We start from the raw sequence: 144,179 nt of genomic DNA on the forward strand, positions 1-144,179 counted from the left end.
TTGGGGAGAAGAGTTACAAAAAGTCATGTACTATAGACCACCCCTAATATAGCCCAATTGAAAGTCCCTGATGAATCAAAACTTGGTGGTTACCATGTCATCACAAATTTAGGGACTTCTTGAATATTCAAAATTGCTTATTATGCTATATATCATTGGAAAGGGCTCGAAGAGTAGATTCCAAATGTCCAAACTCCACTCACTTTTGAGTTGATTTGAAAAAATTTCACCATGAGCCCATTTGTCTAGAGAGAGGAGGTGTGGAAATCCTTAAGGGGTAAAAATAGGAGTCCACATTTCACCTAATGCCAATCCATTAAGAGAAATTAGTCAAATTCAAGGGTTTTTTTATGGTTTTTTGAGAAATGTTTTGAAGGATTAAGCTACTCCTAATGCTTGCTGACACTCTAATGCAAATAAAAAAAACACAAATTAAGCCAAAATTAATGATTTTAGTTCTATGTTTAACACTAAAGAGAGCTAACATTCACTAAAAATTGCATTCTATTGCATTGTTTGATGCAAACTAAGCCTAATAAAAACTCTGTGCAAGCCCTAAGAACATTAAAAACCACATTAACAATAATAAAAATAATAAATTAAGCTAAAAATTAAGCAAAAAGAATTCTTTACAAAACAATAAAAAGCAAAAAGAATTCTTTACAAAACAAAAAAGAGAGCTATTTCTCACAAAATCACACACAAATCCCCATCTTTTTCATGGGGAACCATTAATCAAGATAATGGGCAATGGGTAATGTGTAGATTAGAGGAAAAACGATAGAAAAAGCTAAGGGATAGCTCCCCAGCAATGGCGCCAAAAATGTTATGGCTCATCCTAACCCCCCTTAAAACACATACAATAAGAGATTACCTAGTGAGGATCTTTCCAATGGCCAAGCTTGTAACCCTTGAGGTCTCCAAGCTCTACAACTCCTTGAGAAGCAATTCAACCACAACTCCCCCGAGCGTTGTCACATTGCATTGCACTACGGGTACTCGTCTCTCCTCTCACCTAACATCTCTCACACACACTCACTAGCATGCATTAGAGAGAGAGATTCGCAAGAGGATTAGCAAGAGCAAGACTCAATTGCACAATGGGAGAGTATGTCGTATTATGAGAGAAATTCACTTATATACATGGCCATAAGTGTTCACACTCACTTAAATTGTGGCCAGCCAGGCACAATTTAGGCTCATAAGAGGCCTAATGATATTACAATGACTACTCTTATAATATATCCATGAAGTACATCACTTGGGACTTCATCTTGCATGCCACCACACACTCTTAAAGCGGGAATCACCTTAAGTATTCCATCGGACCATTACAGGCGCCCGTGTCCAAGTTGTAGCTTTGGACACCATTGCTTCATATCTTTAATGTATGACCCTTTGGTGTATCTATCTTGACTCCTTGATGTAAGATAATGGTGGTAGTTCTTGTCAACCATAGGAATGGGTTAACAAGCGCTCATAGTAGAAGTTTTTCATGGCATCAAAAACAAAGGAGGGTAAATTAGCCCCATTGGTAGTTTATGACTTTGGGTGCCAAAGGTGTAAAAGTGCAACTTGATAGCATGTAATCGTGGAGCTTGAAGGAAGCATGGAAAGTGCAACAATAGACATAATGCTTCTTCTCCCCCCCCCCCCCCCTCTCTCTCTCTCTCTCTCTCTCTCTCTCGTCCTTGGGCACAAAAAGTGCAATAGCTCTCATCTCTCTCTCTCTCTCTCTCTCTCTCTCTCTCTCTCTCTCTCTCTCTCTCTCTCTCTCCGTGTGACAACAGACCGAAAGTTCCTATACTCTCATGCTCTCTCTGAACTACGATGAGAGACAAGCCCATTCGAGCTCCAAACATGCTACTACAAAGGCTAGCAACATCTTGCATAAATGAATCTGTAAATGCCAATTGATACCGGCCAAGATATATCGGCGGGATGGGATGATGAAGAATGCTCAAACCTTGTAAACCCACAAGTGCATAGCCAAGTCTATACAAAAAAAAGGGGAGCTTTGGGAGCACCCCCTTTTTTTTCACATACCTCTCTAGCGTTGTGTAAAGGGTGCTTCTTCAACCGTTGAGTAAAGCATGGGGGCGATAGGCAGTCACGTATAGGGTGCTTCTTCAGCCGTTGAGTAAAGCATGGGTGCTCCAACCCATCACACTAGCTCTAATTTGTAGCCGTTGTCTTTAATATCTCTTAGTACCGCTATTAAAAGTAAAGCATGGGGGCGATAGGTAGTCACGTCTTGAAGGCCCATGAATATACATACATACATACATACATACATACATACATACATACATATATATATATATATATATATATATATATATATATATATATATATCCCTTTTCTTTGCAAATTGCTACGAAGCAGCCTTGTGGAGTATGCAGCAAGTTGTACAAATTGTATAGGAAAGAAAAGCTTGATCTCAGACATGTTGGCTAGCAAGAGGCCATCAAAGGGCACAACACGACCACCCACCAATGGATGCTAATTTCACTTTTCCAAGAACCCAACGTTTACCTCAAAAGGAGCCGTTTTCTTTTCTTCGAGGTATAGTTTAGTGTCTTATTTTTATTATATATAGAATATAATAAAATGGATTGTATTTTTAGTAATAAATAAAAGGGTACTTTATGTATAGTGTATTACTTACATATAGTATAGTAAATAGTATTACATATAATACTATTTAAATAGTATTATTTATAGTATAGTAATATAGTGTATTCTATGTAGTATATTTTAGTATAGTATAATATAGTATTATAAAGTGTATTATAGAGTTTACGTATAATATTATAGAGTGTATTACTTAGTATAGTAAAGAGTATTACTTGTAGTATAGTATTATAGTGTATTAATTATTGTATAGTTTAGTACGTATATATAGTATATTTAGTGTAGTATAATATAGTATTATATAAAGTGCATGATTGAGTATACGTATAGTATCAAAGAGTATTATATAAAGTGGTCGTTGTTGTGATGTTGGTACGATTTTGTATTTAAGGCCGCTTTGGAGAGTGATTAGTGTAAGATTCCTCCCCAGCCTCTCAAGAAGTCTAGTATCTTCACATGTAATCAAATCCCTAAATATAAAAGATTTTGTTTCTACCTTTTGGCCTAGAGAGAGAAAATCTTCTAGAGAGAGATGATTAAGCTTTTAAATATTTTTGGATGGAAAAATATCTCATCTTATTAAAATAAATTCCCCCAGAATAGAAGTTCAAAAAGAATTTCAGAAGGTGCATTAGAAATAAATTATAATCTATTCAAAAGGCCTTATCCTAAGGATCCAGATTTTCTGAAAATTTTAGATTAAGGTTCTGAGGGGCCAATCAAATTAATCCAAATGTAGGGAGGAGATAAATTGAAGAAATAAAGAAAATCCCCTAAAAAATGAGTAAATACTCACATAAGATGAAGAGTGGACTAAGGACCAAAGGAAATACTAAAAAAATAAATTTGACACCTCAGAGTGGGGATTCCCCCTCATGAAGTAGGCACCTTTTTCCCGTCATTGCTTTTGAATTTTAAATCAATAAAATTAGATATTTCATCTCTCCTCTCCCCTAATTTAAAACTGGATCCAAAAAGTGAACTTAACTGACCCAAAAATGGTCAAAAATTGACCAAACTGATCTGGAAAATTCTAGAATCAGTTTGCTTGGTTAGAAGCTCACTTTTTCCTATAAATAGAAGCCTCCTCCTTTGTAGAAGCTTAATAGTGTTTTATGCACTGCTACTCTACTCCTCCCGAGAGCCAAAAACAGTGAATTTATAGATAATTCATTAGTTTTTGACCATTTCCTATGAATTGGTGGCCACTCTTGTTGCAAACAAGAGTAGATCCCTCAAACCATCAAGCCAAAGAAAAGCTCACAAAAATTCATGTAAGCTAGAAATCCTACTTTTTCTTTATTCCATTTAATAGTTTCCTCATTTTTGTTTTCTTTAAAATAAAAATGATGTTATGCCTTGTTGGAAAGGCTTTCCCCCTCTCTTCATTCTTGAATTCAGCCTTTCTTTATCCAAGATATGTAATCAAATTCTAAGAATTAAACTTTTCATAGTGTTTCTCTTTAAAAAGTGGAATTTGATTAGTTTAGAATGCTTTAAACCATTTGGGATAATTTCTAAGTAACTTGAGAATGAAAAAAAAATTAAAAAATGGTCAGCCATACAAAGGAGGTTATGGCAAAATTTTCTTTAATTTTGTGAAATAAGTTTTATATTTTATTATTCAAAAAGAGTAATCCCCACCGTTTGTATTCTAAAAGTATTACTTTCATCAAAATTGATTTTTATGCATAAATGAATTTTTTATTATAAAAGTGTTACTTTCATCAAAATAGATTTTTATGCATAAAAGAATTTTTTCTTATAAAAGTGTTACTTTCATCAAAATTGATTTTTATGCAGCATAAAAGAAAGTTTTTTATTATAAAAGTGTTACTTTCATCAAAATTAATTTTTATGCATAAATAGATGCATAGAAGATTTTTTTTAATTAGAAAAGTGTTACTTTCATCAAAATTGATTTTTATGCATAAATAGATGCATAAAAGAAATTTTTTTATTATAAAAGTGTTACTTTTATCAAAATTGATTTTTATGCATAAATAGATGCATAAAAGAATTTCTTTAAGTTCTAAAAGTGTTACTTTCATCAAAATTGATTTTTATGCATAAATAGATGCATAAAAGAACTTTTTTTATTATAAAAGTGTTACTTTCATCAAAATTGATTTTTATGCATAAATAGATGCATAAAAGATTTTTTTAAATAAAAGTGTTGCTTTCATCAAAATTGATTTTTATGCATAAATAGATGCATACAAAATTTTTATATCAAAATAAGAGTTCTCTTTAATTCTATGTTTAAATCCCATGAATATTGGTAAATGAATAAGTAAATTCTCTGTGAGAGAAAATTCTATCGTTTCATATTCTCTAGGATGGTAATGAGAAAACTCAGAAAAACTATTGAAGTCAGAATTTTAGATAAATGATTAATTAGTTCCTCATAGGAATTCGTGATTAGATTAGAAATCAGTTAAGTGAATATTCAATGAATGAAATTCAGAAAAATTAGTAATTGAAATATCACTCCTTTCGAGAAAGATAGTTCAGGAAGAACCTTACTAGACTCGAACCCAGAATCAGACTTGACCAAGACCAACAACTCTTTCGTTAGTTTCAAGGAAAGACAATGTGACCAGTTCAGGAAAATACACTCAAATCACCCCCCATCGAATCTGAAACTAAGTTGAGACCCTTTGATTTTGATCTGAGGATCAAGGTTACAGAATTCGAGAAATTCTATTTGGAATTCAGACTTGCGATCAGAAAGTCTTGGGATACGGATTTAAGATATACTCATTGTATTCAAAAGAAAATCAAAACTAAAAACTTGCATAGAAACCCTGTTTTCTTAAAGGAACGTCTTACGCCAGAATGCTGGAGAGAGCATTTGGTATATGTGTTTTTCTAAGGGAAGTTTGGTTGCAACAACTAGCGGGGAGTGTTCAAAGGACGGCTCACGCGGTAAAAACTTGCCTAGGTCTTGACTAGCCTTGGTATGGTGAAAAATGGTGTGCTTCCGGTACGATGGGCGAGGGCCGATGAAGCGGTCCCTGAGTGAAGTGCCAGGACACCTAAGGAGGATCCTGGAGGGTTCTGACCAGGCGATGCATGGGCTCGCAGTGCTTAGGACACCATGCGTATGTCGTGGAAGATATTATGTGATGGACCAATGTTTATTGTAATATGTTATTGGATCTCGTTGTGCTGACCAGCTGGTCTCAACGGAGAGTCAAGAGTGATACTGTTTTTTTGTGAGAAACAAGGATTGAATGGAAATTTTGAGCTATGACATCTGTAACCAATAATTGTTTGTCAATGGATTGTTTTATAAGTTAAAGTTTAAAGAGGAGTGTGTGCATATCTGTATTCTAAAGCAAAAGTTAAGAAAGGCATTCAGTTATGGGTGGGTGAGTACTTGTCTGGTTCTACCAATTCTAGTGGTTGGGCAGTGGCTAATCCATGGGCCGATGGGCCGGATAGGGTTAGGGTGGAATTAGTAGAGTTTTAATAATAACATTGATTAATAGGAATACATTTAGAACTCGAGTAGTTAAATAAAAGCCTGAAGACTTCTCTAATGAATAGATCAACGACTGTGCCACCTGATTCAATTAGGAAAAAAGCGTTGATCCCTTCAAGTTAAGTCTGTAATAGTTTCCCTTCTATCTTGTTTATTTAGATGAAGGTTAGTTCAATATCTTGACTTCGTTAGAAAAATTCGTTAAGAAAATAAAACTAGTGGAATCGTCTCCGTTTTTCGGGCATGGGAAAATTTTCCCGTTTTTGTTTTCTGAATGACCACTAACTTAGTCTCGTGCCCAGACATTCGAGGGCGATGCCCTGAGTGGGAAACCCTGCCCCGCACGTGAGGGAGCTGCTTCTGCTCTGCCAGCTACCAGGAATCCAGGGTGCGGAGGGGACAGTGGGATCCCACAGTTGGTATCAGAGCGCTGTTGTAAATTTACGTAACAGCAACAGAAATTACTTAAAATTTTAAAGTAAATCTGGAAAATAATGTTTTCGCTTGTTAATATTATGTTGAATGAACTTCAAAAATTGAAAACTCATAAATTCAATTAGAAATTTATAGATGGATACCCCGAATCTATCTGGCATTCCTGAACTCTCCCAGAGTCAAGATATGATAGCCTTTGCATTCGAGCACCTCATCAACTCTGCTATGACCCGAGTAAGCAGAGTGAGACTCGCATGTCATTTTGAGAGTCTTTACTTTCCTGATCCTGTAGAGCCATGTCGGTATATGTGCTTCTTTGGAGGACGATGTATCAATCAGCGTTAGAGGCCTAAGCAAAATATTTCCTTAGCCATGATTCTGATAAGGCTAGGGTTTGTTCAGCATGTACAACACGAACTTCAAAATTTCATGCCGAGTTTTTAGGCTTCTTAGCCGCTTTATCCCTAGAAGTAGAATTACAGCACCTCTTTCTGTAATGAATAGTGTGTACCATGGCATATCTCCTTCGCAGTTTCGCTTCTTTATGTGTACGCAATTGAGGCAGTGACTTTAGAGCCATGTATATATTGAAAACTTTTGATAATAAATGAGGTTTTGTTAAAAAAAATAATAATCCAAATTGCTGATTGTGAATATGGTTAATCTTGTTCAAGAAGTATGATGAAATAATTATCTGTTTAAAGATAAATCTCAAAAATTAAATAATCATAAATCTATTGTCAAAGTTAGGCTGACAAAAATCTTGTTTTGTCAGAGTCATGAGACGAGCGGCCCATGCAAGGCAACCGGATCCTCTAACCGATGAACGAAGAGTTAGATCCGGATGTTCAAAAAGCACTGCACGGATCCCAACCTAGTCCCTTCAAGGGTGGAGAGCAGTTAGGTAAAGTAGTGGAAAAGTGGATTGAGGCTATGGAAGAATACTTTGATGTAACTGGCTACAATGAGAGAAGCAAGATGGCTCTCGCTAGGTTAAAGATTGTGGAAACGGCCAAGGTCGCTTGGAGGAATCACTGCGAGACTAACCGTCTCGACCAAAATACCCAGACCTGGACCGATCTTAAAGCTTACCTCAGAAAGAGGTTTTGTCCTCCAGGCTTCCTTGCAACTAAAATGAATGAGTTCTTGGAACTAAAGTAGGATAGCCGAACAATTGAAGAGTACCATCAAGCTTTTGCCCTTCTCTTCAAATATTCTCCACAATTGGATGAAGAGCAGCTAATGGCCAGGTTCATTCGAGGAATGAACAAGCCAATGTAGTAAAGAATGCCAAACCTGTCTCAATGGCCAAAGCAGTAAGAATGGCAAAGGACTTTGCCAAAGCCTTTGTAGTAGTTAAGGTCCCGCCGAAGCCTGCACCCTCTAATTTTAAAAGATTCAAAACCCCTGGAAGTACTTCAAACTTTCCTCCCCCAAAGAGGCAGTGTTGAGATATCGAGCTCATCTAGTGAGGCGGTGGACACTGATGACCCGCCTGGGGGATAGGCCCCACACTTACACCACTGGCATGGTTGGTGAGATCTTGGGTGATATGCGGCCAGTGGGATGATAGGCTGTGTGACAGCCATTCTAGAGACTGGCATAGTTATAATGCCAGCTCATTTAGTTGGGTTCACACTTTAGAGAACCCGTGTATGTATTGGTTGAGTACCTTTCATATTATGTGTACTCTTATCTTGTATATGGTGTGTTGAGTGTTGAATGAAGAAGAAGAAGATTTTCAGCCTCTCACCTTGTGTGTTCTCTATTGGGGTTTTGTGAGTGTGTGTGTGTGCTTGCAAGAGCTCAAGCTCTCTTCCCCCTTGCATCTTTTCATGGTATCAAAGCCTGGTTCGTGCTAAGGGCTGAGCTGCAAGCAAGAGAACCACAGAAAGCGGTACGAGGGTAAGAGCTTCAACTACTCTTCCCTATTTGTGTTGGTGACTACACCCTTGTCTCGGGAGCTCTACGGGAGGCACCGGCAAACAATCTCTGATTGAGGAGCTTTCTTCGCGGAAGTAAAGCTATAGGGCAACTATACTGTTCTATCGGACGAAATTTTTTGGGGTGAAAATGCGTTTCGGGCGCGTCTGGACCTCCGTTTTTCAGAAAAAGCAGGCGATTTCACGCACTGCGAGACGGGTAAGTCATCGATTCTCTGCAGAACTCTGTTTTAAGAACTGCAGGAAGACAGATTGGCTGTGCAGACACAGTGTGTGTTGAAAGAGGTCAACAGTTGCCATTGGGTGTATGTATGCATATTGAAGTCACTGGTTGTGACATTTGAGAGTACTACAGTACCGCTGTAGAAAATACAGCAGTTTGTGCAGGACAAACTAGAGTGCTGTTTCTGGTAAAATTGTGTGTTTGGCAAGATGTCAAATGATGGGATAACCGAGATTGTGGCTGAGAAGCTTGATACGAATAACTTCCATGCTTGGAGGTTCAGGTTAACGAATTTCCTGATGGGAAAGGGCTATTGGGACTACATAGAAGGTGAGCATGAAGAGGCACTGGAGATACCGGACATAAATCCGACTACTGCAGATGCGAAAGAGTTTAAAGACTGGAACCAAGGAGCCAGGAAAGTTATGTATTGGCTCTCCATTAGTATACAAGACACCATGATTGGGCACATTCAGGATGCCAAGTCCCCCAAGGAGGCGTGTGACACCTTGGTAAAACTCTATGAAACAAATACCAAGGCACGTAAGATACAATTGAAGAAAGAACTTCATACTATGGAGAAAAAGAGCATGTCTGTGAATGACTATGCATTGAAGATAAAGGGTATTGTGGAATCCCTTGCATCTATTGGTGTGTCAGTAGATGATGATGATACGGTGGAAGTCTGTCTACGTGGTCTCGGGCCACAATACAAGGCGTTCAAGACGTCTATTTAGACTTGGGAAAACATTCCCAACTTTACAGATTTGGTGTCTATGCTGATTATAGAAGAGAAGAGCTTGGGTGAAGACCAACAGTCTTCATAAAACAAAAACAGTTTAGAGCAACAGGCCTTCTATACAAGTTCAGGTAGAGGACAAGGTAGAGGAGGCCGTGGACACGGTCAAGGAGGTGGCTGAACAGGTAATCAGAATTATGGCCAGCAGCAGCAACAACAACAGTCCCAGAATACACAACAACAACATCAACAACACACAGGTGGAAGAGGCAAATTCAGAGGCAGGGGGAGTCAAGAGGTCGTGGAAATTGGCAAAGGCAGTATAATGATGCACATGAATGCTTTTATTGTGGTAAGCTTGGACATGTGCAAGCAGAGTGTTATAAGAAGCAGGCTGACATGCAAAATGGGAAATTGCAGCAAAACAACTATGCATCCTCAAGCAGAAATAATGAGGATAATGAAAGGTTGTTTGTTATGCAGCATGTCGTGAATGCCATGTCTGAAAATGTTGAAGCAGCACAAAAAGATGATGTATGGTATGTGGATTCAGGTGCTTCAAACCACATGACAAGTCATGGGGAGTGGTTCAAGGAGATGAAAAACCCGGAAAGACCAGGTTTTGTGGAAATAGGGGATGACACTGCTCATCCAATTGCCCATGTTGGAGATGTGCCATTGTCTATGCAGGATGGCAAAGTGAAGTACCTTGCAGATGTACTTCACGTTTCGAATATAACAAAGAATCTGGTTTCAGTTGGCCAGATGATTGAGCAGGGTTTGCAGGTTAGGTTTAACCCTGATGGTTGTTATGTTGAAGACTTTAAAGACAAGTGCAGGTTGGTTGCAAAAGGCAACAGAGTGGGCAGAATTTTTACGTTAAATGTAGATATGCCTGAAATGAGTGCTGGGATGTTTACCAATGGTTCAGGAATTGTTGCAGACACATACATTTGGCATAAAAAAATTGGACATGTGAATGTGCAGAGAATGAAGTCTATGCAGACTAAAGGAATTATGACAGGGCTGCCAAAATTTAAAGTGGAAGGTATGCAGAGAATATGTGAAGCATGCCAATTTGGAAAGCAAACAAAGCATGTATTTCCACGTAATAGATATGTTAGCAGAAATGCACTAGATGTTGTGCATTCAGATGTATGGGGTCCTACGAAGACCATGTCTATGGGAGGTTGCAGGTATTATGTGACATTCATTGATGACCACACAAGGAAAGTGTGGGTATATTTCATGAAGGAGAAGAGTGAGGTGTTCACTCACTTCTAGAATTTCAGAGTTTTGGTTGAAAAGCAAACAGGGAAATATGTAAAGTGCCTAAGATCAGATGGAGGGGAAGAGTACTTCTCCAATGAGTTCTCTGAATTTTTAAAGAAGAATGGCATTCGGAGATAGTTTACATGCAGATACACTCCGCAGCAAAATGGAGTTGCTGAACAGAAAAACAGGCACATTGCTGAGGTTGCGCGAGCATTGATGGAAGAGAAAAATATGCCGCATAGCTATTAGGCTGAGGCTGTTTCTACTACAGTATACATCATGAATAGGATTCCAACTGTAGCTATTAGGCTGAGGCTGTTTCTACTACAGTATACATCATGAATAGGACTCCAACTGTAGCCATACATGATGTAACTCCGGAGGAGAGGTTTACTAGTAGAAAACTAGATTTGTCTCATCTGAAAGTTTTTGAATGCATTGCATATGTGCATGTGCCAGATGAGCTGAGAACTAAGCTGGATCCAAAAGCTAAAAAATGTGTGTTTATTGGATATTCCCTTGAGCAAAAGGGATATAGGTGTTATAACCCTGCTACACGTGATTTGAGGGTAAGCAGGGATGTTGTCTTTGATGAGATGAGCAGCTGGTATGCTGCTGAAAAAGAAGCTGTAGGGGCTGATGTGAGTGGAAGTGTGGTTGCACAGAATGCAGGTCAGCAATCACAGTCTTTGAGTGGACCAGGAGAGTCCTCATCTAGTGGGTCTGTTGATAGACCATGGAGTGGCAGGCTACGTCATAATACCAGTCCTGCAAATGTGATTAGTACATCACGTAAAGGAAAAGAGAAAGTGGTTGAACCCCTTGGTATGCCTGACATTTCTACAGGGCATTCTCATGTTGATGGAGAGTCTAGTGGCTCAGATATGAGCCATGATGAGGAGCTTGGGATCCCAGCTATGAGAACACCTGGTGTAAAGAAGGCTATGGAAGCCATGAATGAAAAGCTGCAAAGATCTGGGAGAGTGCAGAGGTCTACATATGATGGTTATGTGGCACATCACTATGCATATATGGCAAAGGTTGTGCAGGTTGTAGAGCCCACATGCATTGATGAGGCTGTTGGAAATGTGTGTTGGGAGAAAGCTATGGATGAAGAGATGAATGCACTATATGGAAATGAAACTTGGGACTTAGTGCAATTGCCTGAAGGCAAGAAAGCCATTGGATGCAAGTGGGTGTACAAAGTAAAACATAACAGTGATGGAAGCATAAACAGGTATAAGGCTAGGTTGTTGGTAGCCAAAGGGTATGCGCAGACATATGGCATTGATTATGAGGAAACTTTCAGCCCAGTTGCCAAGATGGCAACAGTGAGAGTTGTGGTAGCAGTGGCTGCGTCAAAGCAATGGTCTTTACATCAGATGGATGTAAAGAATGCATTCTTGCATGGGGATTTGCAAGAAGAGGTGTATATGTTGCAGTCACCTGGTTATGAGGATGTGAGTCACCCCGAGCATGTTTGCAGGTTGAAGAAAACCTTGTATGGCTTAAAGCAAGCACCAAGAGCATGGTCTGACAAGATTTTTGAATATCTTGTCACTATTGGCTTTCATGTAGCCAATGCAGATTTCTCGTTGTATGTGAGACAGGGTGATAGAGGGGTTGTGCTTGTTGTCATCTATGTAGATGACTTGATCATTACGGGGGACCATGATGCAGAGATCTTTGATGTAAAGATCTTGCTTAGATAGAAGTTTGAGATGAAGGATCTGGGGGAGCTCAGATCGGTGGACACTGATGACCTGCCTGGGGGATAGGCCCCACACTTACACCACTGGCATGGTTGGTGAGATCTTGGGTGATATGCGGCCAGTGGGATGATAGGCTGTGTGACAGCCATTCTAGAGACTGGCATAGTTATAATGCCAGCTCATTTAGTTGGGTTCACACTTTAGAGAACCCGTGTATGTATTGGTTGAGTACCTTTCATATTATGTGTACTCTTATCTTGTATATGGTGTGTTGAGTGTTGAATGAAGAAGAAGAAGATTTTCAGCCTCTCACCTTGTGTGTTCTCTATTGGGGTTTTGTGAGTGTGTGTGTGTGCTTGCAAGAGCTCAAGCTCTCTTCCCCCTTGCATCTTTTCAGGCAGCAAGGCCCAAATCAGAATCAGGATATTGGGAGATTCAGAAGTGAAGGAAGACCCTTCCTACACAGAACACTTTCTCAGGAGCCCCACCTCTTTCAAGGATTCAGAGGGATGAGCTCATAAGTGAGAACCGGTGTTTTGGACCAGGGTTTTGGTCACCAGCTGATGAAAGACTGCCTGACTCCTACCATGTCAAGGGGACAGGGAAGTCAAGGACCCAGAGTGCACAGACCAATCCCTTCGTATCAGTCAAATTAAAATCAAGGAAATCCCAGGAGAACTCTAGCCATCTACCTCTGCTCAGAGTAGTCTCCGAACTCCTTCCAAGAACTGGGGTAACCAAAGAGAAAGAGTTTCGCCCCAATCTGCAGTCACCAGAGCAGTCACAATAGCAGAAATAGTCGAAGAGGAAAGAGGACAGATATATGCAGCAATTCAAAACCAAGGTCCAAATCGTCGATTCTCCATCATCCATACTCTAGCTGAGTATCAGGGTAAGCCTTTTAAGCTTTTGATTGATTTAGGCAGTACTCATTCTTTCATTTCCCTAGGATGCTTGCACTTCCATTCCTCCACTAGCATCCTCCTTAGATGTCCTTATCTTCTTGCCTACTGACTTACAAAGAAGCAGCTCATTTATGTTGTCAAAATAAATCCAGTAGACTCAAAGTTAAAAGCTAAAGAACCTGAATGGTTAAGTGATTATGATGATTTATTCCCAGCAAAATTAACTGAGATGCCTCCGATTCGGGAAGTAGATCATGAGATAGAATTGACCCCCGGAGCTCAGCCAGTAGCCCTGCGCACCTACAAAATGCCAGTTCCTGAAGCCATCAAACTCAAGGAACAGCTTAGACAGCTGTTAGAACAAGGGTTTGTAAGACCCAATGTTTCACCTTGGGGTGTGCCAGTTCTCTTTCAGAAAAAGAAAGATGGAACGCTAAGACTCTGTGTGGACTACAGAGGTCTCAATCAGTTGACAATTAAGAATAAGTATCCTATCCCCAGAATTGATGAGCTTCTGGACAGGCGCCCAGATCTTCACAAAGATAGATCTCAAATCAGGGTATTATCAAATTAGGATTAATGAGCAAGATATCCCGAAGATAGCCATCAATACTTGGTATGGGCATTATGAATTCACTATCATGCTGTTTGGATTGACAAACGCCCCAACTACATTCAATCGCCTAATGTAGGACATTCTCAGAGAATACTTGGATGATTTTGTTCTTGTTTTCTTTGATGATATTCTGATTTACTTTCAAAGAATGCAGCTGACCATGAAGCTCATGTCAGATTGCAAAAAAGATCAAATGCACTTTCTCTACCAACCATGTTGAATACTTGGGCTTTTTGGTATCCAAAGATGGAATTTCTCCAAATTCCGCAAAAGTCCAAGCAGTCCATAGATTGGCCTGAACCAAAGACAGTGAAAGAAGTCAGAGGATTCTTGGGATTGATTGGTTGGTATAGAATTTTTATACCAAAGTATGCTCTCATAGCTTCCCCCCAGACTAATCTTCTCAAGAAGAATACCCTGTTTCAATGGTCTGCCAGGTGCCAGAGTGCTTTTCATAAGCTGAAGACCACCTTGGTAACTAATCCTATTCTGAAATTGCCAAATTTCTCTCTACCCTTTAAGGTAGTAATAACTGATGCCAGTGGTTTTGCCCTGGGAGGTGCACTCATGTAGGAAGGTCATGCAGTGGCCTATGAATCTCGAAAACTCAGAACGCATGAGAGGAATTATGTTGTCCATGATCTGGAGCTACTTTCAGTAGTATATGCCCTGAAGTTGTGGAGACATTACCTATTGGGTCAAAGATTCACTTTGATGATAGATCATCAGAGCTTAAAATGGATCTTCACTCAGAAGGATCTCAACATGCGCCAAAGAAGGTGGATGCAGACCCTGCAGGAATTTGATTTTGAAATCAAGTACCACCTAGGAAAAGAAAATGTGGTAGCAGATGCCCTCAGCAGAAAAGCCTCCTTGCTTGCAATTACAGTCGTGTCAAATCCATTGATTAATGAGGCAAGAGAGAAGATCATGCAGGATAGATTCTTTGGCCCGATTGCAGGAAAGCAAAACTCCATAAGAGTTGAACCAAGTTCAAGGGTACAGCTTGGATGATGGAATTATGTATTATAGGCTATGCAATCCCAATGATGAGGGAAGTAAGGGTCAAATTCTGAATGAAGCCCATGACAGCCTTATTGCAGGACATCCAGGTTTCATGAAAACCTACATGTCTGTGTGACGAAAAAGCTTCTTTTGGCCTGGACTAAAAAAGGATGTACTTAATCATGTACGTCAATGTTGTCTGACCTGTCAGAAAGTCAAAGCCGAAAGTCAAAGCCAAGAGAGTAAAAATGCCTGGGAAGTTACATCCATTAGACATCCCCCAGATGAAGTGGGAATGTATCAGTATGGATTTTATTACTGGATTACCTTTAGTAGTGCAATCAGGTTACGCTCGATCTTTGTGGTAGTTGATAGACTAACCAAAGTTGTCCATTTGATTCTAGTAAAAGAAACCTACACTGCAGTGGATGTGGCCTGAGTTTTCTCATTACCATCCTAGAGAATATGAAACGGTAGAATTTTCTCTCACACACAGTATTTACTTATTCATTTACCAATATTCATGGGATTTAAACATAGGATTAAAGAGAACTCTTATTTTGATATAAAAATTATGTATGCATCTATTTATGCATAAAAATCAATTTTGATGAAAGTAACACTTTTATTTAAAAAAAATCTTTTATGCATCTATTTATGCATAAAAATCAATTTTGATGAAAGTAACACTTTTATAATAAAAATAAAATCTTTTATGCATCTATTTATGCATAAAAATCAATTTTGATGAAAGTAACACTTTTAGAATTAAAAAAAATCTTTTATGCATAAAAATCAATTTTGATGAAAGTAACAAAAACAATTTTGATGGAAGTAACACTTTTATAATAAAAATAAATTCTTTTATGCATCTATTTATGCATAAAAATTTGATGAAAGTAACACTTTTAGAATTTAAAAAAAATCTTTTATGCATCTATTTATGCATAAAAATCAATTTTGATGAAAGTAACAAAAACAATTTTGATGAAAGTAACACTTTTATAATAATTAAAATTCTTTAATGCATCTACTTATGCATAAAAATCAAATTTGATGAAAGTAACACTTTTATAATTAAAAAAAAATCTTTTATGCATAAAAATCAATTTTGATGAAAGTAACACTTTTATAATTAAAAAAAATTCTTTTATGCATCTATTTATGCATAAAAATCAATTTTGGAGAAAGTAACACTTTTATAATAAAAATTTCTTTTATGCATCTATTTATGCATAAAAATCAATTTTGATGAAAGTAACACTTTTATGATTAAAAAAATTCTTTTATGCATCTATTTATGCATAAAAATCAATTTTGATGAAGGTAACACTTTTATGATTAAAAAAATTCTTTTATGCATCTATTTATGCATAAAAATCAATTTTGATGAAGGTAACACTTTTAGAATACACAAACGGTGGGGATTACTCTTTTTGAATAATAAAAGATAAAACTTATTTCACAAAATTTAAGAAAATTTTGCCATAACCTCCTTTGTATGGCTGACCATTTTTCAATTTTTTTTCATTCTCAAGTTACTTAGAAATTATCCCAAATGGTTTAAAGCATTCTAAACTAATCAAATTCCACTTTTTAAAGAGAAACACTATGAAAAGTTTAATTCTAAGAATTTGATTACATATCTAGGATAAATAAAGGCTGAATTCAAGAATGAAGAGAGGGGGAAAGCCTCTCCAATAAGGCATAACATCATTTTTCATTTTAAAGAAAATAAAAATTAGAAAACCATTAAATGGAATAAAGAAAAAGTAGGATTTCTAGCTTACATGAATTTTTGTGAGCTTTCCTTTGGCTTGATGGTTTGAGGGATCTACTCTTGTTTGCAACAAGAGTGGCCATCAATTCTTTTGAAGAGGAAATGGTCAAAAACCAATGAATTATCAATAAATTCACTATTTCTGGCTCTGGAGAGAAGTAGAGTAACAGTGCATAAAACACTATTAAGCTTCTACAAAGGGGGAGGCTTCTATTTATAGGAAAAAGTGAGCTTCTAACCAAGCAAATTGATTCTAGAATTTTCCAGATCAGTTTGGTCAATTTTTGACCATTTTTGGGTCAGTTTAGTTCACTTTTTGGATCCAGTTTTGAATTAGGAGAGAGGAGAGATGAAATATCTAATTTTATTGATTTAAAATTCAAAAGCAATGATGGAAAAAAGGTGCCTACTTCATGAGGAGGAATCCCCACTCTGAGGTGTCAAAAATTCATTTTTTTAGTATTTCCTTTGGTTCTTAGTTCACTCTTCATCTTATGTGAGTATTTACTCATTTTTGGGGGGATTTTCTTTATTTCTTCAATTTATCTCCTCCCTAAATTTGGATTAATCTGATTGGCCCCTCAGAACCTTAATCTAAAATTTTCAAAAAATCTAGACCCTTACGACGATAAGGCCTTTTGAACAGATTATAATTTATTTCTAATGCACCCTCTGAAATTCTTTTTGAACTTCTATTTCGAGGGAATTTATTTTAATAAGATGAGATATTTTTCCATCCAAAAATATTTAAAAACTGAATCACCTCTCTCTAGAAGATTTTCTCTCTCTAGGCCAAAACAGGTAGAAACAAGATCTTTTACATTTCTACAAAGGTATTTGATTATAGGGGAAGATACTGGACTTCTTGAGAGGCTAGGGAGGAATCTTACATTCTCTCCCACTAGAAAAATGTGAGATGTCCTCATCTCGCAAACTGAAGGTAATCCCGCAACAACAGTTCGACTTCTTTCTCCCAGGTGGCATCTTCAAAAGGATAGAACTTCCATTTTGACTAATAATTCTCTCAGAATTCTGTTCCTGAGAACCTTTTCTCGAACATCAAGGATTTCTTCAGGTTGGAGTTCCATCTACCCTTGGGTTGTTGAAGAAGTTAAGATTTCATCATCAAGCACATGGTTCGGGCTTGGTACATACTTTTTAAGTAGGCTGACATGAAATACATTATGTACTTTGAGATGAGGAAGCAGAAGAAGTTCATAGGCTAAGTCACCTAGATTCTTTGTAATCAGATATGGCCCACAATATCTAGGGGATAACTTCTTGTACTTTCCAAGAGATAGAGAACTTCTTTTGGGGCGTACTCGAATAAAGACCATATCTGCTTTTTCGAATCTTTTGTTTGTCCTCTTCTTATCTACATACTGTTTCTGTCTATCCTGGGTAGCTTTTATATCTTTGCGAATTGACTACATCTACTGCTCCATGTCATCAAGCATCTATCTGGACATCTCGACCCTAATCAATGGGTTGGACCAAGTTAATGGAGTTAAGCAATCTTGTCCATACAGAGCTTTGAAAGGGCTCATCCCAATACTTCGGTGATAAGAAGCATTGTAGGCGAACTCGACTAGGTGCAGATAACTTAGCCACTTCTTGGGTTCCCTGCCACCCACAGCATGACCAAAGTATATCTTCGATCACTTGGTTTACCCTTTCTATTTGACCGTCGGTCTCGGCGGGGTGGTACGCTGTGCTGAGATCCAAGAAAGTTCCTACTGCTTCGAAAAATGCAGTCCAAAATCTTGACGTGAATTTGGGGTCTCGATCACTTACTATTCTTCTGGGTAGGCCATGCAATCTGAAGATTTCCTTGAGGAACACTCTGGCCACATCCAATGCAGTATAGGTTTCTTTTACTGGAATCAGATGGGCAACTTTGGTTAGTCTATCAACTACCACGAAGATGGACTTGTAACCTGATTGCACTGAAGGTAATCCAGTAATAAAATCCATATTGATACATTCCCACTTCATCTGAGGGTGGATGTAACTTCCTAGGCATTTTTACTCTCTCGGCTTTGACTTTCTGACAGGTCAGACATTGACGTACATGATTAAGTACATCCTTTTTTAGTCCAGGCCAAAAGAAGCTTTTCTTCACACACATGTAGGTTTTGATGAAACCTGGATGTCCTGCAATAAGGCTGTCATGGGCTTCATTCAGAATTTGACCCTTACTTCCCTCATCATTGGGAATGCATAGCCTGCGATTATAATACATAATTCCATCATCCAGGCTGTACCCTTGAACTCGGTTCAACTCCTGTGGAGTTTTGCTTTCCTGCAACAGAGCCAAAGAATCTATCTTGCATGATCTTCTCTTTTGCCTCATTAATCAATGGATTTGACACCACTGTAATTGCAAGCAAGGAGGCTTTTCTGCTAAGGGCATCTGCTACCACATTTTCTTTGCCTGGGCGGTACTTGATTTCAAAATCAAATTCCTGCAGGGTCTGCATCAACCTTCTTTGGTGCATGGTGAGATCCTTCAGAGTGAAGATCCATTTTAAGCTCTAATGATCTGTCATCAAAGTGAATCTTTGACCTAGTAGGTAATGTGTCCACAACTGCAGGGCATATACTACTAAAAGTAGCTCCAAGTCATGGACAGCATAATTCCTCTCATGCGTTCTGAGTTTTCGGGATTCATAGGCCACTGCATGACCTTCCTGCGTGAGTGCACCTCCCAGGGAAAAACCACTGGCATCAGTTAACTACCTCAAAGGGTAGAGAGAAATCTGGTAATTTCAGAATGGGATTGGTTACCAAGGCGGTCTTTAGCTTATGAAAGGCACTCTGGCACCTGGCAGACCATTGAAACGGGGTATTCTTCTTGAGAAGATTAGTCTCAGGGGGGAAGCTATGAGAGCATACTTTGGTATAAAAATTCTATACCAACCAGTCAATCCCTAGAATCCTCTGACTTCTTTCACTGTCTTTGCTTCAGGCCAATATATGACTGCTTGGACTTTTGCGGAATCTGGAGAAATTCCTTCTTTGGATTACCAGAAAGCCCAAGAATTCAACATGGTTGGTAGAGAAAGTGCATTTGTTCTTTGTTGCAAAGAGTTGGTGCTTCCTTAGAATCTCAAGAACTTTTCTGACATGAGCTTCATGATCAGTTGCATTCTTTGAAAGTAAATCAGAATATCATCAAAGAAAACAAGAACAAAATCATCCAAGTATTCTCTAAGAATGTCCTGCATTAGGCGATTGAATGTAGCTGGGGTATTTGTCAATCCAAACGGCATGACAGTGAATTCATAATGCCCATACCGAGTATTGATGACTATCTTCGGGATATCTTGCTCATTAATCCTGATCTGATAATACCCTGATTTGAGATCTATCTTTGTGAAGATCTGGGCTCCAGCTGCATTCTTTGAAAGTAAATCAGAATATCATCAAAGAAAACAAGAACAAAATCATCCAAGTATTCTCTGAGAATGTCCTGCATTAGGCGATTGAATGTAGCTGGGGTATTTGTCAATCCAAACGGCATGACAGTGAATTCATAATGCCCATATCGAGTATTGATGACTATCTTTGGGATATCTTGCTCATTAATCCTGATCTGATAATACCCTGATTTGAGATCTATCTTTGTGAAGATCTGGGCTCCAGCTGCATTCTTTGAAAGTAAATCAAAATATCATCAAAGAAAACAAGAACAAAATCATCCAAGTATTCTTTGAGAATGTCCTGCATTAGGCGATTGAATGTAGTTGGGGTATTTGTCAATCCAAACAGCATGAAGTGAATTCAGAATGCCCATACCAAGTATTGATGACTATCTTCAGGATATCTTGCTCATTAATCTTGATCTGATAATACCCTGATTTGAGATCTATCTTTGTGAAGATCTGGGCTCCACTTAGCCTGTCCAGAAGCTCATCAATTCTGGGAATAGGATACTTATTTTTAACTGTCAGTTGATTGAGACCTCTGTAGTCCACACAGAGTCTTAGCGTTCCATCTTTCTTTTTATGAAAGAGAACTGGCGCACCCCAAGGTGAAACACTGGGTCTTACAAACCCTTATTCTAACAGCTATCTAAGCTGTTCCTTGAGTTTGATAGCTTCAGGAACTGGCATTTTGTACGTGTACATTTGTACGTGTACAGGGCTACTGGCTGAGCTCCGGGGGTCAATTCGATCTCATGATCTACTTCCCAAATGGGAGGCATCTCAGTTAATTCTGCTGGGAATAAATCATCATAATCACTTAACCATTCAGGTTCTTTAGATTTTAACTTTGAGTCTACTTGATTCATTTTGACAACATAAATGAGTTGCTTCTTTCTAAGTCCTTTTAGTAACTTAGAAGCTTTTACTAATTGCAGACTTGGGGATCCTAAAATTCTGGTTCCTTGAACTTTATTTCCGTGAAGGTCTCACACGAAAGAAAATGGTTCCATTATGACAGTGAATGTCACCTTGATTTTTGTGGAGCCAATTTATTCCAAGGATCTCGTTGAAAACTCCCAAAGGTATAACTCTGAGAACTGACAGTCAGTTAAATTCCCATCTAGATTGAACTGAATACGGTCTGTCTCAAGGTGAGTGAAAAGAATCTTTCCACTGGCCAATTCAACTTGCATAGGCTTCCCTGATTTCTGTTCTAAGACTAGCTTATGCAAGCATCCTGGGGAAATGAAAGAATGAGTACTGCCTGAATCAATCAAAAGCTTAAAAGGCTTACCTTGATACTCAGTTAGAGTATGGATGACAGAGAATTGATGATTTGGCCCTTGGTTTTCAATTGCTGCATATATCTGTCCTCTTTCCTCTTCGACTACTTCTGCTTAAGCTTAAAAGGCTTACCTTGATACTCAGTTAGAGTATCAAGGTAAGCTTAGAAGGCTTACCTTGATACTCAGTTAGAGTATGGATGACAGAGAATTGATGATTTGGCCCTTGGTTTTCAATTGCTGCATATATCTGTCCTCTTTCCTCTTCGACTACTTCTGCTATTGTGACTGCTCTGGCTGCTACAGATTGGGGCGAAACTCTTTCTCTTTGGTTACCCTAGTTTTGGGAAGGAGTTCTGAGACTACTTTAAACAGAGGCAGATGGCTGAGCTGGAGTTCTTCTAGGATTTCCCTGATTTGGGCGAGACGGACCCTGATTTGACTGATACGAAGCGATTGGTCTGTGCACTCTAGGTCATTGACTTCCCTGTCCCCTTGACATGGCAGGAGTCGGGCAGTCTTTCAGCTGGTGACCAAAACCCATGGCATCCAAAACATCGGTTCTCACTTTTGAGCTCATCCCTCCTCTGAATCCTTAAAAGAGGTGGGGCTCCTGAGAAAGTGTCCTATGGGAAGGGTCTTCCTTCACTTCTGAATCTCCCAGTATCCTGATTCTGATTTGGGCCTTGCTGTCTCTTTGGGGGAGGAAGGTTTGAAGTACTTCCCAGGATTTGGAATCTTTTAAAATTAGAGGGTGCAGTAGGCTTAGGCTTTGGCAAAGTCCTTTGCCATTCTTACTGCTTCGGCCATTGAGATAGGTTTGGCATTCTTTACTAAGGTGTCCAATGGCTTGTTCATTCCTCGAATGAACTTGGCCACCATCAGCTGCTCTTCATCCAATTGTGGAGAATATTTGAGGAGAAGGGCAAAAGATTGATCCTACTTTTCAATTGTCCGGCTATCTTGCTTTAGTTCCAAGAACTCATTTATTTTAGTTTCAAGGAAGCCCGGAGGACAAAACCTCTTTCTGAGGTAAGCTTTAAGATCGGTCCAGGTTTGGGTATTCCAGTTGAGACGGTTAGTCTCGCAGTGATTCCTCCAAGTGACCCTGGCCATTTCTACAATCTTTAACCAAGCGAGAGCCATCTTGCTTCTCTCATTGTAGCCAGTTACATCAAAGTATTCTTCCATAGCATACAGATACGCACACACTTCTCTTTAAACTTTAACTTATAAAACAATCCATTGATAAACAATTATTGGTTACAGATGTCATAACTCAAAATTTTCATTCAATCCTTGTTTCTCACAAAAAAACCAGTCTCACTCTGGACTCTCCGTTGCTCTGGTCAGCAACAACGAGATCCAGTAATAACAGATTACAATAAACATTGGTCCATCATATAATATCTTCTATGACATACACATGGGTGTCCTAAGCACCGTGAGCCTGTGCATCGCCTGGTCAACAGAACCCTCCAGAATCCTCCTTAGGTGTCTTGGCACTTCACTCAAGGACCGCTGCGTCGGCCCTTGCCCGTTGTACCGAAAGCACACCATTTTTCACCATACCAAGGCTAGTCAAGACCTGGGCAGGTTTTTGCCGCATGAGCCGTCCTTTGAACACTCCGTGCCAGTTGTTGCAATCGAACTTCCCTTAGAAAGACACATATACCAAATGCTCCCTCCAACATTCTGGCATAAGACAGTCCTTCAAGAAAACAGGGTTTCTATGCAAGTTTTCAGATTTGATTTTCTTTTGAATACAATGAGTATATCTTAAATCCGTATCCCAAGACTTTCTAATCACAGGTCTAAATTCCAAACAGAATTCCTCGAATTCTGTAACCTTGATCCTCAGATCAAAATCAAAGGGTCTCAACTTAGTTTCAGATTCGGTGGGTGATTTGAGTGTATTTTCCTGAACTGGTCACATTGTCTTTCCTTGAAATTGACGAAGGAGTTGGTCTTGGTCAAGTCTGATTCTGGGTTCGAGTCTGGTAAGGTTCTTCCTAAACTACCTTTCTCAAAAGGGGTGATATTTTAATTACTAATTTTTCTAAATTTCATTCATTGAATATTCACTTAACTGATTTCTAAACTAATCATGAATTCCTATGAGGAATAAATTAATCATTTATCTAAAATTTTAACTTCGATAGTTTTTCTGAGTTTTCTCATTACCATCCTAGAGAATATGAAACGTTAGAATTTTCTCTCACACAGAGTATTTACTTATTCATTTACCAATATTCATGGGATTTAAACATAGGATTAAAGAGAACTCTTATTTTGATATAAAAATTATGTATGCATCTATTTATGCATAAAAATCAATTTTGATGAAAGTAACACTTTTATTAAAAAAATCTTTATGCATAAAAATCAATTTTGATGAAAGTAACACTTTTATAATAAAAAAAATCTTTTATGCATAAATATCAATTTTAAAGAAAGTAACACTTTTAGAATTTAAAAAAAATCTTTTATGCATAAAAATCAATTTTGATGAAAGTAACACTTTTATAATAAAAAAATTCTTTTATGCATCTATTTATGCATAAAAATCAATTTTGATGAAAGTAACACTTTTATAATAAAAAAAATTCTTTTATGCATCTATTTATGCATAAAAATCAATTTTGATGAAAGTAACACTTTTATAATTTTTATAAAAAAAATTATGCATCTATTTATGCATAAAAATCAATTTTGATGAAAGTAACACTTTTATAATTAAAAAAAATCTTTTATGCATCTATTTATGCATAAAAATCAATTTTGATGAAAGTAACACTTTTATAATTAAAAACATTCTTTTATGCATCTATTTATGCATAAAAATCAATTTTGATGAAAGTAAAACTTTTAGAATACACAAACGGTGGGGATTACTCTTTTTGAATAATAAAAGATAAAACTTATTTCACAAAATTTAAGAAAATTTTGCCATAACCTCCTTTGTATGGCTGACCATTTTTCAATTTTTTTTCATTCTCAAGTTACTTAGAAATTATCCGAAATGCACACAAACCTTGAAGCTATCAATAAGACATGAGAAGAGAGACAAATATCAACTCATTGCATTGAATTAACAAAAATAGAACTTACACCAATGTAGATGGGGAGAGAGAAGAGCTTGCACCTCTATGGGAAAAGAGGGAGAGCTAGTCTCAAGAGAGCTCAAACATGAGTTTGCCCAATGTGTCCATAAGCTCTTAAATGAGCCACTTTTTATACAAAAACTCTAAAACTCCCAAAAGTTCCCATGTGGGATTATTGTCAAGCCCACTCCCACACTCATCTACAACTTGGAACTCCTTACAAGAGCCCTAAGTATCTTTTTGTTGCATCCTTGCATTGATCTTCACTCGTTACACAACACTCCCCCCTTCCTATTTTGCGCACGTCCTCGAGCGCGGTAGAAGCAAGAGCTGCAAAAAACAATGGATACAAGTAAAGCCTTTTATTGAAAAAAAGAAAAGAAAAGGAAAGAAAAAAACCAGCAATGACAATTTCACACGTGAGCATACAAGTGAAAGGCTGATTAGAGTTTTAAAGAGTGCTAAAATAGGTGAGTAAAGACTAGTCAAAGTGAGACTAGGTGGTAGATAGTGCTATGCAAAGGCAAGTGTGCTTGCACACCACAGGTTATGACCGCAGTCTCAATGTCCTACAAGTATTTAAGTTATTCCTAAGTGGCAAACCTACTTCCCTAAATATGAGCAATGGTGATTGGACCTCTTCTTCTTATCTCCCTTTTTTTTTTTCAAGTGTGCATTCGACATGCAATATGAACCACTCAAAAGATGAGATCTCAGTCCAGCACGACAAAGTACAGCAAAAGAGACCGAGGAACAAGTGTGTTTGCAGAAGTGGAGCGGATAACAAGCCGCTCGTAGCGCGGCTTACGAGGCAAGGGCTTTGAGAGGAGTTTTACCCTGACCGGCCTCGAAGTAGAAAATGAGCATGGCGACCATGGCGAAGGAAGCGGCCGAGCCCGCCAAGGCTGCTGGCGAAGAGAGGTGGTGGAGTTGACGGGTAGCTGGTCGCTGTGACTGGCCGACTGGAGGAGGCGAATGCGAAGAAGAAGGTGACGAGGCAGGCCGGCAAGACGGCAGTACTGTGGCAGCTGGAGGCGACTAAAGCTGCGAAGTGGGCGCAAGCGTGGAGAGAGCCGGCATCTAAAAGGACAGTGTGGAGGGCACCTGAGAGAGCAAAAGAAGGAAGTGCCGCTGCTGTGGCAAATGTAGGCGGCTGCGTGGAGATAGGGCGGGCTGATTGGTCAGAAGCTCTGTAGCTAAGGGCCGGCAGTGGCACAGTGAAGTGCCGCTGCTGTGGCCAACGCAGGCGGCAAAGGGTGCCGGCCGTAGAAGACGGTGAGGCGGCATCGAAAAAAAGGCTGCTGGCGAAGAGAGGCCGTCGAAGAGGAGGAGGTGGCTAGCGAAGGTCTACTGAGCCTGTAGACGAGGCGAGGTGCTAAAGGGCAAGCGATGGTAGAGGGTGGCTAGCGAACAACGCAAGCACCTGCAGCGTAGGCTCAAGGCGGCAAGAAGAAGCGGTGGTGGAGAGCTGCACAGCTGGCTGCACAGCAAACGGCACGTGAAGGCGGCGAGGAATTTGGAACGGCGCACGATAAGGTTAGTAATTTTTTATTTTTTTTATTTTTTTATTTTAATTTTTTATTTCTTTCTTTATATTTTTTTAAAAAATATAATAATAAAAAGAAATAAAATAATAAAATAATATATATATATATATATATATATAATTTTATTAATAAAAAAAAGAAAGAAAAAAAAACAAAAAGAAAAAACAATTTTTGTGTTTTTTCAGGAATCCATATTCTTTACCTATTCTGTAATTTTTCATTTTTTTAAAACTTTTGTAAATTTTTTTGTGCATAATTAGAGTAACTTATATTTTTTTAGAATTTCTATAATTTTGTGCATAATTAGTATTTTTATAGTGTAATTCATATTTTTGTGTAATTAGAAAAAAAAAGTAAAAAAATAAAATCATTAAAAAATTAAAAAAAGATAGTTACACACATACTCATTTTAGTTGCATTTAGTGTTTAGGTAGGGTAAATATATATATATATATATACACATAAATATATATATATAAATATAAATATAAATATATATATATATAACAAAAACAAAACACCAAAAAAAAGAAAAAAAAACAAAAACAAAAAAACCAAAAAAATTTGACCTTATGCACTTGCGGTCGAGACGTCTTATAAACTCTGCCATAGGGCCTAGGGCACCTTCTAGAGTACCTACGCAGGAAAGTGGGACCCAATCAGTAGGAAATTTGGCAGATATTGCTGAAACCTTTTCCGAATCCCAGTCCGATACCCTTTCCAGAACAACTAGCTCATTGTCCATGGACAATCTAGGGCCATCATAGTCATCCCTTAGCCCCAAATAGGACACCCATAAGATCTTTTAATCCATTTGAAGCCGACACTATGGGGTTAACACTCAATGTGAGACTTCAATATGTCTACACGAATGCTCAAGGAGCTGAGATCTTTAGGGATCCACAACAACGGTATCTTGTTAAGATCGCAGACTTTTTCTCAGAACTTGATAGAGCACCTCTAGTTAATGACCAAGGTAACATGTACATGGGTGGAGATGGTGTTCGCTACTACGAAGTCACCTACCATCCAGAGAATGTAGACAAATTAGGGGAGCTCTCTAAAACCGAGTTCTTAGACTTATCAAAGCTTTCCAGAGCAAGGGAGTCTAGAGATGATTGGCTCATTGAGCCGGACATGCTTGGACCATCCAATGTCCAGTCCTCAAAGCCATCCATAGATGATTTACTTCTTGTAGATCTAAATTTGGAAAGGGATAGGAAAGGCAAGAGCAAAATGGATCAGGGGACTGAGAACCAATGGGAGTTTGTACGACAAATTCCAGTGACAAAGGTCTTACAGGATGACCCACTTCAAGAGGTCTATAAGGACTCTTTAGAGGGATATTATGCCACAACTAAATTGCCAGAGCTAGATATTCCTCTAGCACTTGTGGTGGTAGTCGAGAAGCTTGCAGGACACATGAACCGAATCGTTGATAAATGGGCCAATGAATACCGAACCTTGGATTGGAAGGAGATTTGGGAGCTCAAGTGGAAAGGACAACCATTATTCATGGAAGTGTTCTTAACAAATACAGCTAAACCAGGAGAGATAGTCTTTCTTGGAGAAACTGTTGCTCCTCCCCTACGAGAGTTCACTAGAGAGGGACCCTCAACATCAAAGTGGACCACTGCAAGTAGCCCAACTCTAGCACCAAGACATTATCCTACACCAAAAGTGCAACCATAGATCACACCACAACAACATTTCTCTCACTATGACAATCGGAGGGTAGGGGAGCCAACTCGGCCTCCCATAAATGCACCTCCTGAAATGCGGGTAATAAGATCTTTGGAGGGGGTTGGTGAGGCAAGTAATAGGGGACCCACACCAATTTGGGATGCATGTGGACCTTCTTACCAAAGAGAGGAACAATTCCCACTGAGAGTGAGAGGCCGTAGGCCCTATGATGAGTATTCAAGACAAGTAAGGCCATCAACTCTTCAGAAACTGGTAAAGAAATATGAAGGGTCAGGAGATCCATACGACCATGTAGCAGCATTTAGGCAAGTTCAAGCTGAGCAAGTGGCTGACAAGCATACTCAAATTGAAGGATTTGGGCTCACTCTTGAGGGAAAGGCCCTTGCTTGGTTTCAGGCACTAGAGGCTTCAGACAAATCTTCTTTACAAGTTTTGGAAGAGAGATTCATTGCTGCTTTTTCCTTGATGGGGATTCAACATGACACGGTAGCAAACATCTACTCTTTCAAGCAAGGCGAGACTGAGAGTGTTAGAGATTGTGTAAATAGAATGAAGCAGTACATTAATCGTTGCCCAGAAGATGAGAAGCCCACCCAGAGTCGATTAATTTCTCTCTTCTTAAAAGGACTCAAAAATTCAACACTGCATACACATCTCTATGCAAAGAAGCATACAAATTTCAATGAGTGTTGCCATGATGCTATGGATTTCACCGATAACTTCAAATTCCAAGATGGTACTGGAGATTGGGACAGACCTATCGCCCACCCATGCAGCCACAACAATCAAAGAATGTAATACCTTTTCTCCTCTAGTCACAAACCAACCCACAAAGAAGTGGTGCCAGGCCTGTGCTTGGAACTTTACCCACACCACATAGGAATGTACTCGCATTGCAAGAATGAGACAGGAGCATGAGCAGCAAAGGGGTGGAGTGGCTCCACAAATGCATCAACAGTATACCAATTTTGAACGTAAGCCACCGATGGCACAAGAGCAAGCACGACCTGTTCTTGGAGCTCAACCTCCTGCTCCTGGGATTGCTCCTGTGAGGGTTGTTGACTACGACAATTCAAATATGTGTAGAGACTTGGTAAACCCAGGCTATGTGGAGGAGGAATATGCATCATATTCATCCAAGGAAAATCTCTTTGAAAGTCCCGCATACCCAAGCCAAGCAGTGGGAGGCTCAACCAGGGGAACAAAATTCTTTGATGTTGCTAGGCAGCCACCAACCTAGGACTCCAGGCCCCTCAGGTCAATGCAGCAAAGGAAAGTAGAAGCCAAACTAATGGGTCCCTGTTATGAGTGCGGAGAACCCCATTGGGCTCGTGATTGTCCACATCTCTCAAGGCAAGCAGCTCGATCCAATACAATAGTACCACAGTTTCCACCAATTGAAAGATATTGTCTAAGGTGTTGTGTAGAACACTTCCCAAAGGATTGTTTGCTGAAACCACATGAGGAAGGCACCTCTCAACCAAAGGTCTCACTCAACCTTGTAGGGGCAGTTCCATCGCCACCTTCATCTGAGAATGAGGATGTTGTGCCACTTAGAGTCATGACTAGATCACAGACACGAAATGCCGAAATACAGACTGATGAGACACCTCGAACTAGGGATGCAAAGGCAAATCTAGTGGACAAAACCCTACATTCCAATAGAAAAAGGACCACTCGGAGGAAAAAGAACCGCAACAAGCGAACTAAAAGTGCATCCACTAGTTCTCAAGAAGCCTCTAAACAAAACATGAGGGATAAAACTTTTACATCCCAAGAAGTGCATGAGGAGCATCAACCTCAACCTGGGCCTAGTGCTAAACAAGATGAGACTAGTACGACCGAGGATAGTTCTGGGGGTTCTGTTTTTGTGGATAAGGTGAATGAGACTCTAGATGCCATCATTGATGCTCATAGAAGTCGCATTGCAGCTTTATCTGAGCTACCCAAGAAGCTTCAAGAATACCTAAACCCTCGTGAGAGGAGAAGATCAATCTAGCTGTACATCAGCAACTCATTAGGGAAGCTCAGTCAATACTTGAGGGACCACCTCCACCTATTCCTCAGGGCCCAACCTCTCTTAAGCCAACATTAGAAACCATACCAGAAGTGTCATCAAGTCGAGAAATGAAAAGTGAGCTCATTTCACAAGCTCATAGCGAGAGGTCTGCACCAATTGACACCCCATTGAAAGAAGGTATTCAGCCACCACCTAGCCCTGTCTTCCCATGCAATGATGAAGTTATTGATGCTAACGAGGACATGGCAAATGAGATGTGGGCAGCAGTTCATGAGAAAGTTAATGAGAATATGTCCTCTATTAGTTCACCTCCATTCTCTGAGGTGGATTTTACCAGGGGCACAGAAAACAACTTTAGACGCCCAAGCATCCAGGAGGAAGTTCAAACAATTGTTTCTCCTAGAAGTAAGCATACAATGAAAACCTTACCATCATATTTGGGAGAATATGAGAACTGTTCTCAAACCTTGAGGATACCCTCCATGCATAAAAGGTTGACAAAGGAGATGGATATGGGTATCATGCAAGCTATTTTGTCAGCACCAGTGGCTTGTACCTTACCTTTGCTTGATTTGATAAAGCTTCGACCTGAGTTGTGGAATGATATTGCCACATGCTTGTCAGAGCAGGTATTGCTACAAAAGGGTCACCCATCAGTGTACTATACTCCTTGAGACAAAGCATGTTTTGCCAGTTCCTATCAACAAAGTAGGAAAATTTTGTGAGGACGATGAGGGAAATGCTACCCTCCCATTAGAAGTGCGAAAAGTAGCTTCAACTGCAATACTTGATAGTGGTGCAGGAGTGGGCATTGTGACAAGGTCCATTTGGGAAAAGTGGGGCAAACCAGCTATTAGGAGTACCAGGATGCACTTGTAGCTAGCAGATGGAAGCTTAGAACATCCCCTTGGGCTGCTTGAGAACATATTGGTCACCACATGTGGTATTGAATATGAGCACACCTTTGCAGTAGTGGATTTTGGAAAACATCCAAACTATGAAGTGATATTGGGTAGACCATTCATGCAACAATTTCAAATGATTCAAGATTGGGGATACAATTATTTGTACCTCCGACATGATTCTGTCATCACAAGGGTCAACCTAAGGAATCACTCCTATTGTGATGTAACAAGGTCTCCAATAGATGAGTTTGATTCTGCTTCATCTGAGGGCTCAAGAGTTACATTGTCAGATGGGCGAGAAGATCTGTGGATGTGTGGAGCCTCATGTAAGGATTTCAACACTGAGAGACTTAAGGGTAATCGAAGTGTATCAGATGAGGCATACATTCCACAAACCTTCCCTGAGCACTTAATTGATCCACTAGAATGGAGTCATGTCCTTGCAACATTATCAACCTGTGCTTTACCTAAGCCAATTCAATTTTGTGACTCAGATGGATATGACATTATTCCTATACGAATGGTACAACCACGAGACCTTCTAGATGATTTGTACTATAGGGATGCATCCACAACAGTTTTGCAGGTAGTAGAGGAAGTCTCAGTGGAGGATTTAACACTCGAATCTGCTAATGATGTTGATAAGGAAGATGGATGGGACTCTGATTTTGATAATGATGTGATAATCCCTGAGGAAGAGTTAGGAAAGGCACGCCTACTCTTGAGAGGAAGGGAGGTTCAAGTAGAGATCCCTCAAAGCCGACCTAAACGTAAATGCTGTAAGAGCCATAAGAGAATCCGTAAACAAGATGAGAGGGAACGACGTGAGAGACTACAAAAAGAAAAGGAGGAGGTTAAGAATGAACACTCTCGACCACCACCTCACTTCTCAGGAAAGAACGGATATCTATACTATGTCCAAGCACAAGATAGTATCAAAGACCAAGTAAAACGATCAGATGGATTCCAAGCAGGAGAAAAGCTAAAAACTGTTAGCAAAAATCGTAAAAAAACGAAGAAACAAAAACCAAAACTCAAGTCTAAAACCGATTCAAAAGAGAGTGTCGGAAGTGCAAAGACAACGGTTGAACAAAAAAATCTGATGCAAGATTGCAAAGGAGAGCTCAAAACCGCATGGTCTTCAATGAGTGATGACTCAAGTGGACAAGAACAAGGTCTCAACTGTTCCCCCCAACTTCACACAGTACACTCTTCAAGATCGGAAGATTGTTCTTCAACAGCCCCATGCGACAATAACCAAGCGTGCCAGGGGTTTCATATGATGGTCCGGAAGATGCAAAAAAGATTGATATCGCTAAGCCAAGAGAAGAGCCTCGCTATGTGTGGATTGCCACAGACTTGTCCTTAGATGAGGAGAAGTTATTAATTCAAACAATAAAGGAGTATCGCGATGTTTTTTCTTGGAGTTATAAAGACCTCAAAGGAGTTGATCCAAGCATATGTCAGCATACAATTCCATTGCGAGAGGATGCAAAGCCTTCCAAACAACGTCCTTACACTTACAATGAGAATTTTGCACAAAAGATAAAGGAAGAAATAGACAAGCTCTTAGAGACAGAATTTATCTATGAGATTGAACACACTGAATGGGTCTCCCCTATTGTAGTGGTGCCCAAGAAAAATGGAAAACTTCGAGTATGTGTAAACCTCTAGAAGGTAAATGCAGCTACTGTGCGTGATCATTATCCACTTCCAATCACGGATCATGTTCTGGAACGAGTTACAGGGAAAAAGGCATATAGTTTCTTGGATGGATTCTACAATCAAGTGTCAATTGATCCAAAGGATCAACACAAGACAGCCTTTGCTACTGAAGATGGCATCTTTGCCTATCGTGTTATGCCATTTGGTCTAACAAATGCACCAGCAACCTTTCAGCGGTTAATGAGTCATGTATTCAAGGAGTACCTTAGGCAATTTCTTGAGATCTTCATGGATGATTTATGTGTTCACTCACAAGAGCGTGATGATCACATAGAACACCTCAGACTTGTGTTTCAAAAGTGTCAACTTTATCGTATATGCTTGAATCTTGACAAGTGCAAATTCATGGTAAGACAAGGGAAAATCTTGGGCCATATTTTCTCGCAATGGGATTTCAACAGATATGGATAAAATTGATGTCATTGTCTCATTACCTCGGCCTATCAACCCTAAAGGGGTACAAACATTCATGGGACATTGTGGCTATTATCGTCGATTCATCTACATGTACGCTGTCCTAGCCAGACCATTATATGCTCTTCTTGTAAAGTTTAATTGGATTGATGAGTGTGAGGAATCCTTTGAAAAGTTGAAGCAAGCATTAGTGACTGCACCCATCTTACGGGCACCAGATTGGAACCAAATCTTTCATGTCCATATTGATACTTCAAACTTTGCAATTGGCTCAATCGGGAGAACATAATAAGGATTTCCCAATCTCATATGCTAGTCGACAGTTGAACAATGCTGAGAAGAATTATACCACAACAAAAAGAGAAGGTTTGTCCATGATATATGCAGTGAAAAAGTTTTGCCATTACCTTTTGGTAAAAAATTCATATTTTTTGTGGACCATCAAGCATTGCTATATTTGGTGAATAAGCCTTGTGCAACTGGAAGGATTGTGAGGTGATTTATCATCCTTCTTGAGTTTGATTTTGAAGTGGCAGTTCGAAAAGGAACAACTCATCTTAGGGCAGATCATTTGTCTCGAATCACCTCTAGCAAAGCTCCTGTGGGTGTGGATGATGATATGTTAGATTCAACACTTTTCCTTGTAGAGATAGCTCCGAAATGGTCTGAACCCATTTTAGAAATTTTGACAAGTGGGCAGATACAACTAGCGGGTCCTAATGTGGACCTATGGTGACTGTAAGATTCCTCCCCAGCCTCTCAAAATGTCCAGCATCTTCCCCTGTAATCAATCCCTCTTCAGAAATATAAAAGACTTGTTTCTAACTGTTTTAACTTAGAGAGAAAAAATATTATAGAGAGAGAATATTTAGATTTTTAATAATTTTGGATAGAAAATTATCTCATCTTATTAAAATAAGTTCCCCTGAAACAGAAATTCAAAAAGAACTTTCCAATGTGCAATTGGAATTAATTGGAAATGGGTATAAAGGACCTTAGCCTAAGGGTCTAGATTTTCAGAAATTTTTGGATTATGGTCCAATTAAGGTTCCTATGGGCCAATAGCATCAATCCATGTGTAAGGAGGAGATAAATCCAATTTGTAAAAGAAGATACCCAAAAATGAGTAAATGCTCACATAAGATGAAGAGTTGAAAATGTACAAGGTTTATTAGTAAAAAACTATGAGCAATATTAAAAATATGAGATATTTTGGGTATCCAAAAATGAGTAAATGCTCACATAAGATGAAGAGTTGAAAATGTACAAGGTTTATTAGTAAAAAACTATGAGCAATATTAAAAATATGAGATATTTTGGGTATAATGATTCCATTTTGACTGTAAGGAAGGGGAGTTCTTTAAAGGAGGTGCATATTTCACATAAGATGAAGAGTTGAAAATGTACAAGGTTTATTAGTAAAAAACTATGAGCAATATTAAAAATATGAGATATTTTGAGTATAATGATTCCATTTTGACACATATGTAAGGAAGGGGAGTTCTTTAAAGGAGGTGCATATTTCACATGCTTGAATGAGTTTTAAACTCATAAAAATTGAGATATTTCATCTCTCCTCTCTCCTCATTCAAGTCTAGTTCCAAAAAGTTAGCTTAACTGACCTAAAAATGGTCAAATATTGACCAAACTGATTTAGAAAATTCTAGAATCAGTTTGTTTGGTTAAGAGCTCAATTTTTCCTATAAATAGAAGCCTCCCCCTTGTTGAAAAATATATAGTGTTTATGCATCGTTACTCTACTCTACCTAAGCCAAGAACTGTGAATTCATTAATAATTCACTAGTTTTTTGGGGCTTCCCTCTTTCTTCAATCCCCATTAGTAGCTCCATCAACATACTTAACCAATTGATTGGTTGGGGGCCTCTGCCGTGAACAAAGAATCAAGCAGTTTGTAAGGTAATTAGTGAATTTTGATCATTTTCTATAATTTCTCAATGTTTCTCTCTTCTCAACCCCTCTCAAGCTTGAGAAGCTTAATTGGAATGGTTTTTGAATGTTATTGAAGTTAATTGATGAATGGTAGTGAAGAGTTACATAATTTGATGAATGCTATTTTTATATTATGCATAATTGATTTTCATGCATAGAGGTATGCATAAAAGATTATTATTTTAACATAAAAGTGTTACTTTTATCATAATTAGATTTCATGCATAGAGGTATGCATAAAAGATTATTATTTTAATATAAAAGTGTTACTTTTATCATAATTGAATTTCATGCATAGAGGTATGCATAAAAGATGATTATTTTATTATAAAAGTATTACTTTTATCATAATTAGATTTCATGCATAGAGGTATGCATAAAAGATTATTATTTTAACATAAAAGTGTTACTTTTATCATAATTAGATTTCATGCATAGAGGTATGCATAAAAGATTATTATTTTAATATAAAAGTGTTACTTTTATCATATTTGAATTTCATGCATAGAGGTATTCATAAAAGATGATTATTTTATTATAAAAGTGTTACTTTTATCATATTTGAATTTCATGCATAGAGGTATGCATAAAAGATGATTATTTTATTATAAAAGTGTGACTTTTATCATATTTGAATTTCATGCATAGAGGTATGCATAAAAAGTGATTATTTTATTATAAAAGTGTGACTTTTATCATATTTGAATTTCATGCATAGAGGTATGCATAAAAGTTGATTATTTTATTATAAAAGTGTGACTTTTATCATATTTGAATTTCATGCATAGAGGTATGCATAAAAATTGATTATTTTATTGTAAAAGTATTACTTTTATCATATTGGATTTCATGCATAGAGGTATGCATAAAAGATATTCTTTTTATACTAAAAGTGTGATTTTTCATCATAAATGGATTTTATGCATAACTTAGATGCATAAGAGAAATTCTTTTATTCTAAAAGTGTAATTCCTACCAAATTAAATTTATGCATAAGAAGATGCATAAAAGATTGATTTTTAATTCAAAAGTGTCATTCTCATCTAAATTGAATTTATGCATAGGAAAATGCATAAAAGATTGAAATTTAATTCAAAAGTGTCATTTTCATTTAAAATGAATTTATGCATAGGAAGATGCATAAAAGATTGATTTTTACTTCGAAAGTATTAATCTCCTTAAATAGAATTTATGCATAAATAAATGTGTAAAGAAATCTTATATCAAATATAAGAATTCTCTTGTATTCTATAAATAGATATGAGATGTGATAGGATGTGATAAGAGGTGTATAAGATGTGATAAGAGGTGATAAGATGCTTATGAAATAAGTTAGGAGGTGATAAGATGAATTAAGATGTGTATGGGATGAGGTAAGAAGTGTATGTGATAGGATAAGATGTATATGGGTTGTGATAGGGCGAGAATGGATGTGATGTAAAAGATTAGATGTGAAGGCATATGGGGTTATATGAATGGGAATGCGGAAATGGATGTATGTATGTGGATGTGTGGATGTGGGGATGGGAGTGTGGATGTATGAATGTGAAAATGGATGTATGCATGAAGATGTATATGCATAGATGTGAATGTGGATGTAGATGTGGATGTATAGATGTGAATGGGAATGTGGATGTGGATGTATGTGAATGTGGATGTAGATGTGGATGTATAGATGTGAATGTGGAATGTAGATGTGGATGTATGTATGTATGTGGATGTAGATGTGGATGTATAGATGTGAATGAGAATGTGGATGTGGATGTATGTATGTATGTGGATGTGAATGTATGAATGAGAACGTGATAGTGGATGTATGCATGTGGATGTGGATGTATGGATGTGGATATGGATGTGTATGTATGAATGTGGATGTGGATGTATGGATGTGGATATGGATGTGTATGTATGAATGTGGATATGGGATGTGGATGTGAAAATGGAGGTAAGCATGTAGATGTGGATGTATGGATGTGGATGTGGATGTGGATGTGGATGTGGATGTATGGATGTGGATATGGATGTGTATGTATGAATGTGGATATGGGATGTGGATGTATAAATGAGGATGAAAAAAATGGATGTATGCATGTAGATGTGGATGTATGGATGTGAATGTGAATGTGTATGTGAATTAATGTGTCGTCGATATGAGGAAATGGATGAGAATGAGTACACATTGAATGGAATGTGGAATAAGTAATGTGGACTAAGGTGGGATAATGTGGAAAGACGAGAGTTCAATTTAGAAACTGTATTTTGTGACTGTTTGTAAATGACTGTTTTATGTCAAGAATACTGGGGAAGCATTTTGACCGTCTTGTGGATTAAGGTCATGAAGACCTAACTGTTAAAGTTGCAACTACTGACGGAGAGTCAATGGAGGACGTCTCGCGTAGCAAGGTCGACCGAGGTCTTGACCAGCCTCGGTTCGATTTAAATGGTGAGCTTCCGGTACGGTGGATGAGGGACCAAGGAAGCGGCCTATGAGTGAAGCGCTAGGTCACCTGCGAAGGATCCTAGAGGGTGCTGACCATACGGTGCTCGGGCTCTGGGTCGCCGAAGATACCCACACGTGCGTCGTGGAAGATATTGAAACAAGGAATAAGAGTTGTTTTCTGAAATCGGGCATGGATCTGGTTGATTGACCTTGCTGGTCCTCAACGGATGAGTCCATGGCTCTTTTATATGGATCTGTGGGTTGATCTTGCGGATCTTCCACGGAGATTCCATTCTATTATATGAGTATATTGCCGGTTACTATGAGCTAGGAACTATGGAAAAGGCCTCTGAGTGAACAGGTGGTGAGCGTTCTGGTTGCCAATGATGCCATAAGTATACCGATGAATGAATGACTGGAAATAAGGATTCAACCAGAGACTATGAGGATTGTCATCAGTGACATAATGGTTTCATTAAAGGATTGTTTTAAAGTTAGCTGATGCTAAGAAAAAGGCAATTTCATATTGGGTGTGTAAGTGGTGTGACTAGTTTTATGTTTGCATGATCTTCCGGCTAGGGGGCCTTGGAACTCTTTTCCTTGGTACCCGAGACAAAACCTAAACAAATTCTTAATTGGATCCCATCACTACAGTGATTGGGCGGTTGGCTAACCCATGGGACTGGATGGGGTTAGGCTGGACTGATGGATCCGTAAATCGAGACTCAATTTCTGTTATTACGATAGAAAAAGTAAATCTCGAATAGTAATTGTTCTATGGATAGGAATCAACGGCTGTGCCTCTTGATGGGAAAAAAAAGCGTTGATCCCAATGATCCAAGTGCAAGTTTCTTCCTTGATCCGACCGAGTATCTTTATAGTTGCAGTCGGATCAGCGTGATCAGTAATGATCTTGACTACGTTAGAGTAAAAAGTTATCCTGGTGGAATCGCCCGTGCTTTCCGGGTAAGGGAAGTTTTTCCGGGTTCGGTTTTGGAAAAATTGACGGATTAGTCTCTTGTCCGGATATCCGTGGACGAGGCCCCAAGTGTGGGACCCTGCCCCGCGCATGAAGTGCTACTTCCGCTGCTAGTACCCCGAATCCATTGCGCGGTGGGGACAGGGATCTTACAGTGACCATTCAAGTTAATCTCAGGGAGATTATATCGTCAGGGTAATGATGGAGTGTTGCGACTTATACCTAACCCTGATCAATATGAGGAGATCTTGGAATGGGCACATGCGGGTATCGGTGGAATCCATGCATCAGCTACTACTTGTGTGCGACGTATATCTCGGGATGCGCAATGGTGGCCTACCAAACATGCGGATGCTGAAAAATTTGTTCGTAACTTTGCTTCATGTCAAATTCAACAGCCAATTCATAATGTCACATTATTCCAAATTTCAACTACACCAAGTTGGAGTAAGTATATTGTGGAATATCTTCAGCATGGTCATACTGATAAAAAAATTCCTAGATATCGAAAGCATGCTATTGAAGTTGAAGCGGCCAACTATCTGCTGATAGAGAACCAACTCTACAGGAGGGGCAAGGATGGCAACTTACGCATGTGTGTATGTGAAGCTGACTACTTCAAAATCTTGACTCATGCACATGCAAGTGTTGGGGGTGGACACTTTTCGGGCAATACCACAGCTAAGTTGATTAGGTGGTCTGGGCTTTGGTGGCCAACCTTACAAATGGATGCCGAAGAATATGTAAAACGTTGTGACGATTGTCAAAAGACCAAACCTCCCATCACAAAAGACAATATGCCATTGTGGCCTATGTTAAGCACACGTGCTTTTGCAAAATGGGGTATTGATTTTGTCGGTCCCATTAAACCTCCAGCTCGTCACACGCATGCAGAATATATTATAGTCACAACTGACTATTTGACCAAATGGGTAGAGGCAAAGGCTACAGTCAAAAATGATGCCAGAACCACAGCCAAGTTCTTGTATGAGTACGTGTTTACACGCTATGGATTACCCATTGAAATCGTTAGTGATCAAGGTGTGCACTTTGTGAATGAGGTCATAGAGTTTTTGCTTCAAGAATTTATGGTAATTCACAAGCGTTCTGCACCCTATCATCCCCAGACCAATGGACAAGCTGAGAGTACTAACAAGATTCTCTGCACAGCACTCACCAAGATTGTTGAGGGACATAGGATTGATTGGAAGCAAAAGTTGCACTCAGTTCTTTGGGCACATAGGACAGCCTATAAAACATCTGTGGGCACAACCCCATTTGAGCTTGCTTTTGGGCTAGATGCAATTCTTCCCATTGAATTTCTTGTACCTACTCTACGAGTTGCTAAACAATTGGACTGGACTGGTCATGAGCTTTCACAATGTGTTGATGAATTAGAAAGGCTTGATGAGACCCGTAATGGGGATGTATGCTGAGAAGAGGAGACAAAACCAATGGTATGATAGAAATGTAACAACTGGCCGATTCAAAAAAGGGGACCTTGTGCTCTTGTACACACTTAAGAAGCATAAGCAAAAGCTGAAGAAACATGGCCTAGGACCGTTTGTGATTAATGAGCTTACTCCAAGTGGTGCAGTGCGTTTAGAGACACTAGAAGGTGGCATGCTGCACAAACACGGAAAGAAGCACTTGACCTACTTAAACGTCAGGCTCAAGAAGAGGCTAAAGCTAGAGTTGCAAAAGCCAAGGAGCGTCGCAAGGCTTCTATGTTGGCCCTACAGTTGGCTACTGATGAACCATATGTCGATCCTTTCAATATTCAAGTGTGCCTTCATCTTCATGAGACTACCTACTTTGTCTCTGCCTTAATTGACTCTGGTGCAGATTATAATGTTCTCTCGTTTGACACATGGAAAGCCTTGGGACAACCAACACTTGTGCACATTCTTGTTGACTTACGAATATTCTCAGGTGAAGATAACCCTATAGAGGGAAAATGTGTCATTATGATGTCCATTCAGGATCACCAGATGTCAGTGCCCTTTTATGTGGCAAGTAAGTCCAAGGCAGTGGTAGAGGCTGTTCTCGGTCGATCATGGTTAAGTGCTACCAATTCTTCATTAGATTGGAAGAATAGAGAATACAAATTGCAAATTGATTCTGATTGCATTTTGGGATCTGCTACTCCATGAGCTTTATCGTGTCAAAAGGGTGGTGTTTCTACCTTACACAACCCACTTTCAAAATCTGCTCTTGAAGCTCCAACACAAATGATGTGGATAATTGATGAGTACTCAAGTGAGGGCCATGGCTGGCATATTCCAACTACTTTAGTCACTGCTCAAAGAAGGCCAGGCAAGAAGGAATTATCAATTTGGCTACCCAAAGATGCGTACAAACTGGTACCATCTAGCCTAGTTGCTAAGCCTCCTAAAAAGCACATCTTCTCCAAGCCTAAACCTCAGATTGTTACTCGTTGGGTCCCAAAGCATGTTCTTAAAGCACAAGGCTATTATGAGGGGGCAACAACAATTTGGCTTCCTAAATGCCATGGTTTGCTAGGGGTAAAAGAGTGTATCAATAAGATTCCAAAAGCCACCCTCGATTTTCCATATCAGTGGGTGCAAAAGAAATCAACACAACCTCTTCAAGATAGGATAGGTGGCTGTGATAGCACCTACAAATCTACTTGTGTTGACCTTCCCAAAACATGTATTGAAATACCAGTTGTCCCAAATTCTCCGTGTTACACAATTCCATCATCAACTTGTGTACCTAAGACAAGTCCAACTTCACATGAGTCTCCTTTGAGCATAGATTCTAGCACTTCAATGCCTAAATCCTCTTATCTTGCTCAAGTTCCTCGACAATTGCTAAAATTTCCACCTCTTAAGAAGGACATACCTAAAACCAAAGATAAGGCATTAACACTACAATTGAAGCTCTTTGGTAGATCAGTGTTTGAATAGTGTGGTTCCTTATGCCTTTAGAGGATTGTGTTCTTTTTGAGATGATCTTATCTAAAATGTTTTTGATTGGGATTGTAATGATGGATATGAGTGTTCTAAATTTCATTGTTCTACGCCTAGATACCTCCTGATGGATACTTGGCGCGATACATGTCCACCATGCATTGATCTTGATAGTACTCGACCTGATCATCGTCGCGGGGGTTATAGTGCTCCTCCTTTTCAAACTCATTCTAGGTACTTCTATGCTCCCTTAGGTGAAAATTGCTGTGGGCATCACTTTGTCATGTTATTCTATCAACAGCATCACCCATTTTCACATTGTCAAGAGTGTGCATGACTCGTATTAGGAGAAGCTTCACACATTTGTTGGATATGCCGCTCTTACTTTAGACGATATGGCACGGGCTTAATGAAACAAATTGTGGGAATTACACCCCAACGCCATAATCTTCTTAATGTGAGAATACCAAAGAGAGGACCAAATCAACGTAGATTACCTGAGGAGGTTCAAGCACAACAATGGAGGGATACATGCTGAAATGACTTGAAACTACCTATCTTGCAAGCCCTCCTTCCCCAAGCCTCAACATGTCAATTTTGGATCAATATGAGTACCTATATTGCACAGTTCCAAAATTGAAATTGTTTGCTTAACCTTCCCATAGAACCAATGCCATATTTTAGCGAGGAAGCACTCCTTCCTCTACCACCTTCTCCAGAGGTCGGTTTTTGTGAAGGGTTGTCCCTGCATCCTGAAGTAATTGATACCATCTTTCTAGCAGAAGTGGACACGGATCCACCACCAGTGCAAGGGTAAGCTCAGCGACTCCATAATAAGATCAACAGGCCAGGGCACTTTTCTCCCACTGGGTTTTTCCCCTCGGCTATATTCGGTGATTGGCACCAATAACAAATTTTATTCCTTTCTTTTCTTTTCTTATTTGTTAATAAACATTTTGCAGAGATCTCAGCTAAACAAGAGCATCAAACACACTACAACAGTCCACCTACCGTGCACACAAATTAGGAAGGGGGGAGACATGCAATGCCTACAAAGAGCAAAGAGAAGCAATCTGCACAACATCAGCAATGCATCAACGCAGACGCACAACATCAACCAGCACTACAACAGGTGTATTCAAATCATAATCTTTTGTTCTTTATGTGCTTTTAACTTTTGGATATATGGTTTGCATGTTCACACACAGTTGGCTGGTTTAAGTTTTAGATTAGTTGTTAAAATGTGGTGAGTGATTTCTAGATTCTTAGAGGACTTAGTAGAAGATATTTCTATTTAAAGACAGTGTAGGATATATACCAATGGAGTATGCCAAGTTCTTATGCTTTCAAAGTATATTAGTTATCCCTAGTGGTAGCTATCTCTTAGGTATGGGCTAGGTGCTAGGATTAATAAAGAAATTTACGAAAAATATGTCCTAAAAAATATATACAAGTGAATCGAGACATGACGTGTCTATAGCCATGTGGAATGCTTGGTAGGACTTGGGGTTGTCTTAGCACCTTGGGGCCGATGCCTTGGTTTCCATGGGGTGAACACTGATGTCTAAAAGATTAAGAAAAATCTTCAAGGACTCTATCGCCTTGATAGATGTTGGTAGGACTCTGGGGTACATTATGGGCTCTCGAGATCGATGCCCTCATCTTCATGGGATACTCCTTATGACAAAAAGAAAGAAAAGGGTCTGTCGCCTTTGAGATATTAGCGGCCTTTAGATTCTCTTGGCGGAGGTCTCTTGGCCATTGCTTGGGTCTCATTGGGATGGAACCTTCCTCTTTATTCATCTTTTACACACACACACACAAAAAAAAAAAGGGAGATAAGAAGAAGAGGTCCAATCACCATTTCTCATATTTAGGAGTAGGTTTGCCACTTAGGAATAACTTAAATACTTGTAGGACATTGAGACTACGGTCATAACCTGTGGTGTGCAAGCACACTTGCCTTTGCATAGCACTATCTACCACTTAGTCTCACTTTGACTAGTCTTTACTCACCTATTTTAGCACTCTTTAAAACTCTAATCAACCTTTCACTTGTATGCTCACGTGTGAAATTGTCATTGCTGGTTTTTTTCTTTCCTTTTCTTTTCTTTTTTTCAATAAAAGGATTTACTTGTATCCATTTTTTTTTGCAGCTCTTGCTTCTACCACGCTCGAGGACGTGCGCAAAATAGGAAGGGGGGAGTGTTGCATATAACGAGTGAAGATCAATGCAAGGATGCAACAAAAAGATACTTAGGGCTCTTGTAAGGAGTTCCAAGTTGTAGATGAGTGTGGGAGTGGGCTTGACAATAATCCCACATGGGAACTTTTGGGAGTTTTAGAGTTTTTGTATAAAAAGTGGCTCATTTGAGAGCTTATGGACACATTGGGCAAACTCATGTTTGAGCTCTCTTGAGACTAGCTCTCCCTCTTGACCATACGACGCGTTGTGAAAGCTCATGACCAGTCTAGTCCAATTGTTTAGCAACTCGTAGAGTAGGTACAAGAAATTCAATGGGAAGAATTGCATCTAGCCCAAAAGCAATCTCAAATGGGGTTGTGCCCACAGATGTTTTATAGGCTGTCCTATATGCCCAAAGAACTGAGTGCAACTTTTGCTCCCAATCAGTCCTATGTCCCTCAACAATCTTGGTGAGTGCTGTGTAGAGAATCTTGTTAGTACTCTCAGCTTGTCCATTGGTCTGGGGATGATAGGGTACAGAACGCTTGTGAATTACCATAAATTCTTGAAGCAAAAACTCTATGACCTCATTCACAAAGTGCACACCTTGATCACTAACGATTTCAATGGGTAATCCATAGCGTGTAAGCACGTACTCATACAAGAACTTGGCTGTGGTTCTGGCATCATTTTTGACTGTAGCCTTTGCCTCTACCCATTTGGTCAAATAGTCAGTTGCGACTATAATATATTCTGCATGCGTGTGACGAGCTGGAGGTTTAATGGGACCGACAAAATCAATACCCCATTTTGCAAAAGCACGTGTGCTTAACATAGGCCGCAATGGCATATTGTCTTTTGTGATGGGAGGTTTGGTCCTTTGACAATCGTCACAACGTTTTACATATTCTTCGGCATCCATTTGTAAGGTTGGCCACCAAAGCCCAGACCACCTAATCAACTTAGCTGTGGTATTGCCCGAAAAGTGTCCACCCCCAACACCTGCATGTGCATGAGTCAAGATTTTCAAGTAGTCAGCTTCACATACACACATGCGTAAGTTGCCATCCTTGCCCCTCCTGTAAAGTTGGTTCTCTATCAGCAGATAGTTGGCCGCTTCAACTTCAATAGCATGCTTTCGATATCTAGGAATTTTTTGATCAGTATGACCATGCTAAAGATATTCCACAATATACTTACTCCAACTTGGTGTAGTTGAAATTTGGAATAATGTGACATTATGAATTGGCTATTAAATTTGACATGAAGCATAGTTACGAACAAATTTTTCAGCATTCGCATGCATGGTAGGCCACCATTGCCTATCCTGAGATATACGTCGCACACAAGTAGTAGTAGCTGATGCATGGATTCTGTAAGATTCCTCCCTAGCCTCTCAAAATGTCCAGCATATTCCCCTGTAATCAATTCCCTCTTCAGAAATATAAGAGACCTTGTCTCTGCCTGTTTTGGCATAGAGAGAGAAAATATTCTAGAGAGAGAATATTCAGATTTTGAATATTTCTGGATAGAAAAATATCTCATATAATTAAGATAAATTCCCCTAAAATAGAAATTCAAAAAGAACTTTCCAATGTGCAATTGAAATTAATTGGAAATGGGTATAAAGGACCTTAGCCTAAGGGTCTAGATTTTCAAAAATTTTAGATTATGGTCCAATTAAGGTTCCTATGGGCCAATCGCATCAATCCATGTGTAGGGAGGAGATAAATCCAATTTGTAAAAGAAGATACCCAAAAATGAGTAAATGCTCACATAAGATGAAGAGTTGACTATGTACAAGGTTTATTAGTAAGAAACTATGAGTAATATCAAAAATATGAGATATTTTGGGTATCCAAAAATGAGTAAATGCTCACATAAGATGAAGAGTTTAAAATGTACAAGGTTTATTAGTAAAAAACTATGAGCAATATTAAAAATATGAGATATTTTGGGTATAATGATTCCATTTTGACACATATGTAAGGAAGGGGAGTCCATTAAAGGAGGTGCATATTTCACATGATTGAATGAGTTTTAAACTCAAAAATAATGTGATATTTTTATCTCTCCTCTCTCTTGAACCAAACCAAATCAAAATGGAACCAAACCGAATAAAAAAGTAACCAAACTAGGTCTAAATCTAGTCCAAATTCAACCAAACTGAATTTGGAAAATTCTAGAATTTAGTTAGCTTTGGTTAGAGCTTCCCTCTCCTATAAATAGAACATGAGTCCTTTGAAAAAAATAGAACATGAGTCCTTTGAAAAAAATAGGAGAAATTTTACTATACTAAAGTTATGTTGAAATAATGCTAATTTCTACTATTCTCTAAAATTCTCTCCAAATTGAAGAAATTGGAGCTTCCCTCTTTCTTCAATCCCCATTGGTGGCTCCATCAACATACTTAACCAATTGATTGGTTGGGGGCCTCTACCGTGAACAAAGAATCAAGCAATTTGTAAGGTAAATGGTGAATTTTGATCTTTTCTATAATTTCTCAATGTTTCTCTCTTCTCAACCCCTCTCAAGCTTGAGAAGCTTAATTGGAATGGTTTTTGAATGCTATTGAAGTTAATTGATGAATGGTAGTGAAGAGTTACATAATTTGATGAATGCTATTGAAGTTAATTGATTAATGATAGTTAAGAATTACATAAATTTCCATTTATGCTTAATTCTAATGGTTTTTATTATGTGATTTCTCTCTCTCACTCAAGAAATGGTCATACTCATGACCCATTATCAATCCAAATGAAGCTTTTCATAAAGCTTTTCCTTAATCCAAGATTAATCTATGCTTGAGGCCAAATTAATGGTTTTTTTCTATGCTTTTAGTTTATGTATTTCATGAATATTGATGATTCGATCCATTATGGATTAATGATCCAATTAGGGATCATTCTATTTATTTCCTTATTGATAAGCTTTATCCCTTAGAAAATTTGAGATTTATCAGTCATAGCAGCGGAGCTATGGCAAAATTTTTATAAAAATTACGCATAAAATAATTTCATTCAAAGCATGAAAAGAGGACTTCCTACCATATTCTAGGAATTATCATCCTAGATTAATTGAAAGATATTCATTGTAATCATAGAGAAATTGATTTTTATATTATGCATAATTGATTTTCATGCATAGAGGTATGCACAAAAGATTATTATTTTAATGTAAAAGTGTTACTTTTTTCATATTTGAATTTCATGCATAGAAGTATGCATAAAAGTTGATTATTTTATTATAAAAGTGTTACTTTTAACATATTTAGATTTCATGCATAGAGATATGCATAAAAGATATTCTTTTTATACTAAAAGTGTGATTTTCATCATAAATGGATTTTATGCATAACTTAGATGCATAAGAGAAATTCTTTTATTCTAAAAGTGTAATTTCTACCAAATTGAATTTATGCATAAGAAGATGCATAAAAGATTGATTTTTAATTCAAAAGTGTCATTCTAATCTAAATTGAATTTATGCATAGGAAGATGCATAAAAGATTGAAATTTAATTCAAAAGTGTCATTTTTATTTAAAATGAATTTATGCATAGGAAGATGCATAAAAGATTGATTTTTACTTCGAAAGTATTAATCTCCTTAAATAGAATTTATGCAAAAATAAATGTGTAAAGAAATCTTATATCAAATATAAGAATTCTCTTGTATCCTATAAATAGATATGAGATCTGATAGGATGTGATAAAAGGTGTATAAGATGTGATAAGATGCTTATGAAATAAGTTAGGAGGTGATAAGATGAATTAAGATGTGATAAGATGTGTATGGGATAAGGTAAGAAGTGTATGTGATAGGATAAGATGTATATGCATAGATGTGAATGTGGATGTAGATGTGGATGTATAGATGTGAATGGGAATGTGGATGTGGATGTGGATGTATGAATGTGAAAATGGATGTATGCATGAAGATGTATATGCATAGATGTGAATGTGGATGTAGATGTGGATGTATAGATGTGAATGGGAATGTGGATGTGGATGTATGTGAATGTGGATGTAGATGTGGATGTATAGATGTGAATGTGAAATGTGGATGTGGATGTATGTATGTATGTGGATGTAGATGTGGATGTATAGATGTGAATGAGAATGTGGATGTGGATGTATGTATGTATGTGGATGTGGATGTATGAATGAGGACGTGATAGTGGATGTATGCATGTGGATGTGGATGTATGGATGTGGATATGGATGTGTATGTATGAATGTGGATATGGGATGTAGATGTATAAATGAGGATGTGAAAATGGAGGTAAGCATGTAGATGTAGATGTATGGATGTGAATGTGAATGTGGATGTGGATGCATACATGGAGATGTGGATATATGCATGTAGATGTAGATGTATGAATGTGGTTGTGGATGTATGCATGTAGATGTGAATGTACGCATATAGATGTGGATGTATGGATGTGAATGTGCATGTAGATTTGGATGTATGGATGAGGATGCATGAATGTGCATGTAGATGTGGATGTGAAAATAGATGTATGGATGTAGATGTGGATGTATGGATGTGAAAATAGATGTATGGATTTAGATGTGGATGTATGGATGTGAATGTGGATGTGGATATATGTATGGATGTGAATATATGATATGGATGTGAATGTGGATATATGTATGGATGTGAATGTGGATGTGGATATATGTATGGATATGATATGGATGTGAATGTGGATGTGGATGTGGATGTGGATGTGGATGTGGATATATGTATGGATGTGAATATATGATATGGATGCGAATGTGGATGTGGATATATGTATGGATGTGAATATATGATATGTGATGTGAAGGAATCTGAAGTGATGAGATGGAAAATGATGTGATGGGATGAGTATACATATAAATGGAATATGGAATAAGTAATGTGGATTGATGAGGGATAATGTGGAAAAATGAGAGTTAATATAGAAACTGTATTGTAAACTGTTTGTAAATGATGTTTGTAAATGACTGTTTTATGTCAAGAATGCTGGGAAAGCATTTTGACCATCTTGTGATTAAGGTCATGGAGACCTAACTGATAAAGTTGCAACTGCTGACAGAGAGTCAATGGAGGACGTCTCGCGTAGCAAGGTCGACCGAGGTCTTGACCAGCCTCGGTTCGATTAAAATGGTGAGCTTCCGGTACGGTGGATGAGGGACCAAGGAAGCGGCCTATGAGTGAAGCGCTAGGTCACCTGCGAAGGATTCTAGAGGGTGCTGACCATACGGTGCTTGGGCTCTGGGTCGCCTAGGATACCCACGCGTGCGTCGAGGAAGATATTGGAACAAGGAGTAAGAGTTGTTTTGTGAAACCGGGCATGGATCTGGTTGATTGACCTTGCTGGTCTTCAATGGATGAGTCCATGGCTCTTTATATGGATCTGTTGGTTGATCTTGCTGATCTTCAACGAGAGTCCATCTGGATTTTTATAAGTGATTATATTGCCGAGTATTATGGGCTAGGAACTATTGAAAAGACCCCTGAGTGGACAGGTGGTGAGCGTTCTAGTTGCCAATGATGCCATAGATACTCTGATGAAGGAATGATGGAAAATTAAGAATCAACCGGATAATTTGGAAGATTGTGATCAGTGATACTATGGTTTCATTAAAGGATTGTTTAAAACTGATTGAATCTGTGAAAAAGGCAATTTCATATTGGGTGTGTAAGTGGTGTGACTAGTTTTATTTTTGCATGAATATCCGGCTAGGGGGCCTCGGAACTCTTTTCCTTGGTACCCGAGACAAAACCTAACCAAATTCCTAATTGGATCCCATCACTACAGTGGTTGGGCGGTTGGCTAACCCATGGGACTGGATGGGGTTAGGTTGGACTGATGGATCCGTAAATCGAGACTCAATTCTTGTTATTACGATAGATAAAGTAAATCCCGGATAGTAATTGTTCTATGGATAGGAATCAACGGCTGTGCCTCTTTGATGGGGAAAAAAGCGTTGATCCCAATGATCCAAGTGCAAGTTTCTTCCTTGATCTGATCGAGTATCTTTATAGGTACAATCGGATCAACTTGATCAGTAATGGTCTTGACTACGTTAGAGTAAAAAGTTATCCTGGTGGAATCGCCCGTGCTTTCCGGGTAAGAGAAGTTTTTCCGAGTCCGGTTTTTGGAAAAATTGACGGATTAGTCTCTTGTCCAGATATCTGTGGACGAGGCCCCAAATGTGGGACCCTTGTCCTGCGCGAGAAGTGCTACTTCCACTGCTAGTACCCCGAATCTGTTGCTCGGTGGGAACAGGGATCTCACAGATTCCACCGATACCCGCATGTGCCCATTCCAAGATCTCCTCATATTGATCAGGGTTAGGTATAAGTCGCAACACTCCATCATTATCCTGACGATATAATCTCCCTGAGATTAACTTGAATGGTCGCCATAGGTCCACATTAGGACTCGCTAGTTGTATCTGCCCACTTGTCAAAATTTCTAAGATGGGTTCATACCATTTAGGAGCTGTCTCTACAAGGAAAAGTGTTGAATCTAACATATCATCATCCACACCCACAAGAGCTTTGCCAGAGGAGATTCGAGACAAATGATCTGCCCTAAGATGAGTTGTTCCTTTTCGAACTGCCACTTCAAAATCAAACTCAAGAAGGATGATAAACCACCTCACAATCCTTCCAGTTGCACAAGGCTTATTCACCAAATATAGCAATGCTTGATGGTCCACAAAAAATATGAATTTGTTTGCCAAAAGGTAATGGCGAAACTTTTTCACTGCATATATCATGGACAAACCTCCTCTTTCTGTTGTGGTATAACTCTTCTCAGCATTGTTTAACTGTCGACTAGCATATGAGATTGGGAAATCCTTATTATGTTCTCCCGCCGATTGAGCCAAAATACATCCAATTGCAAAGTTTGAAGCATCAATATGGACATGAAAGATTTGGTTCCAATCTGGTGCCCGTAAGATGGGTGCAGTCACTAATGCTTGCTTCAACTTTTCAAAGGATTCCTCACACTCATCAGTCCAATTAAACTTTACAAGAAGAGCATATAATGGTCTGGCTAGGACAGCGTACATGTAGATGAATCGACGATAATAGCCACAATGTCCCATGAATGTTTGTACCCCTTTAGGGTTGATAGGCCGAGGTAATGAGACAATGACATCAATTTTATCCATATCTGTTGAAATCCCATTGCGAGAAACAATATGGCCCAAGATTTTTCCTTGTCTTACCATGAATTTGCACTTGTCAGGATTCAAGCATATACGATAAAGTTGACACTTTTGAAACACAAGTCTAAGGTGTTCTATGTGATCATCACGCTCTTGTGAGTGAACACATAAATCATCCATGAAGATCTCAAGAAATTGCCTAAGGTACTGAATACATGACTCATTAACCGCTGAAAGATTGCTGGTGCATTTGTTAGACCAAATGGCATAACACGATAGGCAAAGATGCCATCTTCAGTAGCAAAGGCTGTCTTGTGTTGATCCTTTGGATCAATTGACACTTGATTGTAACCGAAGAATCCATCCAAGAAACTATATGCCTTTTTCCCTGCAACTCGTTCTAGAACATGATCCGTGATTGGAAGTGGGTAATGATCACGCACAGTAGCTGCATTTACCTTCTTGAGGTTTACACATACTCGAAGTTTTCCATTTTTCTTGGGCACCACTATAATAGAGGAGACCCATTCAGTGTGTTCAATCTCATAGATAAATTCTGCCTCTAAGAGCTTGTCTATTTCTTCCTTTATCTTTCGTGCAAAATTCTCATTGTAAGTGTAAGGACGTTGTTTGGAAGGCTTTGCATCCTCTCGCAATGGAATTGCTTGGATCAACTGCTTTGAGGTCTTTATAACTCCAAGCAAAAACATCGCGATACTCCTTTATTGTTTGAATTAATAACTTCTCCTCATCTAAGGACAAGTCTGTGGCAATCCACACATAGCGAGGCTCTTCTCCTAGCTTAGCGATATCAATCTTTTTTGCATCTTCTAGACCATCATATGAAACCCCTGGCATGCTTGGTTTTTGTCGCATGGACTGTTGAAGAACAATCTTCTGATCTTGAAGAGTGTACTGTGTGAAGTTGGGGGGAACATTGAGACCTTGTTCTTGTCCACTTGAGTCATCACTCATTGAAGACCATGCGGTTTTGAGCTCTCCTTTGCAATCTTGCATTAGATTTTTTTGTTCAACCGTTGTCTTTGCACTTCCGACACTCTCTTTTGAATCGGTTTTAGACTTGAGTTTTGGTTTTGGTTTCTTCGTTTTTTTACGATTTTTGCTAACAGTTTTTAGCTTTTCTCCTGCTTGGAATCCATCTGATCGTTTTACTTGGTCTTTGATACTATCTTGTGCTTGGACATAGTATAGATATCCGTTCTTTCTTGAGAAGTGAGGTGGTGGTCGAGAGTGTTCATTCTTAACCTCCTCCTTTTCTTTTTGTAGTCTCTCACGTCGTTCCCTCTCATCTTGTTTACAGATTCTCTTATGGCTCTTACAGCATTTACGTTTAGGTTGGCTTTGAGGGATTTCCACTTGAACCTCCCTTCCTCTCAAGAGTAGGCGTGCCTCCCTAACTCTTCCTCAGGGATTATCACATCATTATCAAAATTAGAGTCCCATCCATCTTCCTTATCAGCATCATTAGCAGATTCGAGTGTTAAATCCTCCACTGAGACTTCCTCTACCTGCAGAACTGTTGTGGATGCATCCCTATAGTACAAATCATCTAGAAGGTCTCGTGGTTGTACCATTCGTATAGGAATAATGTCATATCCATCTGAGTCACAAAATTGAATTGGTTTAGGTAAAGCACAGGTCAATAATGTTGCAAGGACATGACTCCATTCTAGTGGATCAATTAAGTGCTCAGGGAAGGTTTGTGGAATGTATGCCTCATCTGATACACTTCGATTACCCTTAAGTCTCTCAGTGTTGAAATCCTTACATGAGGCTCCACACATCCATAGTACACTGATGGTGACCCTTTTGTAGCAATACCTGCTCTGACAAACATGTGGCAATATCATTCCACAACTCAGATCGAAGCTCTATCAAATCAAGCAAAGGTAAGGTACAAGCCACTGGTGCTGACAAAATAGCTTGCACGATACCCATATCCATCTCCTTTGTCAACCTTTTATGCATGGAGGGTATCCTCAAGGTTTGAGAATAGTTCTCATATTCTCCCAAATATGATGGTAAGGTTTTCATTGTATGCTTACTTCTAGGAGAAACAATTGTTTGAACTTCCTCCTGGATGCTTGGGCGTCTAAAGTTGTTTTCTGTGCCCCTGGTAAAATCCACCTCAGAGAATGGAGGTGAACTAATAGAGGACATATTCTCATTAACTTTCTCATGAACTGCTGCCCACATCTCATTTGCCATGTCCTCATTAGCATCAATAACTTCATCATTGCATGGGAAGACAAGGCTAGGTGGTGGCTGAATACCTTCTTTCAATGGGGTGTCAATTGGTGCAGACCTCTCGCTATGAGCTTGTGAAATGAGCTCACTTTTCATTTCCCGACTTGATGACACTTCTGGTATGGTTTCTAATGTTGGCTTAAGAGAGGTTGGGCCCCGAGGAATAGGTGGAGGTGGTCCCTCAAGTATTGACTGAGCTTCCCTAATGAGTTGCTGATGTACAGCTAGATTGATCTTCTCCTCACGAGGGTTTGGGTATTCTTGAAGCTTCTTGGGTAGCTCAGATAAAGCTGCAATGCGACTTCTATGAGCATCAATGATGGCATCTAGAGTCTCATTCACCTTATCCACAAAAACAGAACCCCCAGAACTATCCTCGGCGGTCGTACAAGTCTCATCTTGTTTAGCACTAGGCCCAGGTTGAGGTTGATGCTCCTCATGCACTTCTTGGGATGTAAAAGTTTTATCCCTCATGCTTTGTTTAGAGGCTTCTTGAGAACTAGTGGATGCACTTTTAGTTCGCTTGTTGCGGTTCTTTTTCCTCCGAGTGGTCCTTTTTCTATTGGAATGTAGGGTTTTGTCCACTAGATTTGCCTTTGCATCCCTAGTTTGAGGTGTCTCATCAGTCTGTATTTCGGCATTTCGTGTCTGTGATCTAGTCATGACTCTAAGTGGCACAACATCCTCATTCTCAGATGAAGGTGGCGATGGAACTGCCCCTACAAGGTTGAGTGAGACCTTTGGTTGAGAGGTGCCTTCCTCATGTGGTTTCAGCAAACAATCCTTTGGGAAGTGTCTTACACAACACCCTAGACAATATCTTTCAATTGGTGGAAATTGTGGTACTGTTGTATTGGATCGAGCTGCTTGCCTTGAGTGATGTGGACAATCACGAGCCCAATGGGGTTCTCCGCACTCATAACAGGGGACCCATTAGTTTGGCTTCTACTTTCCTTTGCTACCATTGACATGAGGGGCCTGGAGTCCTAGGTTGGTAGCCGCCTAGCAACATCAAAGAATTTTGTTCCCTTGGTTGAGCCTCCAGTGCTTGGCTTGGGTATGCAAGACTTTCAAAGAGATTTTCCTTGGATGAATATGATGCATATTCCTCCTCCACATAGCCTGGGTTTACCAAGTCTCTACACATATTTGAATTGTCGTAGTCAACAACCCTCACAGGAGCAGTCCCAGGAGCAGGAGGTTGAGCTCCAAGAACAGGTCGTGCTTGCTCTTGTGCCATAGGTGGCTTATGTTCAAAATTGGTATACTGTTGATACATTTGTGGAGCCACTCCACCCCTTTGCTGCTCACGCTCCTGTCTCATTCTTACAATGCGAGTACATTCCTGTGTGGTGTGGGTAAAGTTCCAAGCACAGGCCTGGCACCACTTCTTTGTGGGTTGGTTTGTGACTAGAGGAGAAGAGGTATTACATTCTTTGGTTTTATGGTTACCGCCACATGCTCCACAAAGATGAGGACCTGTAGGTAGTACACTCCTCATTCGCTGCTGCTGTTGTTGTGGCTGCATGGGTGGGCGATAGGTCTGTCCCAATCTCCTTAGTACTAGGTTAGCTATCTGGTCTGGTCTTACTAGCGCGCTAGACCCTGAACTTTGGTCATCACCCCACTGATCTCTAGGTTTCACCTCAGGGGGCCAGTACCATCTTGGAATTTGAAGTTATCGGTGAAATCCATAGCATCATGGCAACACTCATTGAAATTTGTATGCTTCTTTGCATAGAGATGTGTATGCAGTGTTGAATTTTTGAGTCCTTTTAAGAAGAGAGAAATTAATCGACTCTGGGTGGACTTCTCATCTTCTGGGCAACGATTGATGTACTGCTTCATTCTATTTACACAGTCTCTAACACTCTCAGTCTCGCCTTGCTTGAAAGAGTAGATGTTTTCTACCGTGTCATGTTGAATCCCCATCAAGGAAAAAGCAGCAATGAATCTCTCTTCCAAAACTCGTAAAGAAGATTTGTCTGAAGCCTCTAGTGCTTGAAACCAAGCAAGGGCATTTCCCTCAAGAGTGAGCCCAAATCCTTCAATTTGAGTATGCTTGTCAGCCACTTGCTCAGCTCGAACTGCTTGCCTAAATGCTCCTACATGGTCGTATGGATCTCCCGACCCTTCATACTTCTTTACCAGTTTCTGAAGAGTTGATGGCCTTACTTGTCTTGAATACTCATCATAGGGCCTACGGCCTCTCTCTCAGTGGGAATTGTTCCTCTCTTTGGTAAGAAGGTCCACATGCATCCCAAATTGGTGTGGGTCCCCTATTACTTGCCTCACCAACCCCCTCCAAAGATCTTGTTACCCGCATTTCAGGAGGTGCATTTATGGGAGGCCGAGTTGGCTCCCCTACCCTCCGATTGTCATAGTGAGAGAAATGTTGTTGTGGTGTGATCTGTGGTTGCACTTTTGGTGTAGGATAATGTCTTGGTGCTAGAGTTGGGCTACTTGCAATGGTCCACTTTGATGTTGAGGGTCCCTCTCTAGTGAACTCTCGTAGGGGAGGAGCAACAGTTTCTCCAAGAAAGGCTGTCTCTCCTGGTTTAGCTGTATTTGTTGAGAACACTTCCATGAATAATGGTTGTCCTTTCCACTTGAGCTCCCGAATCTCCTTCCAATCCACCAAGGTTCGGTATTCATTGGCCCATTTATCAACGATTCGGTTCATGTGTCCTGCAAGCTTCTCGACTACCACCATAAGTGCTAGAGGAAGATCTAGCTCTGGCAATTTAGTTGTGGCATAATATCCCTCTAAAGAGTCCTTATAGACCTCTTGAAGTGGGTCATCCTGTAAGACCTTTGTCACTGGAATTTGTCGTACAAGCTCCCATTGGTTCTCAGCCCCCTGATCCATGTTACTCTTGCCTTTCCTATCCCTTTCCAAATTTAGATCTACAAGAAGTAAATCATCTATGGATGGCTTTGAGGACTGGACATTGGATGGTCCAAGCATGTCCGGCTCAATGAGCCAATCATCTCTAGACTCCCTTGCTCTGGAAAGCTTTGATAAGTCTAAGAACTCGGTTTTAGAGAGCTCCCCTAATTTGTCTACATTCTCTGGATGGTAGGTGACTTTGTAGCGACGAACACCATCTCCACCCATGTACATGTTACCCTGGTCATTAGAGATGCTCTATCAAGTTCTGAGAAAAAGTTTGCGATCTTAACAAGATACCGTTGTTGTGGATCCCTAAAGATCTCAGCTCCTTGAGCATTCATGTAGACATATTGAAGTCTCACATTGAGTGTTAACCCCATAGTGTCGGCTCAAATGGATTAAAAGATCTTGTGGGTGTCCTGTTTGGGGCTAAGGGATGACTATTTGACGGCCCTAGATTGTCCATGGACAATGAGCTAGTTGTTCTGGAAAGGGTATCGGATTGGGATTTGGAAAACATTCCAGCAATATCTACAAAATTTCCTACTGATTGGGTCCCACTTTCCTGTGTAGGTACTCTAGAAGGTGCCCTAGGCCCTATGCAGAGTTTATAAGACGTCCCGACCGCAAGTGCATAAGGTCAAATTTTTTTGGTTTTTTTGTTTTTTGGTGTTTTGTTTTTGTTTTTGTTTTTGTTTTTTTGTTTATATATATATATATATATATATTTATGTATATATATATATATTTATGTATATATATATATATATTTACCCTACCTAACCACTAAATGCAACTAAAATGAGTATGTGTGTAACTATCTATTTTTTTTATTTTTTAATGATTTTATTTTTTTACTTTTTTTTTCTAATTACACAAAAATATGAATTACGCTAAAAAAAATACTAATTATGCACAAAATTACAGAAATTCTAAAAAAATGCAAGTTACTCTAATTATGCACAAAAAAATTACAAAAGATTTAAAAAAATAAAAAATTACAGAATAGGTAAAGAACATGGATTCCTGAAAAAACACAAAAAAAATTATTTATTTTTTCTTTCATTTTTTTAATAAATAAAATTATATATATATATTTTTATTTTTTATTTTTTTAATTATTTTTTATCTTTTTATTATTATATTTTTTTAAAAAAAATGCAAAGAAAGAAAAAAAATAGAAATAAAAAAAATAAAAAAAATAAAAAATTACTAACCTTATCGTGCACCGTTCCGGATTCCTCGCCGCCTTCACGTGTCGTTTGCTGCAGCCAGCTGTGCAACTCTCCACCACCGCTTCTTCTTGCCGCCTTGAGCCTACGCTGCAGGTGCTTGCGCTGTTCGCTAGCCACCCTCTACCATCGCTTGCCCTTCAGCACCTCGCCTCGTCTACAAGCTCAGTAGACCTTCGCCAGCCGCCTCCTCCTCTTCGACGGCCTCTCTTCGCCAGCAGCCTTGGCGGGCTTGGCCGCTTCCTTTGCCAGCAGCCTTTTTTTCGATGCCGCCTCACCGTCTTCTACGGGCGGCACCCTTTGCTGCCTGCGTTGGCCACAGCAGTGGCACTTCACTGCGCCACCGCCGGCCCTTAGCTGCAGAGCTTCTGACCAGTCAGCCCGCCCTGTCTCCACGCAGCCGCCTGCGTTTGCCACAGCAGTGGCACTTCCTTCTTTTGCTCTCTCAGGTGCCCTCCACGCTGTCCTTTTAGATGCCGGCTCTCTCCACGCTTGCGCCCACTTCGCAGCTTTAGTCGCCTCCAGCTGCCACAGTACTGCCTTCTTGCCAGCCTGCCTCGTCACCTTCTTCTTCGCGTTCGCCTCCAGTCGACCAGCTACTCGTCAACTCCACCACCTCTCTTCGCCCAGCAGCCTTGGCGGGCTCGGCCGCTTCCTTCGCCATGGTCGCCATGCTCATTTTCTACTTCGAGGCCGGTCAAGGTAAAACTCCTCTCGGAGCCCTTGCCTCATAAGCCGCGCTACGAGCGGCTTGTTATCCGCTCCACTTCTGCAAACACACTTGTTCCTTGGTCTCTTCTGCTGTACTTTGTCGTGCTGACTGAGATCTCATCTTTTGAGTGGTTCATATTGCATGTCGAACGCACACTTGAAAAAAAAAATCTACAAAATCTTTGGTGTCATGAAAAAAACTCCTAAATCTTTGTATGCAAAAAATATAACAAACAAAATAAAATTTGCAACCTCTCTCCTCCTTTTTTTTTCTTTCTCCCTTCTCTTTCTCTCTCTCCTCTCTTCCTTAAGCGGGCTTCGCACTTGGGAGCCTATGGAGCTTGCATAAGCTATGGAAGAGCTTAGCAACGCACCTCTTTTCGTTTTATTTATTTTTTACTAATCACATGTTAGCAAAAAGCATGAAAGCATGAAATGGTAAAAAAAACAATGAGAATGTAAGCATAATGACGGTACTTGAAAAGGAATAAAAGCAATAAAACATAAAAAACAATGCGGGAGAAACCTCAACCGCTCAATGGTTTTTTTCTTATCCTAACCTTATCCACTCACACCGGGATCGCACACCCGAACTTAACCTAATCGCTCAATGGTTTTGCAACCAAAAGAGGAAATAGTGGTGGTTTCCACACACTCTCAACCGGATTTGAGTCTTCTCCCCGGCAGCGGCGCCAATGGAGAGACGGAAAACTCTCTCACTTGTAGCAAGAGTAGTATGATCCACATGTAGCTCAATCCAATGGGATTTGCATCCCTTTTGGAGCTAGGGATTCAACCCGTACCGGTGCACAAAAGCTTATCCATTTGATGGAGAGAATGCTAAGAATACTACTACCATTGACATAGACTTAACACACACCCAAGCTCAATCTTGCTATTGCTCACTCAACTCCACATTCCACTCATCCATGCATCCAAACAAGAAGAAAGCTTAGCTATTGCATACACAAGATCAAAGCATTCTTCATTCTCAAATACTCATTTCCCTAGCATGCACACAAACCTTGAAGCTATCAATAAGAAACATGCACACTAGAGAATTGACATGAGAAGAGAGACAAATATCAACTCATTGCATTGAATTAACAAAAATAGAACTTACAACAATGTAGATGGGGAGAGAGAAGAGCTTGCACCTCTATGGGAAAAGAGGGAGAGCTAGTCTCAAGAGAGCTCAAACATGAGTTTGCCCAATGTGTCCATAAGCTCTCAAATGAGCTACTTTTTATACAAAAATTCTAAAACTCCCAAAAGTTCCCATGTGGGATTATTGTCAAGCCCACTCCCACACTCATCTACAACTTGGAACTCCTTACAAGAGCCCTAAGTATCTTTTTGTTGTATCCTTGCATTGATCTTCACTCGTTACGCAACAAGCACCCTCTAGGATCCTTTGCAGGTCACCTAGCGCTTTACCCATAGGCTGCTTCCTTGGTCCCTCATCCAGCGTACCGGAAGCTCACCATTTAAATCGAACCGAGGCTGGTCAAGACCTCGGCCGACTATGCTACACGAGACGTCCTCCGTTGACTCTGTGTAAGCTATTGCAACTTTATCAGTTAGGTCTCCACGACCTTAATCACAAGACGGTCAAAATGCTTCCCCAGCATTCTTGACATAAAACAGTCATTTACAAACAGGTCACAAATACAGTTTCTATAATGAACTCTCGTCTTTCCACATTATCATCAGTCCACATTACTTATTCCACATTCCATTCATATGTGTACTCATTCTCATCCAATCACATCATTTTCCATCTCATCACATCAAATTCATTCACATCACATATCATTTATTCACATCTCAATTCACACGTCATCACATCTCGTCCATTCACTCATATCGACGTCACATCATTTCACATACACATTCGCATTCATTATTCCACATACACATCCACATTCGTACATCCACATCCATACATGCATTTCCACGTCCGCATTCATACATACACATCCATATCCACATCCATACATCCACATCCACATCCACATCCACATCCACATCCATATCCATAAATCCATTTCCACATCTACATTCATACATCGACACATCCATATCCATAAATCCATTTCCACATCTACATTCATACATTGACACATCCATTTTCACCTCCATTTCCACATCCACATCCACATCCATACATCCATTTCCACATCCACATTCACATCCATACATCCACATCCACATCCATACATACACATCCACATCCACATTCATACATTCACATCCACATCATCCATTCATCCATCTATATCAACCCACATCATTCACACATTAAACCACATCATCCATTCATCCATCTACATCAATCCACATCATTCACACATCAAACCACATTATCCATATATCCATCCACATTAATCTACATCATTCACATATCAAACCACATCATCCATTCACATCTGATTCACATACCGTCATTCATTCACATCCCTTATCATTCATTCATATCACGATTCACATGCCATCACATTCCTTCACATCCTACACCATTCATTCACATCCTAATTCACAGGACATCATATCCATTCATCCCATTTCATTTATCTGATTCATATCACTTCCATCCATCCATTTACATCTATTTGATTCCTATCACATCTCATCACATCTATTTATAGAATGTAAGAGAATTCTAATTTTTTATCAAAATTGATAAGAATAACTCTTTTGGATTAAAAGTAAAATTCTTTATGCATCTATTTATGCATAAAATCCAAATCGATGAAAATAACTCTTTTGAATTAAAAATAAAATTCTTTATGCATATTTCTATGCAAAAAATCAAAATTGACAAGAATAACTCTTTTGGAATAAAAAAAATTCTTTATGCATCTATTTATGCATAAAATCAAAATTGATGAAAATAACTCTTTTGAATTAAAAATAAAATTCTTTATGCACCTATTTATGCATAAAATCAAAACTGATGAAAATAACTCTTTTGAATTAAAAATAAAATTCTTTATGCATCTATTTATGCATAAAATCAAAATTGATGAGAGTAACACTTTTGGATTAAAATACATTCTTTATGCATCTTTCTATGCAAAAAATCAAAATTGATAAGAATAACTCTTTTGGAATAAAAAAATAATTCTTTATGCATCTATTTATGTATAAAATCAAAATTGATGAAAATAACTCTTTTGAATTAAAAATAAAATTCTTTATGTACCTATTTATGCATAAAATCAAAATTGATGAAAATAACTCTTTTGAATTAAAAATAAAATTCTTTATGCATCTTTCTATGCAAAAAATCAAAATTGATAAGAAAAACTCTTTTGGAATAAAAATAAAATTCTTTATGCATCTATTTATGCATAAAATCAAAATTGATAAAAATAACTCTTTTGAATTAAAAATAAAATTCTTTATGCATCTTTCTATGCAGAAAATCAAAATTGATAAGAAAAACTCTTTTGGAATAAAAATAAAATTCTTTATGTATCTATTTATGCATAAAATCAAAATTGATGAAAATAACTCTTTTGAATTAAAAATAAAATTCTTTATGCACCTATTTATGCATAAAATCAAAATTGATGAAAATAACTCTTTTGAATTAAAAATAAATTCTTTATGCATCTATTTATGCATAAAATTAAAAATAATGAGAATAACACTTTTGGAATAAAAATAAAATTCTTCATGCATCTATTTATGCATAAAATCAAAATTGATAAAAATAACTCTTTTGAATTAAAAATAAAATTCTATATGCACCTATTTATGCATAAAATCAAAATTGATAAAAATAACTCTTTTGAATTAAAAATAAATTTCTTTATGCATCTATTTATGCATAAAATCAAAATTTATGAGAATAACACCTTTGGAATAAAAATAAAATTCTTTATGTATCTATTTATGCATAAAATCAAAATTGATGAAAATAACTCTTTTGAATTAAAAATAAACTTCTTTATGCATCTTTCTATGCATAAATCCAATTTAGTAGGAATTACACTTTTAGAATAAAAGAATTTCTCTTATGCATCTTCCCATGCATAAAAACTTAATCCAATGAAAAATAACTCTTTTTAAAATAAAAACTTTCTTTTATGCATAAATTCAATTCTGATGAAAGTCACACTTTTATAATAAAACAATTTCTTTTATGCATCTAAATTATGCATAAAATCCATTTATGATGAAAATCACACTTTTAATATTAAAAAAATCTTTTATGCATACAAATCATTTATGATGAAAATCACTCTTTTAATATAAAAGAATTTCTTTTATGCATCTATTTATGCATAAAAATCATTTATGATGAAAATTACACTTTTATAATCAAAATAATAATTTCAATACGCTCCCTTCTATGCATAGAATTAATTCTAAAGAAAGTAACACTTTTTTAATAAAATATTTTTAGTATGCATTTTTCTATACCTAGGATGAAAAATAACACTTTAAGAATACATATACGATGGGAATTACTCTTTTTGAATTAAAAAAAAGTAAAACTTATTTTACACAACTTTAGAAAATTTTGCCATAACCTCCTTTGTATGGTTGACCATTTTTCAATCTTTAACTCTCTAATATTAATTAGAATTTCACCAAGAGTATTTAAATCATTCTAATGTAAATATTTTCTACTTATTTAAGAGAAATATTATGAAAACTTGATTTTATCAATTAATCATTCATCTAGGATAAAGAATGGTTGGATTTACTAAAGAAGAGAGGGGAATGCCTTTTTTCAATGAGGCATAACATCATAATCATTTTAGGGAAGATAAAAATCATAAAAAACCATAAAATAAAATAGAAAAGAGAAGAATCTCCAACTTACAAGGGAATTTGAGAGCTTTACTTTGGCTTGATGGTTTGAGGGATCTACTCTTGTTTGAAACAAGAGTGGCCACCAATCTTTAGAAGAGGAAAAGGTCAAAAACTAATGAATTATGAGTAAATTCATAGTTTTTGGCTCTTGGGAGAAGCAAGGTAATAGTGCAAAAAACACTATTAAGCTTCAACAAACGGGGAGGCTTCTATTTATAGGAAAAAGTGAGCCTCTAACCAAGCAAACTGATTCTAGAATTTTCCAGATCAGTTTGGTCAATTTTTGACCATTTTTAGGTCAATTTAGCTCACTTTTTGGATCTAGTTGAAACAGGAGAGAGGAGAGATAAATTTATCTCATTATTTGGGAGTTTAAAACTCTCCCACACATGTGAAATAGTGCCTCCTTCATGAGGGAAATTCCCCCATACTGAGGTGTCAAAAATGCATCATTTCTTCTAAATATCTCTCTTTTTTAACTATTAACCTTGTCCTTAGTCAACTCTTCATCTTATGTGAGTATTTATTCATTTTTGGGGGGATTTTCTTTATTTCTTACATTTATCTCCTCCACACATTTGGATGAATTTGATTGGCCGCTCAAAACCTTAATTTAAAATTTTCAAAAAATCTGGACCCCCAGGATAAGGCCTTTTGAACAGATTATAATGTATTTCGAATGCACCTTCTGAAAATTGTTTTGAACTTCTGTTTCGGGGGAACTTATTTAAATATGAAGAGATATTTTTCCATCCAAAAATATCCAAAATCTGAATAATCTCTCTCTAGAATATTTTCTCTCTCTAGGCCGAAACAGGTAGAAACAAGATCTTTTATATTTCTGAAGAGAAAAACGTGAGATGTCCTCATCTCGCAGGTGGAGTATGATCTCTTTCATCTTCTTCTTCAATCACTTCCAGCGTTACTGCCTTGGAAGTGGACGGTCGATTTGGGAACAACTCTCTTTGACTTCTCCTATTCTGAGGTGGAGGTCTTGCATTACTTTGGATTGAAACCGTAGGTTGGATAGAGGGTCTACTTCTGGGATTTCCCTGATTTTGGCGGATAGAACCTTGATTACTCAGGAAGGAAGGGGCTGGAGTCTGGAATCTTGATCCCTGATTTCCTTGCCCTGAAAACCTTGATCCAAAAGGAGTTGGGCAATCCATACTACGATGTCCAAATCCTTGACAGTTCTAGCATTTCACTCTCTTGATCAAGGGTGGAACTTCTGAAGTTGAAATCCAGGGAATTGAGTTTCGGGAAAAGGACATTTCTTCCATTCTGGAACTTCCCATATCCTGGGTTTGACCCTGATATCTCTTAGGCAGAGGAAGGTTGGAATCATCTTCTGGGAATAAAAACCTTTTGAAAGGTGATGGTGGTGGCTTTGGCGGGACTTTGACATCAAAGGCTTTGGCAAAATCCTTCGCTATGCTTCGGCCCCATGGAAATAGGTTTGGCATTCTTGCCAACTAAAGTATCCAATGGCTCGTTCATTCCCCGAATGAACCTGGCCATCAGCTGCTCTTCATTCAATTGAGGGGAATATGTAAGGAGAAGGGCAAAAGCCTAATGGTACTCTTCAATTGTCAGGCTTTCCTGCTTTAGTTCCAAGAACTCATTCATCTTAGTTTCAAGAAAGCCTGGGGGACAAAACCTCTTTCTGAGGTAAGCCTTGAGATCGGTCCAGGTTTGGGTATTTCGGTCGAGACGGTTTGTCTCGCAATGATTCCTCCACGCAACCCTGGCTATTTCCACAATCTTTAACTTGGCAAGAGCCATCTTGCTTCTCTCATTGTAGCCAGTTACATCAAAGTATTCCTCCATGGCCTCAATCCACTTTTCTACAACTTCACCTAACTGTTCCCCTTCACCCTTGAAGGGACCAGGCTGCGAACTATGAAGAGTTTTACAAACATCCAGGTCGAGCTCTTCTTCATCGAGTTGGGGGTTAACATTTCTACCATAACAACCTCGATCCATGTTCCTATCAATACGAAAATTCTTGTTAAATTTCTTTATTTATAATTCAATCCGATTTTTGATTCAATTGATTATGGGGTTCTCGGCTCCCCACATAATCATGGGGTAAAGATACTCATATAGAATGCAATATCAAATAACAATTCATTCAAAATATCTCATTCATATCTTTAACACAATAATGGTCCATCACACTGAATTTTTCCATCTGAACAGTCCTCCATTGGGATTTCAAATTTTCAGATTTTTAATTTATCAACCCTTAACTTGATCCACTGATCAAAAGTTAACAGTAGTAATTTGCCAGCACAATCCACTAATCTCATAGTAATTTGCTGAAGTTATTAACGTCATTCCAGTTATGAACATCATCACAGGGACTCGTCCCATTCATCCTCATTGTGGTTTTGCTCAGCTTATTACATTTCAACCAAATTTCAGGAATCGTCATTTTTCAATCAGAATCCAAATCAACTCATTAGTTCACAACCAGAATTTAAAAATCATATCAACCACATTCGAATTCATCATCTAGATAGTATTAATGCTTATAATTTCAAGTCTTAGATTTACTCGTATATACTGCCAGTAAAGAGCTGCAGTTATACACTCGGTATATACGGGTAGTCATGGTCCTTGGAATTATAAGGTAAAGACCATCATGTCTAGGCCTCAAGCAAGTCAGGGATTCCATGCAATTGTGGTACTTCCATCTGAAGACCCAATCACTAATTTATAAATTTCAGTTCAAATAACAATTTGTACAAATTTCATTAAACAATTATAATCTTATACTGCTACTTCATAAATTTTTGACATTTTTGGCTTTTTGGTTGATCTTCATTAGCCAATTTGCTCTGATACCAACTGTGAGATCCCCGTCCCCACCGCGCAACGGATTTGGGGTGCTAGCAGCGGAAGTAGCACATCTTGTGCGGGGCAGGGTCCCACACTTGGGGCCTCGCCCACGGATATCCGGACAAGAGACTAATCCATCGGTTTTTCCAAAACCGAACCCCAAAAAACTTCCTTTGCCCGGAAAGCACGGGCGATTCCACCAAGATAACTTTTTCCTAATGTAGTCAAAAGCCTTAACTAACTGAGCTCATCTGACTGAACCCGTAAGCCCCATAGTCAGATCAGGGAAAAAGACTGTACTTGGATCATAGAGACCAATGCTTTTTTCCTCATTGAGAGGCACAGCCGTTGATTCTTTTCCATAGAACAATTTTTGTACGGAATTTACTTCATCTATCGAACTAAACAAAAATTGCGTCTCGATTTACGAATCCATCAATCCAGCCTAACCCCATCCAGTCCCATGGGTTAGTAGCCAACTGCCCAACCACTGTAGTGATGGGATCCAATTAGGAATTTGGTTAGGTTTTGTCCCAGGTGTACCAGGGAAAAGAGTTCCTAGGCCCCCTAGCCGGATGTTCATGCAAACATAAAACTAGTCACACCACTTACACACCCAATATGAAATTGCCTTTTTCTCAGTATCAGCTATCTTTAAAACAATCCTTTAATGAAACCATTGTGTCACTGATCACAATCCTCAAAATCTCTGGTTGAATCCTTATTTCCAATCATTCCTTCATCGGTGTACTTATGGCATCATTGGCAACCAGAACGCTCACCACCTGTTCACTCAAGGGCCTTTTCGATAGTTCCTAGCTCATAGTAACCGGCAATATAATCACTTATAAAAATCAAGATGGAATCTCCATTGAAGATCAGCAAGATCAACCAATAGATCCATATAAAAGAGCCATGGACTCATCCGTTGAGGACCAGCAAGGTCAATCAACCAGATCCATGCCCGGTTTCAGAAAACAACTCTTACTCCTTGTTCCAATATCTTTCACGACGCACGTGTGGGTATCTTCGGCGACCCAGAGCTCGAGCACCGTATGGTCAGCACCCTCTAGGATCCTTCGCAGGTCACCTAGTGCTTCACTCATAGGCCGCTTCCTTGGTCCCTCATCCACCGTACCGGAAGCTCACCATTTAAATCAAACCGAGGCTGGTCAAGACCTCGGCCGACTATGCTACGCAAGACGTCCTCCGTTGACTCTCCGTCAGCTATTGCAACTTTATCAGTTAGGTCTCCACGACCTTAATCACAAGACGGTCAAAATGCTTCCCCAGCATTCTTGACATAAAACAGTCATTTACAAATAGGTCACAAATACAGTTTCTATAATGAACTCTCGTCTTTTCACATTATCCCTCATCAGTCCACATTACTTATTCCACATTCCATTCATATGTGTACTCATTCTCATCGAATCACATCATTTTCCATCTCATCACATCCCTTCATTCACATCACATATCATTTATTCACATGTCATCACATCTCGTCCATTCACTCATATCGATGTCACATCATTTCACATACACATTCGCATTCATTATTCCACATACACATCCACATTCGTACATCCACATCCATACATCCATTTCCACATTCGCATTCATACATACACATCCATATCCACATCCACATTCATACATCCACATCCATACATCCATTTCCACATCTACATTCATACATCCACACATCCATTTCCACATCCACATCCATACATCCACATCCACATCCATACATCCACATCCACATCCATACATCCATTTTCACATCCACATCCATACATCCATTTCCACATCCATACATCCATTTCCACATCCACATCCACATCCATACATCCATTTTCACATCCACATCCACATTCATACATTCACATCCACATCATCCATTCATCCATCTACATTAACCCACATCATTCACACATCAAACCACATCATCCATTCATCCATCTACATAAATCCACATCATTCACACACCAAACCACATCATCCATATATCCATCCACATTAATCTACATCATTCACACATCAAACCACATCATCCATTCACATCTGATTCACATACCGTCATTCATTCACATCCCTTATCATTCATTCATATCACGATTCACATGCCATCACATTCCTTCACATCCTACACCATTCATTCACATCCTAATTCACAGGACATCACATCCATTCATCTCATTTCATTTATCTGATTCATATCACTTCCATCCATCCATTTACATCTATCTCATTCCTATCACATCTCATCACATCTATTTATAAAATGTAAGAGAATTCTAAATTTTTGATATAAAGATTCTTTACGCATCTAATTAGGCATAAAGATAACTTTAGTAGGAATAACACTTTTATAAAAATCCTTTTCTGCATCTATTTATGCATAAATTCAATAGGAAAATAACACTTTCGAATTTAAAAAAACCTTTTATGCATTTTACTATGTATAAATTCCATTTTAATGAGAATAACACCTTCAAAATAAAAATAAATCTTTTATGCATCTATCTATGCATAAATTCAATTTCAATGAAAATAATAGTTTCAAAATAAAAGTAAATCTTTAATGCATTTTTCTATGCATAAAATCAAAATTGATAAGAATAACTCTTTTGGATTAAAAGTAGAATTCTTTATGCATCTATTTATGCATAAAATCAAGATTGATGAAAATAACTCTTTTAAATTAAAAATAAAATTCTTTATGCATATTTCTATGCAAAAAATCAAAATTGATAAGAATAACTCTTTTGGAATTAAAAAAAATCCTTTATGCATCTATTTATGCATAAAATCAAAAATGATAAAAATAACTCTTTTGAATTAAAAATAAAATTCTTTATGCACCTATTTATGCATAAAATCAAAATTGATGAAAATAACTCTTTTGAATTAAAAATCAAATTCTTTATGCATCTATTTATGCCAAAAGTCAAAATTGATGAGAATAACACTTTTGGATTAAAATAAATTCTTTATGCATCTTTCTATGCAAAAAATTAAAATTGATAAGAATAACTCTTTTGGAATAAAAATAAAATCCTTTATGCATCTATTTATGCATAAAATCAAAATTGATGAAAATAACTCTTTTGAATTAAAAATAAAATTCTGTATGCACCTATTTATGCATAAAATCAAAATTGATGAAAATAACTCTTTTGAATTAAAAATAAAATTCTTTATGCATCTTTCTATGCAAAAAATCAAAATTGATAAGAAAAACTCTTTTGGAATAAAAATAAAATTCTTTATGCATCTATTTATGCATAAAATCAAAATTGATGAAAATAACTCTTTTGAATTAAAAATAAAATTCTTTATGCACCTATTTATGCATAAAATCAAAGTTGATGAAAATAACTCTTTTGAATTAAAAATAAAATTCTTTATGCATCTATTTATGCATAAAATCAAAATTGATGAGAATAACACTTTTGGAATAAAAATAAAATTTGTTATGCATCTATTTATGCATAAAATCAAAATTGATGAAAATAAATCTTTTGAATTAAAAATAAAATTCTTTATGCACCTATTTATGTAAAAAATCAAAATTGATAAAAATAACTCTTTTGAATTAAAAATAAAATTCTTTATGCATATATTTATGCATAAAATCAAAATTTATGAGAATAACACTTTTGGAATAAAAATAAAATTCTTTATGCATCTATTTATGCATAAAATCAAAATTGATGAAAATAACTCTTTTGAATTAAAAATAAAATTCTTTATGCATCTTTCTATGCATAAATCCAATTTAGTAGGAACTACACTTTTAGAATAAAAGAATTTCTCTTATGCATCTTCCCATGCATAAAAACTTAATCCAATGAAAAAAAACTCTTTTTAAAATAAAAACTTTCTTTTATGCATCTATTTATGATTAAATTCAATTTTGATGAAAGTCACACTTTTATAATAAAATAATTTCTTTTATGCATCTAAATTATGCATAAAATCCATTTATGATGAAAATCACACTTTTAATATAAAATTTTTTTTATGCATATGTTTATGCATACAAATCATTTATGATGAAAATCACTCTTTTAATATAAAAGAATTTCTTTTATGCATCCATTTATGCATAAAAATCATTTATGATGAAAATCACATTTTTATAATCAAAATAACAATTTCAATATGCTCCCTTCTATGCATAGAATTTAATTCTAAAGAAAGTAACACTTTTTTAATAAAATATTTTTAGTATGCATTTTTCTATACATAGGATGAAAAGTAACACTTTAAGAATACATATACGATGGGAATTACTCTTTTTGAATAAAAAAAAAGTAAAACTTATTTTACACAATTTTAGAAAATTTTTCCATAACCTCCTTTGTATGGCTGATCATTTTTAATTTTTAACTCTCTAAAATTAATTAGAATTTCACCAAGAGTATTTAAATCATTCTAATGTAAACATTTTCTACTTATTTAAGAGAAACATTATGAAAACTTGATTTTATCCAATAATCATTCATCTAGGATAAAGAATGGTTGGATTTACTAAAGAAGAGAGAGGAATGCCTTTTTTCAATGAGGCACAACATCATAATCATTTTAGGGAAGATAAAAATCATAAAAAACCATAAAATAAAATAGAAAAGAGAAGAATCTCCAACTTACAAGGGACTAGAAGAGGGAAAGGTCAAAAACTAATGAATTATGAGTAAATTCATAGTTTTTGGCTCTTGGGAGAAGCAGGGTAACAGTGCAAAAAAACTATTAAGCTTCAACAAAGGGGGAGGATTCTATTTATAGGAAAAAGTGAGCCTCTAACCAAGCAAACTGATTCTAGAATTTTTCAGATCAGTTTAGTCAATTTTTGACCATTTTTAGATCAGTTTAGCTTTTGGATCTAGTTGAAACAGGAGAGAGGAGAGATAAAAATATCTCATTATTTGGGAGTTTAAAACTCTCCCACACATGTGAAATATGCACCTCCTTCATGAGGGGAATTCCCTCATATACTGAGGTGTCAAAAATGCATCATTTCTTCTAAATATCTCTCTTTTTAAACTATTAACCTTGTCCTTAGTCAACTCTCCATCTTATGTGAGTATTTATTCATTTTTGGGGGGATTTTCTTTATTTCTTCCATTTATCTCCTCCACACATTTGGATGAATCTGATTGGCCCCTCAAAACCTTAATTTAAAATTTTCAGAAAATCTAGACCCCCAGGATAAGGCCTTTTGAACAGATATAATGTATTTCGAATGCACTTTCTGAAAATCTTCTTGAACTTCTGTCTCGGGGGAACTTATTTAAATATGAAGAGATATTTTTACATCCAAAAATATCCAAAATCTGAATAACCTCTCTCTAGAACATTTTCTTTCTCTAGGCCAAAACAGGTAGAAACAAGATCTTTTATATTTTTGAAGAGGGATTTGACTACAGGGGAAGATACTAGACATCTTGAGAGGCTGGGGAGGAATCTTACACCCAGACCTGGACCGATCTTAAAGCTTACCTCAGAAAGAGGTTTTGTCCTCCGGGCTTCCTATGTGAAGAAAAGCTTCTTTTGGCCTAGACTAAAAAAGGATGTACTTAATCATGTACGTCAATGTCTGACTTGTCAGAAAGTCAAAGCCGAGAGAGAAAAAATGCCTAGGAAGTTACATCCATTAGACATCCCCCAAATGAAGTGGGAATGTATCAGTATGGATTTTATTACTGGATTATCTTCAATGCAATCACGTTACAACTCCATCTTCGTGGTAGTTGATAGACTAACCAAAGTTGCCCATCTGATTCGAGTAAAAGAAACCTACACTGCAGTGGATGTGGCCAGAGTGTTCCTCAATGGAAAATCTTCAGATTGCATGGCCTAACCCAGAAGAATAGTAAGTGATCGAGATCCCAAATTCACGTCAAGATTTTGGACTGCATTTTTCGAAGCAGTAGGAACTTTCTTGGATCTTAGCACAGCTTACCACCCCGAGACCGACGGTCAAACAGAAAGGGTAAACCAAGTAATCGAAGATATACTTCGGTCATGCTATGGCAGGGAACCCAAGAAGTGGCTATGTTATCTGCACCTAGTCGAGTTCACCTACAATGCTTCTTATCACCGAAGTATTGGGATGAGCCCTTTCAAAGCTCTGTATGGATAAGATTGCTTAACTCCATTAACTTGGTCTGACCCACTGATGTCCAGATAGATGAGCCCTTTCACTCACCTTGAGACAGACCGTATTCAGTTCAATCTAGATGGGAATTTAACTGACTGTCAGTTCTCAGAGTTATACCTTTGGGAATTTTCAACGAGATCCTTGGAATAAATTGGCTCCACAAAAATCAAGGTGACATTCACTGTCATAATGGCACCATTTTCTTCCGTGTGAGACCTTCACGGAAATAAAGTTCAAGGAACCGAAATTTTAGGATCCCCAATTAGTGAAAGCTTCTAAGTTACTAAAAGGACTTAGAAACAAGCAGCTCATTTATGTTGTCAAAATGAATCCAGTAGACTCAAAGTTAAAAGCTAAAGAACTTGAATGGTTAAGTGATTATGATGATTTATTCCTAGCAGAATTAACTAAGATGCCTCCCATTCGGGAAGTAGATCATGAGATAGAATTGACCCCCGGAGCTCAGCCACCAATAGCCCTATACACATACAAAATGCCAGTTCCTGAAGCCATTGAACTCAAGGAACAACTTAGATAGCTGTTAGAATAAGGGTTTGTAAGACCCAGTGTTTCACCTTGGGGTGCGCCAGTTCTCTTTCATAAAAAGAAAGATGGAACGCTAAGACTCTGTGTGGACTACAGAGGTCTCAATCAACTGACAGTTAAGAATAAGTATCCTATCCCCAGAATTGATGAGCTTCTGGACAGGCTAAGTGGAGCCCAAATCTTCACAAAGATAGATCTCAAATTAGGGTATGATCAGATCAGGATTACTGAGCAAGATATCCCGAAGATAGTCATCAATACTTGGTATGGGCATTATGAATTCACTGTCATGCCGTTTGGATTGACAAATACCCCAGCTACATTCAATCGCCTAATGCAAAACATTCTCAGAGAATACTTGGATGATAGCACCAACTCTTTGCAAAAAAGAGCAAATGCACTTTCTCTACCAACCATGTTGAATTCTTGGGCTTTCTGGTAATCCAAAGAAGGAATTTCTCCAGATTCCACAAAAGTCCAAGCAGTCATAGATTGGCTTGAAGCAAAGACAGTGAAAGAAGTCAGAGGATTCTTGAGATTGACTGGTTGGTATAGAATTTTTATACCAAAGTATGCTCTCATAGCTTCCCCCCTGAGACTAATCTTCTCAAGAAGAATACCTCGTTTCAATGGTCTGCCAGGTGCCAGAGTGCTTTTCATAAGCTAAAGACCGCCTTGGTAACCAATCCCGTTCTGAAATTACCAGATTTCTCTCTACCCTTTGAGGTAGTTAACTGATGCCAGTGGTTTTGTCCTGGGAGGTGCACTCATGGAGGAAGGTCATGCAGTGGCCTATGAATCCCGAAAACTCAGAACGCATGAGAGGAATTATGCTGTCCATGACCTGGAGCTACTTTCAGTAGTATATGCCCTGAAGTTGTGGAGACATTACCTACTGGGTCAAAGATTCACTTTGATGACAGATCATTAGAGCTTAAAATGGATCTTCACTCTGAAGGATCTCAACATGTGCCAAAGAAGGTGGATGCAGACCCTGCAGGAATTTGATTTTGAAATCAAGTACCGCCTAGGCAAAGAAAATGTGGTAGCAGATGCCCTTAGCAGAAAAGCCTCCTTGCTTGCAATTACAGTGGTGTCAAATCCATTGATTAATGAGGCAAAAGAGAAGATCATGCAGGATAGATTCTTTGGCCCTGTTTACAGGAAAGCAAAACTCCACAGGAGTTGAACCGAGTTCAAGGGTACAGCCTCGATGATGGAATAATGTATTATAATCGCAGGCTATGCATTCCCAATGATGAGGGAAGTAAGGGTCAAATTCTGAATGAAGCCCATGACAGCCTTATTGAAGGACATCCAGGTTTCATCAAAACCTACATGTGTGTGAACAAAAGCTTCTTTTGGCCTGGACTAAAAAAGGATGCACTTAATCATGTACGTCAATGTCTGACCTGTCAGAAAGTCAAAGCCAAGAGAGTAAAAATGCCTGGGAAGTTACATCCATTAGACATCCCCCAGATGAAGTGGGAATGTATCAGTATGGATTTTATTACTAAATTACCTTCAGTGCAATCAGGTTACAACTCCATCTTCGTCGTAGTTGATAGACTAACCAAAGTTGCCCATCTGATTCCAGTAAAAGAAACCTATACTGCAGTGGATGTGGCGAGAGTGTTCCTCAAGGAAATCTTCAGATTGCATGGCCTACCCAGAAGAATAGTAAGTGATCGAGACCCCAAATTCACGTCAAGATTTTGGACTACATTTTTCGAAGCAGTAGGAACTTTCTTCGATCTCAGCACAGCTTACCACCCCGAGACTGACGGTCAAACAGAAAGGGTAAACCAAGTAATCGAAGATATACTTCGGTCATGCTGTGGGGGCAGGGAACCCAAGAAGTGGCTAAGTTATTTGTACCTAGTCAAGTTCGCCTACAATGCTTCTTATCACCGAAGTATTGGGATGAGCCCTTTCAAAGCTCTGTATGGATAAGATTGCTTAACTCCATTAACTTGGTCCGACCCATTGATGTCGAGATAGATGAGCCCTTTCAAAGCTCTGTATGGATAAGATTGCTTAACTCCATTAACTTGGTCCGACCCATTGATTAGGGTCAAGATGTCCAGATAGATGCTTGACGACATGGAGCAGCAGATGTAGTCAATTCACAAAGATATGAAAGCTACCCACGATAGACAGAAATAGTATGCAGATAAGAAGAGGACAAACAGAAGATTCAAAGAAGCAGATATGGTCTTCATTCGAGTACGCCCCAAAAGAAGTTCTCTATCTCTTGGGAAGTACAAGAAGTTATCCCCCAGATATTGTGGGCCATATCTGATTACAAAGAATGTAGGTGACTTAACCTACGAACTTCTTCTGCCTCCTCATCTCAAAGTACATAATGTATTTCATGTCAGCCTACTTAAAAAGTATGTACCAAGCCCGAACCATGTGCTTGATGATGAAATCTTAACTTCTTCAACCCAAGGGCAGATGGAACTCCAACCTGAAGAAATCCTTGATGTTCGAGAAAAGGTTCTCAGGAACAGAATTCTGAGAGAATTATTGGTCAAATGGAAGTTATATCCTTTTGAAGATGCCACCTGGGAGAAAGAAGTCGAGCTATTACGGGATTACCCCCAGTTTGCGAGATGAGGACATCTCACGTTTTTCTAGTGAGAGAGAATGTAAGATTCCTCCCTAGCCTCTCAAGAAGTCCAGTATCTTCCCTTCTAATCAAATCCCTCTTCAGAAATATAAAAGATCTTGTTTCTACCTGTTTTCGCCTAGAGAAAGAAAATCTTCTAGAGAGACATGATTCAGTTTTTAAATATTTTTGGATGGAAAAATATCTCATCTTATTAAAATAAATTCCCCCAAAACAGAAGTTCTAAAAGAATTTCAAAGGGTGCATTAGAAATAAATTATAATCTGTTCAAAAGGCCTTATCCTAAGAGTCTAGATTTTCTGAAAATTTTAGATTAAGGTTTTGAGGGGCCAATCAGATTAATCCAAATGTTTTGAGGAGATAAATTGAAGAAATAAAGAAAATCCCCCCAAAAATAAGTAAATACTCACATAAGATGAAGAGTGGACTAAGGACAAAGGAAATATTAAAAAAATGAATTTTTGACACCTCAGAGTGAGTTCCCTCTCATGAAGTAAGTGCCTTTTTCCCATCATTGCTTTTGAATTTTAAATCAATAAAATTAGATTTTTCATCTCTCCTAATCCAAAACTGGATCCAAAAAGTGAACTTAATTGACCCAAAATTGGTCAAAAATTGACCAAACTGATCTGAAAAATTCTAGAATCAGTTTGCTTGGTTAGAAGCTCACTTTTTCCTATAAATAGAAGCCTCCCCCTTTGTATAAGCTTAATAGTGTTTTATGCATTCTTACTCTACTCCTCTTCCCTAGAGCCAAAAACAGTGAATTTATTGATAATTCATTAGTTTTTGACCATTTCCTCTTCAAAAGAATTGGTGGCCACTCTTGTTACAAACAAGAGTAGATCCTTCAAACCATCAAGCCAAAGGAAAGCTCACAAAAATTCATGTAAGCTAGAAATCCTACTTTTTCTTTATTCCATTTAATGGTTTTCTAATTTTTATTTTCTTTAAAATGAAAAATGATGTTATGCCTTGTTGGAAAGGCTTTCCCCCTCTCTTCATTCTTGAATTTAGCCTTTCTTTATCCTAGATATGTAGTTAAATTCTTAGAATTAAACTTTTCATAGTGTTTCTCTTTAAAAAGTGGAATTTGATTAGTTTAGAATGCTTTAAACCATTTGGGATAATTTCTAAGTAACTTGAGAATGACAAAAAATTAAAAAATGGTCAGCCATACAAAGGAGGTTATGGCAAAATTTTCTTAAATTTTGTGAAATAAGTTTTATCTTTTATTATTCAAAAAGAGTAATTCCCACCGTTTGTGTATTCTAAAAGTGTTACTTTCATCAAAATTGATTTTTATGCATAAATAGATGCATAAAAGAATTTTTTTAATCATAAAAGTGTTACTTTTATTAAAATTGATTTTTATGCATAAATAGATGCATAAAATAATTTTTTTATTATAAAAGTGTTACTTTCATCAAAATTGTTGTTTATGCATAAATAGATGCATAAAAGAATTTTTTTTAAATTATAAAAGTGTTACTTTCATCAAAATTAATTTTTATGCATAAATAGATGCATAAAAGAATTTTTATTATTATAAAAGTGTTACTTTCATCAAAATTGATTTTTATGCATAAAAGATTTAAAAAAAAAGTAAAAGTGTTACTTTCATCAAAATTGATTTTTATGCATAAATAGATGCATACATAATTTTTATATCAAAATAAGAGTTCTCTTTAATCCTATGTTTAAATCCCATGAATATTGGTAAATGAATAAGTAAATACTCTGTGTGAGAGTAAATTCTACCATTTCATATTATCTATGATGGTAATGAGAAAACTCAGAAAAACTATTGAAGTCAAAATTTTAGATAAATGATTAATTTATTTCTCATAGGAATTCGTGATTAGTTTAGAAATTAGTTAAGTGAATATTCAATGAATGAAATTCAAAAAAATTAGTAATTGAATTAGTAATTGAAATATTACCCCTTTCAAGAAAGGTAGTTCAGGAAGAACCTTACCAGACTCGAACCCAGAATCAGACTTGACCAAGACCAACTCCTTCGTCAATTTCAAGGAAAGACAATGTGACTAGTTCAGGAATATACACTCAAATCACCCTGCGATCCGGAAGTCTTGGGATACGGATTTAAGATATACTCATTGTATTCAAAAGAAAATCAAAACTGAAAACTTGCATAGAAACCCTGTTTTCTTAAAGGACTGTTATACGCCAGAATGCTGGAGGGAGCATTTGGTATATGTGTTTTTCTAAGGGAAGTTTGGTTGCAACAACTGCCGGGGAGTGTTCAAAGGAGGACGGCTCACGCAGCAAAAACCTGCCCAGGTCTTGACCAGCCTTGGTATGGTGAAAAATGGTGTGCTTCCGGTACGACGGGCGAGGGCCGACGAAGCGGTCCCTGAGTGAAGTGCCAAGACACCTAAGGAGGATCCTGGAGGGTTCTGTTGACCAGGCGATGCACGGGCTCGCGGTGCTTAGGACACCCATGCGTATGTCGTGGAAGATATTATATAATGGTCCAATGTTTATTGTATATTATATGATGGTCCATGCGTATGACCAGAGCAACGGAGAGTCCAGAGTGATACTGTTTTTTTTGTGAGAAACAAGGATTGAATGGAAATTTTGAGTTATGACATCTGTAACCAATAATTGTTTGTCAATGGATTGTTTTATAAGTTAAAGTTTAAAGAGGAGCGTGTGTGTATCTGTATTCTAAAGCAAAAGTTAAGAAAGGCATTCAATTATGGGTGGGTGAGTACTTGTCTGGTTCTACCAATTCCGGTGGTTGGGCGGTGGCTAACCCATGGGCCAGATGGGGTTAGGCTGGAATCAATAGAGTTTTAATAATAAAATTGTTTAATAGGAATACGTTTAGAACTCGAGTAGTTAAATAAAAGCCTAAAGACTTCTCTAATGAATAGATCAACGTCTGTGCCTGATTCAATTAGGAAAAAAGCGTTGATCCCTTCAAGTTAAGTCTGGAATAGTTTCCCTTCTATCTGGTTTATTCAGGTTAGTTCAGTATCTTGACTTCGTTAGAAAAATTCATTAAGAAAATAAAAATGGTGGAATCGTCCCCGTTTTTCGGGCATGGGAAATTTTCCCGGTTTTGATTTTTGGAATGACCACCAGCTTAGTCTGGTGCCTAGACATTCGAGGGCGAGGCCCCGAGTGGGAAACCCTGCCCCACACATGAGGGAGCTGCTTCAGCTACTACCGGGAATCCGAGGTGCGGAGGTAGTGGGATCCCACAGTTGGTATCAGAGCACTGTTGTAAATTTATGTAACAGCAACAGAAAGCACTGCACAGATCCCAACCTGGTCCCTTCAAGGGTGAAGGGGAGCAGTTAGGTGAAGTAGTGGAAAAGTGGATTGAGGCTATGGAAGAATACTTTGATGTAGCTGGCTACAATGAGAGAAGCAAGATGGCTCTCGCTAGGTTAAAGATTGTGGAAACGGCCAGGGTCGCTTGGAGGAATCACTACGAGACTAACCGTCTCGACCGGAATACCCAGACCTGGACGGATCTTAAAGCTTACCTCAGAAAGAGGTTTTGTCCTCCGGGCTTCCTTGAAACTAAAATGAATGAGTTCTTGGAACTAAAGCAGGATAGCCGGACAATTGAAGAGTACCATCAAGCTTTCGCCCTTCTCCTCAAATATTCTCCACAATTGGATAAAGAGCAGCTGATGGCCAGGTTCATTCAAGGAATGAACGAGCCATTGAACACCTTAGTAAAGAATGTCAAACCTGTCTCAATGGCCGAAGCAGTAAGAATGGCAATGGACTTTGCCAAAGCCTTTGTAGTTAAGGTCTCGCCGAAGCCTGCACCCTCTAATTTCAAAAGATTCCAAATCCCGAGAAGTACTTCAAACTTTTCTCCCCCAAAGAGGCAGCAAGGCCCAAGTCAAAATCAGGATACTGGGAGATTCAGAAGTGAAGGAAGACCCTTCCCATAGAACACTTTCTCAGGAGCCCCACCTCTTTCAAGGATTCAGAGGGACGAGCTCAAAAGTGAGAACCAGTGTTTTGGATGCCACGGTTTTGGTCACCAGTTGAAAGATTGCCCGACTCCTGCCGTGTCAAGGGGTCAGGGAAGTCAAGGACCTAGAGTGCACAGACCAATCCCTTCCTATCAGTCAAATCAGGGTCCGTCTCGCCCAAATCAGGGAAATCCCAGGAGAACTCCAGCTCAGCCATCTGCCTCTGTTCAGAGTAGTCTCAGAACTCCTTCCCAAAACTGGGGTAACCAAAGAGAAAGAGTTCCGCTCCAATCTGGAGCAGCTAGAGCAGTCACAATAGTAGAAATAGTCGAAGAGGAAAGAGGACAGATTTATGCAGCAATTGAAAACCAAGGGCCAAATCATCAATTCTCCGTCATCCATACTCTATGTGAGTATCAGGGTAAGCCTTTTAAGCTTTTGATTGATTCAGGCAGTACTCATTCTCACATTTCCTCAGGATGCTTGCATAGGCTAGTCTTAGAACAGAAATCAGGGAAACCTATGCAAGTTGAATTGACCAGTGGGAAGATTCTTTTCACTCACCTTGAGACAGATCGTATTCAGTTCAATCTAGATGGGAGTTTAACTGACTATCAATTAAGAGTTATACATTTGGGAGTTTTCAACGGGATCCTTGGAATGGATTGGCTCCACAAAAATCAAGCTGACATTCATTGTCATAATGGAACCATTTTCTTCTGTGACCTTCACGGAAATAAAGTTCAAGGAACCAAAATTTCAGGATCCCCAAGTCTGCAATTAGTAAAAGCTTCTAAGTTACTAAAAGGACTTAGAAAGAAGGAGCTCATTTATGTTGTCAAAATGAATCCAGTAGACTCAAAGTTAAAAGCTAAAGAACCTGAATGGTTAAGTGATTATGATGATTTATTCCCATGTTGGGGTTCATCAACACAAACACAAATACAACAAGCAGACACAATTTCTCCACAAGAAACATGTTGATTAGGCAAAAACAGAAATTCAGACACAGCAAAAACTTAATGCGCAGACAGAAATCCGACAGAGCATGGTCACATAAGAGATAAAAAACCCTCAAATTTGCTTTTTTTTCTCTTTCACATTACATTACTTCCCCTTCTTTTCTACCTTGCCCAAAACGTTACTCCCTCCCCCAAAACGTTACTCTTGAATAACAGTTATATATCTTAACTTCCAAGATCCCAAGACATTGTTAACTTCCAAGATCCCAAGACATTCATTAGACATTCCTACCACCTTATGATTCCGACTTAGCACATATCTGACTTACTACATATTCGACTTAGCACATATCCGACTTATTACATATCCAACTTAGCAACATTCAAACTAAGAGAACTATGCCTTCAACACATGGCACGTCCCGGTGGTAGATTTCAAAGAAATTTGACTTGGATCCACATATCCCTTGATCTGATCAAAATGTCAGACAAAAAGTAAAATCATGCTGCTACATCAAACAGTTGTAGCAACATCAAAAGTCTGGTCCACCTCCTTCATAACATCAGGTTTAGCAACCTGAACATCCTTGTCTGTTGCTGCTACATCCACACTTTGTAATGAAACTGGTTCCTTGAACTGCTCAGCAACCATGCATCTCTACATCAGGCACTTGGTCTGCAACTATCTCAACTGATTTTGCTAGCAAACCTGCAACTTGTGTCTTGAAACTCTAGTTCTTCTCCAGGTCCTGCACTTTCTACACTGAAGGTGCTCTCCATAAAGTAATCATCACTCTTAGTAGGCATGCAGTCCCCAACTTAAAAACTCCGAGCCAGTAAAGTCCGACTAAGCAATTTCCAACACAGCACAATTCAGTCAAACAAACCCTGACAAAAGCTTTAGCAAATTTCAAGCTCTGCAAAAAACAACTGATCAAAACACCCTGTGCCAACAATTAAGCTTCTTGCCATCATCTCAACACCTATGTTTTGCCTTAAGAACATCCATCTCTGTGCTGTGTTAACTTCTGGTGAGTCGGATCTGACTTCCTCAACATGCACCAAAGCTGAAACTGGCCGATCAAGATGTGGTGGTTTCCCTTGAAACTTCTTCAGCAAAACCATTGATTGGCTTCTCTACCGTTCTAAAGACATCTACCACAATAAAGGTTCCATGACCCAAATCCTCCACAATCTGATAAGGTCCTTTATATCTAAGTGTCAACTTCCCTGGATGAGGTCCCAATCTAGAGTTGTACACCATCACCCAGTTACCAACCTGAAACACTTTAAATTTGACATTCATACTCACCCATGCATGTCGTCTCTTCTGGATCACCTCAGTGATATATGAACTGACCAACCTGTCTTCTTCCAACTGCATCAGATATTTACTCCTGTGCTGAACTGACAATTTAGGAGACATCTTCTCAGCTGTGATTCTAAGACTTGGCACCACAAACTCCATAGGCATCGTAGCTTCTAATCCATACACCAATCTAAATGGTGTCATCCCTGTTGTTACCTTAAAGGCTGTTCTAAAAGACCATAATGCTGAGTCCAATTTGTCATCCCAATTCTTATGATTGTCTGCCACTATCTTCTTCAAAATTCTAACCAATGTTTTGTTAGTACTTTCAGCCTGCTCATTAGCCTGAGAATGGTAAACATTAGACTTTTTGTGCATGATCATATGGGTTTTAGTCAATTCATCTATCACCTCATTTAAGAAATGAGATCCCCTATCACTCACAAGCTCCACAGGACACCCAAACATGGTCATTATGTTGTGATACAAGAGCCTTGCAACACTTGAAGCTTTATTATCCTTCAAAGCTACAGCTTCTACCCATTTAGTACAATAGTCTATTGCAACCAAAATATACCTGCATCCTTTCCTTGTTGTAGGCTTAATAGGTCCCACAAAATCCATCCCCCATAGAAAGGCTCTAGTGGCAGAATAGGATGATCTGACATTCTATCCTTATTATCTGGCTGACCAGTCTTTTGACATATGACACCTCTTAGCATACTCATGTGCATCCTTCAAAACTATGGGCCACCACAATCCAGCCTGGAGAATTTTCTTTCCTGTTATATCTCCTGAGAAATGTCCACTTGCTGCACCAGAATGTGCTTCTTGAATAACAGCATTCTGTTCAAAATCTGGAATACACCTTCTGATGACTTGATCAATGCCCTTCCTATATAATGCCCCTGCAATTACCAAAAAAGGTCTACTCTTCAAAGCAAACTTCCTCCTCTGATCTACAGTAAACTCACCTAGGATAGTGCCTTCAGTCAGAAATGTTAATAATTGGTCATACCAAGAATCTGACACAGCAGCCTGAACTTCAAATAATGAAGCATCTGGTAAATCATCATTCACTCCCACTGGTTCTTCACCTGTCTCTAACCTACTCAAGTAATCAGCAATGGCATGTTCTTTTCCTGGAGTATGAACAATAACAAAATCAAACTCCTGCAATAACAACAAGCCAACCTTCCTGTCAGCAATGGCTTCTTGATTAGGTACAACAAAGCTTGGTGGTCAACATGGAAAATTACCCTATTTCCCAACAAATAGTGCCTAAATTTGTTCAAAGCATATACCATGCCCAATGCTTCTCTTTCAGTGACAGCATAATTCCTCTCAGCTGATGTGAGTACTCTACTTGCATAATAAATTGGCCTAAACCAACCTCTGACTTTTTCCTGCATCAACACTGCTCCTATGGCCACATCATACGCATCCACAAAGACATGAAAAGGCAAAGACCAATCCGGAGACTGTAGAACTGGCGCAACAGAGATCATCTTCTTTAAAAGTTGGAATGATCATTCCTGAGGATCAGCCCAAACAAAAGCCACTTCTTTTGTAGTTAAGTGTGTTAGTGGTAAACACACATTAGCTAAATATCTGAGATACCTTGAATGCCACTTAATTTGACCCACATATCTCATCAACTCTTTAACATTGACTGGAGCCTTTGCAGATTGGATGGCTTCAATCTTCTTTACATCAATGGCCATCCCTTCACTTGAAACCACATGACCAAGTAGTACCCCACTTCTAACAGCTATGACACTCTTGTAAGGATTCAGTGCCATTCTGAACTGTCTACATCTCTCCAAACATAACTTCAGATGCAGCAAATGCAAGTCTTTTTTGTCGAAAACCGAAAAATCATCCACAAAAACCCTCATAAAATCTTGCAAATATTGCTCAAATACCTTATGTGCCACAAAATTGAATGATGGTGGCCCATTCTTCAAGCCAAAACTCATTACTGTATACACAAATGCACCCCACTCATCAGTAATGAAGGCTGTTTTGTATTGATCCTCCTCAGCAACTTTAATCTGATTATACCCAAAAAAAACCCATCCAGAAAGCTATACATTTCATGACCTGCAAAACTGCATCCAAAACTGCATCACAAAACGGCATTGGAAAAGGATCAGTAATAGTTGCTGCATTAAGCTTTCTATAGTCCACACATACTCTCAGCTTCCCATTCTTCTTAGGTACCACTATAATTGGAGACAACCATGACACCTCATTCATTGGCTTGATGAAGCCTACTACCAACAACTTATCATCTCCTCCTTAACTTGCTTTGCAAAACTAGGGTTCATTTTGTACCTTTGTTGTGCAATCGGAACTACATCTTTCTGCAAGTTAATATGATGATGTAATGCGGGGTCTATACCTTTCACTTGAGAATACTCCCAAGAAAATACATCCATGTATTCTTGCAACAACTGTAACAACTCCTTCAAAAACTCTCCTTCAGCATGGACACTCACCTTTACCATTTTTGGGTCAGCCTCTGTACCCAAATTAATCTCTTTCAATTCATCCTCCTTAACCCTACTAAAAGTGCCAAACTTCTTGTCATAGATTCTTTCAGCCATAATTCTTACATCCTTCTCCTCCTACTCAATCTGTTCCTTGGTAGAAGATTCTGCGTTGTGTTCCAACAGCTGCCTGAATTCTGTTCCCTGAATCTCTTGTCCAGGTACTACATCTGACCTTTCCTGAACCTGTTCTTCATCCGACTGTAATATATGTTCCACATCCACGTCAAACACTGGAACAACTATTGGATTTGCCTTCAGATACTCCTCTTCCTCATCATCTTCAACTTCTTCTGCCAAATTGATAGTTTGTGCAAACAATGGTTTCTCCTTGAGTGGAATATTCTTCCTCCCCTGCATAGGTATAGTCACTTTCTTCTTCCCTTTTCTCAGAACAACCACATTCTCTCCCCAATCTTGTCTGACTTTGGCCATTCTGAGCCAAGGTCTTCCCAACAGCATTGCATAAGAGCATTGCATAAGAGGACGCTGAATCTAACATTCGAATGACCACAAAATTGACCAAGAAGGTCATACCTGCAATTTCAATATGTTGCTGCTTGAGAATTCCTAACGGTTGTACTCTTGTTTGATCTGCCATCTTCACCTGAAAAGGTGTTGGGGCCAACTTTCCCAAGCCCATTTGTGTATAAACAACTTTAGATAAAATGTTTACTCCGGATCCTCCATCCAACAATACATCTTCAAAAATCCTGGCCCTCAAACTGAACTTTGATTTACAAGCACAACAAAATCAACATTTGCTGGATCAATGTTGTTTACTACTAGGGACCCTATTTGATGAACCAATAATTGATCATCCTGATCCTAAAGTTTCCTCAACAACCTTGCCTTAAAAGCTGTCACCAAGCATAATAACTGATCCAATGACAATTGTAAGGGAGAGTTGATGAGTACCTCAAACCAATCTTTGTCCCGTCGATTCACCTTAAGTTTAATGTTGTCCTTTTGTTGCTGTTGGTTGGACTGACTTTTTGACTTTGATTCAGGCACAGCCTGCTTCCTCTGCTCCTTCTGAATCTGCTTCTGTACACCTGATCCCTAATTCCTTTCTGCTCCTTCCAATCTATTGGTCCCTTTGCTTTGGATCTAGTGAGAGTCATGACTTCAACATCATCAACTTGCATGCATTCATTACAAAATCACAAACCCACTCTTCCTTATCTTCTTTCTTGTGCTGCTCTTGAGTTGGTTGACTAACACCATCATACTCCTGCTGATCTGAGAGATCAACCAAAAGTACATTAGCTTGAGCTGGTTTTTCTGTTGCTGTTGCTGTTGTTGTTGTTGTTGTCCTCCTTAGTGGTTACCCTGATTATACCTTATCACAGGCATTCCCCGTTATTCTCTATGCCTAACAAACAATGGACAATTTAGGCCTACCCAATGATCTGGTGCACCACAGTACACACAAGGCATAGCACCTACTAGTGGTCTCCTATCATTATTCTCCTACTCCCTCCATGGTGGTCTTGGAGGTCGAGGCCTCTGAAATGGTGGTCTTGGAGGTCGAGGCCTCTGAAATGGTGGTTTGCCCCTAAATGGAGCTGCTTGATTTACTCCTACATCAACTCTACCTCTTCCTACATTAGGTGTAGGCTATCCTCTGCTTTTAGGATTGTACCAACACTGAGCTATGCTGTGACCATCCCTTTCACAAATGTGACAATATTGCTACTCCTTTGGTGCTACCACCACAGAATACCCAAACTTTTTCAACTTACTTACCAAGTCCGCCTCTTTGTTTGGGATGCTTATCCTTCTGTTTTTTCTTCTTATTTCTCTCCTTTCTTTTTCTTTTATCCTCCTCTTCATCACTTTCTGATTATGTATCTGAATCCTCCTCCTTGTCTGAATCGGATGTTGCATCTGTTCTTCGGAATCAGAACTATTATCTCTACTACTCTTTGCTTTTGTCATACCCAGCCTCTTTTCAACTCTTGCTGTAGTAACAAGATCATTGATTCCTCCAGCAATATCAATGCTTGCCACAACATTCTTCAAACTATGCCTTAATCCTTTCAAGAAATATCCTACTAACATCTCATTAGTGGGTCTTTCATTGCCCCGCAATCTTTCAACCAAATTTTTGAATTTTTGAGCATAGTCTTCCACCAACATATTCTTCTGCCTAATGTCCTTGAGTTTTCTCAGAATATTGGTTGGAGTCTTTTCCTTCCTGAACCTCTGCAAAAATGCTGTCCTCAAAGCATTATAATTGACAAAATGTGGTATACCATACTGGCTAAACCAGCTCATGGCTTTACCTTCTAATGTGGCTGCAAACTGCTGAAGTTTAATTGGATCATTGTATAAAGCCGGATAACCGCTTGCTTGCCATCTCGTTTCAAATTGGGCTACATGGCAATCTACATCTTCCTTGGACCCTCCTCTGAATTTAGCGGCTTTGACCTTGGGGTTGAGAGGTGGTTGAGCCATGAGGTTTGGCTGTGGTGGTCTCCTAGGTCTTTGCATGGTAGCCCCCTGTAGTGGGTCAAACTGGAGACTTCTTTGTACTCTTGCAGATCTTCCTAGCAAAAGTAAAGCCCCTAACAGTTGCCTCACTTGCCTTCCCCCTGCTGCTCCAGAATTCTCCCCCCGTTGGTCTACTGCTTGATTTTCAGAGAGTGGACTCTCCTGGCCATCCTGCGCATCTTGATCATAATGAAATGGATCAATATTGTCTGCCTGGGCCTGTGCCCTTGTATAATAAACTCTGCCTACTCTTCTCTCCCTCTCTGACATGCATCCTCTCTGGCATTCATCGCCTTTGTCCAAACAAGACAAACACAGCGGGATTGCCAATTGTGTTGGGGTTCATCAACACAAACACAAATACAACAAGCAGACACAATTTCTCCACAAGAAACATGTTGATTAGGCAAAAACAGAAATTCAAACACAGCAAAACTTAATGCGCAGACAAAAATCCAACAGAGCAAGGTCACATAAGAGATAAAAAACCCTCAAATTTGCTTTTTTTCTCTTTCACATTACATTACTTCCCCTTCTTTTCTACCTTGCCCAAAACGTTACTCCTTCCCCCAAAATGTTACTCTTGAATAACAGTTACATATCTTAACTTCCAAGATCCCAAGACATTGTTAACTTCCAAGAACCCAAGACATTCATCAAACATTCCTACCACCTTATATTTCTGACTTATCACATATCCGACTTACTACATATCCGACTTACTACATATCCGACTTAGCAACATTCAACCTAAGAGAACTATGGCTTCAACATCCCAGCAGAATTAACTGAGATGCCTCCGATTCGGAAAGTAGATCATGAGATAGAATTGACCCTCGGAGCTCAGCCAGTAGCCCTGCACACGTACAAAATGCCAGTTCTTGAAGCCATCAAACTCAAGGAACAGCTTAGACAACTTAGAACAAGGGTTTGTAAGACCCAGTGTTTCACCTTGGGGTGCGCCAGTAGCCCTGCACACATACAAAATGCCAGTTCTTGAAGCCATCAAACTCAAGAAACAGCTTAGACAGCTTAGAACAAGGGTTTGTAAGACCCAGTGTTTCACCTTGGGGTGCGCCAGTTCTCTTTCATAAAAACAAAGATGGAACGCTAAGACTCTGTGTAGACTACAGAGGTCTCAATCAGCTGACAATTAAGAATAAGTATCCTATCCCCATAATTGATGAGCTTCTGGACAGGCTAAGTGGACCCCAGATCTTCACAAAAATAGATCTCAAATCAGGGTATTATTAGATCAGGATTAATGAGCAAGATATCCCGAAGACAGTCATCAATACTCGCAATATGGGCATTATGAATTCACTATCACGCCGTTTGGATTGACAAATGCCCCACCTACATTCAATCGCCTAATGCAGGACATTCTCAGAGAATACTTGGATGATTTTGTTCTTGTTTTCTTTGATGATATTCTGATTTACTCAAAGAATGCAGTTGACCATGAAGCTCATGTCAGAAAATTTCTTGATTCTAAGGAAGCACCAACTCTTTGCAAAAAAGAGCAAATGCACTTTCTCTGCCAACCATGTTGAATACTTGGGCTTTTTGGTATCCAAAGATGGAATTTCTCCAGATTTCACAAAAGTCCAAGCAGTCATAGATTGGCCTGAACCAAAGATAGTGAAAGAAGTCAGAGGATTCTTGGGATTGACTGGTGGGTATAGAATTTTTATACCAAAGTATGCTCTCATAGCTTCCCCCCTGACTAATCTTCTCAAGAAGAATATCCCATTTCAATGGTCTGCCAGGTGTCAGAGTGCTTTTCATAAGCTGAAGACTGCCTTGGTAACCAATCTCGTTCTGAAATTGCCAGATTTCTATCTACCCTTTGAAGTAGTAACTGATGCCAGTGGTTTTGCCCTGGGAGGTGCACTCATGCAGTGGCCTATGAATCTCGAAAACTCAAAACGCATATGTTGTCCACGACCTGGAGCTACTTTCAGTAGTATATGCCTTGAAGTTGTGGAGACATTACCTACTAGATCAAAGATTCACTTTGATGAGACAGATCATCAGAGCTTAAAAGGCAACCGGATCCTCTAACCGTGACGAAGATTTAGATTCGGATGTTCGAAAAGCACTGCACAGATCCCAACCTGGATGTAACTGGCTACAATGAGAGAAGCAAGATGGCTCTCGCTAGGTTAAAGATTGTGGAAACGGCCAGGGTCGCTTGGAGGAATCACTGCGAGACTAACCGTCTCGATCGGAATACCCAGACCTGGACCGATCTTAAAGCTTACCTCAGAAAGAGGTTTTGCCCTCCGGGCTTCCTTGAAACTAAAATGAATGAGTTCTTGGAACTAAAGCAGGATAGCCGGACAACTTTTGCCCTTCTCCTCAAATATTCTCCACCACAATTGGATGAAGAGCAGCTGATGGTGGCCAGGTTCATTCGAGGAATGAACGAGCCATTGGACACCTTAATAAAGAATGCCAAACCTGTCTCAATGGCCGAAGCAATAAGAATGGCAAAGGACTTTGCCAAATCCTTTATAGTTAAGGTCCCATCGAAGCCTGCACCCTCAAATTTTAAAAGATTCCAAATCCTGGGAAGTACTTCAAACTTTCCTCCCCCAAAGAGGCAGCAAGGCGCAAATCACAATCAGGATACTGGGAGATTCAAAAGTGAAGGAAGACCCTTCCCACAGAACACTTTCTCAGGAGCCCCACCTCTTTCAAGGATTCAGAGGGACGAGCTCAGAAGTGAGAACCGGTGTTTTGGATGCTAGGGTTTTGGTCACCAGCTGAAAGACTGTCCGACTCCTACCATGTCAAGGGGACAGGGAAGTCAAGGACCCAGAGTGCATAGACCAATCCCTTCGTATCAGTCAAATCAAGGTCCGTCTCGCCCAAATTAGGGAAATCCCAGGAGAACTCTAGCTCAGCCATCTGCCTCTGTTCCCAGAGTAGTCTCAGAACTCCTTCCTAGAACTGGGGGTAACCAAAGAGAAAGAGTTCCTCCCCAATCTACAGCAGCCAGAGCAGTCACGATAGCAGAAGTAGTTGAAGAGGAAAGAGGACAGATTTATGCAACAATTGAAAACCAAGGGCCAAATCATCAATTGTATGTCATCCATACTCTAGCTGAGTATCAGGGTAATCTTTTTAAGCTTTTGATTGATTCAGGCAGTACTCATTCTTTCATTTGCCCAGGATGCTTGTGTAAGCTAGTCTTAGAACAAAAATCAGGGAAACTTATACAAGATGAATTGGCCAGTGGGAAGGTTCTTCTCACTCACCTTGAGACAGATTGTATTCAGTTCAATCTAGATGGGAATCTAACCGATTGTCAGTTCAGAGTTATACCTTTGGGAGTTTTCAATGGGATCCTTGGAATGGATTGGCTCCACAAAAATCAAGCTGACATCCACTGTCATAATAGAACCATTTCCTTCCGTGACCTTCACGGAAATAAAGTTCAAGGAACCACAATTTCAGGATCCCCAAGTCTGCAATTTAGTAAAAGCTTCTAAGTTACTAAAAGACTTAGAAAGAAGCAGCTCATTTATGTTGTCAAAATGAATCTAGTAGACTCAAAGTTAAAAGCTAAAGAACCTGAATGGTTAAGTGATTATGATGATTTATTCCCAGCAGAATTAACTAAGATGCCTCCGATTTGGGAAGTAGATCATGAGATAGAATTGACCCCCGCCGGAGCTCAGCCAATACCCCTGCGCACGTACAAAATGCCAGTTCCTGAAGCCATCAAACTCAAGGAACAGCTTAGACAGCTGTTAGAACAAGGGTTTGTAAGACCCAGTGTTTCACCTTGGGGTGCGCCAGTTCTCTTTCAGAAAAAGAAAGATGGAATGCTAAGACTCTGTGTGGACTACAGAGGTCTCAATCACTGACAGTTAAGAATAAGTATCCTATCCCCATGATTGATGAGCTTCTGGACAAGCTAAGTGGAGCCCAGATCTTAACAAAGATAGATCTCAAATCAGGATATTATCAGATCAGGATTAATGAGCAAGATATCCCGAAGATAGTCATCAATACTCGCGGTATGGGCATTATGAATTCACTATCATGCCGTTTGGATTGACAAATGCGGCTATGCATTCCCAAAATGATGAGGGAATTAAGGGTCAAATTTTGAATGAAGCCCATGACAGCCTTATTGCAGGACATCCAGGTTTCATCAAAACCTACATGTGTGTGAAGAAAAGCTTCTTTTGGCGTGGACTAAAAAAGGATGTACTTAATCATGTACGTCAATGTCTGACCTATCAGAAAGTCAAAGCCGAGAGAGTAAAAATGCCTCGGAAGTTACATCCATTAGATATCAGATGAAGTGGAAATGTATCAGTATGGATTTTATTACTGGATTACCTTCAGTGCAATCAGGTTACAACTCCATCTTCGTGGTAGTTGATAGACTAACCAAAGTTGCCCATCTAATTCCAATAAAAGAAACCTACACTGCAGTGGATGTGGCCAGAGTGTTCCTCAAGAAAATCTTCAGATTGCATGGCCTACCCAGAAGAATAGTAAGTGATCTAGACCCCAAATTCACGTCAAGATTATGGACTGCATTTTTTGAAGTAGTAGGAACTTTCTTGGATCTCAGCATCAGCTTACCACAGTGAGACCGACGGTCAAACAGAAAGGGTAAACCAAGTAATCGAAGATATACTTCGGTCATGCTGTTGGTGGGGCAGGGAACCCAAGAAGTTGAAAAGATGCAGGGGGGAAGAGAGCTTGAGCTCTTGCAAGCACACACACACACTCACAAAACCCTAATAGAGAACACACAAGGTGAGAGGCTGAAAATCTTCTTCTTCTCTACTCAACACTCAACACACCATATACAAGAATAAGAGTACACACAATATGAAAGGTACTCAACCAAATACATACACGGGTTCTCTATAGTGTGAACCCGACTAAATGAGCTGGCGCTATAACTCTGCCAGTCTCTAGAGTGGCTGTCACACAGCCTGTCATCCCACTGGCCGCATATCACCCAAGATCTCACCAACCATGCCAGTGGTGTAAGTGCGGGGCCTATCCCCCAGGCGGGTCATCAGTGTCCACCGCCTCACTAGAGCTCGATATCTCAACACTCCCCCTCGAGCTCAACTCCATCTCATGTACACCAAGCGAAGCCCTGAATCTGCGGAGCTTCTCTGTACCCAATGCTTTGGTGAAGATGTCAGCTAACTGATCCTCTGTGCTGACATAAACAAGGTCAAGGTCTCCTGCCAAGACCTTCTCTCTGACGAAGTGGTAGTGGACCTCTATGTGCTTCGTACGAGCATGAAAGACTGGGTTCCTGGCCAACTGTATACTGCTAATGTTGTCACAGAAAATGACAACTTGTCTATCCACTGATAGACCCAAATCTGCAAGTAGCTTTCTCAACCAAGCTACCTCACATGCTGCCATAGCAGCTCCTCTGTACTCGGCCTCTGTACTTGATAGAGCAACCGTAGGCTGCTTCTTGCTGCTCCAAGTCACAGCAGCACTCCCCAAAGAAAACATGAATCCACTGGTAGATCTTCTATCTGAGATACTACCAGCCCAATCAGCATCTGTGTACCCATGTACACATATCTCTGTCCCAGTCTCATAGAATAGTCCACAATGCAAAGTAGACCTCACATACCTCAGTATGCGTCTCACTGCATCCAAATGCGGTTTCCGTGGAACCTGCATAAACTGACTCACCAACCCAACAGCATAGCTCAAATCTGGTCTGGTGATCGTCATGTAGATCAAACTTCCTACTATGCTCCTGTACATAGTAGGATCCTCCAAGATCTCTCCTGAATCTGCACTCAACTTGCCATTCTGATCCAATGGCACAGAAATAGGCTTACAGCCTGTCATACCATACTTGGACAACATGTCCAAGCCATACTGTCTCTGCAGTAATCCAATACCATGTGGTGACCTAATCACCTCAATGCCCAAGAAATATCTGAGCTCCCCCAGATCCTTCATCTCAAACTTCTGTCTAAGCAAGATCTTTACATCAAAGATCTCTGCATCATGGTCCCCCGTAATGATCAAGTCATCTACATAGATGACAACAAGCACAACCCCTCTATCACCATGTCTCACGTACAATGAGAAATCTGCATTGGCTACATGAAAGCTAATAGTGACAAGATATTCAGAAATCTTGTCAGACCATGCTCTTGGTGCTTGCTTTAAGCCATACAAGGCTTTCTTCAACCTGCAAACATGATCGGGGTGACCCACATCCTCATAACCAGGTGGCTGCAACATATACACCTCTTCTTGCAAATCCCCATGCAAGAATGCATTCTTTACATCCATCTGATGTAAAGACCATTGCTTTGACGCAGCCACTGCTATCACAACTCTCACCGTTGCCATCTTGGCAACTGGGCTGAAAGTTTCCTCATAATCAATCCCATATGTCTGCGCATATCCTTTGGCTACCAATCTAGCCTTGTACCTGTTTATGCTTCCATCACTGTTATGTTTAACTTTGTACACCCACTTGCATCCAATGGCTTTCTTGCCTTCAGGCAATTGCACTAAATCCCAAGTTTCATTTCCATATAGTGCATCCATCTCCTCATCCATAGCTTTCTCCCAACACACATTTCCAACAGCCTCATCAATGCATGTGGGCTCTACAACCTGCACAACTTTTGCCATATATGCATAATGATGTGCCACATAACCATCATATGTAAATCTCTGCACAGGGTTCTTCACTCTCCCTGATCTTCGCAGCTTCTCATTCATGGCTTCCATAGCCTTCTTTACACCAGGTGTTCTCATAGCTGGGATCCCAAGCTCCTCATCAAGACTCATATCTGAGCCACTAGACTCTCCATCAACATGAGAATGCCCTGCAGAAATGTCAGGCATACCAAGGGGCTCAACCACTTTCTCTTTTCCTTTACGTGATGTACTAATCACATTTGCAGGGCTGGTATTATGACGCAGCCTGCCACTCCATGGTCTATCAATAGACCCACTAGATGAGGACTCTCCTGGTCCACTCAAAGACTGTGATTGCTGACCTGCATTCTGTGCAACCACACTTCCACTCACATCAGCCCCAATAGCTTCTTTTTCAGCAGCATACCAACTGCTCATCTCATCAAAGACAACATCCCTGCTTACCCTCAACTCACGTGTAGCAGGGTTATAACACCTGTATCCCTTTTGCTCAAGGGAATATCCAATAAACACACATTTTTCAGCTTTCGGATCCAGCTTAGTTCTCAGCTCATCTGGCACATGCACATATGCAATGCATCCAAAAACTTTCAGATGAGACAAATCTGGTTTTCTGCCAGTAAACTTCTCCTCTGGAGTTACATCATGTATGGCTGCAGTTGGAGTCCTGTTCATGATGTATACTGCTGTAGAAACAGCCTCAGCCCAATAGCAATGCGGCATATTCTTCTCTTCCATCAATGCTCGCGCAATCTCAGCAATGTGCCTGTTTTTCCGCTCAGCAACTCCATTTTGCTACGGAGTATATCTGCATGTGAACTGTCTCCGAATACCATTCTTCTTCAAAAATTCAGAGAACTCATTGGAGAAGTATTCTCCCCCTCCATCTGACCTTAGGCACTTGACATATTTCCCTGTTTGCTTTTCAACCAAAACTCTGAAATTCTGAAAGTGAGTGAACACCTCACTCTTCTCCTTCATGAAATATACCCACACTTTTCTTGTGTGGTCATCAATGAAAGTGACATAGTACCTGCAGCCTCCCATAGACACGGTCTTCGTAGGACCCCATACATCTGAATGCACAACATCTAGTGCATTTCTGCTCACATATCTGTTACGTGGAAACACATGCTTTGTTTGCTTCCCAAATTGGCATGCTTCACATATTTTCTGCATACCTTCCACTTTAAATTTTGGCAGCCCTGTCACAATTCCTTTTGTCTGCATAGACTTCAATCTCTGCACATTTACATGTCCAATTCTTTTATGCCATATGTCTGTGTCTGCAACAACTCCTGAACCATTTGCAAACATCGCAGCACTCATTTCAGGCATGTCTACATCCAACGTAAACATTCTGCCCACTCTGTTGCCTTTTGCAACCAACCTGCACTTGTCTTTGAAATCTTCAACATAACACCCATCAGGGTTAAACCGAACCTGCAAACCCTGCTCAATCATCTGGCCAACTGAAACCAGATTCTTTGTTATGTTCGGTACATGAAGTACATCTGCAAGGTACTTCACTTTGCCATCCTGCATAGATAATGGCACATCTCCAACATGGGCGATTGGATGAGCAGTGTCATCCCCTGTTTCCACAAAACCTGGTCTTTCCGGGTTTTTCATCTCCTTGAACCACTCCCCATGACTCGTCATGTGGTTCGAAGCGCCTGAATCCACATACCATACATTATCTTTTTGTGCTGCATCAGCATTTTCAGACATGGCATTCACCACATGCTGCATAACAAACAACCTTTCATTATCCTCATTATTTCTGCTTGAGGATGCATAGTTGTTTTGCTGCACTTTCCCATTTTGCATGTCAGCCTGCTTCTTATAACATTTTGACTGCACATGTCCAGGCTTACCACAATAATAGCATTCACGTGCATCATTATATTGTCTTTGCCAATTTCCACGGCCTCTTTGACTCCCCCTGCCTCTGAATCTGCCTCTTCCACCTGCGTGTTGTTGTTGTTGTTGATTCTGGGACTGTTGTTGTTGTTGCTGCTGCTGACCATAATTCTGATTACCTGTTCGGCCACCTCCTTGACCGCGTCCACGGCCTCCTCTACCTCGTCCTCTTCCTGAACTCGTGTAGAAAGCCTGTTGCTCTGAACTGTTTTTACTTTGTGAAGACTGTTGGTCTTCACCCAAGTTCTTCTCTTCGATAATCAGCATAGACACCAAATCTGTAAAGTTGGGAATGTTTCCCCGAGTCTGAATAGACGTCTTGAACGCCTTGTATTGTGGCTCGAGACCACGTAGACAGACTTCCACCTTGTCATCATCATCTACCGACACACCAATAGATGCAAGGGATTCCACAATACCCTTTATCTTCAGCGCATAGTCATTCACAGACATGCTCTTTTTCTCCACAGTATGAAGTTCATTCTTCAACTGTATCTTACGTGCCTTGGTGTTTGTTTCATAAAGCTTTACCAAGGTGTCCCACGCCTCCTTGGGGGACTTGGCATCCTGAATGTGCCCAATCATGGTGTCCTGTATACTAATGGAAAGCCAATACATAACCTTCCTGGCTCCTTGGTTCCAGTCTTTAAACTCTTTCACATCTGCAGCAGTCGGATTTATATCCGGTATCTCCGGTGCCTCTTCATGCTCACCTTCTATGTAGTCCCAATACCCTTTTCCCATAAGGAAATTCGTCAACCTGAACCTCCAAGCATGGAAGTTATTCTTATCCAGCTTCTCAGCCACAATCTGTGTTATGCCATCATTAGACATCTTGCCAAACACACAATTTTACCAGAAACTGCACTCTGGTTTTTCTGCACAAATGCTATATTTTCTGCACAGCAGTACTGTAGTACTCTCAAATGTCACAACCAGTGACTTCAATGCATATACATACACCCAATGGCAACTGTAGACCTCTTTGCAGCACCCACAGTGTCTGCACAGTCAATCTGTCTTCCTGCAGTTCTTAAAACAGAGTTCTGCAGAGAATCGGTGACTTACCCGCAGTGCTCGAGATCGCCTGCTTTCTGAAAAACGGAGGTCCAGACGCGCCCGAAACGCGTTTTCGTCCCGAAAATTTCAGTTGCCCTGTAGCTTCACTCCCGCGAAGAAAGCTCCTCAATCGGAGATCGTTTGCCGGTGCCTCCCGTAGAGCTCCCGACAAGGGTGTAGTCACCAACACAATAGGGAAGAGTAGTTGTAGCTCTTACCCTCGTACCGCTTCTTGTGGTTCTCTTGCTTGCAGCTCAGCCCTTAGCATGAACCAGGCTCTGATACCATGAAAAGATGCAGGGGGGAAGAGAGCTTGAGCTCTTGCAAGCACACACACACACTCACAAAACCCTAATAGAGAACACACAAGGTGAGAGGCTGAAAATCTTCTTCTTCTCTACTCAACACTCAACACACCATATACAAGAATAAGAGTACACACAATATGAAAGGTACTCAACCAAATACATACACGGGTTCTCTATAGTGTGAACCCGACTAAATGAGCTGGCGCTATAACTATGCCAGTCTCTAGAGTGGCTGTCACACAGCCTGTCATCCCACTGGCCGCATATCACCCAAGATCTCACCAACCATGCCAGTGGTGTAAGTGCGGGGCCTATCCCCCAGGCGGGTCATCAGTGTCCACCGCCTCACTAGAGCTCGATATCTCAACAGAAGTGGGGCTAAGTTATCTCCACCTAGTCGAGTTCGCCTACAATGCTTCTTATCACCGAAGTATTGGGATGAGCCCTTTCAAAGCTCTGTATGGACAAGATTGCTTAACTCCATTAACTTGGTCTGACCCATTGATTAGGTTCGAGATGTCCAGATAGATGCTTGACGACATGGAGTAGCAGACGCAGTCAATTCGCAAAGATATAAAAGCTACCCAGGATAGACAGAAACAGTATGCAGATAAGAAGAGGACGGACAGAAGATTCAAAGAAGCAGATATGGTCTTCATTTGAGTACGCCCCAAAAGAAGTTCTCTATCTCTTGGGAAGTACAAGAAGTTATCCCCCAGATATTGTGGGCCATATCTGATTACAAAGAATGTAGGTGACTTAGCCTACGAACTTCTTATGCCTCCTCATCTCAAAGTACATAATGTATTTCATGTCAGCCTACTTAAAAAGTATGTACCAAGCCCGAACCATGTGCTTGATGTGATGAAATCTTAACTTCTTCAACCCAAGGGCAGATGAAACTCCAACCTAAAGAAATCCTTGATGTTCGAGAAAAGGTTCTCAGGAACAGAATTCTGACAGAATTATTGGTCAAATGGAACTTCTATCCTTTTGAAGATGCCACCTGGGAGAAAGAAGCTGAACTGTTGTTTGCAAGGTTACCCCCAGTTTGTGAGATGAGGACCTCGCATTTTTCTAGTGGGAGAGAATGTAAGATTCCTCCCCAGCCTCTCAAAAAGTCCACTATCTTCCCCTATAATCAAATCCCTCTTCAAAAATATAAAAGATCTTGTTTCTACTTGTTTTCACCTACAGAGAGAAAATCTTCTAGAGAGAGGTGATTCAGTTTTTAAATATTTTTGGATGGAAAAATATATCATCTTATTAAAATATATTCCCCGAAACAGAAGTTCAAAAAGAATTTCAGAGGGTGCATTAGAAATAAATTATAATCTGTTCAAAAGGCCTTATCGTAAGGGTCTAGATTTTCTAAAAATTTTATATTAAGGTTCTGAGGGGCCAATCAGATTAATCCAAATGTAGGGAGGAGATAAATTGAAGAAATAAAGAAAATCCCCCCAAAAATGAGTAAATACTCACATAAGATAAAGAGTAAACTAAGGACTAAAGGAAATACTAAAAAAATAAATTTTTGACACCTCAGAGTGGGGATTCCCCCTCATGAAGTAGGTGCCTTTTTCCCATCATTGCTTTTGAATTTTAAATCAATAAAATGAGATATCTCATCTCTCCTCTCTCCTAATTCAAAACTGGATCCAAAAAGTGAACTAAACTGACCCAAAAATGGTCAAAAATTGACCATACTGATCTGGAAAATTCTAGAATCAGTTTGCTTGGTTAGAAGCTCACTTTTTCTTATAAATAGAAGCCTCCCTCTTTGTAGAAGCTTAATAGTGTTTTATGCATTGTTACTCTACTCCTCCCAGAGCCAAAAACAGTGAATTTATTTATAATTCATTAGTTTTTGACCATTTCCTCTTCAAAAGAATTGGTGCCCACTCTTGTTGCAAACAAGAGTAGATCCCTCAAACCATCAAGCCAAAGGAAAGCTCATAAAAATTCATGTAAGCTAGAAATCCTACTTTTTCTTTATTCCATTTAATGGTTTTCTAGTTTTTGTTTTCTTTAAGATGAAAAATGATGTTGTCTTGTTGGAAAGGCTTTCCCCCTCTCTTCATTCTTGAATTCAGCCTTTCTTTATCCTAGATATGTAATCAAATTCTTAGAATTAAACTTTTCATAGTGTTTCTCTTTAAAAAGTGAAATTTGATTAGTTTAGAATGCTTTAAGCCATTTGGGATAATTTCTAAGTAACTTAAGAATGAACAAAAATTTAAAAAATGGTCAGCCATACAAAGGAGGTTATGGTAAAATTTTCTTAAATTTTGTGAAATAAGTTTTATCTTTTAATATTCAAAAAGAGTAATCCCCACCGTTTGTGTATTCTAAAAGTGTTACTTTCATCAAAATTGATTTTTATGCATAAATAGATGCATAAAAGAAATTTTTTTATTATCAGAGTGTTACTTTCATCAAAATTGATTTTTGTGCATAAATAGATGCATAAAAGAATTTTTTATTATAAAAGTGTTACTTTTATCAAAATTAATTTTTATGCATAAAAAATTTTATTATAAAAATGTTACTTTCATCAAAGTTGATTTTTATGCATGAATAGATGCATAAAAGAATTTTTTTTATAAAAGTGTTACTTTCATCAAAATTGATTTTTATGCATAAATAGATGCATAAAAGAATTTTTTTATTATAAACGTGTTACTTTCATCAAAATTGATTTTTTTGCATAAATAGATGCATAAAAGAATTTGTTTTTAATTCTAAAAGTGTTACTTTCATCAAAATTGATTTTTATGCATAAATAGATGCATAAAAGAATTTTTTTTATTATAAAAGTGTTACTTTCATCAAATTTGATTTTTATGCATAAATAGATGCATAAAAGATTTTTTAAATAAAAGTGTTACTTTTATTAAAATTGATTTTTATGCATAAATAGATGCATACGTAATTTTTATATCAAAATAAGAGTTCTCTTTAATCCTATGTTTATATCCCATGAATATTGGTAAATGAATAAGTAAATACTCTGTGTGAGAAAAAATTCTACCGTTTCATATTCTCTAGGATGGTAATGAGAAAATTTAAAAAAATTATCGAAGTCAAAATTTTAGATAAATGATTTATTTATTCCTCATAGGAATTCGTGATTAGTTTAGAAATCAGCTAAGTGAATATTCAATGAATGAAATATCACCCCTTTCGAGAAAGGTAGTTCAAGAAGAACCTTACCAGACTCGAACCTAGAATCAGACTTGACCAAGACCAACTCCTTTGTCAGTTTCAAGAAAAGACAATGTGACCAGTGCAGGAAAATACACTCAAATCACCCACCACCGAATCTGAAACTAAGTTGAGACCCTTTGATTTTGATCTGAGAATCAAGGTTACAGAATTCGAGGAATTCTGTTTGGAATTCAGAATTGCGATCAAAAAGTCTTGGGATACGGATTTAAGATATACTCATTGTATTCAAAAGAAAATCAAAACTGAAAACTTGCATAGAAACCCTGGTTTCTCTTATGCCAGAATGCTAGAGAGAGCATTTGGTATATGTGTTTTTCTAAGGGAAGTTCGGTTGCAACAACTTGCGGCGGGGAGTGTTCAAAGGACGGCTCACACAGAAAAAACCTTCCCAGGTCTTGACAAGCCTTGGTATGGTGAGAAATGGTGTGCTTCCGGTACAATGGGCGAGGGCCGACAAAGCGGTCCCTGAGTGAAGAACCAGGACACCTAAGGAGGATCCTGGAGAGTTCTGACCAGGCGATGCATGGGCTCGCGGTGCTTAGGACACCCATCCGTATGTCGTGGAAGATATTATATGATGGACCAATGTTTATTGTAATCTATTACTGGATCTCGTTTGCTGACTAGCTGGTCTCAAAGGAGAGTCCAAAGTGATACTATTTTTTTTGTGAGAAAAAAGGATTGAATGGAAATTTTAAGTTATGACATCTGTAACCAATAATTGTTTGTCAATGGATTGTTTTATAAGTTAAAGTTTAAAGAGGAGTGTGTGCGTATCTATATTCTAAAGCAAAAGTTAAGAAAGGCATTCAATTATGGGTGGGTTTCCCAGTTTTGGTTTTCGGAATGACCACCAGCTTAGTCTCGTGCCCAGACATTCGAGGGCGAGGCCCCGAGTGGGAAACCCTACCCTGCGCATGAGGGAGCTACTTCATCTTGCTTAAAATTTTAAAGTAAATCTAAGAAATAAGGTTTTTGCTTGTTAATATTATGCTGAATGAACTTCAAAAATTGAAAACTCATAAATTGAATTGGAAATTTATAGATGGATACCCCGAATCTCTCTGGCTTTCCTGAACTCTCCCAGAGTCAGGATATGATAGCCTTTGCATTTGAGCACCTCATCAACTCTACTACAACCTAGGTAAGCAGAGTGAGACTCACACGTCATTTTGAGAGTCTTTACTTTCCTGATCCTATAGAGCGATGTCGGTATTTGTGGTTCTTTGGAGGACGATGTATTAATATCAGTACCAATTAGTGTCAGAGGCTCATGTAAAATATTTCCTTAGCCATGATTCTGATAAGGCTAGGGTTTGTTCAACATGCACAACTCTTTAATCATTCACCCAGGAACTTCAGAATTTCATGCCGAGTTTTTAGGCTTCTTAGCCGCTTTATTCCTAGAGGTAGAATTACAGCACCTCTTTCTGTAATGAATCGTGTGTACCATGGCATGTCTCCTTCACAATTTTGCTTCTTTATACGTACGTGATTGAGGCAGTGACTTTGGAGCCGTGATGCTCTATGTATATATCGACTTTTGATAATAAATGAGGTTTTGCAAAAATAAAAAAATAATAAAAAAATCCAAATTGCTTTCATGATTGTGAATATGGTTAATCTTGTTCAAGAAGTATGATGAAATAATTATCTGTTTAAAGATAAATCTTAAAAATTAAATAATCATAAATCTTTTGTCAAAGTTAAGCTGACAAAAATTTTGTTTTGTTAGTCATAAGGCGCGCCGCCCGTGCAAGGCAACCGGATCCTCTAACCGATGACAAAGAGTTAGATCTGGATGTTCGAAAAAAAGCACTACACAGATCCCAACCTGGTCCCTTCAAGGGTGAAGGGGAGCAGTTAGATGAAGTAGTGGAAAAGTGGATTGAGGCTATGGAAGAATACTTTGATGTAACTGGCTACAATGAGAGAAGCAAGATGGCTCTCGCTAGGTTAAAGATTGTGGAAACGGCCAGGCTCGCTTGGAGGAATCACTGCGAGACTAACCATCTCGACCGGAATACCCAGGCCTGGACCGATCTTAAAGCTTACCTCAGAAAGGTTTTGTCCTCCGGGCTTCCTTGAAACTAAAATGAATGAGTTCTTGGAACTTAAGAAAGATAACCGGAAAATTGAAGAGTACCATCAAGCTTTTGCCCTTCTCCTCAAATATTCTCCACAATTGGATGAAGAGCAACTGATGGCCAGGTTCATTCAAGGAATGAACGAGCCATTGGACACCTTAGTAAAGAATGTCAAACCTGTCTCAATGGCCGAAGCAGTAAGACTGGCAATGGCCTTTGCCAAAGCCTTTGTAGTTAAGGTCCCACCGAAGCCTGCACCCTCTAATTTTAAAAGATTCCAAATCCCGAGAAGTACTTCAAACTTTCCTCCCCCAAAGAGGTAGCAAGGCCCAAATCAGAATCAGGATAGTGGGAGATTCAGAAGTGAAGGAAGACCCTTCCCATAGAACACTTTCTCAGGAGCCTCACCTCTTTCAAGGATTTAGAGGAACGAGCTCACAAGTGAGAACCGGTGTTTTGGATGCCAGGGTTTTGGTCAACAACTGAAAGACTACCCGACTCTTGCCATGTCAAGGGGATAGGGAAGTCAAGGACCCAGAGTGCACAGACCAATCCCTTCGTATAAATCAACTCAGGGTCCGTCTCACCCAAATCAGGGAAATCCTAGGAGAACTCTAGCTCAGCCATCTGCCTCTCTTCAGAGTAGTCTCAGAACTCTAGCTCAGCCATCTGCCTCTCTTCAGAGTAGTCTCAGTACTCCTTCCCAGAACTGGGGTAACCAAAGAGAAAGAGTTCCGCCCCAATCTGCACAGCAGCCAGAGTAGTCACAATAGCAGAAATAGTCGAAGAGGAAAGAGGACAGATTTATGCAGCAATTGAAAACCAAGGGCCAAATCGTATCTGTCATCCATACTCTATGTGAGTATCAGGGTAAGCCTTTTAAGCTTTTGATTGATTCAGGCAGAACTCATTCTTTCATTTCCCCAGGATGCTTGTGTAAGCTAGTCTTAGAACAAAAATCGGGGAAACCTATGCAAGTTGAATTGGCCAGTGGAAAGATTCTTTTCACTCACCTTGAGACAGATCATATTCAGTTCAATCTAGATGGAAATTTAACTGACTGTCAAAGTTATACCTTTGGGAGTTTTCAACGGGATCCTTGGAATGGATTGGCTCCACAAAAATCAAGCTGACATTCACTGTCATAATGGAACCATTTCCTTCCATGACCTTCACGGAAATAAAGTTCAAGGAACCGGAATTTTAGGATCCCCAAGTTTGCAATTAGTAAAAGCTTCTAAGTACAATGGGCGAGGGCCGACGAAGCGGTCCCTGAGTGAAGAGCAAGGACACCTAAGGAGGATCCTGGAGGGTTCTGACCAGGCGATGCACGGGCTCGCGGTGCTTAGGACACCCATTTGTATGTCGTGGAAGATATTATATGATGGACCAATGTTTATTGTAATCTGTTTTGGATCTCGTTGTTGCTGACCAGAGCAACGGAGAGTCCAGAGTGATACTATTTTTTTGTGAAAAACAAGGATTGAATGGAAATTTTGAGTTATAACATTTGTAACCAATAATTGTTTGTCAATGGATTGTTTTATAAGTTAAAGTTTAAAGAGGAGTGTGTGCGTATCTGTATTCTAAAGCAAAAGTTAAGGAAGGCATTCAATTATGGGTGGGTGAGTACTTCTCTAGTTCTACCAATTCCAGTGGTTGGGCGCGGTGGCTAACCAAAGGGCCAGATGGGGTTAGGCTGCTGAAATCAGAAGAGTTTTAATAATAAAATTGATTAATAGGAATACGTTTAGAACTCGAGTAGTTAAATAAAAGCCTGAATGTAAGAAAGCATTATGGGCCCAAGGCCATGGACAACTAGTAAGTAGGTGTGAACTCTTGGGTGGAGTATAAATACCAATGTAAATGGGATTATGGCTCATTCATGATAATGTTATCTATTCCAAGAATCAATGGTGAGCTTCTCCCGTGAGATGCTAAGTGGTGACTCCTTCATGAGCCACTCCCTTGGTGAGGGACTAACCCACCCCAGTTACTTTCTTTCATTGGTATCAGAGCATGGCTTTTGATCCATGATTTTTAATTTTCTTTTCTTCTTCTCATTTCGTGAGATTTCTGCTTCATTTGATTCATGGGGGAAGGGGATATGGCTAAGGTAGAGTTTGTGGTTCAAATCTGAGCACATGGACCTATTTTTTTTAGAATGAGTGGACCAAATTGGGAAAAATTTCTAATCTTGATTAGCAGTTGTTAATCAAAAACGTTTTTTGTTTGGGAGCTTTCTTGCAAACCCTAGCCATGGAATCTCAACATGAGCAAAGGGCATTGAGTCTCTCATGTATCTAGCAATGTTTTATGAAGTATTTCACCTATTTTCCATGAGCAATGGGGCTCCCAATGTGGCTGAAAATCACTACCAAAGCTGCCCACGTTTTTCACCAAAGTGACCCTAATCTTCATCTCCTTCAACAAATTCAAGCATTAAGGCTTCCCGGGTGACATTGGTGAGTTGCTCCATCACTTCCTTACAATTTTGAAGCATTCTTTCAAGCTATGGAGTGAATTAGGGTTTTATTACACATAAAACCCCCATTTTCAGAAATTGGACTTTAATCATGGCCATTCATGCTGCTCTTTATGCATTATGAATGCTTGAATGCTACACATAGCCATTCAATGCTATGCCTTGCATATTGGCATAAGTGAGCATAGCTTTGGGCACATTTGGGGGATTGAATAAAATGTTTTGGGTTGGAAGTCTGCTTTTTGGTGACCGTTTTCCATTGCCGGTTGCACGTTTTTGGTCATAACTCTCTCATACGAACTCCGTTTTTAGAGTTCTAGTACTCAAAACGACCGGCTCGTCGTCCTCTTCGAGACGAGCTATAGGTCTTGAGGTGCAGCATTCAGCAAGTGCTTTCTGTTTTCACTTTTGTACTGGATTTTCTAGTCCCGAGCGGGAACTCGTGCCCAGAACGCGACCCGAGATCACCGCTTTGTGACACTTGGATGTTGTTGGATGTGTTGTTGGATGTTGTTGATGATGGGATTGTAATGGAGCTATGAAAGGGCATGGTCATGATGCCATTATGATTTGTAAAATGATAAAAGCATGAGTCATGCTTACACATGTAAGTGATCTTACCCTCATCCCATTTGTGAATTCCAATCACATACACTCACCATTGCATTCACTTTCATTTCCTAGTGAATCTAGCAATGTGTGAGGGTACCTTGGCATGGGTTGGAGAGGCCAAGGGGAGCATGTCATGAATCTACCATGCCGTGATTGCCTTGGAAAAGCGGTATGGTGGAGGATTAGGTACATTGGTGGTGAAGACATGGCCTCAACCTTCACCTTGGAGGAAAACTTGGTGAAGGGGTGAGAAGTGCTTGGCCGGGAGATCGGCAAGCATCAACGCGCTTCATCGACATCAAAGCCATACTTGAGCCAAAGCAAAGCAAAGCAAAGCAACAAACCTCTACATCGACTCAAGTTGCATCATGACAAAGGGGTGATGCCATATGGATTTGCATGCAAAAATGCTTTGTGGTTGATGCCTTGCAATGGTCAAAATGCTTTGTGGATTGATACCTTGCAATGGTCAAGTGGTTAATGATGATACAAATGCATGGGTAGATTGAGATTTGCAAGCAAAAGCGGGGAAGTTATGGCAAAATTTTTGCAAAAACTTGCCTAGTTGCAGTCAGGGCAGAACCCTAAATTTTAGGGTTTACAAAGATTATTCCAAATCTGTCCTTGATGATTCTTAATCTACACATCAAGACCTTTCTAACAAGCCGAAGATCTCTGAAATCGGAGAAGTTTGGAGCGGTCAAAGTCAAAGTTTGACTTTCAGCCGGGACAGTTGACTGGTCAAAGGCAGTTGACTTTTTCAAATCTGTTTTTGGGGATCCTTATTAGTCTCATCGAGAGCTTTCCAACGATATAAAGATCATCAAAATCTGATATCGTTTGGATAGTGAACTAAAAGTTGGGCCTCTATCGCAAACCCTAAAACAGAGAGTACTTGCACACCAGATTTTTCTTGCCCCAGGCATTCAGCTCCAAGATCTTATCATTACGGATCTATCGAGCTAAAGAGAAGCAAAATCGGACTTGTCTCCAAAGAGTTTTGGCATATTTGGTGATTTGGTCACATTTTGGAGCAAAACAGTGAGCTAGTTTGCAAGTGGGACCAAATTTCATGCATGGAAATGACTAGAGGGGGACAAAACAAAGGAGTTCGGAGTGAGCAAGATGCTAAGCAACCCGAACCATTAATGGCTAGTGGATCTTCTACAAGAGTTGGGGAGGATTCGACTTCAAATGCCACTAGTGATTCACAGCCATTGGAGACTTCTCAACCCATGGTGGGGACTACTCCGATCACGATGGACATGATGCTTAAAGCCATGGAGAGTATATTCCAACGGGTTGAAGGTAACCTAGCTAGTCGGCAACAACAGTTTGGTGAGCAACTCATGGAACGCTTTGACAAGCGCCAACACTATCTTGGTGATATGATGCAGACGGGATTTAGAGACTTGGGTAATGCTATCAGTGGGTTGGCTTCTTCCAAGTCTAATCAAGAAGTGGATGACAATGTAATGGATAGTGCACACCATGAGTTCCGACATGAAAGATTGCCGCCTATGCATGAGGTAAACCATGGGAGACAGATGATGTCACACTCGTCTCAAGTGGATAAAGGAAAAAGGCCTATGGGTGATGCTTATCATGAGAAGTCAAATGCCAATGTTCCAAAAGCTACGTCCTTTATGCAGGATGCCAGAAGAAGTTATGAGCACAGAGGGCTAAAGGATGCATGTGATTGGGATTGGGAAGATGAGCAAATGCAAAGACACTTGGGTGAAGGAAGAGGATTTGATGATCCTAGAACACGGCAAAGAGGGCCAAGAATGCAGAATGACATGGATAAGACCGTGAAGGACAAAATCACATTCACAAAGTTCAAGGGAGAGTCAAACTCTATCGAAGACTTTGAAGAATGGGCAAACAAAATGGACCTCTACTTCGAGATCAGCCCGAGAAGTGAAATGTCAAAGGTTTACTTTGCTTCATTGCATTTGGAAGGCTTTGCTCATACTTGGTGGAGAAGGAAGCAATCACATGGTTATGTTATTTCTACTTGGGAAGCATTCAAGAATGACATGGCAGAGGAGTTTACTTCTCGAATGCAAAGGGATAACCACATTGTAGAATGGGACAAGATTGAACAAGTCACAACGGTGAAGGCCTATTCTCAAAAGTTTCTAAAACTTCTATTATACTTGGATGATTTTGATGAGCATTATCTAGTCGTCAAGTATATAAGGGGTTTGAAGACTCCTATTGGTGGTGATGTCAAAGCTCAAGAGCCCGCAACTTTGAAGAAAGCAATGATGCTTGCAGAAATTCATGAGGAAAAATATATGTCAAAGTGGGCTAACAAAGGCAACACCAAGGGAGAAGTGGTTACAAGAACGGATTTGAGTTCTCATGCAAATGCAAATGCAAGGCCTAACCTTCCAAGATTTCCTACCGTGTATGGTAGAGGGTCTAATAGACTTCCATTTAAACCACCATTTATGTCCAACAAAGCTACATACAATGAGTCCAAGCCAGCAAATGGGGGTTCAAAAAGCAAGGTTATCAAGGAGGACCGTTTGCATGAAATGAGGCTCAAAGGTCTATGTTTCAAATGTGGAGAAAAATGGAACAAGGATCACTTCAAAGTGTGCAAATCCAAGGATATGTCCATAAGCTACATTATCACTGAGGACAATGCTAATCATGAGGAGGAGGAATTCCTTGAATGCAATGATGCCTTAGGATGGGGAGATCCTCATGAGGGTGGAGGTTCTCATGATGATGGTTTTGATGAAGAAAATCCCGAGTTTCCTTTTGATCCGGGTGGGAAACTAAAGTTTGCTCATGACAAAATGGATGATGGGATGCCTCTATGCGTGTGGGACGAAGACAATAGTGCACATACTACCTTGTGTACAATCTCTCATGATGCTTATGCGGGAAGTAAGGGTGCCAACACATTGAGATTGAAGATCAAGGTGAATGGGAGAACAGCATATGCACTCATTGATACTGGAAGCACGCATAGTTTTGTCAATAAAAGGTCTTTGAACACTCTCAAAATGCAACCAACTTCTTTACCAAACAAGCACATGGTGCAAGTGGCCAATGGTGATTCAATGAGTTGCAATATGAAGTGTCAAAGTACAGAATTGGAGTTGTCCAAGAACTACTCTTGCAAAGTTGATCTTTTGGTGATTGAGTTGGGACCAATTGACATAGTACTTGGATGTGATTGGATGTCCACTTTGAACTCTTTTACCATGAACTTACAGAAAAGTTTCATGAGTTTTGTGCATCATGGAAGGGTTATTACATTGAATGGAATGCAAGGGTCCAAGCTCTTCATGATCAATGCTACTCAAATGAAGAAAGAGTTCAAGAAAGAGGGCTATGTTTATGTACTACAGCTTTGCAAAGAGGAAGATAATAGCAAAAAGGATTGCATCGAACATGTGGACATGGTTAAGCTACTCAAGGATTATGAAGATGTGTTTACCATGCCAAAATCAATGCCGCCAAAGAGGAGTGTTGATCATGCTATTGATTTGGAACCAAATGCCAAACCAATCAACAAGCCTCCCTATCGTTTGTCAAAGGTTGAAAAGGAAGAGGTGGCAAAGCAAGTAAAAGAACTCATTGACATGGGATGGGTTGAACCAAGTCAATCTCCTTTTGCTTCTCCGGTGCTACTTGTGAAGAAAAAGGATGGTACTTTTCGCATGTGCATTGATTACCGTGATTTGAATAAGATCACCATCAAAAATCGATTTCCAATACCAAGGGTGGATGATCTTTTGGATGAGTTGAAGGGTGCCACATGCTTTTCAAAAATTGATTTGCGTTCCGGATACCATCAAATAAGGATGAAAAGTGGTGATGAGTTCAAAACAGCATTTCGTACAGAAAGGGGTCTTTACCAATTCATGGTTATGCCGTTTGGATTATGCAATGCACCGGCAACTTTTCAAGCATTGATGAACAAAGTGCTTCAACCTTTCCTCTACAAGTTTGTATTGGTCTTTTTCGACGACATACTTATCTATAGCAAAGATGAGGAAGTGCATTTGAAGCACGTGAAAGAGGTTTTGGAGGTCTTGAGGCAAAACAAGTTGTATGTTAAGGAGACAAAATGTACCTTCATGGCACATGAGGTGGAATATTTGGGTCACATTGTGAGCAAGGATGGCATTTGTGTGGATCCAAAGAAAGTGGAATGTATTAGGAATTGGCCGGTTCCTTCAAACACTACTCAATTGAGGGGATTTTTGGGGTTATCTTCATTCTATAGGCGCTTTATTGCCCACTATGCAGAAATTGCAGCCCCAATGACGGATAAATTGAAGAAGGAAACCTTCTTTTGGGATGCCATTGCCAACAAAAGATTTGAAGATATGAAGAAGATGCTCACATCAGCACCTATTTTGGTATGTCCAGACTTCACCAAACCTTTCACAATAAGGGCGGATGCAAGTGGAAGAGGGATTGGTGCGGTACTTTACCAAGACCATGGAGTCATTGCTTATGAAAGTAGAAAGCTGAATGACAAAGAAAGAGAACTCCATGTGTATGAGCAAGAGATGATTGCTATACTCCATGCTATCAAGAAATGGCACCATTACTTATATGGGAGTCATTTTTATGTGAGAAGTGATCATAGGGTGCTGAAGTATTTCCTCACACAACCCAATTTGTCTCCTAAGCAAAGAAGGTGGGTAGCAACACTACAAAACTATGATTTTGAAATCACATACACAAAGGGCAAAGAAAATGTGGTTGCCGATTCCTTGTCTCGTATGTGGGCCTGCTCATTGTATGCTATTTCTGAGGTGCATAAAGATTGGATCATGGAGATACAAGAAGAGTACTTGTTTGATGAAGAAACCTCACAAATAGTGCAGAAATTACAGCAAGATGTATGTGAAGAGTTACCCCATTATGAGCTGAAAAATGGTCTCCTCTACTACAAAGGAAAAGTCTACTTGGTTCCTACTTCATCATTTATCAAGAAGATCATGGAAGAGATGCATTGTACTCCTATGGCTGGTCATTTGGGTGTCTACAAAACCTTTGATGCAATAAGGAAAAGTTTCTTTTGGAAGGGGATGTGGAAGAGCATTCATGCTTATGTAAGTGGGTGCCGGTCATGTCAATTGAACAAGGATCCTACACATAAACCGGGAGGTTTGCTTCAGCCATTGCCCATTCCCGAAGGCAAATGGAGTCATATATCAATGGATTTCATTACTAACCTTCCGCGCACAAAGAAAGGGTGGGACAGCTTGTATGTTGTGGTGGATAGATTGACCAAAGTGGCCCATTTCATTCCTTCCAAGGTCACATATTCAGCCCAAAATGTTGCCAAGCAATTTGTTGATGGGGTTTTCAAGTTGCATGGTATGCCGTCACAAATTGTGAGTGATCGCGATGTCAAATTCATGAGCACTTTTTGGAGAACATTGTTTGAATATATGGGAACCAAGCTTACTCCAAGCACCGCCTATCATCCCGAAACCGATGGTCAAACAGAAAGAGTAAACAAATGGGTGGAAACATATCTACGCCACTATTGTCATGATACTCAAAGCACATGGGATGATTGGTTACCTTTGGCTGAGTTTGCTTACAACTCAACATATCATGTGAGCATTGGCATGTCACCCTTTGAGGCTTTATATGGTTACAAGGTCAATTTGCCTATGTTGGTGGGTACATATGAGACTTCTAACCATAATGCCAAGGAGGAAGCTGAAAGGATGCAAGCTTTGTTGCAACAATGCAAAAGTAATTTGAAGGTTGCACAAGAGAAAATGAGACAATATGCCAATGTTCATCGAAGACCATTGGAATTCAAACTGGGAGATTGGGTTCTTTTGAGAATACCAAAGTCAAGATATGCGTCTTTGAAGGGAAGCACAAACACCAAACTAGCTCATCGCTATTATGGTCCTTATCAAGTGATACGAAGAGTTGGGGAGGTTGCATATCAACTCTTACTTCCATCTACAACAAAGATTCATGATGTGTTTCATGTCTCTCACTTGAAAGGATATGTGGGTATGATCGATCAAATGGTTGATGAGTTACCTCCAATGAATGAAGAGGGAATGATTGAATACATTCCAGAAGCTATCTTGGGTACAAGGAAAAAGGTACTTCGCACTCGTACCTTGGTGGAGTATCTTGTTCAATGGAAGGGTTTACCTAAGGAAGAAGCTTCATGGCAACCTATTTCAGCATTGGAGGGATATGAAGCATTGATAGAGCAATATGGGTTGGTGTAAATTCAGCCAAATGGAACATTCTTCTCCGAATTTGGGGTATTCATTTGAGGTTTCGAGGACGAAACCATTGGGGAAGGGATGGTTTGTAAGAAAGCATTATGGGCCCAAGGCCATGGACAACTAGTAAGTAGGTGTGAACTCTTGGGTGGAGTATAAATACCAATGTAAATGGGATTATGGCTCATTCATGATAATGTTATCTATTCCAAGAATCAATGGTGAGCTTCTCCCGTGAGATGCTAAGTGGTGACTCCTTCATGAGCCACTCCCTTGGTGAGGGACTAACCCACCCCAGTTACTTTCTTTCACTGAAGACTTCTCTAATGAAAAGATCAACGGCTGTGCCTGATTCAATTAAGAAAAAAGCGTTGATCCCTTCAAGTTCAGTCTGTAATAGTTTCCCTTCTATGTGGTTTATTTAGATGAAGGTTAGTTCAGTATGTTGACTTCGTTAGAAAAATTCATTAAGAAAATGAAAATGGTGGAATCGTCCTCGTTTTTCGAGCATGGAAAATTTTCCCGGTTTCGGTTTTCGGAATGACCACCAGCTTAGTCTCGTGCCCAGACATTCGAGGGCGAGGCCCTCAGTGGGAAACCCTGCCCCGCACATGAGGGAGCTACTTCAGCTACTACCGAGAATCCGGGGTGTGGAGGGGACACTGGGATCCCACAGTTGGTATCAGAGCGCTATTGTAAATTTACGTAACAGCAACATAAATTGCTTAAAATTTTGAAGTAAATCTGGAAAATAATATTTTCGCTTGTTAATATTATGTTGAATGAACTTCAAAAATTGAAAACTCATAAATTGAATTGGAAATTTATAGATGGATACCCCGAATCTCTCTGGCATTCCTGAACTCTCCCAGAGTCAGGATATGATAGCCTTTGCATTCGAGCACCTCATACTCTCTACTACGACCCGAGTAAGTAGAGTGAGACTCGCACGTCATCTTGAGAGTCTTTACTTTCTTGATCCTATAGAGCGATGTCGGTATATGTGGTTCTTTGGAGGACGATGTATTAATATCAGTACCAATCAGCGTCAGAGGCTCAGGAAAAATATTTCCTTAGCCATGATTGTGATAAGGCTAGGTTTTGTTCAGCATGTACAACTCTTTAATCATTCACCTAGGAACTTCAGAATTTCATGCTGAGTTTTTAGGCTTCTTAGCCGCTTTATCCCTAGAGGTAGAATTACAGCACCTCTTTCTGTAATGAATCATGTGTACCATGGCATGTCTCCTTTGCAGTTTCGCTTCTTTATGCGTATGCGATTGAGGTAGTGACTTTGGAGCCGTGATGCTCTATGTATATATCGACTTTTGATAATAAATGAGGTTTTATAAAAAAATAAAAAATAAAAAAAATCCAAATTGCTTTCATGATTGTGAATATGGTTAATCTTGTTCAGGAAGTATGATGACATAATTATCTGTTTAAAGATAAATCTCAAAAATTAAATAATCATAAATAAGTTAAGCTGACAAAAATCTCATTTTGTCAGAGTCATGAGGCGCGCCGTCCGTGCAAGGCAACCGGATCCTCTAACCAATGAGACGAAGAGTTAGATCCGGATGTTCGAAAAAAAGCACTGCATAGATCCCAACTTGGTCCCTTCAAGGGTGAAGGGGAGCAGTTAGGTGAAGTAGTGGAAAAGTGGATTGAGGCTATGGAAGAATACTTTGATGTAACTGGCTACAATGAGAGAAGCAAGATAGCTCTCGCTAGGTTAAAGATTGTGGAAACGGCCAAGGTCGCTTGGAGGAATCATTGCGAGACTAACCGTCTCGACCAAAATACCCAGACCTGGACCGATCTTAAAGCTTACCTTCTCAGAAAGAGGTTTTGTCCTCCGGGCTTCCTTGAAACTAAAATGAATGAGTTCTTGGAACTAAAGCAGGATAGCCAAACAATTGAAGAGTACCATCAAGCTTTTGCCCTTCTCCTGAAATATTCTCCACAATTGGATGAAGTTGATGGCCAGGTTCATTTGAGGAATGAACGAGCCACTGGACACCTTAATAAATAATGCCAAACATGTCTCAATGCCCAAAGCAATAAGAATGGCAAAGGACTTTGCCAAAGCCTTTGTAGTTAAGGTCCCACCGAAGCCTGCACCCTCAAATTTTAAAAGATTCCAAATCCTGGGAATTACTTCAAACTTTCCTCCCCCAAAGAGGCAGCAAGGCCCAAATCAGAATCAGGATACTGGGAGATTCAAAAGTGAAGTAAGACCCTCAGAACACTTTCTCAGGAGCCCCACCTCTTTCAAGCATTCAGAGGGACGAGCTCAGAAGTGAGAATCGGTGTTTTGGATGCCAGGGTTTTGGTCACCAACTGAAAGACTGCCCGACTCCTACCATGTCAAGGGGACAGGGAAGTCAAGGACCCAGAGTGCACATACCAATCCCTTCGTATCAATCAAATCAGGGTCTGTCTCGCCCAAATCAGGGAAATCCTAGGAGAACTCTAGCTCACCCATTTGCCTCTGTTCAAAGTAGTTTCAAAACTCCTTCCCAGAATTGGGGTAACCAAAGAGAAAGAATTCTGCCCCAATCTGCAGAGCAGCAGCCAGAGCAGTCACAATAGCAAAAGTAGTCGAAGAGGAAAGAGGACAAATTTATGCAGCAATTGAAAACCAAGGGCCAAATCGTCAATTCTTCGTCATCCATACTCTATGTGAGTATCAAGGTAAGGCTTTTAAGCTTTTGATTGATTCAAGAAGTACTCATTCTTTCATTTCCCCAAGATGCTTGCATAAGCTAGTCTTAGAACAGAAATCGGGGAAACCTATGCAAGTTGAATTGGCCAGTGGGAAGATTCTTTTCACTCACCTTGAGACAAATCGTATTCAGTTCAATCTAGATGGGAATTTAACTGACTGTCAGAGTTATACCTTTGGGAGTTTTTAACGGGATCCTTGGAATGGATTGGCTCCACAAAAATCAAGCTGACATTCACTATCATAATGGAACCATTTCCTTCTGTGACCTTCACGGAAATAAAGTTCAAGGAACCAAAATTTCAGGATCCCCAAGTCTGCAATTAGTAAAAGCTTCTAAGTTACTAAAAGGATTTAGAAAGAAGCAGCTCATTTATCTTGTCAAAAAGAATCCAGTAGACTCAAAGTTAAAAGCTAAAGAACCTGAATGGTTAAGTGATTATGATGATTTATTCCCAGCAGAATTAACTGAGATGCCTCCGATTCGGGAAGTAGATCATGAGATAGAATTGACCCCCGGAGCTCAGCCCAGTAGCCCTACGCACATACAAAATGCCAGTTCTTGAAGCCATCGAACTCAAGGAACGGCTTAGACAGCTGTTAGAACAAGGGTTTGTAAGAACCAGTGTTTCACCTTGAGGTGCGCCAGTTCTCTTTCAGAAAAAGAAAGATGGAACGCTAAGACTCTATGTGGACTACAGAGGTCTCAATCAGCTCGGACAGTTAAGGATAAGTATCCTATCCCCAGAATTGATGAGCTTCTAGACAGGCTAAAAGGAGCCCAGATCTTCACAAAGATAGATCTCAAATCAGGGTATTATCAGATCAGGATTAATGAGCAAGATATCCCGAAGACAGTCATCAATACTCGGTATGGGCATTATGAACTCATTGTCATGCTGTTTGGGATTGACAAATGCCCCAGCTTCATTCAATCGCCTAATGCAGGACATTCTCAGAGAATACTTGGATGATTTTGTTCTTGTTTTCTTTGATGATATTATGATTTACTCAAAGAATGCAGCTGACCATGAAGCTCATGTCAGAAAAGTTCTTAAGATTCTAAGGAAGCACCAACTCTTTGCAAAAAAGAGCAAATGCACTTTCTCTGCCAAGTATTTAACCATGTTGAATACTTGGGCTTTTTGGTATCAAAAGATGGAATTTCTCCAGATTCCGTAAAAGTCCAAACAGTCATAGATTGGCCTGAACCAAAGACAGTGAAAGAAGTCAGAGGATTCTTAGGATTGACTGGTTGGTAAAAAAACTTTATACCAAAGTATGCTCTCATAGCTTCCCCCTGACTAATCTTCTCAAGAAGAATACCTTGTTTCAATGGTTTGCCAGGTCCCAGAGTGCTTTTCATAAGCTGAAGACCGCCTTGGTAACCAATCCCGTTCTCAAATTGCCACATTTCTCTCTACCCTTTGAAGTAGTATAACTGATGCCAGTGGTTTTGCCCTGGGAGGTGCACTCATGCAGTGGCCTATGAATCCCGAAAACTCAGAACGCATGAGAGGAATTATGCTGTCCACGACCTGGAGCTACTTTCAGTAGTATATGCCCTAAAGTTGTAGTGACATTACCTACTACTGGATCAAAGATTCACTTTGATGAGATAGATCATCAGAGCTTAAAATGGATCTTCACTCAGAAGGATCTCAACATGCGCCAAAGAAGGTGGATGCACCCTGTAGGAATTTGATTTTGAAATCAAGTACCGCCCAGGCAAAGAAAATGTGGTAGCAGATGCCCTCAGCAGAAAAGCCTCCTTGCTTGCAATTACAGTGGTGTCAAATCCATTGATTAATGAGAGAGAAGATCATGCATGATAGATTCTTTGGCCCTATTGCAGGAAAGCAAAACTCCACAGGAGTTGAACCGAGTTCAAGGGTACAGCCTGGATGCTGGAATTATGTATTATAATCGCACACTATGCATTCCCAATGATGAGGAAAGTAAGGGTCAAATTCTGAATGAAGCCCATGACAACCTTATTGCAGGACATCCAAGTCTCATCAAAACCTACATGTGTGTGAAGAAAAGCTTCTTTTGGCCTGGAATAAAAAAGGATGTACTTAATCATGTACGTCAATGTCTGACCTGTCAGAAAGTCAAAGCCGATAGAGTAAAAATGCCTAGGATTTATCAAAATTGATTTTTATGCGTAAACAAATGCATAAAAGAATTTTTTTATTATAAAAGTGTTACTTTCATCAAAGTTGATTTTTATGCATAAATAGATGCATAAAAGATTTTTTTTATAAAAGTGTTACTTTCATCAAAATTGATTTTTATGCATAAATAGATGCATAAAAGAATTTTTTTTATTATAAAAGTGTTACTTTCATCAAAATTGATTTTTATGCATAAATAGATGCATAAAAGATTTTTTTTAAATTCTAAAAGTGTTACTTTCATCAAAATTTATTTTTATGCATAAATAGATGCATTAAAGAATTTTCTTATTATAAAAGTGTAACTTTCATCAGAATTGATTTTTATGCATAAATAGATGCATAAATGATTTTTTTTGTAATAAAAGTGTTACTTTCATCAAAATTGATTTTTATGCATAAATAGATGCATACATAATTTTTATATCAAAATAAGAGTTCTCTTTAATCCTATGTTTAAATCCCATGAATATTGGTAAATGAATAAGTAAATACTCTGTGTGAGAAAAAATTCTACCGTTTCTTATTCTCTAGGATGGTAATGAGAAAACTCAGAAAAACTATCGAAGTCGGAATTTTAGATAAATGATTTATTTATTCCTCATAGGAATTCGTGATTAGTTTAGAAATCAGTTAAGTGAATATTCAATGAATGAAATTCAAAAAAATTAGTAATTGAAATATCACCCCTTTCGAGAAAGGTAGTTCAGGAAGAACCTTACCAGACTCGAACCCAGAATCAGACTTGACCAACTCCTTCGTCAGTTTCAAGGAAAGACAATGTGACCAGTTCAGGAAAATACACTCAAATCACAATGGTTAAGTGATTATGATGATTTATTCCCAGTAGAATTAACTGAGATGCCTCCGATTCGGGAAGTAGATCATGAGATAGAATTGACCCTCGGAGCTCAGCCACAGTAGCCCCGCGCACGTAGAAAATGCCAGTTCCTAAAGCCATCAAACTCAAGGAACAGCTTAGATAGCTATTAGAACAAGGGTTTGTAAGACCCAGTGTTTCACCTTGGGGTGCGCTAGTTCTCTTTTAGAAAAAGAAAGATGGAACGCTAAGACTCTGTGTGGACTACAGAGGTCTCAATCAGTTGGTGATAGTTCAGAATAAGTATCCTATCCCCAGAATTGATGAGCTTCTAGACAGGCTAAGTGGAGCCTAGATCTTCACAAAGATAGATCTCAAATCAGGATATTATCAGATCAGGATTAATGAGCAAGATATCTCAAAGACAGTCATCAATACTCGGTATGGGCATTATGAACTCACTGTCATGCCGTTTGGGATTGACAAATGCCCTAGCTACATTCAATCGCCTAATGCAAGACATTCTCAGAGAATACCTGGATGATTTTGTTCTTGTTTTCTTTGATGATATTTTGATTTACTCAAAGAATGCAGCTGACCATGAAGCTCATGTCAGAAAAGTTCTTGAGATTCTAAGGAAGCACCAACACTTTGCAAAAAAGAGCAAATGCACTTTCTCTGCCAAGTATTCAACCATGTTGAATACTTGGGCTTTCTGGTATCCAAAGATGGAATTTCTCCAGATTCCGCAAAAGTCCAAACAATCATAGATTGGCCTGAACCAAAGACAGTGAAAGAAGTCAGAGGATTCTTGGGATTGACTTGTTGGTATAGAATTTTTATACTAAAGTATGCTCTCATAGCTTCCCCCCTAACTAATCTTCTCAAGAAGAATACCCCGTTTCAATGGTTTGCCAGGTGCCAGAGTGCTTTTCATAAGCTGAAGACTGCCTTGGTAACCAATCCCGTTCTCAAATTGCCACATTTCTCTCTACCCTTTGAAGTAGTATAGCTAATGCAGTGGTTTTGCCCTAGGAGGTACACTCATGCAGTGGCCTATGAATCTCGAAAACTTAGAACGCATGAGAGGAATTATGATGTCCATGACCTAGAGCTACTTTCAATAGTATATGCCCTGAAGTTGTGGACACATTACCTACTAGGTCAAAGATTCACTTTGATGTGACAGATCATCAGAGCTTAAAATGGATCTTCACTCTCACAAGGATCTCAACATGCGCTAAAGAAGGTGGATGCACCCTGTAGGAATTTGATTTTGAAATTAAGTACCGCCCAGGCAAAGAAAATGTGGTAGCAAATGCCCTCAATAGAAAAGCCTCCTTGCTTGCAATTACAGTGGTGTCAAATCCATTGATTAATGAGGCAAGAGAGAAGATCATGCAGGATAGATTCTTTGGCCCTATTGCAGGAAAGCAAAACTCCACAGGAGTTGAACCGAATTCAAGGGTACAGCTTGGATGATGGAATTATGTGTTATAATCGCAGGCTATGCATTCCCAATGATGAGCGAAGTAAGGGTCACATTCTGAATGAAGCCCATGACAACCTTATTGCAGGACATCCAGGTTTCATCCACACCTACATGTGTGTGAAGAAAAGCTTCTTTTGGCCTGGACTAAAAAAGGATGTACTTAATCATGTACGTCAATGCCTGACCTGTCATAAAGTCAAAGCCAAGAGAGTAAAAATGCCTGGGAAGTTACATCCATTAGACATCCCCCAGATGAAGTGGGAATGTATCAGTATGGATTTTATTACTGGATTACCTTTAATGCAATCAGGTTACAACTCCATCCTCGTGGTAGTTGATAGACTAACCAAAGTTGTCCATCTGATTCCAGTAAAAGAAACCTACACTTCAGTGGATGTGGCTAGAGTGTTCCTCAAGGAAATCTTCAGATTGCATGGCCTACCCAGAAGAATAGTAAGTGATCGAGACCCCAAATTCACGTCAAGATTCTGGACTGCATTTTTTAAAGCAGTAGGAACTTTCTTGGATCTCAGCATCAGCTTACTACCGTGAGACCGACAGTCAAATAGAAAGGGTAAACCAAGTAATCCAAGATATACTTCGGTCATGCTATAGCAGGGAACCCAAGAAGTGGCTAAGTTATATGCACCACCTAGTCGAGTTCACCTACAATGCTTTCTTATCACCGAAGTATTGGGATGAGCCCTCTCAAAGCTCTGTATGGCCAAGATTGCTTAACTCCATTAACTTGGTCCGACACATTGATTAGGGACGAGATGTCTAGATATATGCTTGACGACATGGAGCAGCAGATGCAGTCAATTCGCAAAGATATAAAAGCTACCCAGGATAGACAAAAATAGTATGCAGATAAGAAGAGGACAGACAGAAGATTCGAAGAAGCACATATGGTCTTCATTCGAGTACGCCCCAAAAGAAGTTCTCTATCTCTTGGAAAGTACAAGAAGTTATCCCCTAGATATTGTGGGCCATATCTAATTACAAAGAATGTAGGTGACTTAGCCTACGAACTTCTTCTGCCTCCTCATCTCAAAGTACATAATGTATTTCATGTCAGCCTACTTAAAAAGTATGTACCAAGCCCGAACTATGTGCTTGATGATGAGATCTTAACTTCTTCAACCCAAGGGCAGATGGAACTCCAACCTGAAGAAATCCTTGATGTTCAAGAAAAGGTTCTCAGGAACAGAATTCTGAGAGAATTATTGGTCAAATGGAACTTCTATCCTTTTGAAGATTCCACCTGGGAGAAAGAAGCCGAACTGTTACGGGATTACCCCCTGTTTGCGAGATGAGGACATCTCTTGTTTTTCTAGTGGGAGAGAATGTAAGATTCCTCCCCAGCCTCTCAAGAAGTCCAGTATCTTCTCCTGTAATCAAATCTGTCTTTAGAAATATAAAAGATCTTGTTTCTACCTATTTTCACCTAGAGAGAGAAAATCTTCTAGAGAGAGGTGATTCAGTTTTTAAATATTTTTGGATGGAAAAATATCTCATCTTATTAAAATAAATTCCCTCGAAACATAAGTTCAAAAAGAATTTCAGAGGGTGCATTAGAAATAAATTATAACCTGTTCAAAAGGCATTATGCTAAGGGTCCAGATTTTCTAAAAATTTTAGATTAAGGTTTTGAGGGGCCAATCAGATTAATCCAAATGTAGGGAGGAGATAAATTGAATAAATAAAGAAAATCCCCCAAAAATGAGTGAATACTCACATAAGATGAAGAGTGGACTAAGGACCAAAGGAACTACTAAAAAAATGAATTTTTGGCACCTCAGAGTGGGGATTCTGCCTCATGAAGTAGGCGCCTTTTTTCCATCATTGCTTTTGAATTTTAAATCAATAAAATTAGATATTTCATCTCTCCTCTCTCCTAATTCAAAACTGGATCCAAAAAGTGAACTAAACTGACCCAAAAATGGTCAAAAATTGACCAAATTGATCTGGAAAATTCTAGAATCAGTTTGCTTGGTTAGAAGCTCACTTTTTCCTATAAATAGAAGCCTAGCCCTTTGTAGAAGCTTAATGGTGTTTTATGCACTGTTACTCTACTCCTCCCAGAGCCAAAAACAGTGAATTTATTGATAATTCATTAGTTTTTTACCATTTCCTCTTCAAAAGAATTGGTGGCCACTCTTGTTGCAAACAAGAGTAGATCCCTCAAACCATTAAGCCAAATGAAAGCTCACAAAAATTCATGTAAGCTAGAAATCCTACTTTTTCTTTATTCCATTTAATGGTTTTCTAGTTTTTGTTTTCTTTAAAATGAAAAATGATGTTATGCCTTGTTGGAAAGGCTTTCCCCCTCTCTTCATTCTTGGATTCAGCCTTTCTTTATCCTAGATAAGTAATCAAATTCTTAGAATTAAACTTTTCATAGTGTTTCTCTTTAAAAAGTGAAATTTGATTAGTTTAGAATGCTTTAAACCATTTGGGATAATTTCTAAGTAACTTGAGAATGAAAAAAAGTGAAAAATGGTCAGCCATACAAAGGAGGTTATGGCAAAATTTTCTTAAATTTTGTAAAATAAGTTTTATCTTTTATTATTCAAAAAGAGTAATCCCACCATTTGTGTATTCTAAAAGTGTTAATTTCATCAAAATTGATTTTTATGCATAAATAGATACATAAAAGAATTTTTTTTATTATAAAAATTTTACTTTCATCAAAATTGATTTTTATGCATAAATAGATGGATAAAAGAATTTTTTTAAAAGTGATACTTTTATCAAAATTGATTTTTATGCATAAATAAATGCATAAAAGAAATTTTTTATTATAAAAGTATTACTTTCATCAAAATTGATTCTTATGCATAAATAGATGCATAAAAGAAAAAAAAATTAATTATAAAAGTGTTACTTTCATCAGAATTGATTTTTATGCATAAATAGATGCATAAAAGAATTTTTTTATTATAAAAGTATTACTTTCATCAAAATTGATTTTTATGCGTAAATAGATGCATAAAAGAATTTTTTTAATTCTAAAAGTGTTACTTTTACAAAAATTGATTTTTATGCATAAAAAGATGCATAAAAGAATTTTTTTTAATTATAAAAGTGTTACTTTCATCAAAATTGATTTTTATGCATAAAAGAATTTTTTTATTATAAAAGTGTTACTGTCATTAGAATTGATTTTTATGTATAAATAGATGCATAATTTTTATATCAAAATAAGAGTTCTCTTTAATCCTATGTTTAAATCCCATGAATATTGGTAAATGAATAAGTAAATACTCTGTGTGAGAGAAAATTCTATTGTTTTATATTCTCTAGGATGGTAATGAGAAAACTCAGAAAAACTATCGAAGTCAGAATTTTAGATAAATGATTTATTTATTCCTCATAGGAATTCGTGATGATTAGTTTAGAAATCAGTAAAGTGAATATTCAATGAATGAAATTCAAAAAAAATAGAAATTGAAATATCACCCCTTTCGAGAAAGGTAGTTCAGGAAGAACCTTACCAGACTCAAACCCAGAATCAGACTTGACCAAGACCAACTTCTTCGTCAATTTCAAGGAAAGACAATGTGACCACTTCAGGAAAATACACTCAAATCACCCACCGAATCTAAAACTAAGTTGAGACCCTTTGATTTTGATCTGAGGATCAAGGTTACAGAATTCATGGAATTCTGTTTGGAATTCAGACCTGCGATCAGAAAGTCTTGGGATACGGATTTAAGATATACTCATTGTACTCAAAAGAAAATCAAAACTAAAAACTTGCATAGAAACCCTGTTTTTTAAAGGACTATCTTACGCCAGAATGCTGGAGGGAGCATTTGGTATATGTGTTTTTCTAAGGGAAGTTCGGTTGCAATAACTAGCGGGGAGTGTTCAAAGGACGGCTCACGCTGCAAAAACCTGCCCAGGTCTTGACCAGCCTTGATATGGTGAAAAATGGTGTGCTTCCAGTACGACGGGCAAGGGCCGACGAAGCGGTCCCTGAGTGAAGTGCCAAGACACCTAAGGAGGATCCTAGAGGGTTCTATTTTGACCAGGCGATGCATGGGCACCCATGCGTATGTCGTGGAAGATATTATATGATGGACCAATGTTTATTGTAATCTGTTCTGGATCTCGTTGTTGCTGACCAGAGCAACGAGAGTCCAGAGTGATACTATTTTTTTGTGAAAAACAAGGATTGAATGGAAATTTTGAGTTATGACATTTGTAACCAATAATTGTTTGTCAATGGATTGTTTTATAAGTTAAAGTTTAAAGAGGAGTGTGTGCGTATCTGTATTCTAAAGCAAAAGTTAAGAAAGGCATTCAATTATGGGTGGGTGAGTACTTGTCTGATTCTACCAATTTCGGTGGTTGGGCAGTGGCTAACCCATGGGCCGGATGGGGTTAGGCTGGAATCAGTAGAGTTTTAATAATAAAATTGATTAATAGGAATACGTTTAAAACTCGAGTAGTTAAATAAAAGCCTGAAGACTTCTCTAATGAATAGATCAATGGCTGTGCCTGATTCAATTAGGAAAAAAAACGTTAATCCCTTCAAGTTAAGTTTGTAATAGTTTCCCTTCTATATGGTTTATTCAGATGAGGTTAGTTCAGTATCTTGACTTCGTTAGAAAAAATTGTTAAGAAAATGAAAATGGTGAAATCGTCCCTGTTTTTCGAGGCATAGAAAATTTTCTCGGTTTCGGTTTTTGGAATGACCACCAGCTTAGTCTTGTGCTGCCCAGACATTCGAGGGCGAGGCCAACACCATATTGGGGAATATGGGAATTTCCCAAGACTTTGGGACACATGGTCAAAACTTTGGATTTCCCATAACTTGAACACCATGAATCCAAAATGAGCGCTTTATGGCTTATTAGATCCCATTTTTCAAGCGCTTTCCAATGATAGGTCACATGATAGGGTTTTGAGAAACTTACAAATATGTTATCCATGTCCTCCTTTTTTAGTGTTAAAAAATGGGAATTGGGAGATTCCCAAATTCACTAATATGGTGTTGGCCTCGAGTGGGAAACCCTGCCCCGCGCATGAGGGAGCTGAATACCGGGAATCCGGGGTGCGGAGGGGGTAGTGGGATCCCACAGTTGGTATCAGAGTGGTGTTGTAAATTTACGTAACAGCAACAGAAATTGCTTAAAATTTTAAAGTAAATTTGGAAAATAATGTTTTCGCTTGTTAATATTATGTTGAATGAACTTCAAAAATTAAAAACTCATAAATTGAATTGAAAATTTATAAACGAATACACCGAATCTATCTGGCATTCATGAAGTCTCCCAGAGTCAGAATATGATAGACTTTGCATTCGAGCACCTCATCAACTCTGCTCTACGACCCAAGTAAGCAGAGTGAGGCTCGCAGGTCATTTTGAGAGTCTTTACTTTCCTGATTGTGTAGAGCGACGTCCGTATATGTGGTTCTTTGGAGAACGATGTATTAATATCAGTACCAATCAGCGTCAGAGGCTCAGGCAAAATATTTTCTTAGCCATGATTCTGATAAGGCTAGGGTTTGTTCAGCATGTACAACTCTTTAATCATTCACCCAGGAACTTCAGAATTTCATGCCGAGTTTTTAGGCTTCTTAGCCGCTTTATCCCTAGAAGTAGAATTACAACACCTCTTTCTGTAGTGAATTGTGTGTACCATGGCATGTCTCCTTCGCAGTTTCGCTTCTTTATGCATACGCGATTGAGGCAGTGACTTTGGAGCCGTGATGCTTTATGTATATATCGACTTTTAATAATAAATGAGGTTTTGCAAAAAAAAAAATCCAAATTGCTTTCATGATTGTGAATATGGTTAATCTTGTTCAAGAAGTATGATGACATAATTATCTGTTTAAAGATAAATCTCAAAAATTAAATAATCATAAATCTATTGTCAAAGTTAAGCTAACAAAAGTCTCGTTTTGTCAGAGTCATGAGGCGCGCGGCCCGTGCAAGGCAACCGGATCCTCTAACCAATGACGAAGAGTTAGATCCGGAACAGCTTAGACAGCTATTAGAACAAGGGTTTGTAAGACCCAGTGTTTCACCTTGGGGTGCGCCAGTTCTCTTTCAGAAAAAGAAAGATAGAACGCTAAGACTCTATGTGGACTACAGAGGTCTCAATCAGCGTGACACTAAAGAATAAGTATTCTATCCCCAGAATTGATGAGCTTCTGGACAGGCTAAGTGGAGCCTAGATCTTTACAAAGATAGATCTCAAATCAGGGTATTATCAGATCAGGATTAATGAGCAAGATATCCCGAAGACAGTCAATACTCGGTATGGGCATTATGAATTCACTTTCATGCCGTTTGGATTGACAAAAGCCCTAGCTACATTCAATCGCCTAATGCAAGCGCAACTGACCATGAAGCTCATGTCAAAAAAGTTCTTGAGATTCTAAGGAAGCACCAACTCTTTGCAAAAAAGAGCAAATGCACTTTCTCTGCCAACCATGTTGAATACTTGGGCTTTCTGGTATCCAAAGATGGAATTTCTCCAGATTCTACAAAAGTCCAAGCAGTCATAGATTGGCCTGAACCAAAGACAGTGAAAGAAGTCAGAGGATTCTTGGGATTGACTGGTTCGTATAGAATTTTTATACAAAATTATGCTCTCATAGCTTCCCCCTGACTAATCTTTTCAAGAAGAATACCCTGTTTCAATGGTCTGCCAGGTGCCAGAGTGCTTTTCATAAGCTGAAGACCGCCTTGGTAACCAATCCCATTCTCAAATTGCCACATTTCTCTCTACCCTTTGAAGTAGTAACTGATGCCAGTGGTTTTTCCCTGGGAGGTGCACTCATGCAGGAAGGTCATGTAGTGGCCTATGAATCCCGAAAACTCAAAACGCATGAGAGGAATTATGTTGTCCATGACCTGGAGCTACTTTTAGTAGTATATGCCCTGAAGTTGTGGAGACATTACCTACTAAGTCAAAGATTCACTTTGATGACAGATCATCAGAGATTAAAATGGATCTTCACTCAGAAGGATCTCAACATGCGCCAACAAAGAAGGTGGATGCAGACCCTGCAGGAATTTGATTTTAAAATCAAGTACCGCCCAGGCAAAGAAAATGTGGTAGCACATGCCCTCAGCAGAAAAGCCTCCTTGCTTGCAAACAATTACAGTGGTATCAAATCCATTGATTAATGAGGCAAGAGAGAAGATCATGCAAGATAGATTCTTTGGCCCTATTTGCAGGAAAGCAAAACTCCACAGAAGTTGAACCGAGTTCAAGGGTACAGCCTGGATGATGGAATTATGTATTATAATCACAAGCTATGCAATCCTAATGATGAGGGAAGTAAGGGTCAAATTCTGAATGAAGCCCATGACAGCCTTATTGCAGGACATCCAGGTTTCATCCAAACCTACATGTCTATGAAGAAAAGCTTCTTTTGGCCTGGACTAAAAAAGGATGTACTTACATCCATTAGACATCCCCAAATGAAGTGGAAATGTATCAGTATGGATTTTATTACTGGATTACCTTCAGTGCAATCAGGTTAGTGCAATCAGGTTACAACTCCATCTTCGTGGTAGTTGATAGACTAACCAAAGTTGTCCATCTAATTCCAGTAAAAGAAACCTACACTGCAGTGGATGTGGCCAGAGTGTTCCTCAAGGAAATCTTCAAATTGCATGGCCTACCCAGAAGAATAGTAAGTGATCGAGACCCCAAATTCACGTCAAGATTCTGGACTGCATTTTTCGAAGCAGTAGGAACTTTCTTGGATCTCAGCATCAGCTTACCACCCCGAGACTAACAGTCAAACAAAAAGGGTAAACCAAGTAATCGAAGATATACTTCGGTCATGCTGTTGTTGCAGGGAACCCAAGAAGTGGCTAAGTTATTTGCACCTAGTCGTGTTTGCCTACAATGCTTCTTATCACCGAAGTTTTGGGATGAGCCCTTTCAAAGCTCTGTATGGACAAGATTGCTTAACTCCATTAACTTGGTCCGACCCATTGATTAGGGTCGAGATGTCCAGATAGATGCTTGACGACATGGAGCAGCAGATGCAGTCAATTCGCAAAGATATAAAAGCTACCCAGGATAGACAGAAACTGTATGTAGATAAGAAGAGGACAGACAGAAGATTCAAAGAAGCAGATATGGTCTTCATTCGAGTATGCCCCAAAAGAAGTTCTCTATCTCTTGGGAAGTACAAGTAGTTATTACCCAGATATTGTGGGCCATATTTGATTACAAAGAATGTAGGTGACTTAGCCTACGAACTTCTTCTGCCTCCTCATCTCAAAGTACATAATGTATTTCATGTCAGCCTACTTAAAAAGTATGTACGAAGCATGAACCATGTGCTTGATGATGAAATCTTAACTTCTTCAACCCAAGGGCAGATGGAACTCCAACCTGAAGAAATCCTTGATGTTCGAGAAAAGGTTCTCAAGAACAGAATTTCGAGAGAATTATTGGTCAAATGGAACTTCTATCCTTTTGAAGATGCCACCTGGGAGAAGAGACTGAACTGTTGCGGGTTACCCCCAGTTTGTGAGATAAGGACATCTCACGTTTGTATCTTCCCCTGTAATCAAATCCCTCTTCAGAAATATAAAAGATCTTGTTTCTACCTGTTTTCACCTAGAGAGAGAAAATCTTCTAGAGAGGTGATTCAGTTTTTAAATATTTTTGGATGGAAAAATATCTCATCTTATTAAAATAAATTCCCTCGAAACATAAGTTCAAAAAGAATTTCAGAGGGTGCATTAGAAATAAATTATAATCTGTTCAAAAGGCCTTATCCTAAGGGTCCAGATTTTTTGAAAATTTTAGATTAAGGTTCTGAGGGGCCAATCAGATTAATCCGAATGTAGGGAGGAGATAAATTGAAGAAATAAAGAAAATCTCCCCAAAAATGAGTAAATACTCACATAAGATGAAGAGTGGACTAAGGACCAAAAGAAATACTAAAAAAATAAATTTTTGACACCTTAGAGTGGGGATTCCCCCTCATGAAGTAGGCACCTTTTTCCCATCATTGCTTTTGAATTTTAAATCAATAAAATTAGATATCTCGTCTCTCCTCTCTCCTAATTCAAAATTGGATCCAAAAAGTGAACTAAACTGACCCAAAAATGGTCAAAAATCGACCATACTGATCTGAAAAATTCTAGAATAAGTTTGCTTGGTTAGAAGCTCACTTTTTTTCTATAAATAGAAGCCTCTCCCTTTGCAGAAGCTTAATAGTGTTTTATGCACTGTTGCTCTACTTCTCCCAGAGCCAAAAACAGTGAATTTATTGATAATTCATTAGTTTTTGACCATTTCCTCTTCAAAAGAATTGGTGGCCACTCTTGTTGCAAACAAGAGTAGATCCCTCGAACCATCAAGCCAAAGGAAAGCTCACAAAAATTCATGTAAGTTAGAAATCCTACTTTTTCTTTATTCCATTTAATGGTTTTCTAGTTTTTGTTTTCTTCAAAATGAAAAATGATGTTATGCCTTGTTGGAAAGGCTTTCCCCATCTCTTCATTCTTGAATTCAGCCTTTCTTTATCCTAGATAAGTAATCAAATTCTTAGAATTAAACTTTTCATAGTGTTTCTCTTTAAAAAGTGGAATTTGATTAGTTTAGAATGCTTTAAACCATTTGGGATAATTTCTAAGTACCTTGAGAATGAAAAAAAATGAAAATGGTCAGCCATACAAAGGAGGTTATGGTAAAATTTTCTTAAATTTTGTGAAATAAGTTTTATCTTTTATTATTCAAAAAGAGTAATCCCCACCGTTTGTGTATTCTAAAAGTGTTACTTTCATCAAAATTGATTTTTATGCATAAATAGATGCATAGAAGAATTTTTTTCATTATAAAAGTGTTACTTTCATCAAAATTGATTTTTATGCATAAATAGATGCATAAAAAAAATTTTATTATAGAAGTGTTACTTTTATCAAAATTAATTTTTATGCATAAATAGATGCATAAAAGAATTTTTTTATTATAAAAGTGTTACTTTCATCAAAGTTGATTTTTATGCATAAATAGATGCAGAAAAGATTTTTTTAATTATAAAAGTGTTACTTTCATCAAAATTGATTTTTATGCATAAATAGATGCATAAAAGAATTCTTTTTATTATAAAAGTGTTACTTTCATCAAAATTGATTTTTATGCATAAAAGAATTTTTTTTAATTCTAAAATTGTTACTTTTATCAAAATTATTTTTTATGCATAAAAGATTTTTTTATTAATATAAAAGTGTTACTTTTATCAAAATTGATTTTTATACATAAAAGATTTTTATTTTTTTGAATAAAAGTGTTACTTTCATCAAAATTGATTTTTATGCATAAATAGATGCATACAAAATTTTTATATCAAAATAAGAGTTCTCTTTAATCCTATGTTTGAATCCCATAAATATTGGTAAATGAATAAGTAAATCCTCTATGTGAGAGAAAATTCTACCGTTTCATATTCTCTAGGATGGTAATGAGAAAACTCAGAAAAACTATCAAAATCAGAATTTTAGATAAATGATTTATTTATTCCTCATAGGAATTCGTGATTAGTTTAGAAATCAGTTAAGTGAATATTCAATGAATGAAATTCAAAAAAAAAGTAATTGAAATATCACCCCTTTCGAGAAAGGTAGTTCAGGAAGAACCTTGCCAGACTCGAACCCAAAATCAGACTTGACCAAGACCAACTTCTTCGTCAGTTTCAAGGAAAGACAATGTGACCAGTTCAAGAAAATACACTCAAATCACCCACCGAATCTGAAACTAAGTTGAGACCCTTTGATTTTGATCTGAGGATCAAGGTTACAGAATTCGAGGAATTCTGTTTGGAATTCAGACCTGCGATCAGAAAGTTTTGGGATACGGATTTAAGATACACTCCTTGTATTCAAAAGAAAATCAAAACTGAAAACTTGCATAGAAATCCTGTTTTCTTAAAGGAAGGATTGTCTTACACCAGAATGCTGGAGAGAGCATTTGGTATATGTGTTTTTCTAAGGGAAGTTTGGTTGCAACAACTGGCGGGGAGTGTTCAAAGAACGGCTCACGCGGCAAAACCTACCCAGGTCTTGACCAGCCTCGGTATGGTGAAAAATGGTGTGCTTCCGGTACAATGGGTGATGGCCAACAAAGCGGTCCCTGAGTGAAGTGCCAGGACACCTAAGGAGGATCCTGGAGGGTTCTGACCAGGCAATGCATGGGCTCATGGTGCTTAGGACACCCATGCGTATGTCATGGAAGATATTATATGATAGACCAATGTTTATTGTAATCTGTTATACTGGATTTTGTTTTGCTGACCAGCTGGTCTCAATGGAGAGTCCAGAGTGATACTGTTTTTTTTTGTGAGAAACAAGGACTGAATGGAAATTTTGAGTTATGACATCTGTAACCAATAATTGTTTGTCAATGGATTGTTTTATAAGTTAAAGTTTAAAGAGGAGTGTGTGCGTATCTGTATTCTAAAGCAAAAATTAAGAAAGGCATTCAATTATGGGTGGGTGAGTACTTCTCTGGTTCTACCAATTCCAGTGGTTGGGCGGTGGCTAACCGCTGGAATCAGTAGAGTTTTAATAATAAAATTGATTAATAGGAATACGTTTAGAACTCGAGTAGTTAAATAAAAGCCTGAAGACTTCTCTAATGAATAGATCAACGGCTATGCCTGATTCAATTAGGAAAAAAGTGTTGATCCCTTCAAGTTAAGTCTGTAATAGTTTCCCTTCTATATGGTTTATTCAGATGAAGGTTAGTTCAGTATGTTGAGTTCGTTAGAAAAATTCGTTAATAAAATAAAAATGGTGAAATCGTCCCCGTTTTCCGAGGCATGGGAAATTTTCCCGGTTTCGGTTTTCGGAATGACCACCAGCTTAGTCTCGTGCCCAGACATTTGAGGGCGAGGCCCCGAGTGGGAAACCCTGCCCCGCGCATGAGGGAGCTGCTTTAGCTACTACCGAGAATCCGGGGTGCGGAGGGGACAGTGGGATCCCACAGTTGGTATCAGAGCGCTGTTGTAAATTTACGTAACAGCAATAGAAATTGCTTAAAATTTTAAAGTAAATCTGGGAAATAATGTTTTTGCTTGTTAATATTATGTTGAATGAACTTCAAAAATTGAAAACTCATGAATTGAATTGGAAATTTATAGATGGATACCCCGAATCTCTCTAGCATTCCTGAACTCTCCCAGAGTCAAGATGATATGATAGCATTTGCATTCGAGCACCTCATCAACTCTGCTATGACCGGAGTAAGCAGAGTGGACTCGCACGTCATTTTGAGAGTCTTTACTTTCCTGATCCTATAGAGCGACGTCGGTATATGTGGTTCTTTGGAGGACGATGTATTAATATCAGTACCACAATCAGCGTCACAGGCTCAAGCAAAATATTTCCTTAGCTATGATTCTGATAAGGCTAGGAATTGTTCAACATGTACAACTCTTTAATCATTCACCCAGGAACTTCAAAATTTCATGCCGAGTTTTTAGGCTTCTTAGCCGCTTTATCCCTAGAAGTAGAATTACAACACCTCTTTTTGTAATGAATCGTGTGTACCATGGCATGTCTTCTTCGTAGTTTCGCTTCTTTATGCGTACGCGATTGAGGCAGTGACTTTGGAGCCGTGATGGTCTATGTATATATCGACTTTTGATAATAAATGAGGTTTTGCAAAAAAAAAAAATTCAAATTGCTTTCATGATTGTGAATATGGTTAATCTTGTTCAAGAAGTATGATGACATATTTATCTCTTTAAAGATAAATCTCAAAAATTAAATAATCATAAATCTATTGTCAAAGTTAAGCTAACAAAAATCTCGTTTTGTCAGAGTCATGAGGCGCGACGCCCGTGCAAGGCAACCGGATCCTCTAACCAATGATGAAGAGTTAGATTTGAATGTTCGAAAAGCACTGCACAGATCCCAACCTGGTCCCTTCAAGGGTGAAGGGGAGCAGTTAGGTGAAGTAGTGGAAAAGTGGATTGAGGCTATGGAAAAATACTTTGATGTAACTGGCTACAATGAGAGAAGCAAGATGGCTCTCGCTAGGTTGAAGATTGTGGAAACGGCCAGGGTCGCTTGGAGGAATCACTGCGAGACTAACCATCTCGACCGGAATACCCAGACCTGGACCGATCTTAAAGCTTACCTCAGAAAGAGGTTTTGTCCTCCGGGCTTCCTTGAAACTAAAATGAATGAGTTCTTGGAACTAAAGTAGGATAGCCGGACAATTGAAGAGTACCATCAAGCTTTTGCCCTTCTCCTCAAATATTCTCCACAATTGGATGAAGAGCAGCTGATGGCCAGGTTTATTCGAGGAATGAACGAGCCATTGGACACCTTAGTAAAGAATGCCAAACGTGTCTCAATGGCCGAAGCAGTAAGAATGGCAAAGGACTTTGCCAAAGCCTTTGTAGTTAAGGTCCCGCCGAAGCCTGCACTCTCTAATTTTAAAAGATTCCAAATCCGGAGAAGTACTTCAAACTTTCCTCTCCCAAAGAGGCAGCAAGGCCCAAATCAGAATCAGGATACTGGGAGATTCAAAAGTGAAGGAAGACCCTTCCCACATACCACTTTCTTAGGAGCCCCACCTCTTTCAAGGATTCAGAGGGACGAGCTCAAAAGTGAGAACCGGTGTTTTGGATGCCAGGGTTTTGGTCACCAGCTAAAAGACTGCCCGACTCCTGCCATGTCAAGGGGACAGGGAAGTCAAGGACCCAGAGTGCACAGACCAATCCCTTCGTATCAATCAAATCAGGGTCCGTCTCGCCCAAATCAGGAAATCTCAGGAGAACTCCAGCTCAGCCATCTGCCTCTGTTCAAAGTAGTCTTAGAACTCCTTCCGAGAATTGGGGTAACCAAAGAGAAAGAGTTCCGCCCCAATCTGCAGCAGCCAGAGCAGTCACAATAGCAGAAGTAGTCGAAGAGGAAAGAGGATAGATTTATGCAGCAATTGAAAACCAAGGGCCAAATCGTCAATTCTCCGTCATCCATACTCTAGCTGAGTATGAGGGTAAGCCTTTTAAGCTTTTGATTGATTCAGGCAGTACTCATTCTTTCATTTCCCTAGGATTCTTGCGTAAGCTAGTCTTAGAACAAAAATCAGGGAAACCTATGCAAGTTGAATTGGCCAATGGGAAGATTCTTTTCACTCACCTTGAGAGACAGATCGTATTCAGTTCAATCTAGATGGGAATTTAACTGACTGTCAGTTCAGAGTTATACCTTTGGGAGTTTTCAATGGGATCCTTGGAATGGATTGGCTCCACAAAAATCAAGCTGACATTCACTGTCATAATGGAACCATTTCCTTCCGTGACCTTCATGGAAATAAAGTTCAAGGAATCGGAATTTCAGGATCCCTAAGTCTGTAATTAGTAAAAGCTTCTAAGTTACTAAAAGGACTTAGAAAGAAGCAGCTCATTTATGTTGTCAAAATGAATCCAGTAGACTCAAAGTTAAAAGCTAAAGAACCTAAATGGTTAAGTGATTATGATGATGTCCCCATCGTGCAACGGATTCGGGGTGCTAGCAGCGGAAGTAGCACTTCTTGCACGGGGCAAAGTCCCACACTCGGGGCCTCGCCCACGGATATCCGGACAAGAAACTAATCCGTCGGTTTTTCCAAAACCGAACCCGGAAAAACTTCCTTTATTCGGAAGGCACAGGCGATTCCACCAGGATAACTTTTTACTCTAACATAGTCAAGGCTATTACTAATCAAGCTGATCCGACTGCACCTATAAAGATACTCGGTCTGATCAAGGAAGAAACTTGCACTTGGATCATTGGGATCAACGCTTTTTTCCCCATCAAGAGGCACAGCCGTTGATTCCTATCCATAGAACAATTACTATCGAGGATTTACTTTATCTATCGTAATAACAAAAATTGAGTCTCGATTTACGGATCCATCCAGTCCCATGGGTTAGCCAACCGCCCAACCACTGTAGTGATGGGATCCAATTAGGAATTTGGTTAGGTTTTGTCCCGGGTACCAGGGAAAAAGAGTTCCCAGGCCCCCTAGCCGGAAGTTCATGCAAAAATAAAACTAGTCACACCACTTACACACCCAATATGAAATTGCCTTTTTCACAGATTCAACCAGTTTTAAAACAATCCTTTAATGAAACCATAGTATCACTGATCATAATCTTCCAAATTATCCGGTTGATTCTTAATTTTCCATCATTTCTTCATCAGAGTATCTATGGCATCATTGGCAACCAGAACGCTCACCACCTGTCCACTCAGGGGCCTTTTCAATAGTTCCTAGCCCATAATACTCGGCAATATAATCACTTATAAAAATCAAGATGGACTCTCGCTGAAGATCAGCAAGATCAACCAACAGATCCATATAAAGAGCCATGGACTCATCCATTGAAGACCAGCAAGGTCAATCAACCAGATCCATGCCCGGTTTCAGAAAACAACTCTTACTCCTTGTTCCAATATCTTCCTCGACGCACGTGTGGGTATCCTGGTGGGCGACCCAGAGCCCGAGCACCGTATGGTCAGCACCCTCTAGGATCCTTCTCGCAGGTGACCTAGCGCTTCACTCATAGGCCGCTTCCTTGGTCCCTCATCCACCGTACCGGAAGCTCACCATTTTAATCGAACTGAGGCTGGTCAAGACCTCGGCCGACTTTGCTACGCGAGACGTCCTCCATTGACTCTCTGTCAGCAGTTGCAATCCACGACCTTAATCACAAGATGGTCAAAATGCTTCCCCAGCATTCTTGACATAAAACAGTCATTTACAAACAGTTTACAAATACAGTTTCTATATTAACTCTCATTTTTCCACATTATCCCTCATCAATCCACATTACTTATTCCACATTCCATTTATATGTGTACTCATCCAATCACATCATTTTCCATCTCATCACTTCAGATTCCTTCACATCACATATCATATATTCACATCCATACATATATCCACATCCACATCCACATTCACATCCATACATCCATAGCTACATCCATACATCCACATCTATATGCATACATTCACATCCACATTCATACATCCACATCTACATGCACATTCACCTCCATACATCCACATCTATATGCATACATTCACATCTACATGCATACATCCACATCTACATTCATACATCCACATCTACATGCACATTCATACATCCTCATTCCTACATCCACATCTACATGCACATTCACATCCATACATCCACATCAATATGCATACATCCACATCTACATGTATATATCCACATCCATATCTACATCCATTCATCCACATCCACATTCACATCCAGACATCCTCATTCATACATCCACATCTACATGCATACCTCCACATCCACATTCATACATCCACATCTACATGCACATTCACATCCATACATCCACATCTATATGCATACATCCACATCTACATGTATACATCCACATTCATATCTACATCCATTCATCCACATCCACACATCCTCATGCATACATCCACATCTACATGCACATTCACATACATACATCCACATCTATATGCATACATCCACATCTATATGTATACATCCACATCCATATCTACATCCATTCATCCACATCCACACATCCTCATTCATACATCCACATCTACATGCACATTCACATCCATACATCCACATCTATATGCATACATCCACATCTACATGTATACATCCACATCCATATCTACATCCATTCATCCACATCCACATTCACATCCACACATCCTCATTCATACATCCACATCTACATGCATACCTCCACATCCACATTCATACATCCACATCTACATGCACATTCATACATCCACTTCTACATGCATACACATCCACATTCACATCCATACATCCACATCCACTCATCCCATACTCAATCTTATCACATCTCATATAACTCTTAACTCATCCTATCACATCTCAATATCTATTTATAGAATACAAGAGAATTCTTATATTTGATATAAGATTTCTTTACGCATGCATAAATTCTATTTTTAGGAGAATAACACTTTCAAAATAAAATCAATCTTTTATGCATCTTCCTATGCATAAATTCATTTTAAATGAGAATGACACTTTTGAATTAAAATCAATCTTTTATGTATCTTCCTATGTATAAATTCATTTTAAATGAGAATGACACTTTTGAATTAAAATAAAATTCTTTATGCATCTATCCATGCATAAATCCAATTTAGTAGGAATTACACTTTTAGAATGAAATAATTTCTCTTATGCATCTTATTTATGCATAAAATCTATTTATGATGAAAATCACACTCTTAATATAAAAATTATATCCTTTAAGCATATGTTTATGCATACAATTCTTTTATGATTTTTATGATGAAAATCATTCTTTTAATATAAGCTTTTTATCCTTTATGCATATGTTTATGCATACAATTCATTTATGATAAAAAATCATTCTTTTAATAAAAGAATTTCTCTTATGCATCTTAATTATGCATAACATAAAAATCAATTTCTCCATGATTACAATAAAATTCTTTTAATTAATCTAGGATGATAATTCCTAGAATATGGTAGGAAGTCCTCTTTTCATGCTTTGAATGAAATTATTTTATGAGTAATTTTTATCAAAATTTTACCATAGCTCCGCTACTATGACTGATAAATCTCAATTATTTTAAAAGATAAAGCTTATCATTAAAGGAATGATTAGAATGATTCCTAATTGGATCATTAACCCATAATGGATTGAATCATCAATATTTATGAAATACATAAACTAAAAGCATAGGGAAAGCCATTAATTTGGTCTTAAGCATAGATTAATCTTGGATTAAGAAAAAGCTTTATGAAAAGCTTCATTTGGATTGAGAATAGGTCATGAGAATGACCATTTCTTGAGTGAGAGAGAGAGATTACATAAAAACCATTAGAATTAAGTATAAATGGAAGTTTATGTAATTCTTTACTATCATTCATCAATTAACTTCAATAGCATTCATCAATTTATGTAATTCTTTACTACCATTCATCAATTAACTTCAATAGCATTCAAAAACTATTCCAATTAAGCTTCTCAAGCTTGAGAGGGGTTGAGAAGAGAGAAACATTGAGAAATTATAGAAAAGATCAAAATTCACCACTTACCTTACAAATTGCTTGATTCTTTGTTCATGGTAGAGGCCCCCAACCAATGGCAATTGGTTTAGTATGTTGATGGAGCCACCAATGGGGATTGAAGAAAGAGGGAAGCTCCAATTTCTCCAATTTGGAGAGAATTTTAGAGAATAGTAAAAATTAGCATTATTTTAGCATAGTTCTAATATCGTAAAATTATCCTCCTTTTTTTCAAAGGACTCATGTTCTATTTATAGGAGAGGGAGGCTCTAACCAAAGCTAACTCATTTCTAGAATTTTCCAATTTCAGTTTGGTTGAATTTGGACTAGATTTGGACCTAGTTTGGTTCCTTTTTTATTCGGTTTGGTTCCTTTTTGATTTGGTTTGGTTCAAGAGAGAGAAGAGATAAAAATATCACATTATTTTTGAGTTTAAAACTCATTCAAGCATGTGAAGTATGCACCTCCTTTAAGGGACTCCCCTTCCTTACATATGTGTCAAAATGGAATCATTATACCTAAAATATCTCATTTTTTTAGTAATACTCATAGTTTCTTACTAATAAACCTTGTACATATTCAACTCTTCATCTTATGTGAGCATTTACTCATTTTTGGATATCCAAATTATCTCATTTTTTGATATTACTCATAGTTTCTTACTAATAAACCTTGTACATAGTCAACTCTTCATCTTATGTGAGCATTTACTCATTTTTGGGTATCTTCTTTTACAAATTGGATTTATCTCCTCCCTACACATGGATTGATGCTATTGGCCCATAGGAACCTTAATTGGACCATAATCCAAAATTTTTTGAAAATCTAGACCCTTAGGCTAAGGTCCTTTATACCCATTTCCAATTAATTCCAATTGCACATTGGAAAGTTCTTTTTGAATTTCTGTTTCACGGGAATTCATTTTAATAATATGAGAAATTTTTCTATCTAAAAATATTCAAAATCTGAATATTCTCTCTCTAGAATATTTTCTCTCTCTATGTTAAAACGGTTAGAAATAAGATCTTTTATATTTCTGAAGAGGAATTTAATTACACAAGAAGATGCTGGTCGTCTTGAGAGGCTGGGGAGGAATCTTACATTCTCTCCCACTTGAAAAACGCGAGATGTCATCTCGCAAACTGGGGTAATTTCGCAAGATGCACGAATATGAGACTAAGAGAAAATTTTAATTAAGATTAACCACCAAGAAGTCTCAAAGAGAGCAAGACTGACAAGAACAAAGATTTCAAATTTATTCACTCTTGAAACATATACAGTAAAGATAGGAGAACTTTTTACACTTCCATAAGCCCGTCCATCATATGGTCACAAAAACAGCACTCACAAGCTGCACACGAATAAGGTAACTCGTCTATGGGAATAATTCGGCTGGTAGTTGTAGCACATACCTCAGTGGTATGATGTGATCTAACAAAAGGACCTCTGAGAGGCAAGCCAAAAACGGGGTAAAGGCATATCTTCTGATGAGGAAGAAAACATGCCAGTAAGAAGACCCGCTTCGAAAATCCAATATGCCTTGATCTCATCACGCAGTAGTATCGGGGACCCAAACCCAAAGCTTCAATAACCATAGCCAAGCGGACATTGTTACGGAGGTGCTGTCGCCCCCACGGTGTTACCCTAGTTATATCTCGACAGGTCCGCCATTTGGTCTGAGCTACAGAAGTTCCCAAGTGAGGGAAAGTGAGTGCTCTAAAATCCTTCTTCACAGACTCGCTTGCATCTTGAAGATGAGAAATCATCATGGATAAAACCAATTCCTGCTACCAAGCCATGAAGGAGATTAAGAAAGAAAGGAGATCGATGGAAGTAAGATTACTGTGAGTGACAACAAGTAAAAGTTACGACTTATATAAAAGAAGGAGCTAGCGTAACCTAGAAGCCAACGGTATCTTGCCACTGAAGTTTTACCGTCTTTCCATGATTTGGGTTTGGCACATTTTTCTATAGAAGGTTTACATGAAATACATTATGAACTTTGAGATGAGGAGGTAAAAGAAACTCGTAGGCTAAGTCACCTTCTTTCTTTGAATTCAGATAAGGTCCACAATATCTGGAGATAACTTCTTATACTTCCCAAGAGATAAAGAATTTCTTTTGGGCCGTACTCGAATGAAGACCAAAACCTTGGTATCCTAAAAAAAAATTCTCACTTCTGAACTCATTGTTCTGAATCCTTAAAACAGATGGGACTCCTGAGAAAGTATTCTGGGAAAAGGAACTTTTTTTTAACAGAATCTTTCTTTTATTTTAGAGAGGGAATAATTATAAGATCAGAAAGGGAGGTTCTTATTCCTGTATACCTCGACGGCTGGGGGGAGGAATCTTACATTCTACCCCACTTAAAAAAGTGCGAGATGTCCTCATCTCGCAAGGTAGAGGACAAGTCTTTTTCTTAAGATCCAATTTTATTCTGGGGTTCCTTATATTCTGGTCAACCCAATAGAATACTGGGATAAATATCCCTTATATAGAACTCATCACTAAATAACAATTCATTCAGATCATATCATTCATATCTTTAACATGATAATGGTCCATAAGACCCAAAAATTTCCTTTTGAACATTCCTCCACGGGAATTTCCTTCTGAACATTCCTCCATGGGAATTTCAGTCAAGCAAGTTCTCAATTTGTCATCCCTTAACTTGATCTACCGGTCAAGTGTTAATAGTAGCAATCTGACAGCACAATCCACTAATCTCGTAGTGATTTGCTGAATTCATTATCATCATTCCAGTTATGAATATCATCACAGGGACTCGTCCCATTCATCCTCATTGTGGTTTCGCTCAGGTTATTATATTTCAACTACATTTCAGAAATCATCATTTTTCAATCAGACTCCAAATCAATTCATCAATTCTCAAACAGAATTAAAAATCATATCAACCACATTCGAATTCATCATGTGGATAGCATTAACGCTTATAATTTCAAGTCTTAGATTTACTCATATATACTGTCAGTAAAGAGCTGCAGTTATACTCTCAGTATATACGGGTAGTCACGGCCCTTGGAATTATAAGGTAAATACCATCATGTCTAGGCCTCAAGCAAATCAGGGATTCTATATAATTGCGGTACTTCCATCTAAAGACCTAATTACCCAATTACCAATTTCAGTTTTAATATCAAATTGTATGAATTATATCACACAATTACAACCTTTTTGTGTTTCTTGATAAATTTTTGACATATTTGTCTTCTTAGTTGATCTTTATTAGCCAATTCGCTCTGATACCAACTGTGAGATCCCTGTCCCCACCGCTCAACGGATTCGGGGTGCTAGCAGTGGACGTAGCACTTCTTGCGCGGGGCAGGGTCCCACACTCGGGGCCTCGCCCACGGATATCTGGACAAGAAACTAATCCGTCGGTTTTTCCAAAACTGAACCCGGAAAAACTTCCTTTATTCGGAAGGCACAGGCGATTCCACCAGGATAACTTTTTACTCTAATGTAGTCAAGGCCATTACTGATCAAGCTGATCCGACTGCACCTATAAAGATACTCGGTCTGATCAAGGAAGAAACTTGTACTTGGATCATTGGGATCAACGCTTTTTTCCCCATCAAGAGGCACAGCCGTTGATTCCTATCCATAGAACAATTACTATCGGGGATTTACTTTATCTATCGTAATAACAAAAATTGAGTCTCTATTTACGGATCCATCAGTCCAGCCTAACCCCATCCAGTCCCATGGGTTAGCCAACCACCTAACCACTGTAGTGATGGGATCCAATTAGGAATTTGGTTAGGTTTTGTCCTGGGTACCAGGGAGAAAAAGAGTTCCTAGGCGCCCTAGCCGGAAGTTCATGCAAAAATAAAACTAGTCACACCACTTACACACCCAATATGAAATTGCCTTTTTCACAGATTCAACCAGTTTTAAAACAATCCTTTAATGAAACCATAGTATCACTGATCATAATCTTCCAAATTATCCGGTTGATTCTTAATTTCCCATCATTCCTTCATCAGAGTATCTATGGCATCATTGGCAACCAAAACGCTCACCACCTGTCCACTCAGGGGCCTTTTCAATAGTTCCTAGCCCATATTACTCGGCAATATAATCACTTATAAAAATCAAGATGGACTCTCGTTGAAGATCAGCAAGATCAACCAACAGATCCATATAAAGAGCCATGGACTCATCCATTGAAGACCAGCAAGGTCAATCAACCAGATCCATGCCCGGTTTCAGAAAACAACTCTTACTCCTTGTTCCAATATCTTCCTCGACGCACGTGTGGGTATCCTGGTGGGCGACCCAGAGCCCGAGCACCGTATGGTCAGCACCCTCTAGGATCCTTCGCAGGTGACCTAGCGCTTCACTCATAGGCCGCTTCCTTGGTCCCTCATCCACCGTACCGGAAGCTCACCATTTTAATCGAACCAAGGCTGGTCAAGACCTCCGACTTTGCTACGCGAGACATCCTCCATTGACTCTCCGTCAGCAGTTGCAACCCACGACCTTAATCACAAGACGGTCAAAATGCTTCCCCAGCATTCTTGACATAAAACAGCCATTTACAAACAGTTTACAAATACAGTTTCTATATTAACTCTCATTTTTCCACATTATCCCTCATCAATCCACATTACTTATTCCACATTCCATTTATATGTGTACTCATCCAATCACATCATTTTCCATCTCATCACTTCAGATTCCTTCACATCACATATCATATATTCACATCCATACATATATCCACATCCACATCCACATTCACATCCATACATCCACAACTACATCCATACATCCACATCTATATGCATACGTTCACATCCACATTCATACATCCACATCTACATGCACATTCACCTCCATACATCCACATCTATATGCATACATTCACATCTATATGCATACATTCACATCTACATGCATACATCCACATCTACATTCATACATCCACATCTACATGCACATTCATACATCCTCATTCCTACATCCACATCTACATGCACATTCACATCCATACATCCACATTTACAAGTATACATCCACATCCATATCTACATCCATTCATCCACATCCACATTCACATCCACACATCCTCATTCATACATCCATATCTACATGCATACCTCCACATCCACATTCATACATCCACATCTACATGCACATTCACATCCATACATCCACATCTATATGCATACATCCACATCTACATGTATACATCCACATTCGTATCTACATCCATTCATCCACATCCACACATCCTCATTCATACATCCACATCTACATGCACATTCACATCCATACATCCACATCTATATGCATACATCCACATCTACATGTATACATCCACATCCATATCTACATCCATTCATCCACATCCACATTCATATCCACACATCCTCATTCATACATCCACATCTACATGCATACCTCCACATCCACATCTACATGCACATTCATACATCCACTTCTACATGCATACACATCCACACATCCTTATTCATACATCCACATCTACATGCATACCTCCACATCCACATCTACATGCACATTCATACATCCACTTCTACATGCATACACATCCACATTCACATCCATACATCCACATCCACTCATCCCATACTCAATCTTATCACATCTCATATAACTCTTAACTCATCCTATCACATCTCAATATCTATTTATAGAATACAAGAGAATTCTTATATTTGATATAAGATTTCTTTACGCATGCATAAATTCTATTTTTAGGAGAATAACACTTTCGAAATAAAATCAATCTTTTATGCATCTTCCTATGCATAAATTCATTTTAAAGAAGAATGACACTTTTGAATTAAAATCAATCTTTTATGTATCTTCCTATGTATAAATTCATTTTAAATGAGAATGACACTTTCGAATTAAAATCAAATTCTTTATGCATCTATCCATGCATAAATCCAATTTAGTAGGAATTACACTTTTAGAATGAAAGAATTTCTCTTATGCATCTTATGCATAAATACCATTTATGATGAAAATCACACTCTTAATATAAAAATTATATCCTTTAAGCATATGTTTATGCATACAATTCTTTTATGTTGAAAATCATTCTTTTAATATAAATTTTTTATCCTTTATGCATATGTTTATGCATACAATTTATTTATGATGAAAAATCATTCTTTTAATAAAATAATTTCTCTTATGCATCTTAATTATGCATAACATAAAAATCAATTTCTCCATGATTACAATAAAATTCTTTTAATTAATCTAGGATGATAATTCCTAGAATATGGTAGGAAGTCCTCTTTTCATGCTTTGAATGAAATTATTTTATGAGTAATTTTTATAAAAAATTTACCATAGCTCCGCTACTATGACTGATAAATCTCAATTATTTTAAAAGATAAAGCTTATCATTAAGGGAATGATTAGAATGATCCCTAATTGGATCATTAACCCATAATGGATTGAATCATCAATATTCATGAAATACATGAACTAAAAGCATAGGGAAAGCCATTAATTTGGTCTTAAGCATAGATTAATCTTGGATTAAGAAAAAGCTTTATGAAAAGCTTCATTTGGATTGAGAATAGGTCATGAGAATGACCATTTCTTGAGTGAGAGAGAGAGAGAGATTACATAAAAACCATTAGAATTAAGTATAAATGGAAGTTTATATAATTCTTTACTATCATCAATTAACTTCAATAGCATTCATCAATTTATGTAATTCTTTACTACCATTCATCAATTAACTTCAATAGCATTCAAAAACTATTCCAATTAAGCTTCTCAAGCTTGAGAGGGGTTGAGAAGAGAGAAACATTGAGAAATTATAGAAAAGATCAAAATTCACCACTTACCTTACAAATTGCTTGATTCTTTGTTCACAATAGAGGCCCCCAACCAATCAAGTGGTTTAGTATGTTGATGGAGCCACCAATGGGGATTGAAGAAAGAGGGAAGCTCCAATTTCTCCAATTTGGAGAGAATTTTAGAGAATAGTAAAAATTAGCATTATTTTAGCATAGTTCTAATATCGTAAAATTCTCCTCCTTTTTTTTAAAGGACTCATGTTCTATTTATAGGAGAGGGAGGCTCTAACCAAAGCTAACTGATTTCTAGAATTTTCCAATTTCAGTTTGGTTGAATTTGGACTAGATTTGAACCTAGTTTGGTTCCTTTTTTATTCGGTTTGGTTCCTTTTTGATTTGGTTTGGTTCAAGAGAGAGGAGAGATAAAAATATCACATTATTTTTTAGTTTAAAACTCATTCAAGCATGTGAAGTATGCACCTCCTTTAAGGGACTCTTCCTTACATATGTGTCAAAATGGAATCATTATACCCAAAATATCTCTTTTTTTTTAGTAATACTCATAGTTTCTTACTAATAAACCTTGTACATATTCAACTCTTCATCTTATGTGAGCATTTACTCATTTTTGGATACCCAAATTATCTCATTTTTTGATATTACTCATAGTTTCTTACTAATAAACCTTGTACATAGTCAACTCTTCATCTTATGTGAGCATTTACTCATTTTTGGGTATCTTCTTTTACAAATTGGATTTATCTCCTCCCTACACATGGATTGATGCTATTGGCCCATAGGAACCTTAATTGGACCATAATCCAAAATTTTTTGAAAATCTAGACCCTTAGGCTAAGGTCCTTTATACCCATTTCCAATTAATTCTAATTGCACATTGGAAAGTTCTTTTTGAATTTCTGTTTCAGGGGAATTCATTTTAATAATATGAGAAATTTTTCTATCTAAAAATATTCAAAATCCTAATATTCTCTCTCTAGAATATTTTCTCTCTCTATGTTAAAACGGTTAGAAATAAGATCTTTTATATTTCTGAAGAGGAATTTAATTACACGGGAAGATGCTGGTCGTCTTGAGAGGCTGGGGAGGAATCTTACATTCTCTCCCACTTGAAGAACGCGAGATATCCTCATCTCGCAAACTGGGATAATTTCGTAAGATGCACGAATATGAGACTAAGAGAAAAATTTAATTAAGATTAACCACCAAGAAGTCTCAAAGAGAGCAAGACTCAAGACAAGAACAAAGATTTCAACTTTATTCACTCTTGGAACATATACAGTAAAGATAGGAGAACTTTTTACACTTCCATAAGCCCGTCCATCATATGGTCACAAAAACAGCACTCACAAGCTACACACGAATAAGGTAACTCGTCTATGGGAATAATTCGGCTGGTAGTTGCAGCACATACCTCAGTGGTATGAGGTGATCTAACAAAAGGACCTCTGAGAGGCAAGCCAAAAATAGGGTAAAGGCATATCTTCTGA

This window comes from Cibotium barometz, chromosome 44 (assembly GCF_041138505.1).
Source record: "Cibotium barometz isolate CiBa-2024 chromosome 44, ASM4113850v1, whole genome shotgun sequence".
In the NCBI taxonomy this organism is placed as follows: domain Eukaryota; kingdom Viridiplantae; phylum Streptophyta; class Polypodiopsida; order Cyatheales; family Cibotiaceae; genus Cibotium; species Cibotium barometz.